The sequence below is a fragment of the Thunnus albacares genome, chromosome 10 (genome assembly GCF_914725855.1).
Source record: "Thunnus albacares chromosome 10, fThuAlb1.1, whole genome shotgun sequence".
Lineage (NCBI taxonomy): Eukaryota > Metazoa > Chordata > Actinopteri > Scombriformes > Scombridae > Thunnus > Thunnus albacares.
In genome coordinates this window covers 29314780-29443675 of record NC_058115.1, presented here as the reverse complement: position 1 = coordinate 29443675, position 128896 = coordinate 29314780, and the positions used below count along the sequence as shown (strand labels likewise).

At 38.7% G+C, this 128896-nt stretch overlaps 7 protein-coding genes and 1 long non-coding RNA gene across 15 annotated transcripts; 3 read left to right on the top strand and 5 right to left on the bottom strand.

Annotated features, from left to right (window-relative positions):
• Nucleotides 1-12433: 12433 nt before the first annotated feature.
• Nucleotides 12434-19576, top strand: hopx (HOP homeobox). Its single transcript, XM_044364522.1, has 2 exons — nt 12434-12879; nt 19240-19576. Exons 1-2 carry the CDS (start codon nt 12721-12723, stop codon nt 19315-19317), a joined length of 237 nt encoding a protein of 78 aa, XP_044220457.1. The 5' UTR covers nt 12434-12720; the 3' UTR covers nt 19318-19576.
• A 5068-nt stretch (nt 19577-24644) lies between these two features.
• On the bottom strand, nt 24645-36150 carry LOC122989853 (testicular haploid expressed gene protein-like). 4 transcript variants are annotated; one of them, XM_044362872.1, is made up of 8 exons: nt 35856-36149; nt 35739-35769; nt 34469-34528; nt 33814-33948; nt 31310-31447; nt 28392-28533; nt 26855-26989; nt 24645-26314 (listed from the first exon to the last, which is right to left on the bottom strand). In XM_044362872.1, the coding sequence occupies exons 1-8, from the start codon at nt 35872-35874 to the stop codon at nt 26183-26185; spliced, it is 792 nt and encodes a 263-aa protein (XP_044218807.1). In that variant the 5' UTR covers nt 35875-36149; the 3' UTR covers nt 24645-26182. The 4 variants fall into 4 exon arrangements, with proteins under 4 accessions (XP_044218807.1, XP_044218808.1, XP_044218810.1 ...); XM_044362873.1 differs by having other exon boundaries at nt 34469-34525; XM_044362875.1 differs by lacking the exon at nt 31310-31447 and having other exon boundaries at nt 34469-34525; nt 35856-36150.
• On the bottom strand, nt 30114-41847 carry arl9 (ADP-ribosylation factor-like 9). Of its 2 annotated transcripts, XR_006405180.1 has the most exons (5): nt 41411-41847; nt 39697-39874; nt 39007-39182; nt 37680-38451; nt 30114-30127 (listed from the first exon to the last, which is right to left on the bottom strand). XR_006405180.1 is itself a non-coding variant. In XM_044362876.1 (4 exons), the coding sequence occupies exons 1-4, from the start codon at nt 41660-41662 to the stop codon at nt 38275-38277; spliced, it is 783 nt and encodes a 260-aa protein (XP_044218811.1). In that variant the 5' UTR covers nt 41663-41847; the 3' UTR covers nt 36345-38274. The 2 variants fall into 2 exon arrangements, 1 of the variants encoding a protein (XP_044218811.1); XM_044362876.1 differs by lacking the exon at nt 30114-30127 and having other exon boundaries at nt 36345-38451.
• A 1726-nt stretch (nt 41848-43573) lies between these two features.
• On the bottom strand, nt 43574-44980 carry LOC122989852 (snRNA-activating protein complex subunit 1-like). The gene has a single exon (XM_044362871.1). The coding sequence runs from the start codon at nt 44874-44876 to the stop codon at nt 43797-43799; it is 1080 nt and encodes a 359-aa protein (XP_044218806.1). The 5' UTR covers nt 44877-44980; the 3' UTR covers nt 43574-43796.
• A 568-nt stretch (nt 44981-45548) lies between these two features.
• srp72 (signal recognition particle 72) lies at nt 45549-57933 on the bottom strand. The gene is made up of 19 exons (XM_044362869.1): nt 57794-57933; nt 56456-56576; nt 55656-55776; nt 54153-54296; nt 53743-53854; nt 53617-53648; nt 52615-52739; nt 52395-52452; nt 52136-52267; nt 51911-52039; nt 51263-51335; nt 50746-50810; nt 50456-50551; nt 49582-49685; nt 49119-49196; nt 48339-48476; nt 48154-48191; nt 47591-47750; nt 45549-46657 (listed from the first exon to the last, which is right to left on the bottom strand). The coding sequence occupies exons 1-19, from the start codon at nt 57891-57893 to the stop codon at nt 46477-46479; spliced, it is 2007 nt and encodes a 668-aa protein (XP_044218804.1). The 5' UTR covers nt 57894-57933; the 3' UTR covers nt 45549-46476.
• Nucleotides 57934-59006: 1073 nt separating this feature from the next.
• On the top strand, nt 59007-66233 carry leprotl1 (leptin receptor overlapping transcript like 1). 2 transcript variants are annotated; one of them, XM_044364016.1, is made up of 5 exons: nt 59007-59122; nt 59819-59894; nt 60695-60881; nt 62822-62934; nt 64798-66233. In XM_044364016.1, coding segments are annotated over exons 1-5 (393 nt in total). In that variant the 5' UTR covers nt 59007-59106; the 3' UTR covers nt 64799-66233. The 2 variants fall into 2 exon arrangements, with proteins under 2 accessions (XP_044219951.1, XP_044219950.1); XM_044364015.1 differs by having other exon boundaries at nt 62822-66233.
• Nucleotides 66234-68583: 2350 nt separating this feature from the next.
• Nucleotides 68584-88051, top strand: LOC122991072 (thyroid receptor-interacting protein 11). Of its 3 annotated transcripts, none has more exons than XM_044364688.1 (8): nt 68584-69482; nt 71593-71750; nt 73902-74158; nt 75801-75888; nt 80785-80897; nt 81152-81301; nt 81704-81794; nt 86461-88050. In XM_044364688.1, the coding sequence occupies exons 1-8, from the start codon at nt 69386-69388 to the stop codon at nt 86497-86499; spliced, it is 993 nt and encodes a 330-aa protein (XP_044220623.1). In that variant the 5' UTR covers nt 68584-69385; the 3' UTR covers nt 86500-88050. The 3 variants fall into 3 exon arrangements, with proteins under 3 accessions (XP_044220623.1, XP_044220624.1, XP_044220625.1); XM_044364689.1 differs by having other exon boundaries at nt 81707-81794; nt 86461-88049; XM_044364690.1 differs by lacking the exons at nt 68584-69482; nt 71593-71750 and adding an exon at nt 71794-73007 and having other exon boundaries at nt 86461-88051.
• LOC122991074 lies at nt 74124-81214 on the bottom strand. The gene is made up of 4 exons (XR_006405524.1): nt 81137-81214; nt 75936-75999; nt 74895-75082; nt 74124-74202 (listed from the first exon to the last, which is right to left on the bottom strand). It is a non-coding gene; the product is annotated as an uncharacterized LOC122991074 (long non-coding RNA).
• Nucleotides 88052-128896: the final 40845 nt, after the last annotated feature.

Sequence of the window (128896 nt, the reverse complement as noted above, 5' to 3'; positions counted from 1 at the left end):
GTAAAAGTTTTCAGTTTCGTAAAGTTACAGAAATTGTTGCATGCAGCCCTGCCAATTCCCATGCTGGAAGGGTTTAAAGAAACTCCTAAATGAAGCTTATTTATGCCCTTAGACAGCCTCCAGATTCCTATTAGCAGTCACTGGAATATCTGTGCCAAAAAAACACAAGCCTCCTCATTCATTTAAATGATACCACTGTGTTGGCACGGTGAGCGTACTGCAGCAGAGAGCGCCGGCAAAAAACAGTGTTTGTTTGGCAAAAAGGTAAACCTGGCTCGTACATTTCTGTGTTGGCTAGTTAGCTAGTCCTCACAGCTGCAGTGGGCCTAAATGTGGTTATAAAATGTGCAGGAACTTCAGTACAAAGTCAACATATTCCTGCATCTAACCTACACAGAACTACTCTCTGGAGACTGAAAATGTGATTGCAGTTATTAGTTTTTGGATCCGTTTCTAAACAAACTACTGTTACCATAATCTTTGTAGTGAAGGAATATGTCACCCAGTGAAATGGTGTGGCTCACAGACGTATTTTTAATCGTTTTTTGGACAACAATGGAGGTCTGCGGCACAGAGGAATACGATATATCAGGTTTTGGATGCAAACACAATACTTGTATGTAGATCAATTCATTGTTGGTTTGGCTCTGCACATGAGATTTGTTGACAATAAGAAAAATATTAAAAAAAGAACTTTTAAAAAACAGAGGGGAAAATGGTTCTTTGGCCAGTTTTGTACGATTTCATTCAGCATAATGAGTATTTTTATTTCAATGAAGTGCCGCTATTCCAAAATCTACAATCTGTATAAAAAACCTCCCCCAAACTACACATCCTTTCAGTTAATTGTAAGTGAATGTTGCATTGTGAATTAGATTTTTCATCCCCAGATGTTTTTGTTTGGCGAGGGAGTGGGTGAGTGGGTGGGTAGCTGGGAGCTGAGACAAGCGAGGACCAGAACTAAGACTTATGTAAGGGCCATGTGCCGACCGTGAACCTCAGCCAATAATGAACTCCCTCTTCCAGGCGGCGATCCCGACTCGCACCCTCTCTTTAATGAAAACAAGGCTCTGTGAATTATGAGGGTTAAACGGTGAGGACACGGCTGGTGAGACTACCAGACTGTTTTCCCCTCCATTTCTCAAAGGACCCACAGATTTATTAATAGTAACCTACTGTGCATATCAGATTCTCCATGGATTTACTGTCTCAGGAGGATGGGGCTCCTTCACTGAACACAAAGTCCAGTGTTTGTGTTGGATTTATTTCCCTTTTCCTTTTCTACATAGAGTTTAAGTCGGTGGTTAAACATCCTCCCTGTGTGTTGTTGCTTAATGTTTTGACAGGGAGAGGAATTTATATTTGACATAGTGCTATTTTACAGCCCTATTTCTACCCGTATAGATCTTCATTCCAAAACAGTTTCCACTTTTTCAAACACCTGACTCCTTTAACAAACAGGCTGCATCAAATGAAAACTAATGATGTCCATAGCTGTCAGTTAGTAATACTAACTAAAGGACTGTATGAAAATTATTTGGGAGAGGTCGATGCTGTCTATTCTCAAGAGTGACATATTGGTTCCAACAGGTGAATCTGATGAAGAAAAACATGATTGTTGTCAATAAGATGCATTTTGTCTGTCAATAAAAATCACAAACCATCCAATAATAATTGCACTGCAAAATGATTATCATTCCAAAATATGACAAAGAACAACAACAGGAAATGCAAAGAAATGTGATTTGCATCCAAAATCACTGCTTCAGAGTGACTCTATTGTCTTTTGGTTTGCATTTCTGATTTTTGATTTGCAATTCTTAGTTTGTCTAATCTTGGTCTTTATGGTAATTAGACAAACGGACAGGGATTTTATGTGGCTCCTCTGCTTTTCTACTGGTCCAATAAACAACCAGTTATACTCTGGGAAGTGACCAAAAAAATCTGAGCGTATGAGAATCAATTTATGGTCAATCAGAACTGTTTTTTATGATGTGTTGTCTGATCTTTATTTTTAAGTATTTTCGCAAATCTATGATAGTGCTGTAACAATTAGTTGATTAATTCATTTGTCAATCAACATTTGTTTGTTCCAACTTGTCAAATTTGAAGGTTTGCTGTTTTTTTTTCTGTTGCATATCATTGTAAATTGAATGCACTGAGGTGTCAGACTGTTAGTCAAACAATCAATTTGAAGCTGTCACCTTGTGCTGCGGACATTTTTTAAATATTCTGACACTTTAATGATTAAAAAATGGACCCCAAAATAATGAATATAATCAATTGAATCATCCCTAATTGATACAGTTTTTAAAAATTATTCTTCACCAGGATTGTTGGTAACACCTATGTGAGCTGTTGTTGCGTCACTGCACATAAACATCTCCATACATGAAGACCACAGTAAACTGTATGATGAAACAGGCAGATCTGTTTTCTTGTGGAAACATTGACAAATAGTTTGTATTGACTACGTGCTAATATACATCAATCAGCCCACTTACCTCATGACATCAGCCTCTGACTCAGCAGCCACCAGCTGGATCTGTGTACAACTTCCTCTGATGATGAGAAATCACAGAAGCCCCCGCGATGAGTGTTTGTGTCGGGATGTTGACACTGTAATTATGTGTAAAAACAACACTTAACTACATTCCTGTATGATGCAACGAGCCGTCTCACCTACAGATTGTAAGGAGATGATCCCACGTCTCGCAGCGGGAATGCCTCATGAGATCGTCATGATTCACACTTTGTCACCAGTACGATTACCTCGGGGTTGTTTTGTTTTTCCAACAGAAATGGCATCCTGAGGGAATATGAAGGCTGCTTTTGACCCGGATGAAACTGAGATTAATGGTATTTTTTATTAAGTGTGGTAATGATAAGCTAATGTTGATCTTAAAGAGTCAGATTTGAACATATTGTGAACCTGATAAAACTCTGATAAATGGTTAAAAATTGGCTCAAATGGTAATTTTGCAGAACAGAGTTTCCTGTTTTCCGGTCCATGTGCACTTGAACAAGAAGAACAACATTTAAGCTGTATCACAATGTTACAACAGCAAAAAGTCCCAGACAACACCCAGTTTTGTATCACATCATTGATTTAATAAAGATTTATCTCCCATCTCTAAGCTTATAGCAGAAGTTGATGCTTCTAGTTAGTGTAGAAAGTAAACATGTCCCCCTTTTTTTTAAAGCTCATTAGTCAGGTATACATTCAGCAGGGTGAACATAAAACGTTTTTAGTCAGTTTTACTTATTTTATTTATCAAAACCAGTGATTACAAAGTGCCTTTCAAAATGCAGCAAAAAGCAATAACGAGAAATAAGTGAACTAAACATAGCACAAAAAGTAAGGAAATGTGTGTTTGGTAGATTATTTCTTTGTTGTAACAATGCTTCTTGGCAATAAATCTTATGCGGTTGGAAAGCCCGTTTATTTCCCTTTTAAATGGTGCCACATTTGTAAGGAACATGCATTTGTGGGATGAGCAGCAGGGCTGAGTATGTGGGTTGCGCCCATGAAAAATATGCCAAATCTTCTCTGCCAATGCCAAACAGCTTATTCTGCCATTGACTCTTGTTTGGTGTTTGGTGGATTGGATGATTGAAGTTTGAAGAAACAAGACATATTGGCAATTCAACAATTTATTTATTTAACAAACAGGAGCCTCAGTAGCGTGTGGAAGAACCATACACAGCCACAACAGCCTGGCACCTCCTCCTCATGCTGGTCACCAGTTTGGTCACACACTGCTGTGGGATGGCGTCCCATTCTTCAACCAGCATTTGTCGCAAGTCAGCCAACGTGGTTGTGTTGGTCACTCTGGCACGAACAGCATGCCCAAGCTGATCCCACAAGTGTTCAATAGGTTTGAGGTCACTCCACTCCCAAATTCTGGAGGTGGTCTCTGATAAACCCTGCTCTGTGGGGGCGAGCGTTATCATCTTGGAGGTTCCAGACTGTGGAGATATGGGATTGCCACTGGTTACAGAATCTCATCTCGATATCTCTCTGCATTGAGATTGCCTCCAATGATAACAAGCCTCGTTTTTCCAGTGAGGGAGATGCCGCCCCACACCATCACACCGCCTCCACCAAAAGATGTTAACTCTATCACCTGATTGGCAGCACCTGGGGGTACCAGAAGCTCAAAACAAGAGTCAATGGCAGAATAAACTGTTTGGCATTGGCAGAGAAGATTTGGCATATTTTTCATGGGTGCAACTCACATACTCAGCTCTGCTGCTCATCCCACAAATGTTCCTTACAAATGTGGCACCATTTAAAAGGGAAATAAACAGGCTTTCCAATGGTATAAGATTTATTGCTAAGAAGCATTGTTACAACAAAGAAATAATCTACCAAATACAAATTTTCTTACTTTTTGTGCTATGTTTATGAACATTGACATTCGGTAACAGAATAAAACAAAGAGAACAAGATAATAAAGTAACAGGAATAACAGTCTGATTACGAGCAATAACCAAAATCACACAACATCATGTACAATTTCTTAATGTCCATGTTGGTAGCGGTTCCTGAATCAGCCCAAGACAAGAGAAAAACACCCCAAAAACTTTCTACACAAAATAAAAATGGGGGAAATCTGAGGGGCAGCAATGGTTCTTGAGTTTAGAAATAATATGTTCAGTGTGGAGCAGCTGGGAAGGTGTTGACATACAGTACAGGCCTTTTCAACAAAGTAGAAGATAAAAAGAAGAAAGTGCACTCAACATGCAGAGTGTGGAGCCTTTGTTATCTACTACCATGTTAATGAGTGAAGACTGGACTGTTCTAAATACAGTATAACGTGTTACAGACTTATCTTGACAGGCAGTGAAGGAGACTGCATGCTGGGAAAACTGCAACCAAGAAATACAGTGTTTTAGAAAGATAGCCGTAGTCCTGCAGATAGAGCAGCAACGCTTTTCATTACAGGACACGGAGTCAGTTCAAGATGAGCAGTTTCTCACCCCAACACTAGCATTAGCACCAAAACGTTAAGTACACACAATTCAAATGCACTTACGTACTCCTTAAATGGACAATTTCTATGATCTGTTTAGTGTGTGACAGTTTTCTGAGCCTGTTTATGTTGTCTTTATTGTATTTATTGTCAGAATGAAGCTTCTCAGAGTCACTTTTTGATAGTTAAATAAAGGAAAAGGGAAAAAGGGTCACAGCTTATTAAATTAGTCAACATCTAACCTTGCAAGTTAAATTAGCTGAAACAAGCTACAGTTGAGTGTTTTTTTAGTAATAGAGAGAAGTCCTGAAGTTGCAAAATCATTCTTCATTTCATGTTTACAATAACTAGTTTTATCACTTGTTAATGAGGAGTTTGGAGAGTTTGGTGAGTCTTTATCTAAAAACTGTCTGATTACATTCTGGTATGTAACCAAACAGTCTGAATTTATTTTCAAGTGGATGTTTCAAGATTTAAATGTCCAAAATGACCCTCCTAAGATGTTGCCTGGTTGCCATTAGGGCTGAGGAACAGTTTATTGGTTTTATTACATTTTCATGAATTAGTTTCAAATTGTTTTACTGTTTACATTTGTTCTGTCTTATCATCTTGTCAGTCAGCTAGGGCTTGTTTTCATTATTGATTAATAAACTGATTATTTTCTCGATTAATAGTTTAGTCATTTGGTCTATAAAATGTCAGAAAATGGTGCAAAATGATGTCCCAAAGGCCAAAGCGACGTCCCCAAATGTCTTATTTTGTCTTGTCCAACAGTCCACAACCCAAAGATATTCAGTTTATCATCATAGACGACTAAAGAAACCAGAATATTCACATCTGAGAAGCTGGAATCAGAGAATCTGGATAATTTTTCTTAAAAATGACTCAGAACAATTAATCAATTATCAAAATAGTTGGTGATTAATTAATTGATTAAGCAATTCAGCTCTACAGTCATCTATTAATTGAATTGCACCATCCTGTTTGAAAGTTATTATACAAATAAAGTTTGTTTGCAGGTTGATCGAAATTATTAATTAAGACAACAAAATTATAAAACTAAAACACAATACATGATGATAGCATCATAATATGACACTGCTGCCAGTCGATAAAGGATAATATTGATTGATTAGCTCTAGTTGCTATTTGGTTGAGGATTATTTATTATATATATATATATATTTAGCTGCTTCTTTTCCTTTCTAAGCGGAAATATCTCCAATGTACGGATCACCATCAGGACACAGAAATATCAGCTCGCTGCTATCCTGCACTGCCTGGAACTGAAGGGTCATGACTTGTGTTATTTATACTCAGGTCGGTCTCATATCTATTGTGGACTCACAGACACTCACTGTTATCATGGCGTTTCTCTATTTCAGGCTTTTTATAAATCCTGTTATCCCACACCTATAAGACGTCCAGGTCAGGGAGGCATAAAAGCTGCCGTCCTATTCGCTGTCTCAGCAGTCTGTCGTCAAATATCTGTGTTTATTTGTCGGAGGATTCGGCACTTTTGCCTTCAGCAGCAAAATAAGCTCCCCCTGTGTGATATAAATGCCAAAATTTTTTGATTTGCTGTTGCATAGGAAGAAAGAACGTGCATCAGAGGTTCTTTTTCCCAACATACATCTCATTTATTGAAAAGTAATGTCAGAAAGTAGCAAACATGACTGTAGAATATTATAGAGTTAGAATGACTTGGTTTTAATGTTTTATCTTTTGTATATATATTTTTATCACAGTTATTAATTAGCTTTCAAATACTCCTTTAAGTTTGTCCAACTGATAACAGATTCATATTTTGAAAGTTTGATTTTAATTTTTGATACGATTGTTTTTTTTGGTCTACGAGTAATTACACAATTTAGCAATAAAAAGTAAATAACTCACAGCAAAACGGTGCGGTAGAAGACAATACAACACTAATGCAATGTACAGGACTTTCTATGGACCAAAAAGCTTTATGCTGAGGCAACAAATCAAATTGCACAACCTAGATGTATGAAAGTGACGACCAACCAGCCATTGTGATGACACAGTATATTTAACAACAAGGCTCCTGGTTTCTCAGGCACCGTGGCCTTTGTACTAGCAGGAAAGGTGCCAAGGAGGTCAACTGCAGGAAGTGAATCAAGCCTTCTGGATACAGCCCAAGATTAGAAGATGAAGGCTGATTTAGACCAGAAGCTTACCTTTCCACCAGAGATTATTACAACCACTCTCAGGCCGGATCTGATCCTGTGGTCAGCCTCACAAAAGGCCCTGTTCGTCATAGAACTGACGGTTTCATGGGAGGATGCAGTAGATGAAGGGTACGGAACAGAAAAAGCTGAAGTACTCTGATTTAGCAACTGAAGCAGAACAAAAAGGGCTGGAGAACACAAGTGCAGGGGTTTTGTGGCCTCGTCAGGCTGCAGGAAGGGATGGGAGTCTGAGGGGGGTGGACCTGGGACACAAGGTGTCACCGCTGAGCCTGCTGGAGGTGTCGTGAGCCTATCAACAAAACACCAAGCAAGGAGGGTGCTCACCTGATGACCCTAGTGAAGCGTTTACCCCTCCCCCCACTCAAGGAGTGCTTACAGATTATGAAATGGGATTGTAAAACCAAGTCCTTGTTCATAAAGCTTGCAGAGAGTGCGCAGAGACTACTTTTTTTTTTTTTTTTTACATTAGTCCTCACTCATTGTTTCTTACAGAATTTTTCAAGTGTGTTGTTACAAACCAGGCTCAGGGCTTGCAACAAATGAGAGTCCAAACACTAATAAACGGTGCAAAAAGATATTTATTTAACTAAGCACAACAATTCATACTTAAATATGGGACTGTTAAGCATCAGTGGTGTAAAGTGGGTAAGTGGATGCATGAAATGTTGACTGTAAAAGTAAAGGTCCATAAGTTCAAAGTAAAGTAATCTTAAGTGGAAGCCATGAGGACGGGGTGCTGCTTTTATATCCTTGGGGCAACTCCCTCCTCAGGTGCAGCCGATGAACTCTGACAGACCTCTTGATGCTACCGCTCCTGGAAGAACTACAGGAAGGTAAATAAAGAGAAAGAGAGAGGGCTGTCACAGTGTCTTTAAATAATAGTCAGGCGCCCATATGAACATTGACACAGGTTTCACTCACTGTAAACATTCCTCCTGTTCATACTAACTGTTCACTTGCAATGTAAGTGACTGGGGACAAAATCCACAACCCTCGTTTTGAGCCAAAATGTATTTAAAAGTTTATCTGAAGAAGATAATATGAGGTCTAAGCCGTCAGAGTTACTCAAATAAAGTGGATACCTTCACTGTTAGTCTTTTTTTAGTAACACTTTCCCTTCCTCGTTGTGTTGACACAGTGTTTTCCTGTTGAGCTGAAGAGGAGGTATCATAACAAAAAGAAGGAATTTGGCTCGAACAGGACGATGACTAATTTGGACGCAGATCCTTTATATTATCTTCATATAAACTTTTAGATACGTTTTTGGCAGGACTGTGGATTTTGTCCCCCATCACCTATGTTGAAAGCATATTAGGAAGGGATCTCTTAATGAGGTTACATCTAATGACTTGTGCAAACACTATTACTACATATCATTCACAACAACGAAGGAGCTGTTGGAACAAAATGATCACGTTTACCGCCAGTCGCTGAGGTGAACTTTGGATCACCCAGATAGGATTTACCTCTCTTATCATTGATAATGACCTGTATAATCAGCAGCAGTTGTGTACTTTTTCCACTGTACTCCATTGAACTGTACATTGTGTTTGTCTGTCATAAACTGACAGCTTGTTATCAGCAGAATTGCCATATGCTGCGTCGTTAAGTGAGGATAATATTATTGGCTTATTGTCCTTCTAAAGAGGACTCCTGTCCACATTTCTGTCTAGTTAGAGACACAACGTTGGTGCTACTTTTCAGCATAATAACAACATGTTAACCCTGTCTGTTAGAAAAATATGTGCAAATGTTAACCACAAATAATCTGTCTGGTATGGTTGAAAATGAACTCTGAAAGCAGTCAGTCAAGTTTGAATACAGTTTGTTTGGACCAATCACATGGGATGAGAAAGATTCCCATGTTAACAACCTGAGAACGTTCACGTCATCAGTACATTTGTAGTTGTGGGATTACAGTTTTAACGCTGCATTGACATTAACAGTGAACGTCAGTATTTGTCTGATATGAGGCGTCCATATTTGTTTGATTTTCAGGCACTTCTGTATTGTTAAGCACCAAGTCGGATATATCAGAGCTTTCAGGAATATCCCAAGTCATAATTACGACTTGGATGTTGACGTGAACGACATTGACGAGTCGGAAACTCTTAATTATGACAACAGCGATATGACAGCATAAGATGCTGTAATCTGCCCATCTGCTGTAGCTTGAATTAATCTGCCCATCATAAACTGTCACTTAAGCCATCTGCATTAGTGTGAATTGTTACGATATACAAGGTCGAGTTGCAGTCTGGCAAACTTTAACTCACAAGAAAACCAAACTGAGGTGAGAAGTCTACTTCCAGGCCCTGAAGCCTTCTTCTTTGTCCATCGCAGTCGGTTTAAAAGACACAAAGAAAAAGGCTTCATTTACTTCATTTCGTTCCTCTCAGTGTTCTTAATGCCTGAGGAGCTGCCGGCTATCATATATCAACATCCGTCTCCTTCTACCCATAAAACTTTGCATTTTGAGGTCATTTCCTCAGGTTGGTTCAGATTACGTTTTCACAATAAACAAAGATCACCGCAATCCTGCTGAAGAGAACAGAGTCTTATGTTTTTGTGCCTCACCGAGTAAACTAAGGGGGAAAAACCCCATCTGGAGTAGAAATAAGACAGTTTCAAGCATGATGTACATGCTTCTAGACACATAACAGTTAACAGTAAAGACATTCTGCAAATATGACTGCATTAAAGTATATTTAAAGTTAAATATGTCTAGTCTAGTTGTAGCTTGTCTGTATCACAGGTGAGACAATTATATGGATTTTTATAAGTTAAATATTAGTTGGCGCTGAAATCCTGGCAAAAGGAAGTCGCCAAGAAGCTTTGCAGTCACTTCAGCTTTTTCAGTGAGAATACCACATAATTACGGGTCTGATCGAAATCCAAAGATAGCTTCAAAAAGCGCTGTGTGTGTGTGTGTGTGTGTGTCTTTGTGTGTGTTGTGTTGAGGATATGGGAGCGTCATCAAGCCCATATTTACTGTTTCAACAATGTGAAATTCAACATGCTTGGTCAGATCAAAATGAGTGAGTCTAAATATTCCACTTGTAACAGCACAGCACTGTCAAAACTGCATGAGGGTGTGTGTGTGTGTGTGTGTGTGTGTGTGTGTATGTTAGAGAGTGAAGGCGTTTATGTATCTTATCTTTTGTAGTCATGCTTGAACAAATGCCTCCCACAGCATTGTGTTCTCCTCAAGTCAGTCAACATGTTCAGTAATGAGAGCGGATAAGACTTATGAACATAAACAGACAGATTAAACTGGGATCTTAAAGTGGGAATTATTCCCAGCCTGGAAAATCTTAACCTTAATATTTTAATAATATTCCTGCTAGGACATGAACAGTGCCTGATTTATGTTTTTATGCAGCTTTTAGTCTATTTATCGTACATTATTTCTTTATATGCCATTATATAGGAATATATTTAGGATTAACATTGTTAAGGGGGCTTTAATAAAACAGCTGTTCTAGTCTGTTCGCTTGTTAGTGTTTAAAAATGAGAAAAAAGCCCTGACCGCCTCTTAATAATCATATGGATATGTGGCTGTGAGTTGATAGTGTGATTTTTTATAGTCCTTCATTGCATAATATTCCTGTCTGTACCTCCTAGTACTTATTAGTGACCTTTATCCTTCCTTAAGGCATTGATTTTATCTCATGAGGTATACCTAACTATAGTTATCCAGAATTCCCGTAACTATTAGTCTCTGTCTCCAGTAAGGAGCTGGAGCCTTAATGGTGTGAGGTGATTATCTTAGCTTAGTATAAATACTGGAAACAGCTAGTTTGGCTTCATCCAGAGTTAAAAAATGTATCAACGCCTTTTTCCAAGCCCTCGCCTCAGTTACTGTTGCTTCACCTTTTAAACTCTCTGTTCTTGCTCGGCACATAATACAGTTTACAATAACAGGGGGAGATTTACTGCTTACATTTCTAAAGTAATGTTTGAAGCAATGAATCCTTTATTTCAGACGGTGGTAGACAAAAGCAGGCCTATTTCCAAAACAGCGGCCATCAACTGTTGCCAGCTGAAATGCAGATTTTATCGACTGTAGCTAGCTATTTAAGCTAACGGTTAACTACTTAAGCTAACCGCATGAATTGGTTGAAAACACTGGCTGACTTTTTAATGTTTCCATCTGATGTGTTTTAAAATGAGAATCCTCTCACAGGAATCTTAAAAAGTTGATGTACAAACTCAAGAGGCTGTGATATGTAGCACAACAAGCTAGCAAAGCTGTAAACAGAACAGCATTTCCGCACATGCTCAGTGGCGTCTTCCTTACACAGAACTACTCTCCAGAGACTGGAAACGTGATCACTGTTATTAGTCTTTGGAGCCGTTTCTAAACAAACTAACATGACCAAACTATTCATAATGCAGGAACATGTTAGCCAGTGCAGCGGTGTGACTCATTTACATGTTTTTAATAGTTTTTCGAGGAATAAGATATATCAGACTTTGGATACATGCACATTTGTAAAAAAAATAAATAATAAATAAACAATCCTTTGTTCATTTGGCTCTACACATGTCATTTGTTGACAATGAGAAAAATATAGAAAATTGCCAGCTATATCTTTTAAACACTGAGGCTGACATTGCCAATGATCCTCTCTTCTAACTCTCAACAAGAAAGCTATTAGCCTAACTGTAGGTCTATTTCCCAAAAATGTGGGTTTGAATTTACTTACCCGGTAGCGCCTTCAAAGCTATTATAGCCTAAGTTAATTGTAATCTAATTTTTATGTAAATAGCAACACAATAATAGAATTGTTTTAACTTCAGTATTTGAACATTTCAGATTTTGGCGCCCAAGTTTTAAAAAGAGAGGCTGTGGCATTGATCCGATCACGGACACAGACATGAATGGGCTGAAATCAACGTTTACAACAGGGTTGGTTTATTTATCTACAAACAAACAAAAAAGATAATCTATCAGAATAATCTCATAAATCCTTTACATATAGCATCTTTAATATTATTGTTTTGCTTTGAGTCCTCTTATGTATTTATAGATTAGCCTACTTTTTAAATTCTCCTTTCACAATACAGGGCAATATAATTGAATTCAACCTAGTAGTAGTTTGTCATCCTATAAAAATCCCATAAAGTCACAGCAGTGTGACTGGATGTTCGTGTTCCTCCTCCTTTACTTGTGTTTGGAGGGGAGGGCTCTGTTGGTGGGACTGGCCTCATGACGCGCCTCTGTTGACAGTAGTAAAGCCTCCCCCCCCCCACACACACACTCACTCTCACACACATACATACACACACAGCCTCCACCTCAGCCGCACTCCCTCTCGCTGCAGCTGTCAGTGAAGCACCGCCGCTCTGCGCTCTCCATCTCCGCGTCTTTACGCGCCCCAGCTGTTTGTGCGCACGTCTCACCCGCTCCGGAGCTCCAACCACGGCTGAAGTTGAACTGCTGAAAAACCGCCTTTTTTTTTTTTTTAGCAACAACCCCCCCCTCCCCTCCAACATTTCGACAGAGTGGAGAGAAGGAAAACAGTAGGAATATGACTTCTGTGACTTCTGCAGCGATGGCTTGTCTGAAACTGTCGGACTATCAGATGAAAGTGCTGGAGGAGAATTTCAACAAAGTCACCAAGCATCCGGATGAAACGACGCTCATGTTGATCGCTGCGGAGTGCGGACTGTCAGAGAAGGATACACAAGTGAGTTATAACTTTATATTTAATAACCTTTCACCTAAAGACTCGTGGAATTAAGTTTTTCTAAAGTTTGCACGTTTGATATGTTTTCAGGCTGAATTATATGAGCGTTAGTGTCTCGGTACAGTGATGTTACATGCTGTCCTGACTGTGACACTTTCCTAGAAATTATGATGTAATTTAAACATGCTTATCCGCTATAGGTCACTGAAATATTCCTGTGGAGACTGTGACCATGTCTGATGCTCAATAGTTAGATTATTTTTTCCAATTAACTGTCTTTTTTATGATTTTAGCACACCAATTATCGTAGATTAGAGTATTTTCATCTATAGATTCCCAATGATGCTCCTTTAATATTCCTAAAGTTTTTAATAATTTTTGCGCAGTATCATTTATTTCCATGAGGGCAGTGAGTCTCCAGTCTGTCTGTGATGTGGGCACTTTATTTAGCAGCACACTTAGGATAAAAAAAAGTGACAAATTCCCAAAAGAAAATGTATTCATGTGTCTTCAGGACACCCAGGAGTGAAAGATGATTTCAATTAATGCCACAATGTAAAAACACTGCATTAAAACTTTTACTTACCCAACTATTAAAATCCAAATATACTTAAAGAGTAGAAATATTTATTATGAAGAAAGAGCCTTTCAGTGTTGTGTAACTGATGTGTAATTTTGTAAGCATGTATTGTCATTTTGTGACTGGTCCGCTGATACTAAGTAACTACCTGTACACACAATAGTTTATAACTTTGCCAATCTTAACCTGCATAGTAACTAGTAAAGAAATAAAAAGTATATTTTTTTATTCTTTAATATAGTTGAGCACTTGTATAATGTTGCACAAAAATACTTGGGTACAGTAGGTCAAAACTGTACTTAACTACAGTACTTTGTAATGTACTTTGTTGCAGTTTTCAGAGGTTTTACTGCAATCAGCCGCCCTCACAATAAAAACAAGAGACCTAGATTCAGAAAACTTGACTTTATAAGGTCAAGAAAGTTTACAGTACAAGTCATGAGTGCTGTCAGTATCTCTGTCAGTGTCTCAGTCAGGTGACCTCTGAGGGAAAAATATAGTGGCACAGGGAGAAGGGAGTAACAATATGTACACATGAAGATTTATCAGTAGGAACAAGTTTATCTAAAAGCAGAACAAGAGACTTGTAATCTGCGATGTCAAAAAGATAAGTGCGGAGAAAGTCCACTGACTTTCAATAGAGCAGGTTTGGGAACAGTGACAGTGTTGAGGATGATCTCAGCCAATGTTTCTGTTGAGAACGTCACGGTCTGATGAAATAATCCCCATCTGAGTGCAAACAAACACGGACCACAAAGGCAGCAGCACTCCGCCGACCGTCAGTGGAGCAGCCGCAGGTTGTTTTTCCTAATGAAGTCATATCAGAGTCGAGTTTCCTGCTGCCTTTTCAACTCTGGGAAAGATCCACAGTTACGTCTACTGATTCATTTGCTTAGGTTGACTTAAGACTTCACAGAGATGACTTTGGGGAGACATCATGTGTCAGTCGAACAGTTAGGGCGGGACTATGATGTCATTTTTTTGTTGGATTTATTGTTAATGAAGACTGAGTTTCTGAGCTGGTGCTCGTCATAGCTGTACGTGTCTGTGCTGCATTTATATAAAGTTGGATGTGGGAAACGCATCTTTACTTATAATACTTTTATCTCAGTGGAGAGCTGAAACAATCAGTCAGTCGACACAAATTAACTATTTTTTGACGATCGATTAATAATTTCAGTCATTTTTCAAGCAAATAATGCAACACTAGTTTATTGTTACTATATGTGTACGTAAAATTATTTTAAAACATGTTAAAAAGTTAAAGTCACTCAAAGGTTTGAGTGTAAAAGTTGCTTTTTGATTTTCGTAACAGCAGTTTTACAAAATAGCTTTAACTCAAAGTCCACTTACCTGCTTTTCCAGAGATTACAGCTGTTTTCATCAGCGACTCAAAAACAGCAGTCATGTTTATGTAACATCACATCAGAGTTTGAGGAAAAACTACCAGACCTCTTGATCTGTTTTACTTTGTATTTCCTTGTAGGAAGAGGGGAACCCTGAGTTATAGCTTATAAATAACTTCATTACTCACATCACTTCCTCCCCAGCAGGAAAAAGCTACCAGACAGCAGACATTCAGCAGTAAAAACGTAAAAACTGGATTAAGATTGAAGCCTGTTTTTACAGTCAGTGATCAAAGTAGAAACACTGACCATTAATTGAATAAAATATCACATTAATACTAATGTATTCAATCCCCCATCACTCCCTATTCCTGCATGTAAAAACTCCCACCATCAGTCTATCTAAGGAATGTTTCTGGCCTACTGGAAAGTCTGTGAAACTGTCACATCAGGAGCCAGATGTGAAGCTTCATAGCCAACATGTTAAGAGTGTACTGAAGTTATGCAGGCACCTCCAGCGGCATTCCTCTCATAGGTGCATCACTGTAAAAGTATTTTCAGTTCAGTTTTGGTCTTGCAAGAATAAACGTCGGAGTTTCAGAATAAGAAATATCAGTTGTTATTCCTCTTTAGGATTTGGCACGCAAACAACATGAGCAATTGATAAGCTAACCAGGAGTTAAAGCCCTACATGTAAATCCTGTCATTTGAGTTGACGTAGCATGAAGCTCGTTTCGTAGGCAAATTTCTGCTCTTGTTTGCGAGGCGGCCTGAACGTTTGAGGTTGGTAGAGAGACACAGCGCTTGCTTGCACATGGCACAGCGCACATGTCCTTTTAATAGTCAGCTTTTACAGTCCAAACATTCCAACAATCAATAACTCGTGTATGTCAGACACATGATTGGCACTGGTTTTTCCACTTTTGGCTCTACGAACCGGTTCCTCCAGATTTCTCAGTGCTGCGGTTACACAGGCACAAAAAAAAAAATCTCTCACAAATCTCATCATGATGGGTAAACAGGGACAAAAATCTCCCTGTCAGATGTCAAAGTGCAGCTGTAGGTCTTAAAACTGGAGTTTTACTTATACAAACTTCTCTCAATGGTATCATTTGTTTCACTGGCAGTACATTTAAACAGGTGGAACCAAAGACAGTCTTGTAATTACATTATGGGGCAAACAGGTCACAAATTTTAACAAAAAGACATTTATTTCCTCAATACACAGAAGTATAGACTTGAAAAATTGTGAACCTCTTCGTTAAAGTGCCACACAGCTGTGTATAATGGAAACTTGGGTTTGATATCAACACAATCCTACTGAAAGATGAAAAACAAAAATGTTTAAGCCTCATAAAACAACAATATGCTAATTCAGAGTGGTTTCTCTCCCTCCGGTGCAGCTCTGAGAAGTCTTTGTAAAACTAAAACTCCACTCTGCTGCTCCCTGTTAGTCGTCTGGTGTTGGCGCCTGACTGTTTCTTTTCATCTTATACAAAGGTGGGAGAAGCTGGGCGACCTGACAGGGAAGCCCGGTCCAGGCCGGGTGAGGTAAAGGTCTGGCCTCTCATCAAAAGACCTGTCTTCATTTCAAGCTGATGTTTTTTTTTTTTTTTCTTCTCTTCCTGCCACCCCTCCTGTCGTCAAGTGTTTTGGATTTGTTAACAAAGCTCTCATTTGGAGAAGGTTTAACTAAAGAAACACATCCCCCGGCTACCACTCCCCCCCCTTTAACGTTAACAACATTTACAACGTGTTTCAACCTCCGAGCGGCCTGTTTGAGCTCCTTTCACAGTCTACTTTTATTTGTTTTTCAGTGCCGCAGTCAACGCCATGAAGGTAGAGACAGTTATGTAATAGTGTTTGTCAATGGGAAAAGTTACACAAGCACCATTGTATAGTTCAAGGGGATTATAAATCTCACCATTATTGTTCAGAAATGACATGTGTGTGATGCTTTTACAAGGAAAGTCAAAGATCTTTTGAATTTTAACAACAAAGCAACAAAGTACAAAAGTGATTCCATTCAAAACCTGGAAGAGAAAATGTAATTTTTTAAGATAATACCCATAGCGACTAGATTTAATTAGTAGAGGAAATATCTATATAATAGCATGAATGTCCTGCATTGTAGACTTAAATGAATGTGAAATCCCAGAACACAGTGCACAAATAAATCCAGCATGTTTGCATGAACAGCCAAGTTCAGAGACAGTTCTTGAATTGTCTTAGTTTCTGCATTTTTGAGTGCAAACCCAGACAACTCCAAATGGGAATCTCATGTGTTTTCAAGTACAAAATGTGGGAACTGTCCCTCCTGCCAGGCACATGGCTCAGTCACACAGCGAACGACGGTCTCGTGTCCAAAGGCCGGCGTCAGGGATCCCTCCCTTTCCCCCTCGGTGCTATCTAGATGATGTCAGCATTGTTGTGAAACCCTTGACAACCGCAAAACAGTGATGCTGCAGTTCACGGGTGTGTGCTGCAGTCATCATCTAGTCAGGGTTTCTCTGTGTAGTTATTGGCTCAGCAGTCAGGGTGCTGACAGCTTTTTGCAAAGGAACTGGCCCCCGCAGAAACAGGCCCAGTCAGTGCCAGCATTCTCTGTTAAAATTGGATGGAAACATTAATCCTCTGTGGTTTCCCTGATACAACTTAGCCTCAGGGTCACTGCTGTGTCTCTGTGAGTCAGTGACTGCATTAACATGCACCAAAAAAAAAAAAAAAATGTGACTGTAATGTAATTATGAAGATGAAAGACAAGAAGAAACTCCAAAGCTCCACTTTGTGACTCTCATTTAATCTTAATTTTTATGTTTTTGAATTTGTGCATTGATGATTGTGTTTCTGACGCACTAACTAAGCTCTAAACATATGATATATCTGAATCCCTAATGAAATTAATTCACAAATCCAACAGTTCAGGTTGCATAAAATCGTGAATAAAAAAAGTCCCACATCTAAAACATTGCATAATTTAACCCTATAAAGGCCTGTCCAAAACAATTTCTATGACATAAAGCACAAAGTTTCATGATACACCCTACACCCGCTAACATTAGCATTACTGTTATGCTAATGTTAGCGGTTGTAGGGTGTATCATGGAACTTTGTGCTTTATGTCATAGAAATGCAACTGTATATGCATTAACAGGCTAATGATAGCTAGTTAGAAAGCTACATATGATATAAATTAACATATTCAGTTTGCATGCTAAAATGGTAAATGTTACGTGCTAAATGTTAGCATACACATTCGATAGCTGTTACCAGGCTAGCTTTAGTCATATTAAATTGGTCAGCAGTATGTTAGTTCAATGTGTAACATGTGGCTTGTTAGCCTACTAACATATTAATTATGTTACCATGGACACAGTTAATAGGCTCTGAGATTTGCTGTTTCTGTTTTGAAACTGGGAGGAAATTGTGGGATTTAGGGAACAATTAAAACCAGGAAGTGTGTTTTTTAAGGAATAGTTTAACATTTAGTTAGAACATGTATCTCCTCTATAATCAAACATTGTTTATGACATTTCTGTCTATGTATGAGTTAAACAAATGAGATGATTGTGAGCTTTACGGACAGACAGGGTGAGGCTCCGTATGTACTGACAGCACATGAGCTCTATATCCTCTTGTGTCAGTTTCGGAAAGAACACTAAAAAGTGTATTTACCAAAATGTTAAACTATTCCTTTAACCAAACAGTTATCATGTTTTGTAGTCTTTGGATGAAAATACAAATTTGTAGAAATATTAACAAGCAAAACTAAAAGTTTATAGCCACATTATACGCTCTCTTTGTGGAGTGACAACTCTAACAGACACCAGGAAAAACATTTTGCGGATCTTGAAATTGCACATAATATACAATATGTACTAGAACCAAAATAACTGCTGTTATATAAGACTACCCAACAAACAGTAGTATAAACTTTAAACATTAGCACTACCTTGAGATTTAAAATGCTGCTTACACGTACAAGTCAATGAATCAATATTCCAATTGTATAAACAGTACCAGTCAAATGTTTGGATACTTATGTACTAAAAGATCTCAGTACTTCTTCCACTGAAAAGACACTACTAGGTTGACCTGTTTACAATCCTGCAGACAGCTGAGTTTGCATGGTTGTAAATCTAGCCAGTTGCCTGAGGATAATAATAGCAGTGACAATACATCTGGAGAACTCAGTACTTTGTTTAAAATCATTCTTGACAATACCAGTACTCCACCTGTGTAATTCTCAGGAATATTTATGTCATGACTGTTTTCCGTCAGCCGGACCAGTTATCTCACCGCTCTCGCATTTCAGGTTCTGCAGCAGTTTGTGCCAAAGTACATTTGCGCCTGAACAAAATGTCCTGTTACCTGCTTTTAACACCTTCCTTGTCTATGTTTGTCCTTTTCTTTTTGTGTTTTTGTTTCCTCCAGAAATGGTTCAAGCTACGTAACGCACTGTGGAGGGAGGCGGAGGGCCTTCCAGCTGAACTGGGCTCTGTGTTGGATTGAGATTTTCTGACCACAGCGTTCCTCTCCTCTCCTCTCCTCTCCTCTCCTCGACGCCTGAAGCTCTGTGCTGACCCTGTTTCTCTTGGACGAACTGACCTCCCCACCTCCTTCCTCATACACCTCCCTCTCCATCTGTCATCTCTCTTTTTTTGTATCTATGAAGCTATTTCAACTTACGGAATGTGAAGGTGTTTGTGTGCTGTTGCCAATATAACCACCATGTTTACATAAAATAAACATATTGTTATTATAAGTTAAACTGACTCAGGTGTGCTTTTGAGGCTGCGTCCGGGGTCCATATTCACTGAGGAAGCCGGGTTATACAATGGTGGGATGACGTTTAGATAGAGCGGGAGGGCTATTGGGGACACTGTGCTTTTGTTTTCAGGCTTTGTTTTTGTGTACGTCTGTCAGCAGGGAGTGGAGCTGGACCCCCGCGCCTGTTCATGGGACTATAAAAAAAAAAAAAAATGTAAGGAAAAGCTGGGATTACAATAGATGCTGCTGGAATCAGCTGCCGCTATCCAGGAACTTTTAGTCACGAATCTGGAACATTTCCAGTGGACGGGGAGGCGGACGGGGGGGGAGGCGGACGGGGGGGTCAGGGGGTCGGCAGACATGTGAGCCCACTGAGCATGAATGGCATCATGGGCTAAACAAATGACAGGTGATGTCATTTCATTGTCCCTTTCTCCTGTGACCGAGCTCTGTAAAAATAGGACGTGATCCCACCATCAAAGAGAGTGCATTTTCAAAAAGTCCACTTTAAAGGATAAAGCTGGTGATATTATTGTCAGCAAATCCCATTAAAAGACCAAAACCAAAAATTAATGAACCCTACTAACAAGTATTGTCTATTTAGCCAAAGCCTGATATCTCTAAAACTATTATAAACACATTAATGAGCTGCACCTCACTGTAGTTTATTAGACTCAATCCTTCACACACCGTCCTGTTGCCGGAAATACTCACTAGAGAACCAAATGTGTATAAATCCGCCACTGAAAATAGTTCCCAACAGTGCTCTCTAGTATTTTATCTTATTCCTGTAGATACCTGGTTAAATTTAGACCACTTAACATGATAAAATGTGACATAATAATATATTTCAAGTAGCTACAGTGGAGCTTGACAGGTTTCAGTGATTTAAAAGGTTTGGTTTGGGTGCCAGGCCTGCAGAAACCAGGAGGGAGGGCTTCTTGGTAAATTGTTATTTGCATCAGAAATAGATCCGGCGAGGTTGAGGGAAACCAGGTGCAAAATAAAAACAAGTTACCACACATTTTGCATATATATTTGAATTACATTGAGATTTGTAATATGCCGAGAGATTGAAGAGAAAGCTGCTGTGGATCGACCAGATTCTGCTGCTCTGAATAAGACGTTTACACTTGTCTGCAGATTAGATTCAAATCAGACGACCAGCAAGGAGCAAGAAAAGAGTGAAAAGATCCACTTGCTCATTTTACAAGACAGAAAAGAAATGTGTGTGTGTGTGTGTGTGTGAGAAGAGACTGAAGAAGGTGGGAGAAACAGAGAGGGGATGAAGTTTCTTGCCAAAGAGCCGGGAGTGAAAAAACTCTCTGATCGTGGGAACTGTCTGCACAACAAGCTCGACTGAAACCAACACCGACCCAACAGGTAGCACCACCGCTCATAAAACACGCTGCGGCTTTTTACAGACTGTTGTGACAGTGTTTACATTGGCATCTGCTGCACACACACACACACACGCACACACACACATTCACAAAGTATGAACACAGTACTGCTGATTTAATGTGAGAACATCCACTTTGCTTACTCCTAAATTTAATCTTAATCCTAACTCTAATCTTCACTTTAACTCTGCAAAATCCTCACTTTAGAGGATTTTAATCTTGTGTAAATGCTTAAAAGGACATTTGAGCCTTATAAGTATAGAAATACAGCACACACACACACACACACACACACACAGTATTAGCGTCTGTTTCCGGGGCCTGAGGGTGTTTCCCTCTGTGCAGATGAATGTGAAAAAAAAAACAAGCATATTTGTTTATCGTGTGCACACCACACATACACACATACACACACATGCAGCTGGGTTGCTCAAGCCTCTGCTGAAAACACACATTATATCCCAGACCCTGACTCTCTGCACCTCGCTCATGAATCACCGTTTAAAGGTGCAGTGTGTAGAATTTAGTGGCATCTGGCAGAACAGACGAGGCAGAAATGTAAAATATTCATACGTATGTTTTTAATTAGCGTATAATCACCTGAAAATAAGAATAATTTGTTACATTAGAATGAGCCCTTTATATCTGCATAGAGAGCAGGTCTGAAACTAGAAGTTTATGTCTTGCGTCATTATGAAAATAACATTCTCACGTCATTTGACAACATTCTCTGTTACAATTTTAGCTATGAAGAAGGAATACTATCATTTCTGAGGTATTTTACATTTCCATTTTTGCATTTGGCAGATAGTTTTGTCCAAAATAACACATAAATGAGGTAAAATACAAGCCACAGCAGATCAAGCAGAAGCTTTCCATAAGGCTCACACTTTGTTTTTTGAGAAATAGCCAAAGAAAGATGCAGAAAAACCACCATATTAGGTGAGTAAGTCTTCACAGGAACAAGGTGCATCTCTGAGTCAGACATGGATTCCTGCTGACCGAGTTTGGTGACTCATTCCACCAACGAGGGACCTCCCGGTCATGTTCTTCATATTCCATACTGTAATTTTTCTATCTTGGTCTCTTCTGTACACACATGTATTACATCTCTGTCCTTCCTGGGAGAGGGATCCTTCCTCCGTTGCTCTTCCTGAGGTTTTTTTCCATTTTTTCCCTGTTAAAGATTCACAGATTGTAAAGCCCCCTGAGGCAAATTTGGGCTATAAATAAAAATTGACTTGATAGACCCTATTTTGTACAGTGACATGTTTGCTTGGTATTTCCTCCTCATACAGCACAACTTGTGTTTATGGAGACAGGTTCTGTTGATTGTTTATTTCTCAGAGTTTTCTGATATTTTCTACCGATTACCAATAAAAGCAAGCAAATAAAAGTTTACTTTCTCTGTAGCAAGAGAATTAAACATTAATTTGATTAGTTTGTATTGTGGAAAGAGCAGAAAGACAAATATTTTTCCAAATTTATATTCCAAAGTAACTGTACAGTGAAACCAACAGAGGAATATCGATTACTAATATTACAATCAACAAGTGAGGAGGTAAAAGGTCAGAGGTCACAAAGATCCCTGGCGGTGCGACAAATGTCCCTGCTCTCTGGCACGGATCACTCATGACAGAGGAAAGCTCTTCCTGGCTGTGTCTTCCTGTCTTCCTGTCCTCGAGTCACTCCCGCTGAAAGGATGATGTGAGTGTGCGACGGTTCGCCATAAGAGCCGTCGAGAGTGTGCGCAGAATTTGAATGCAGTCTGGTTTTGTTTGTTGCTAAGAGGACTCTGCGGAGCTGTGAGGAATCTGTCGTTTAGAAGCCGCCGGGCTCAGTTTGCATCACTTTCTGCAACCTGACTTTTTGTTCCACTTAATGTGACGTTGATCCGATCATCTGATCACCACTTTTTCCACCAACGGGGCAAAAAAATGATCTATTTTAGTTTCCTTAATTCTCACAAAGTCTTCCTCTGTGGTTTGTTATCTTTCAGTTTCTGCACCTCTGACTGTTTTTTTGTAATTTTTGTACAATTTTTGAGGCGATTCTCCCATTTCACCAACTCCAACTGTGCTGATTTTTAAAGTTTGGAGCTCCATATTTTTCATCTGACTATTTCCTCTGTTTCAGATCGTTTATATGAGCGAATAAACTGAAGTGAAACCTTATGGATGTCCTGGTTTTACCTCATCTTATACAGCATAAATGGTGGTTAATTAAGTAAATAGTGAGTTTGCGCAGTGAAGTCCAGGGAATTTATTGGTCCAACTGGTTTTAGTCCAAAACCACAGGAGCATCAGACTGAGCTCTGCTGGTGCCAGTTCCTCACTGCTCAGGGAATATTTACTAAGGGATTTTTGTTTGGAGAGAGTTCCTGTAACTCCACCCTGACACGGTTGTTTGCAGAGTTGCACCATGCACACGAAAAATTACACTACAGATAAAACAGATCATAAGAGGAATTCACTTCCAAAAGTGCAATCACATTCGGACAGCAGGTCTCAGTTCGGACATCATTCAGTAACTTAGTGTAAATCAGGGTGACTTTTAATCCAGAACAACGCTGGTTTATACAGTGTATCTACATTGTGCTAAACGTACTAAATGAAAGATGAGTGCTTGTTCCAGCAGTGCAGGATGATGCCATCAGCATGTCTTGGTCTGACTACTTCCTCTGTTTAGCAGAATGTGTGGGCTGACCGTACACATCCTGTGTGAGGGTGTTGGCACAAAACACACGTGACAACTGACTGTGAAGCAAAACAGTAAGTGAGCATCGAGACAGTAAACTTAACCACAGGAGTGCAAAGTCTGAGAGTAGAATGAGAAAGAGTGCACTTCTTAAAATAAATAAGTACTTGATGATTGATAAGATGCACTGACTGGAAGCTATTGATCCTTTAAAGAAGATCCACACTGTATCCTGACATTGATCTGTATTTTCACACAGATTGTGGATACAATAATAGCAACATATACACCAAAATACAATGCATACTGCAACTAACTCAAGTTTTTTTGCACTATAATTTGCATATTACATATATTTCGCACATTGGTGTACGGGTATATAAAGTATATATACCCATGTGTAACTGTATATTCCTTTTAATATAATATAGTTTTCCTTTTTTATTCCTTCTTTTAGTGCTTATATACTTTGATCTATTTTATTGTTTTATTCTATTCTAATTGAAAATATGAATGTGTTTTCTGTGCGTGTAGCATGGAGGGGGATTCAATTGCATTTCATTGTGCGATCCTGTATTGTATTATGACAAAACTGAACCTTGAACCTTAATCTGTCCATAAATCCTTTAAACTCTAAAATGACGGAAAATAGCGGAAAATGTTCATAACAATTTCCCAGAGCCCGATTTGACATTCAATTTACGATTGTAAAAAAAAAAGGGAAATGTAGCAAATCCTCACATTTATCAGCCCTGAAGAAGTATATTTAGTTTCTTACTTTATGTACCCTCCGTGCAGGCGGACAAAACAACAGGAACAGTTATAGTGACTCTTTCTTGCAACACATGTGAAGTGGTTGGTGGTAATAATGTGCAAGAGGAAATGTAGTAATGCGGTAGCAAAAGACACAGACTGTCAATGAAGTTTTACAATATTCATAAAATCTTTGAAAACCATCAAGACAGGAAATGCATTCAACATGTTTGTTTGGCCTAAAGGATACACGCTATTTGGTGAGAAACACAGATTGTAAACAAATGTGTTTTTCTAACAAGCTCCATGAACCAAACTGACTTTTTGTCACCGCCTGTTTACGTCTGACCAGATTTTCTGCTTCATTCGTGTTTATTTAGTCACTTTTTTTTTTTCCATCTTCTCCCCCAACCACCTCCTCCTCCCCTCTACCTCGCGGTCCCAGGTCACGATCGCAGCGAGCTAATCCCAGATTAGCCTCCCAGCAGGACGTGTGTTCAATCTCCTTTGATGTCTGGCTGGCCTCGAGCTGGGCCGCAAACCTGCACCGATCTAAAGCTCGAACCGGCTGCCACCGCCTGCAGGACGCCACATCGAATTACAGTACGGGGCCTCCGCTCCTGAACACATCAATTGAGACCACTTTTTATGTGACAGTATTGTAAATGGGATTACTGTGCCAAACTGAACCCCGGCGCCCTTTTGTTAACTAAACTGCAGCCAGATTGTGGTATTTTCAAAAGGTCGTGACCTCTAAAAAAGGGGAAAGAGCAGCTCCTGAGAGGCTTTGATCATTTTCTAACACTCAAACTGCACATGTATGCTCCTGAAGTGGCACTTTTTTTTAATTTTAAGAGTGACTGAATGTTCATGGTGCACACATCTGTCTGAACTCAGCAACTGAGAGGACAGCTTCAAACAGAGATGTAGAGGGCAACGGAGGCAATATTTACTTTTTAAAGTCCAAAATACACGCTGAATAAATCTGACCTCGCCATTGTGCAAAGATTCATACACACATGGTTGTGATATAACTGCAGAATCAATACAACTGCAGAGGAAAACCCACGTGGATCACTATATCATACTGCGGCTCAGGCGGAAAGCTGCTGGATCTGAGGTATCAGACAGAAAGCATGTTTTTGTTCCCGACATTACTCACTTTCTCTGCTCTGATTTTGCCAAAAAGATCCGACATTTAAACTCGTAGTACTTCATAAGTCATGAGATCACGATCCAAAATCTTAACATTTCATACACGTGGTTAAGATATCAAACGACAAGCCAGCAGAACTGCAAGGAAACAGACCGAACGATTCGGGCGTTGTCGCTCACATTCCTCTTCCAGATTGTTGAAACTGAGTTGGAATAAAGATATTAAAGCCTTCAATAATCTTTCAGCTTGGCTTTCTAACAATATAGTGATTCTATCATTTTTTACAGCTCATATAAATTTATATGATTAATTTAGAGTTAGTGACATGTAGGGTTCTTCTCTTTATGCTGATGAACTGCTTTACTGCAAATGAGCTAAAAACTATTCGGGCAAAAGCTTTATTACAGTTATTAGCTCAAAATAACTTGGAAAAACACTGCATATGAAAGTCTTTAGTCAGGTTGAACGCTTCTGTCAATAGAGCATCAAATGTCTGTCATGATCATCATCTACTGAAATATATTTTAGATTATTTCAGATCTGAAGGTTGATCAGAAACTGGATCAACACCGACTTGGCTGTGATGTCGAGGGGACGTTCAGGTTGACGAGACGTTTCTTCGGTTCCACTCCGGTTCTCGTGGAGGAACGTAGTCTTTGGAAAGCTGCTTCGGTGTTGCCAAGACTTCGACGCGATCGCTCGCTGTGGTTCTGCTCGCCGCCTTCGAAACCTGTTTACAAAATAAGGACATGAAATCAAGTTTGTTAAAGAGAAAATGAAGAAGAAGAAAACAGCAGCCTTGAAATCTGCTCATTGTATTATACGCTCACTTCCTGTTTAGGCACTTTTGACATTTTGTGTTATATAATGTATCAACCAACACAAAGAGCCAAAAACAAACTGCAGAAAAACAGATCATATGGAAAGACGGCCAATAAAAATCTGGAAATTGCATGTGAGCCGAGGATGCATCAAACAGTCATTTGGCTGAAGATGATTGGAAAATTTTAGCTAATTGAAGGAACTATTAATCAGTTTATGAGAGCTGCTTCCAACGGCTGGAAAATATCTTAATTGATTGTGTGATGACGAGCACACAGTCTAACTAATAATGTTTTATTCTCTGTTTTTAAGTTATAATTTTTAAAGAATGTTCCCCATAAATAATAACTTGACATTACTGAATTTTTAGTCTTATAATGTTATTTAATTGGCATCACTAAAATCCTTCATTGACAGATTTCAAAATATTTGCAGTCGGTGCTCTCACGCTCCAGATGGACTCTTCTGGGCGTCCGAGCTCGGAGCAGACGTTGCTCTCCTTCAGTCGGGGAAGTGACAGCTGGGCCAGTCGCTGAGAGATTTGGGTTGTTCTGGAAGTGAAGGAAACGATGGAAGCAACGCTCTGTGGAACGAACAGATGGAGGAATTTCAGATTTCATTACGATGCTACACGGTCTGTCAAGGTCAACTTAGACTTTCAGTCATTAGTTATTTGAAGAATGGAGTGAAACATCCCAGAACTGGATTTTGGAAGATCTGGTTTGGTTTTTTATGTGTGATGCAGAACTGCTAAAAACAACAATCACATTCAAAGTAGGGTGTTCCAATAATGATTTCTCATTATTTATTAATCTACTGATTATATAATTGATTACTCATGTGGTCTGTAAAATATAACCATCACAAGTTCCCAGAGGCCATGTTCAAATTTATTTGAACTCTAACATTGTCATATTTGTAATTTTAGATTGTCTTGCCTGAAATTGCTCCTTGAGGGCCGAATAACAGCCCAAAACCCAAAGATAATCAGTTTATCATCAGTGAGGAGTGTAAAAAAACAGAAAATACTCACATTTGGGAAGCTGGAACCAGTACATTTTTGTGTAAAAAATTGCACGATTGATTATTTGATCATGAAAATCAGTTCCAATTAATTTCCTGTTGATCAACTAATCAACTAATAGTTGCAGCTCTGATTCAAAGTGTGACTTATTCTTGATCTTTAGGTCTAAAATGGTATAAAATAGTTCAATTCAATTCAAAATACTTAATTTGGATAATTTGAGGAAAATGAGTTTTTAAACACAAGTACATATGGACAATTAATTTACACATAAAACATCTTTACAATGTGACAAAGTTAGAAAGAGTCGATATACACAAAGATTAATGGCAGTCAAAACAATACCCAACACTACAAAGTCAAAGTCTATCCATCTATATGCAGGTAATTTATAGGCAATGTAGCTGCTTGAGACAACAAAACAAACCTTCACGGTGTCTTTAAAACTCTATTTAAAGGACCAGTATGTAGAATTTAGTGGCATCTAGTGGTGAGGTTGTAGATTGCACCCTTCACCTTCACCCTCCCCTTTCAAGCATGTAGGAGCAGCGTAAGATGGCCGCGAAAAATGCAAAAGTCCCTCTCTAGAACCAGCGTTTGGTTTGTCTGTTCTGGGCTACTGTAGAAACATGGCGGTGCAACATGGCGGCCTCCATGGAAGAGGATCCGCTCCCTATGTAGACACAAAGGGCTCATTTATGGAAACACAACAATTCTTATTTTCAGGTGATTATAAACTAATTAAAACATACTTATGACTATTATATTCCATTTCTGCCAATAGATCCCTCTAAATCTTAGACACTGGTCCTTTAATAAAGCAAACAGTGCTAAATGAACATGTTAGCCAACATAACATTGCATTGCATGTGAGTTTTCTCTCTGTGACTGCCTTGCAAAATGTGTGGTTGATCCCTTTCCTGCACTGCAATGTCTAAGTGAAATATTTAAGGATCTTAACCTCTCTGTTGCTCTGGAAGTCTGGATGGTTCAGTTTGGGGTTGGAGAGCTGAAGCAGTCGCGGTGTGATCACAGCAGTTTTCACTCTAGGATCCACGTGCCAAATAGGACAGTTATTCTCACACTGAGGCATGTGAGGAGGCCTGTGGGACCCGAAAGAAAAGAATCCTGTAAATATGCTGCAATAAATAAACATCTGAAAAAGCCCTTTGTATTGAGATGTGAGGGGGGGTTTTCTTACATGAACAGAATTCTCCAAAACAGAGCTGAGATTTCAGTCACTTCTCATGGAAACTTTTACATTTCTTGAATGAAGAGAAATGATAGTTGCACCAAGACTGCAACTAAAGATTATTTTTTATTATCTATTAATCTGTAGATTGTCTCCATTAATCATTTTGTCTATAAAATTATTTCTTAGAGCCCAAGGTAACATCTTCAAATGTCTTGTTTTGTATGACAAACAGTCCAGAACTCAAAGATATTCAGTTTATTGTAATGTACGACAAAGAAAATCATCAAATCATCACATTGGAGAAGCTGCAACCAGGAAATTTTGGCACATTTTTGTTTTCCGTCAATAGATTAATCAATTAATCGACTAATTGTTGCAGCTCTACACAGCATTGTTACAATTGACAATACAAACAACACAATATATCTCATCGGGGGGTGTGTAGACTTGTTCTCGTCAATATGTGGGTGTATGTGTATTATTTAAAGAACCATATTATTATAGAGGATGCATTTTATTCCCTCTTCAACATAAATTTAGTTACATGCTTAAAATGTCATTGGATGCAAGTACAGTAATAATTTTGTCAGACTAGGCACTTTTTTCTCCAAACACCACACGTCTACTTTAGGATATAAAGATATCTGATTATTATTATCATCTGCCATATGGGTCATGCTGCCTTGTGTTTTGTCTGGTCTGTATTTTTTTGTTTTGGCGCAACAACATGAGAGGATTACATTTTGGCTGTCTGTGATTGTTATTCCTCATACAGAGAATTAGAGCAGCGATAAATCAAACCAATCTTTATAATTACAAAAGCAAACATGTATTTTGTGTAAGAAATTCAGAAATGCAACAACCCTGGATGGATCTCTCCTCCATGCCCAACAACATGTTCTGCCGCTGTGGTCAGGATGTATAAAAAGACTTCCGTGGCTGTCTGCGAGCGTCCCAGGGGTCCTGAACTTTGGACAATGAGCTCTATTGTCTGCTCTCCTCGCTCTCCCACAGTCTGACACTGAAATAACAGATGTCCAAACGCTGGCTTCCTCGCGCAGCATGGAGACGTTAGTGTTGGAGCTGAGCCTCAGCTTGGCCTTCTCATATTTATCATTATGATATGTTTCATTCTGCTGCAATTTAACTCTCTAGACTTTGGTTCGTATGTGGACCCCTGAGGGAGGATTAAAGCTTTCGAGTTTGGAGTCATAAATCTGCCAAAACACCACAACTGGTGGCAGTGAGGTCTGCTGAGGAGCGTTATGTGGAAATAATCTTTAAAACAGATATTTAAAAAGACTTTGTTGTGGTTCTGGTCTATATACTGTACACTATCCAACACTATATTACTTATTTGGTGTAAGAGGACCCAGTGTTTTCTTTCCTATTCATTTAATCATCTTGTGATCTCAGGACCCCTTAAGCAAACGATTCATATATCAAAATTGTTAAACCTACAATAATTGATTATTTGGCCACTTGGGGGCAGTGGAAACAAGCTGTAAACACAACATTGTCATATTATCACCTTTTAAATTCATATGATGAACTTGTTAGCAAATAATTGTTTATTTACACATCAAGCAGACTTGCACCAACATTAGTGTTCATTTGGAGTCACATTTCTAGTGAATATAAGTTCAATATTCACTCTGTTTTGGTCTCCACTAACTCCTGAGAGAAATATCTGGCTCTTTATCTGCTAAATGCACCGCTATGTTCACCAGCTAGTTGCTAACTTTTTGCTGTTTGGCACTGAGCAGGTAATGTCAGTGGGTTTTCTCTGAAAACAGCTGCCTGCTGTGGCTGAAAGCAACGCTAATACGCTAATAATCACTGGCCATAAAACCAAAAACTAATGACCTGAAAGATGCTAAAATGCTCAATACAAGTGACCCTTTTCACATTATACAGTCATTTGATCCATTTTTATCACAAAAATATTGATTAAAGCCACTTGGAGTGTTTTTGTTTTGGACGATTGATCAACTAATCGTTTCAGCACCAGTTAGACTAGTTAGCTGGTGTCAAAGTGTCTAGAACAACACACTCAACAATAGTAAACAATCTAAATCTCATTTAAAAAAAAACAAAAGTCATTAAATTAACTGTATCCACTGAGTTACATTGCAGTGGCCAAGCTGCAGGTTTATAAAGTCAACCAGCTGTTCACAGTCTGAGCTGCAGAAGACCTAAAAAACCTCCAATATGGCCACCAGAAGGGATGTTAAATCAAGTCATAACTCTCCCTGTAAGCACTGATTTGGTAAATTATAGACTTTTAGATTAAAATTGTGAAAAATTTGGTTGAAAAGTTCAAGTTTTGTCTGCTTTATAACCACTGAAATGTGGTGTTTATATGCAACCCAGATGTCTAGAAAACTTAAAAGGCTTACTGGGAGGGTTTCCTGGTAGCCATGCTGGAGGTATTTAGCAGTTATGCTCTTGTGTGGCTCAACTGCCCAACACAACAGAGTAGATATGGTTATACTGGGTCTGTTTTTGTGCTGAGAATTGAGCATCTCAACACTAATAGTTCAAATTTTCAGGTAAGATACTGTATAGCTGTAAACACAGCTACTGTAAGTTAAGTTACTATAAGTAGAAGGCAGGTTGGGTTTCTTTGGTTCTGCTCAGACCTCATGTTACTGGTTGTGTTTGATGTGTAATGAGGCTTTTACCCCGCTTCCTGGGAGCTACAGTCGCTGGTTTTAGGTGTTGACAAGCGGACAATGTGTTTGTATTGGGACGCTTTGGAGGAAGGACGCCGGGTCTTCCTGAAGAAGCTCCCCTCCTCCTCCTCCTCCTCCTCCTCCTTCCTGCAGGAAAATGGAAGCTATTACCAGATCCATTATACGCTGTGTTGTGTGTCGGAGACAAAAGAATGTCTCCAGCCAGTGGGAGGGAAGACGGGGGAGGGAGGAGGGGGGAGGGGGGATGCAGAACAATGGATAAGTATCAGTGCACGGCTGATGATGACGCAGGTAAGAGTGGAAAATCATCTGCATTCACAAAACAATTAAACTTTGTTAAACAATTAGTTGAGACTGGGGACTGATATGTGTCCAAGGTCAAATGCTCCCAGCTTTATTCTGACTTATTGTTTCCTCAAAGCAATCATTCAAATAAGTAGTCCAATGTGTGATATTAAGGAAATGTTTTGACTCTGCAAAATCATTCCTAAGTGATATTAAAGGTTAATTAAGGCTTTTGTTATTTTACATTTATCATATTGTCATGAAATCCCACAAAAAGACCAAAACCAACAAGGAATTGATGCTCTTAACAAGTATCGTCCGTAGTTTAGTCCTGTTGCCAGAAATTCTCACAAGAGCACCAAATGTGTGCTAATCTGCCGCTGAAAGTAGACAAAAATATAAAACAACACTTTATACTCTAATGACTAAAGTGTTTGATTTCAGTCGAGAGCTGAGTTATACAGTTTGTATCAATATAATATAATGAGACGAGATATCATCTGGGATTTAGTTGTTGCAGTATCATCAAGCTTAAAACATGTTTTCTGCTCTACAATCTGACTTGCTGAGTGAAATGAACAGTTAATAAATGTACCTGCTTTAATATAAGACTGCAACTAATGATCGTTTTCATTCATATATTATATTAATCGATATTATTCTATTTTTTCAGTTAATCAATTTTGTGTTCAGTCAATAAAATGTCAGAAAATGCAAACGACAATGTTTGGTCAAATCAACAATTAGAAATCCAAAGATGATCAATTCACAGTATTATAGAATATGGACAAATTGTTATTGATTAACTTTCTGCCAATGTAGTTATTGATTAATGATCTAATTGTTTCAACACTAGAATTTTGGTTATAGTTATATCACCATATAACATAAATATTTCAGCTCCAGCTGAATAAAACAAACAGTTAATGATTGTATTAACCTCATAACTAACATTTTATCATATCATCCACACCAAGGTTAGATGAGATAAAAAATTTGTTCCAAACTATCAGACAATTAATGGATTAAAAAAAAAAATTAATCAATAATTTTTCAAGCAAAAGCATCAAGTATTCTCCGGTTCCAGCTCCTCATATGTGAACATTTTCTGCTTCTCTGTATTTTATATCACTGCAAATTAAGCATCTTTGAGTTTTTCACCGTTAGTCAGACACAAAGAACAACGAAGACGTTAAATTGCGACGACTGTCTTTCACCGCTGACATGTTAAAAAACAAAAGACTGACAGATTAAACAAGAAAATAATCTGCAGACTAATCGAGAAATAATCTGCAGATTAATCAAAAATGACCAGCAGGTGCAGGCTCATATTTAATGAAAGCAGCAGCTGCCATTCCTTAAATTTTGCTACACTTTTGATACTGAGGTAGCATCAGAGATATGGCGATAACTGATTATGTGTTTAAAGACGTAGTTCAGCAGGGCCAGTGTGTGTTTTTGTACAATGTATTTTCCAGATAATCAGATTAAAAATGAACAAGAAGGACTAGACTTCTTGACTGCAGCAGTCTAATTATCAGATATAACAGACCTTCAAATACATTAATCACAATCTAAATGTAGTATTTAATAAAGCTAATATGTATCTAGCACTGTAAAGCAACAGTGTCCTCTCACAGCTCTTTAAACTGTAAATCTCTGATGAACATCCTGCTTCCAACCAAGCAGCAGGTGATTGCTGTCATCTTCAATTACGGTATTATTTGTTCTGGGAGCTGCACTTCCTGTGAGGGCGTCTGATTGAATTAAACCGCATGTTGCTGCGCTTTAAATCTGACAGCCGAGGAGGGAGAAACAACAAACAATATCAAAATAGCAAAAGCCTTGAGAGCTGTAACTACTCTCCTGTCACATCTCTTCCATCACTAATTGAGCCTGACAGCTCTCAGGGATCCTCGCCTCTGCTCAGGATGCAGCTGGCATCAGTCCTGCACATCTCTTCACAGTCTGCATTTCCTAAATCAACTCTGTGCCAAAGAGCATCAGAAGGAAAAAAGCCTTCAAAGTCCATTACCCTTCAGTTTTGCAAACATTTCCACTAATAGGTTGACGCAGCACAACATAAAAAGCTTGTATACAGCGCCCTGCGGCATCAACACAGACAGCTCTCTCTCTCTCTCTCTCTCTCTCATGCTTTTTTGATAGAGTCATCAATAATGTTCCGGGTGCAAACAGGCTGCAGTTACCTCCGGTGGTCCTCCCTTGCTGAGAAGTCTCTTTTGTGCTTGGCCAGGTATTGGATTCTTGCACTTGGAACAGCTCCGAGCGCTGAAGCAGACAAAGGCCATATCGGCTCCTGGTTGCCCCAGCTCAGCCTCCCACTAATCAATAAAAAAAGTATCCAATAAGAAGCTGCGAGGGCGAAAAAAAGTTGGTGTAGAAAGCAGAATAAATACTTTCCAATTGGGCAATTACACCATGAAAGAATGATACTTTCAATCAAATGTGGCCTCCGGTCATTTTTCTATTGTTTTGCCTGTTTAACCTCACAGTCAGAACGTGCCAGACATCTGTCTCTAATTATGCAATTTAGAGAAATTACACTCAAGGAAGGAAACACTGACCGCAGAGGCTCCTGGATTCTTGGAGTCTATTTCACACTGGATCAATGAACAAACATGCAATTTCATATGATGTAACAGCTGGAAGAGAACTTGTCCTGAAAATGCTTAAAATGTTTACAGACTATAAATGAACAGAGGCGATTTGTAGTTTCTGCTCGTCTTGTGGTAGGTGATATTTCTTGCGGTATCAAAAAAAAAAAAAAGGTTTGTTTATACTGATGTAAGAAAAAAAATCTGATTTTAATCAAGAGGAAGAATCTAGTATGCAGCTACTCACCAAGGAGTCGTGGCCCAAACTGTTTTTGAGGTTTTGTGCTGCGAAAGCTCCAAGATTCTGCTGAAAAGACATTTATAAAAAAAAACACAAATCAGCATTAAATACGATGTGTATTTCAGGGACTTTGGACCGAGGGAACATCCAATCACTCTGCGTTGTCCAAAAACTTGTCTTACTCTTCAGCTGTACACTCCAAACCTCATCGTAGCCACTAATCAAAGACATTATATACTGTTAAAGTTCATCTGCATGTCATCCAATTTCATTACTGTGGTTTTTTTTTATATTGCAGTGATGCCTCAAAGATAAATTTGACTTTTGTAGCTTGGAATTTCAGGCTTTTTAAATCATTTTCTTTATTCCACAGTGACCCCTCAAGGAAATATACAGGAAAATAAAAGAAGTAGGGAGATATCAACACTTGTAGTCCAGTAATGAGCAAATATAGTGCAGACTTTATCTAGCTCGATGCCACAACTATCAGATGAGCTTCATCAGCACCACCTGTCATGTTCCAAATATGTTCATTTATCCATCACTTTTAAATATCTGTTCACATACCTGCTGAAAACTGCATAAATACCCACTGGGGTGCAACACAAGTATCCCTGGTCGGGAATTGTGCAAATATTTGTGCAAAAGAAAGAAGAAATACTGAAATCTAGTAGTGCAACATTGTGTGTACTATTTTTTTTTAATTTAAGTGTCATAAACCCAGAAAATGTCCAGCTCACAAGACATTTACATCACCTACAGAAGAAAGAAAAACACATGGAAAGCCAGCTGATAGAACTTTATATACATGAGTCAAACATGTTATATCAGATTTATTTGATTTATTAATTTATTGAATGGGACAGTGTGCAGTTTGAAACATTAAAGATGCACTGCACCAGAGCTAGCTTGAAGCTAATTTGCATCTGTAGTCCCCAAACTTACCCAAATATAAACAATACACTCATACTTTGATGGCAACTATCCAACAATAAGTAAGTTATGTCAAACGCTATGTATGTAAACATCTACTGTAATCTAAACAATACACAGTAATATATTAGAGTATATGCAGACTACAGCAATAATACACTAGTAAAAAGTAAATAAACAAATATACAGATGAGCAAACAAATACATCTTTCAATTGTTACTTAAATCAGCTGTTATCTGAACAATCTTAGCGTGATTGCTTAACTTTTTAATGTTTGTTACAGTATCTGCATCTGAAAAACAAATAAAATAAAAAATATAAATAAAAATGAAATGACTTTACCTGTTTGATGGACCAAATCTGGACTGAATCCCTGCAAGAATCAACAACAAAAGACATGAAAACATTAAACTACAAATATTTAAAGACCGTGTTGCACATGAGAATTGTTAAACTCACCTTGTTTTCCAGACACCATCTCAACTTGCAGCAGTAAACTGGATGTGTCGGCTCGCTGCCCGTCGATGGTGTCACACTAATCTGCCGCTGTTGCCATGGAGCCGGGAGTCCTTAGCAACCTACTCCACACCTGAGGACTCCTTGAAACTGGAGTCAGCTGCTCGCTCCATCCATCTTTGCTGTCTCAAGACTTCCGACGCAGGATGTTAAAAGGAAAATGATACATTGAGGTCAGCGGGGAGGGCGGCTGCTGCGGTATTTCTGGAGAGCTGGCGTGTTTGGATCAGATTCCAAATATAAACGTGCTTTGATGGTGTGACGACAGAGTAAATGTCAGGAGCTATGTTAGGAAGAGGCTATTTCCTCACGTGAGGAGTCAGTCCGCCTTCACAGATAAGATGTTATTATTAGTTTTATCCCTATAAACATGGCGCTGCATAGTATCCTGATGGATAAAGAGACTTCATCAAAATGAAAACACGACAATAATTTACTGAAAACAATTTATTTAAATGTGAAAAAACTGTATAACAATCTGTGAAGAATCTGTTCACACAATACTGTATGTTGGATATGTTTTGGTGTCAGAATAAAGCTATGAATTTTGTGAATGAACTTTTTTAAAAATATGCTGTTTGAAATCTTTACATTCCTCATATATTGTTCAAATGAAGCCTTTTGTACATCTTGACCTTTATCCCACAGTGCAGACAGAAAGTATTAAACAGATTTCACCAAACTAAACTGTATTAAGACAAAAATAATAACAGCAAACAGCTCATGAAGCTAATCTAAAAGACATAAAACACATCTGGTTTATATTCCCTTTGAAGATAAATTCAATGACCTTTTTAAGATAAAGAAAAAAAAAAAACATGTAACAATGAACTTGTATCATAAAAGTGTTTTTTAAGCCAAACAGTAACACTCCTGAAGCAAGAAAGACTTTGAGTAGTGTTAAGGTTCAGTAACTCGATGTCTTATCAATGATAAAAGTAGCTTCACCACTGTTCCTGCATCAATAAACAGCTGTTTTATTTAGACATTAAATAGTTTTGGTTTACTGTTGAAACTCTTCTCGTGTGTCAACAGGTTCCACTAGTTTTTATTAAAGCTGCTCTCAGCATGTTGGCGGCCCCAAATGGCAGAAACAGGTCACTGTTTGAAAAAATTTAAATACCCAAAAAATTGTGTAACGTACCATCTGTAATCTGAACACAGCACAGAGATGTCTTTTTAGTTTTACTTTGACATCTTAATTGGTAACTTCCTGTGAGCGGAGATACGACAGCTTTAATAAGAACAAAGTGTTTAAAATCTAACAGATGTTTATCGAGCGGGTATGACAGCCTCGGTTTGAATTCTAAGTTGATAGAATGAGTTTATTATTTTCCCATTAAAATCTTGCCAAGTACAGCTCTGAGTCTTTATCTTGAAGTGTTAAAGATAAAGAATCTGTGAATCATGACACACAAACAACCTTTCGTACTGTATGACGGTGGTTTTACATATATATTTTTTTTTGTTTACAATATCACAAGACAGTAAAATTTAGAAAATAGGTATTTCTATGATGCTAAAACTCATCACTGGTGATAAAACTGTACGCAGCAGATGGCCTGAGTGACTCTAACAGCCTGAAGTAAATCCACAGTGATTTTGTACCATCTGACAACCTGGAGGCAGCTCCGACCTGAGCTGCTCCTACAGTTGTTTATCATCATCATCATCATCATCATCATCATCTGCAGCGCTACATGACATTAGCAGCACACAGAAACAGTCACCAGTGAAAAGCCTTGTAAACTAAAAAGCATTTATAACTCGTCCCCCACTGGGACAAAAAAAAAAAAAACCTTTGGTGAAGATAAAAGAACAATAAAATTTGGTAAGAATGTCCTGAAGGCCACCGATTTAAATAAAAAGGAGTTTCTGACAGAACATCAAATGCAAAGAAACATTTAAACGAGACGGAGCACATCAGCTATACTGTACGGAAGACGATTAGGGCCACATGTGAGAAATTTATTTGAGTTCTGAGTTTAAAGTCAGAGTTCGGACATTTCTGAAATTAAACTTTATTCTCAGAAATCTGACTTTAAACTCAGAACTCAGTGACCTTAATCCTCCTCCGTAATACGTGTCACATGATGGTGAAACACAAATTTAAAGTCAGTGAGGTTTAACATTTTCAAGCTCAGAGAAGTAGTTTTATAATCCCAAAACTGTTACATATTAGAAAAAAAAAAAAAGTTGTTTTAATTATTTTCTCACAAATAAATAAGAGTTTCAGCCAACCTGGTGTAGTGAAAACACAGTAAAGTGAAAAAGTGCAAAGAGCCGATTAAACGTTATCAAAAGCACAGGATTTAAGTGACGAACGCTAACGGACCGAGGATTTAACGGAGGCCGGCGGGTTTTAATTGCCGTCACAAACCATCTGGATGATCAGGTCCCGAGCGTCCTGAACGCCTGAGCTCAGCTCCGTCTCTCCCTTCTTCACATGGGTGCCGATGAGGAACAGCTTACGGTCTCCGACCTCGGACAGGGACAGAGCCTCATGGAGGTCGGTGATGCTGCAGGCTCCCGGAAGATCCTGGAAACACGAGCCAAACACGAGGAGACATGTGGACAGAATTATTACTATTATCCTCTCACTGCATCCAAAAACACAGCCGAGGACACTTTAGAGTTTATCTTTTCAGATACTGGACAGAACTGAAAACTGAAATGAAACTACCTTCTTTGTATTTTCAGATAATGAAAATAAAGCTTCTTTTTTTGTTTTGTCCTTCAAACAAGACTTGGACTGTAAAGAACCTGCTCAGTTTTGTCTGAATTTGAAGCATTTGAACAAACTAAATTCCAATTAAACTGCTTTTACTACAAAAAATGTAAAATATATATAAATTACATGAATAAAACGACATGATGTGTACAATTTGTGGACAATCCTGGTGATAACAGGTTGCAATCATGTTTTAAATTTTAGTTGTGAGGCTTTTGTTTACATTTGGATCACAAACTTCTGAACTGAACGAGAAAATCTCATCTGAACACTGACTGAAACGTCTCTAATAATAAACCAGAGGACAGGAAGCCTGCAGGCTTTTGCTAGAGGACAGTCTGGAGTGTTTCCTGTCATGCTCACCTGTTTGTTGGCCAGCACCATTAAAGGCAGGCGGGGGTCAGAGGCCAGCAGCTCATGTAAATGCTTCTTAGTGACGGGGAAGAGCTGCGGATCGGAGGAGTCGACCACAAACACCAGCAGCAGAGCTTTGGACAGGTACCTCTGCCAGTACGGCCGCAGCTCCTCTTTACCTCCGACTGACAGACAGACGACAGACAGACAGACGGCTGTGACACTGACTCACTGCTGGATGTTCAGAGAGAGGTTCACACCAAAAAAAAAGAATCACTAATCGCTAAACGACATGTCTGAAACTACTCAAAATGTACTGAAATATGGATTTACAGTTGTATTTGTTTCTAGAGTTTACAGCTACTAGTGGTGAGTGACATAATGTTATATGTTTACTGTAAATAAATGATAATTGACAATTTGTACATCTGATGATGTTTGCTGAAAATCTGCTGGAGTTGAATGAGCAACATGAATCAGAGGGGTTTATGGGATATGTAGTTAATCAACAACTATTATAATAATGTATTAATCCTTTCTGAGTCATTTATCTGCTTCCACCTTTTCTAGTATAGAGATTTTCCACTTTCTTTGTCTTGTATGACTAATAAACTGAACAGCATGACATGTAACCACAATGACCCTGATTTGGTTGTGAACCTTTGTCACATGTTAAATAAAGACCGGATCTAGACTCACTTTCTAGGAACTCGATGTGCATGTCCTCTCTGTTGATGGAGACGGCGTTGAAGCCCTGCGTCGGCTCCATGTCCTGGTCCAGGCAGCCGGTGGCCAAACAGTGCAGCAGGCTGGTTTTACCGGCTCCGTCCAGACCCAGAACCAGCACCTGTGTCCCCCCTGACACCGCAGGCCTGGACTGCAGCACCACACACACCAGGACCAGTACACAGAAGATTAGGGTTGCACTAACATGAAGCAGCTGTACAAAAACTTTGACTAAATGATAGTCTAAAAACTAAAAAATACAATTAAGGAGTAAATGAACTTCTTGTACTCTGTAGATCTGAAACAGATACTTGATTCATTGATTAGTAGACAAGTAATCAGCAATAATTATGATAATCAATTAACTGTTAATGACAATTATCAGCACAAACATTCCCTTGTTCAGCTTCTCAAATGTCGTCATTTGCTGCTCTTTTCTTTATTAGATCATTGTAAATTATTTGGCTTTTGGACTGTTTGTGTGACAACAGTTGAACGATTCATCAAGACAATAATTAATAGATCATGAAAATGATCATTAGCTGCAGCCCTAAAACAGACATTAATTAACAACACTAATTCAACTAAGACTGAAACCAGAAGACATGTTGTTTGTTTTCTGTCCAAAACCCAAAGAGATTCAGTTTTCTATCACAGAAAACTTGACTAAATTGTTGCTGATTAATTTTCTGTCCATTGACTAATTGATTAATTGACTGACTTACAGCCTTACAAAAAACAGACATGCAGTATTAAACTATGATAGAAAATTTTACAACTGGCGAAGTCTCATGAACCAGCTATGAACTGAATTACTACTTTTAATTTACTGTATATCTAATTTTGTAAGTGACGTCCTACATTTCCCAGAATGCTTTACATCAACCCACAGTGAGCTTGCCTGAACTTGAGCCAGGCTGATGTATCCAAAGATATTAGCTCTGTATGATATATATGCCAATGTGTCAGTATATATATATATATATATATATATATATATATATATATATATATGGATACTGAGATTGGGCTTACCCTGAGATTATCCTATTATCATTATTATTATTATTGTCATTATGGAAGAGATGATTTGGGGCAAATTGGTTTTAACTAATTGCATTATTCATTGTTGGTATATACACTGATGTAGCTGCTGTTTATATTATAGATTGTGTCCATCTTTGATGATGAGAGGTGTTTTCTAATTGGATCAACACATACAGACTGTGGGACTGATTGTCTGACAGCTCATGCTCCCTGATTAGCTTCACCTGAGCAGGTGTTGGTTTTATCTGCCTTATTTGTTCCTCAGCTTTACTTGAAGGTCTAAGGACCGAAACGTTGTATCTTTAATAAAGTCTATTGCTAGTAAAAGGTCAGTATGAGGAACTTCTCTCTTCTCTTACCTGTGAACATTTCCTCCTGCGCACCTAACTACAAGCAACTGAGGGTGTGCACGAGCCTTTACAATTAAGATTTGAGGGTTTAAAAATGTGTATCTGCTTCATCTCCTGCATACTTTTAGTTGATATCTCTAAGGTGAAGTGGCAACAACATGCTCCCAGTTTGCACATTTTCCTCGCATTTGATATTTTAGTGAGAACATTTTGACATATTTGTGACGCCAACAACGGTTTCCAGGCAGGTGTGTCCGGTAAAGTTAACGGGTTTTTTTTTTTTTTTATACCTCTGATGTTTTCTGCGCTTCAGCAGCGACAACAGGCGCCGCCGCAGCTTCCTCTCTCCTCCCCTCTTCCTTCCCTTCTCCCTTCTCTCTGGCACTTTTCCCGACTTGCTCCGGCCGACTTTCAGACTTCTTCTTCCCAGAGGAGGACGCGTACTTCCAGATAACAAATGCGACTCCGCCCGCAAGAACGACGGAGGCGCCGAAGACACCGGCTTCCCTCATCCCGAACATGGTGTTCAAATCAGCCGTCATCCGGTTGTTTTTTTTCTTCTTAACTGCCGCTTTTTATCCGTCGGTTTCCGCCATTATCCGAGTTGTAGTGAAGGTTTAACTTTGTTCCCTCTGCTTGTCCTTCTCCTCTTCTCAACAAGTGGATTAACAGCCAGACAGGAAGCTCAGGAGGAACTTCTCTAAACGATGTTTCCGGGCAGGTTTTTGTTTATGCGGTGTTCAGTCTGACCACTAGAGGACGCCATTACTGCTACGGGTTTATTATTATTATCATTATTACTATTATTATTTATTTTCTCTTTATTGACTACATGAATGAACATGATGCCTCAAACAACACATAAGAAATAGAAAAGAAATGAAATAAAAACAAAAATGATAAAAAGAAATAAAAATAATGAATAAAAATAAATACATGAAATAAATAAAACAACAGTACAGAGTTAAAGGCGCGGTGTGTAAGATTTAGTGCCCCTTTCCTCCTTTTCCAAGCATGTAGGAGAAGCTATGGTTGCCGCAAAACTTGTGAAAAATGCGAAAGGCCCTTTCTAGAGCCAGTGTTTGGTTTGTCTGTTCTGGGCTACTGTAGAAACATGGCGGTGCAACACGACAACCTCCATGGAAGAGGACCTGCTCCCATTACGGGCCCATTCTAGGTTAATGAAAACACAATGATTCTTATTTTCAGGTGATTATACACTAATTAAAACTTATTTGTGAATATTATATTCCATCTCTGCCAAGTTTGTTCCACTAGATGCCACTAAATTCTACACATTGCACCTTTAAATGAAGGTTATATGCTTATATCTCACTAACAGCATTACCACTAATGAAAATCTATAGTTAATACAATGCAAATTGATGAAAGGAATACTACACCAGAGATAAAATTCATAAATTCTATCCAAATTCCTCTTAACTGTGTATGAAGTGTTGCTTATGTTTTCCTCCTTTGTTTATAAGAAGCTCATTTTAATACACTGGAAAAAAAAAACAGAGAGCCCTACTTTACAGATATGGAAAGAATTGATGAGACATTATTTAATCATAGAAAAGACATTGTCAGAAGATAACAATAAAACAAAGCAGTTCAACAAGGTATGGAGGTACATTTATAATGCCCTATAAGACTTAAAAAGAACACAGGACAGAGAACGTATGTGAAGTGTGTGTGTGTGTTTTATGTTTGTAGAGGGTAGGGGGTCAGGATGAGAGGTTATGTGTTACATGTAAGATGAATTATACTTCATGCGTGGGCCTTTCAGGTTGTATAAAATATCATCACCAAAGACCTCTTGGCTTCTTTTTTTTAACCATACAGTAGCTATAATTGTCTAGTTATTAGGTAAGAATGAATATTAACTGTCTTACAAGAATTTTCTACACAATTCTCAAATTCACATTAAACTAAAGCTATGTTGTTGTATTTGACATTGTCTCTTATCTTAAATTATGATTAAAATTCATTTCAAAATATTTTGGGGGAAATAATCACTGTAAAGGGGGAAAAAAAACACCAAAACCAATATTAACTCAAAAAGCATTGATTCTTCATCAGCGCATCTGTGGTCTGCATAAAGCTTGGGATTTAAACTGTGATAAGCACTGTGCTGCAAACAGGAAGTGTCACAGAAGATACTACGTAGAATTTATCACGTGAAAAATATCCTTCATACATTTATAGTTTATAGGTATGATTTTTGTGGATTGATCAATAATCCCACATCATAATTTTACAGTATTTGGACCTTTTGTAACTGTCAAGATTTTTTTTATACATTTGGTTGTTTTTTTTGGGGGGGGGGGTTGATTTTTTTGTTACTCTGTTATTTGTGATTCAGATTTTATTTTATTATAAATTAGTTGTATTGTCATAAAACAGAGAGCAAATGCTAGTTCAGTGATGAAAGACAAGGAAGTCCAGCGTTTAAAGCCAAACCTTCTCCCAGTGAAAAAAGGAGACAATTTATTAACCAGCCAATCTATTTATTAACAAATTAAATATCAATACAACAACTGAACAGACACATAACATTCATAAGTGAAAAATCATCAATTTCTGATTTAAACAAACTTGGTTAAAGAACAAAAGCAACAGACTAAACTAACTTCTAACTCAAATGGACTTTAAGTGCCTCTTCCTCGCTTCTCTTCATGGCTTGAAGGGTGCTACCTGGTTGGTCCTCTTCACCGGCACCCTCTCCTGCTCAGGAGCACTCAGGAGCCAAGCCTGGAGCTTGCTCTCCTCCTGCATCTTCCCGAGGTTCTTCCAGGTCCGGGCCCGTAGTGAAGGAGGCCTCCTGCGCTGCAGAGTGGCCGTCTCCTGAACCTGCTCTGCCCCTGAGCTGGAGGAGTCCACTGTCTCGGCCTGCCGGTGCCTTCGGGACTTGGACGCCTCCTGGAAGTTGCTGTAGCTCTTCTGCTTGATGGAGGACAGGAGCCTGGCTCTGCTGCTTGGCTCGACCTCAGATGGTTTCTCCTCCTCCTCCTCATCCTCATCATCATTGTCTTTGTTATGCTTTGAGAAAGTCTTCTCCTGCCAAGTGATGAACTCCGACACACAGTCTCTCAGCCGGGTGGCAAAGTCTTCATGTGTCATGGTGGCCTGGCGGCTGACCTCCTCGGTGGCCTCCTTCATCTTCTTATAGAGGCTCTGGATGTTGGTCAGCTCCTCCAGCGTCTCTGCAGAGATGAGCTCCTGGACTGCTGTGCTCCTCCCCAGAAACTCTGCACACACAGCCTCCTTCTTTGGTTTTCTCTGCTTTTGGAAGGTGAGAACATGTGGCATGGCGGTGTAGTCTATGGCCTTGCTTACAACAAGCTTCTGATATATGTAAAGCACATCATGGTGCCCAGAGTCCACACAGTCTTTGAGAAACTTCTGAACCTGACCCCAGTCCTTCAGAGCCAGTCTGATCCTGACAGGTGGTATGGCCAGTTGAGTGTGGTAAAAACCAAACATCAGATACAAACCTCCCACTCGGATCTGGTAGCTGTACGGCGGCAGGAAGTACTTCATCGCTGTGGCCAACGTTATCCTGCAAAACCTCTTCATTTCACCCATACTGGTGATGCCTCTGAAGACATCTGAGAAGCCCATCTGCCTCCAGATAGCTGAAAACTCCACATATCTCACCGAGTCAGTCTGCTGGAAACGAGCCAGGAGTTCCTCCACGTCTTCTGTCAGAGGCTGGTCGAAGAAATCCGAGTAAATAGGCGGCGAACGAGGCATCCTGTCCACAAAACAGACCTTCAAATTGCAAGATTAAAAGTCTTAAATTGCTTGACAGAAGTCCAAAGGTGCTCTGCACATAATCACAGCAGGTGAGGATGCTTTTGGCAAATTACGTGGGCGTGGTCGATTATGACAAATAACCAATCAAGCAAAACTCATCAAAACTGCTGCTACAGCAATTTAAACTATATATTTTTTTACTCTTGTATGCTACTACAGATCTCCACATGGGTCATATGGATGAGAAGTTTTGAATTAAAAATTAATGTGCACCAATTAATAAACTATAAAAAGGGAAAACCTCAAAATACCTCCATATGACCCACCTGCCTACAGAATCAAGATTTTGGGTTTAAACTGATTTAAAATGATTAATTTACACCTTTAACTTAGTGAAGGCTTATGTCATGTAACATACATCCTATATGCTGCACATAATGGACTAAAAATCAGGACATTGTGTGCAGAATAAAACAATATTCATACAAACTAATGTCTCAACTCATTCATGTCCTTGAATTCTCTTCACAGACCCTCAAATGGTCACGAGTAGCTGCTGTGAAGTGTTTGGTTTGATAGTGAACAAAAGCAATGTGAACATAATTATTCTCTCTTCTACAGAAACTCACTTAATTTAAGGATGAAATACAGCTACAAATAACACAGGAGTTATGTGACTGTCAAGATTTTATTAAGACTTAAAGTTCTTTTACTTCAATTTAGACTGAACACAGGGCTTCAAAAATACATATAATTTAACACTGCATCATTGCAATTAAAGACACATGATGCATTCAGACAGAGTACGACATCCTAAACCTCAAAGCCAAGAAGTATTTGTGGACAGTTCTGACACGACTGAACTTCATGTTACCTTGCAAAAGCAGTTGTTTTCCTAAAACATCCTCGAGGTCCTTAAACAGGATTTAACAGTAATAAATGAACAGTATAAAGATGAGGGCAACCCGAAAAATGACAATTCAATTTTCTTAATTATTAAATGAAAAGAAGAGGACTCCATTAAATGGTTTGATACCAGGAGGGACGCAACTTGAAACTTGACTGATCCAAAAATCTTTCCTAACATTTTACTGGGTGTAAATCTGCAAGATGTCTCAAAATATATTTTTTTAAATACACATTTGGCATATAACATACACCCGAGAACAGCAGGGAACAGCACAGAAAACAATTTTCCTTTCATTGGACCTTTTAATAAAACATTCATCATATCTGCAAAGCTTTCTGTTGTTCATTTGACCTTGACCTCATAAAAGGTCACGACTCAAAACAAATTAAAAACAGAAACATTTCAGGACACATCTGTTTTTGCAAAGCAACAAAAAAAGTTGATTTCAGTTGAACTGCCCTTTAAAAAAAAAAGAAAAGAAAAAACATCCTGGTGAGATTTTGGGGCCATTTCATTTTCTCTTCTGTACTTTTAAAAGACGATTTAACGGTGTAGAAGAGCAACAGGGGACATTTTGGCTTTACAGATTTGAATGAATGGAAAAAAAAATAATAAAAGAAATAAAAAACTGAAAAGCTTATGATGTCTTAGTGATTCCTCGACCATACAGATGTTGCTTCCCTCTGACTACCAGCCTCCTTTGCCTCCCTTCTTCTTCTTCTGTGGTGCCTTCTTGCGAGTGGCCCCCGAGGCTGCGGGTTTCTGCTGTCGTGGGGGGACCACGTTGCTGGAGGCGGCTGTAGATGAGCCGGCTGCGGACCCTGGTCTCGGGGAGGTAGGGGGACTACTGGCTGTCTTACTGGCGTCACTGGAACATAGAAAAAGACAAAATATAAATAAATCAGAATGGGAATGAGGTTGTTCTCTGGAAATATTTGTTCATTCTGGGAAAATATCACACCTGAAATTAATGTTTTAACTCTAATACAAGTTGAAAGTGCTGAAGTGAGGCAACCTTGTACCACCAGTCTGTACTTTAAAGTGTCAACTGAGGCTGCATTTGAATGTTTTTATTATTGATTAGTCTCTAGATCTTTTTTTTTTTTTTTTTTTAATTATTATTAATCCTTAAGTTCATAAAATGTCTGTAGATAGTGACAGATGTCCCTCACAATAACCCAGAGCACAAGAATATGTTTAATTTAAGTAGCTTGTTTTGTCTGAACAGTAGTCTAAAACTCTAAATTATTCCATTTTAAATAATATAAACTAATATTATATAAAAACAGACAAGCAAATTATCTGGAACTACCTGTTGTCATTTGTCCTTTTTTTGGGCATATAACCAATCATGTAATCACCAAATCAACTATTTTTTCAGCATTATGATCAATATGTCAATAGAAACATTACTTTACAACTAAAAAAAAAAAAAACATTTAAAAAGGGTCAAATATAATTTGCCTCGTTATCTAGTAAAAGTCATGATGAAAGGTTATTTTGAAATCTGAAATATTATAGATTAACAAAAATTATCAATAAAATCAGCAGTCAGTTATGAAATTCCTGGCGTTAGTAACTCTTTTGGGTGAAACTGAATAATTTTCATTTTGGCTAAAACAACAGATTGTTTCAGCAGCAGCTGCAGATCTCCACTGAGGATTCATTGGCAGCGAAACAAAAGGACAATCTCGCAGGTTCTTTTCCACCATTAGTGGAGTTGATTACTCTGCTTCAGTGACGGTAAATTGCACCCAGAAAAGTTTTACTGGCAGGTGATGAGCATCTGGAGTTTACTCACAGCTCGGCTGAAGCTCCTGCCGTCGCTCCCTGTGTGCCTTTTCCTACTTGCTCCTTCTTCTTTCCCTTCTTCTTGCCTCTGTAGTAGGAACGCTCTCTCATGGGCAGCCACCTCTCGAGGTCAGGGGTCGCTTTGGGGTCGTAGTTCTTGGGTAATTTGCCTAAGAGGAAGATCAGGAGGAATCACTGAAAGGTAGCACTTGACCCAGAAACAACGTGATAACATGAACGGGACACATCTGTGGCCAGTAACTGTACATGCTGTATTATCTTAAAGTGTCTTTAAGACACCATTACTATAATAAACCACAATATAGCTTAAGAAGCTCTTGTATAAGACAAAATAATTATACCAATATTGTTGAGGGTCAATTGTATCACAAATTCATTTATAATCATTTTAACTGTAAAGTAAATAAAGACTTTAAGAAACTCAGAACTTGTTTTACTTTATTCCTGAACGTTTCATGTGCCGATTTCTTCCCAAACAGTGGATGATATCCCACTTTGGATATAAACTACATGTCCCACAGTATTTGATTCACAGGTAAAACAATAGCATACCTTTCTTTTTCTTCTTCTTCTTTTTGATATCACCTTGGCTGTAAAATTACAAAAAAAAAAAACAGACATATTAGCATTAATGAGGTGAAAGTTTAGCCACCTGAGTTTATCGTTACACTCTGCTCCACCTGTGCATCTTCAGCAAAACACTGTGAGCCAATACTGTGAGACTAGTGAGTGTTTACCCTTGTTCTTTGGGAAGGTTTTCTCCTGGGACCTTTGCAGCTTTTTTCCTGACGTATGTGGCTCCGTGGGAGTTCTCCAGCTCGTCCACGTCCACGTTGAAAGACATCGTGTCTGGAGACGGTAGGTGCTTGCTGAGGCTGGAGAGGAACGCTCAGGACTTAACTCTTTAATATATACAGTATATAACAATTCCTGCATTGGCATTAAAAAATGACTTCTTTTGCACAATCACAAGAGTCCTGAGTTATCAAAGTGATCTGGTCCTGCTCGTCTTTCATGAGCATTTTGCATTATTATTGTAAGGAAGGCCATGTTGACTTTACTGCATATATAAACAAAAGCAGAGGCACGTTATGGATCAATCAGGGTGGATGATACCTAATGGAGTTCAAAACCTCACGGCACTTTGAAACTAATTTTGAACCCAACAGAAGATCAGATCCTGGATCAACATCTGTGTTGTGTCTTCTGAGGTTGTAACAAACATCTGCTGATTATTTCTCTATTAATCATTTTGTCTAGAATATGTCAAAAATAATAAAAAAAATAGGAAAATGCTCATTAAAATTTCCCAGAATCCAAGGTGGCATCTTCATATCTCTTGTTTTATCTCTTTTCAACCTAAAGATAATTATGTCACAGAGAAAAGCAGCAAATCTTCACATTTGAGAAGCTAAAAAATCAGAGAATGTTTGGCATTTATGCTTTAACAATAACTGAAACACTTCATAAACTACTTGTTTCTTCCATTTCAAACATCTCATTAGGTGAAAGGATACGATTTGGCTTTATCCGTGTCCACCAGAGAATACGCCGAGATGAGTTGTGCCAGTGTGTGGATGTCGTTGGTGTTTTGCCTGTTTTAAAAAAAGCAAAAAGAATTAACCGTCAACCTTGTAAAAGAAGAAACTGTTGCAGTTAAAATGATCATCCTGACATCACCTGACGAAACATAATATAACACACAAAAAAATGGAAAGGTTAAAGGTCAGTCCTGTCAGATCATTGTGCATACACACTAACAAATGTACAGTTTAAATATGTAAATGAATCAATGCTTTGCCTTCACAAGTTTCTTTTCTCATGTTGTTAAAAGGCTTGATAAATATTGAATCTACTTGACATCTGACTGAACAAACAGCAGAATCAACAGCTGTGAGATTTAACATCTATGGAGCACATTAGTGTTTTTTCCCTCCCAAAAATACTTCACACATGTCGAACTGGACGGCCGTGACTCACTTCCAAAGCTGCTCCAGATCACTAATGGCTTCTTTTTTCCGTCCGTACTTGAGTTTGAAATTGGCAGCTTCTCGTACGAGAGCCAAGTGTGCAGCGGATCCAGGCTGCAGAGGAAGAAGGAAAAGACCGATTACTTGTGTTGGCTTGTGTTAGACGACTGATGTATTCACAGATTTAACTACCCGTGATGATCTACAAGATTCGTTTGTCTCCATCTTTGCTTTTATATTTTCTCTGTTTCTGTTAAGTATCCACTGCTGTGCTATTTCCCCCATAACGGCTCGTCTATTAAAGAGAGTTGTAGTGACTTTCCTCCATGTTCTGATGATTAATCCTGTGTTGCTGTAGGTGTCTCTCGTTGCTTCTGTTACTCAACTCTATTTCTGTTTATTCCAAACTATTTTATTTATTTATTTGCACATTAAAATATATATTTTGTTATCCTAGAAAATATATGATTTGGTTTGTACAGAATGACATCACAGTTTTACCCACAAATACTCAGCTATACATGAATTCAAAGTGAAAACACTTGTGCAGGAGAGGAAGGAAGCTAAAAGCTTCCATAAAGACAAGACAAACAGAATTACAATAAATAATTAAATGAGTTTTCAGAAACTGGAAACATAAAATGCATCATTTTCTAACACTTGGAAACATTTACCAGTGTTCAGGACAGAAAATGGAAAAAGCTTTCATTCATGAACTAGAAAGATATATTTATATGTGTGGAAATAATAATATTGCAGATTTTTGCTCTAAATTAAGACATAATGCCACTTCACAATGTTATTACTATCACTGATATCCAGCTGCACACGTTAAATCTGCTGTGAGGTAAAAAAAAAAACAAAAAAAAACACAAGACACAAACCTGTTGGGACTGGTAGTGCTCGATAGCTTGTTTGAAAATGTCAATAGCGCTGTCGATGTCTTCTTCGTGGGAGTACATCGTTACCAGAGCTGAAACCTGCAGAGCCAACGACACAGTTTAGGTGGATGATGTAAGAGGTGACATTCAGTTGATTTTATACTGATAACGGTCGTAAATTAGCACTAAAAGAAATAACCAACCATTCATCATTGATAGAGACTGTTGTAGAATAAAAACAGTCAAAAGTTCAAACAGTATGAGTTATAATATTGTTTTAATTTCAAACTTACCATCCCTGATTTGTACTTGAACTCTTCGATGGACCTCAGGACATCACAGGCTTTTGTTACGTGACCTGAGGACCGAAATCAAGTCCATTGTGATTAAAAGTCTGCACACAAACTCGCTCTGATTAGGCTAAAACAAACGCAGCCTTTGTGTCCACGGAAAAAGCCCATTATGTAACTTAACTTATTACAATTGAATCATTTGAAATCAAAGCTTGCGGCTGATAAACAAATCAATCCGAGCACCGGTTTAGTGAAAAAATGTCAGATTGTGTGATTAGATTTAGTACTTCTTGATTCTTAAACAATCTGATAATCATGTGAAAAGATTTTTTAGTAAAACATGCAAACAGTAGTTAAGATTGTTTGGTCTGTGAAGCTTAACAATTAAATTTCAAATATCCTGAACCAACAGAGAGAACAGGTAAACATTATGAATTTGCAGATGTTTATCACAGAGTCTTTGTGGAGACATGAAACTATAACAAACCATAATATCTGTATGAAAACATAACAGTACCTTGTACTAAATAGAGTTGTGCCATTGTCAGTTTGATGCCTGATGCGCTCTCTGGATGTTGATCTGAGAATTGCTGAAAAAGCAAACATGAAAGCAATTAGCATGTTTTAGAAAATACAGAGCAGAGGTTCTGGTTTATTTAGCCATGTGTCTAGGAGTGACTACATCTGTCTGTCGATGAGTCAAACACTTCCGTCCAGACTGAAATATCTCAACAATTACTGGATAGATTGCCATGAAATTAAGTACAGATAATCTTTTCCGCCAGGACGACCTGATGATCACATGACATTTAATCTTGTGCCATCGTCAGGTCAAAAGATGTATTTGTTAGCTCTACTTTGTTCTTTAGCTGCAGCAATGTTAGCATGCCAATACACCAAACTAAAATAGAGAACATGGTAAATGTTACACCGTCCTAACATTGCTGTTAGCACTGTCATTGTTAGCATTTAGCTCAAAGCACCTCTTAGCCTAAGTATAGCCTCACAGATCTGCTAGCATGGCTATAGACTCTTACTCTTGATGAACTGTTGCATTTTATCTTCATGCCTGACAGTCCAGACGAATCGTTTGAAGGACATTAAAAACCGACTTCTGTTTGTTAGGATGTGAATCAAGGTGACATCAGTCAGCAGTCATCTGTACCTGCAGCAGCTCTATGGCCTTGCTGTGCTGCTTCTCTCTGCACAGTTGAGCCACCTGGATCAGGACGGGCCGCGGGTGACCCGGGTTCTGAGACTGAAGGCTGGATGACAGTTTCCTGCACTGGTCGGCCTGTTGACGGCAAAAAGCGATCCGTGAATAACTTGTGATCCATAATGACATCTAAGATTCTGGTAAATCCATCCAGAAGCCATCGCTGTAACATACCTGGTTAGTGTACATTGCCAGCAGGGCTTTGTTGAAGTCTATGGCCCTCAGCTGCTTCTTCGCCAGCTTGTATTCGACACCCTCCGCGTTCGTCAGCTTCACCTTTTTCTTTGAGTCGAACACATTTTGGTCCTGCGAGGACACACACGTATGATCCAGAAGGGATTACACTTTCATATTTCAACGATTCAGGATTTTAGAAATGACAGTGTTTAGTTGGAAGAGAGATAATCTGAGGTTTATCTTGTCATCTACCCACCTTGTTTATTGTAATGATATTGTTGGCAGTCACAGCGAGCAGCCCCACATCTGATGGCCTGAAATTAAAATCAGACAATTAGAGCATGTTATGGAATATCTATTTGACACCTGAATGGTTGACATACTTAAAACACTCTACAGCTTGTATACGGTCTTTAGAATGCCTTTTAAACTATTTCCTTTGTTTCTAAATTACATGTGATAAACCTTTAACTCACTTGAGCTTGATGACCTGGTTGTAGAGCTGCAGGGCTTCTTCTGTCCGACCTTGTAACTGCATGACATACGCCATCTGAGAATGGATGACGGCTAACTCCGACTCGATGTCTTCCTCAGTTACATCCTGCAAAAAACAAACCAGCAATGACGGTGATTATCCCGGAAAGGTAAAAAGCCAGGAGTTCTTAATATCGGACAATTAAGACATAGAAGAGTATCACTTCATATCTAAAATAACTGAGGTACATGATTCACTTGTTGTCTCTTGTAACGTCAGTGTTCCTCATCCACTCTCGTCCTTGCCATCATCTAAACTCCAACGAATGACAAAATTCAAAATCCCAATCTTTGTCCTAACCAGAGTCATAATGATGAGTTGATTAATTGATTTAATTCACTGTAAGAATATTAACCTATTTTAATGAAGTATTTGATAGTCCCAGACTCTCAAATCTGAGGATTTTCTGCTGAATATTTTATTTTTGGACTTTTGGTCGAATAAAACAACTCACTTGATGACATCATCTTGTGCACTAGAGTATTGATATGATGGACATTTTCACTATTTTCTGATGTTTTAACTGCCAAATCGTTAATCTAGAAAATGATCTGAAGATTAATCTACAATAAAAATAATCCTTAGTTGTTGCCCTGATCTAGAACAAACTTTTCCTGTGAATTAAAATTTTTGGTTGATGTCTTATAAGATTCAACAAGACAATATAACTCTCTCCATCAAGATTATTCTTCACAACAAGATTAATGCCTTTTCAATGCTTATCAAGTCCAACATATTACCACATTTCTTTTCATACAGTGTCCACGTTCATGCCGTTTCATTATTTATTAAATCAATGCACAACAACATAAAAGCCCAAAAGTTTATGTCGTCATCATTGTTTCTGAAGCATCTTCCAGTGGATGAAGAATAACACAAAAGAAATAAAAACAGACAAAACTCAACAGACACTCAAGCATTTGAGGAAAGTAGAAACACTCACAGAATCATCTGCCAATGAAATCCTGCAAAGCTCTGAAAAACAAAAACAATCAATTAATATCAAATCAGAAAATGGATTAGAAAAATATATATAGAAACTCTACAGTGAGGGTAGACTGGGACTGACCTTCTGCTTGTTGTAGTTTATTCAAAGCCTCTGTAAGTTGACCCTGGCCAATCAGATCGCAGGCAGCATTGTAGCACAGCTCATACGTCGACTCAGGAAGACCCAAATCTTCCTGCAGAGAGGAAAATAAAACACGTCATCTTAAAGTTACACAGCAAAATATTTGCATATCAATCTGCATGTTGACACTGTTACTGAGACATAATAATCTATTAACATTCTGTGTTGTGACTAAACCACTTTATACTTGCCTAGTGTAAAGGAATTTTAACTTTAAACAAAAACTGGTTTAAGTTTCTCTCAGAGAGCCTTAAGTTCAAAGACTAAACATTAACACAGACGTGATCAACAACACAGGGAAACATATAAACAAAAAGCCCAAAATGTTAATGTTGTAGAGGGATGTTTACCACCGGGGTCTTCTCCCACTGACTCATCGCAGCCACCACGGCAGCGAGGTTGGTCTTCCTCTCCTCCTCGTACTCATCCTGGGAGTTCCTGATCAGATCCGTGTAGACAGACTTGCACTCGTTGTAGCGTTCCAGTCTGTACAACTGCACGGTGAAAACAGAGACAAACCCAGTCAGTTAAAAGAAGTGGAAATAAATATTATTAGCTTCAGTGATTAGAAAGTTTCTTGTTAAGAGTGGACAGAAACAGCGTCTGGCTGATGCTAACAATTTATGAATTGTTTGGTCCAAGTAGTGACATCTATTGGATAATTGGCCAATACCACACTGGTTGTCTACAAGCTTTAATTGATGGTAATTCTAGTATAAATATTGAGACTGGGGTTCTGAAAGCTGGTTCCTGGTCAGAAAAATACTTGGATTTGTTGAGGTCTGATGCTGTCGAATCTCTTATCAAACCTTTCATCTCTCCTCTCTAAGATACATTTCTGATTTGCTGCTATGTTATGAACCATCCAGACCGCTCAGGTGGTCTGGGACTGGTCTGTCCCCAGGGTCAAAACTAAACATGGAGAACCAGTGTTCAGTTTTTATGCTCCACATATCTGGAACAAACTCCCAGAAAACTGCAGGTCTACTGCAACTCTCAGTTCTTTAAAATCAAGTCTTAAGACTGTTCTGTTTGCTGCTGCCTTTGATTAAATCAAATAATTATTCATTTCTTACACTGCACTGTAACTTTTATTTTTGTATTTTATACCTGTCTTACTCTATTTTACCTTGTTTTTTCTATTCTATCAGCTCTTTAATGACTGTTTTTTAACATATTTAAATGTCCTTTTACAGTGTTTTTTTTTTGCACTCTGTCTCGATGCTTTTAATGTTTTATGTAAAGCACTTTGAATTGCCCTGTTGCTGAAATGTACTATATAAATAAACCTGCCTTGCCTCTCTGTTTTTCATTGGTAATTAAAAATGCAAAGGTAGCAGGCTTCTCATCTTTAGTCCGGTGCAGCTGGTTCCTCTATTCAGCCAAAGATTGTTTGTGAGTAAAAAGACAAATAACATCACTGCAGAGCTGCGACCGGACTGTGTGTTTTTGTCATTTCACAGTGACGACTCTTCACTGGAGACGTTATCTAGCTGATCACCTCACATCAGTTTAAGAATCTCCCAGATAAAATGCTACTGAACCACATCTCTATAAATATATATCTTAGGATGGTTGACAGTAATGATGATATCTTGGCTCTGAAGGGTCTCATCAGTGTCTAAATGCCATTTTAGATGTTTTTTATGATTGATAAGAATTTCATCATGTATCTGGTTATATTTAAACATACTAGATATCAATAATCAGCAGACTCAAGAGCTCATATTAGTCATGTGGACAACTTTTGCATGATGCTTCACATCGATAAGGAGGTGTGTACAGTCAGTACAGTCATCAAAACAAATGCATTCAGTAATATTATCATTTGGTTACTTGTCAAACAGTCTCACCACTTGACCATAGAGCTCCTTCAGCTTGTCTGTCTGCTCAGGAGCTCCTTCAATGGTCTTCAGGGCACTTTCCACTCTGTTCAGCCGGTACTCGCAGTACGCCTTCTCAAACACAACCTCACTGATGGAAAAAAAAAAGAAAACATCAACAACAAGGCATGTAGGAAATAATTACTTAGTTCAGTGTGTAGAGCATGATGTAACTGGAGAAGTTGTGTCCAGTTTTGATCTTGTTTGACTAAAAGAGTCCAGCTAACGGCATCATGGGTCAATTAAGCAATTAATTGATCGACAGTGAAATAATCTGCAACTATTTTGATAATCAAATTATCATTAGGCACATTTTTGAAATTTCAGCAAAACCACCAAATGTTTACTTATTTCAGATTCTAAAATTGTGATTTGCTGCTTTACATCTTTTATCTTTTATCCTTTGTTTGAACAATATTTTTCTGATATTTTATCAACGATTAATTGAAAAAGTAAACTGAAAATCTGAATAATTTGTTGAAATGAACATTGACACATGTTTTTCTTGCTGTAATCATTCCTCCTGATCAAACTGGCCATTAAGAGAGATCCCTTCATAATGTACTTTCAAGTGATGGGGGACAAAATCCACAAACCTCCTTCTGTGCAAAACTGTGTTTAAACATTCATTTTAAGATGATATGAGGTTTAGCTGCACAAGTTAGTCAAATCAAGTCAATATCTTTTAAAATTAGAGTAATTTTAGTGCCAAATTTACTCTTTTTGGAAAGAAGAAAAGAAAACAACCACAACAAAGTTTGTTGATTTACCTGCCGAGTACTTTTGAGTGGGTGTTCATGACATTCAGCGCCTCTTTGAAGCTGCCATTCTGAACAAGGCAAACTATTTTACAGTGAAGGGCTGTCACATCGTCCCTGTTTTCATGCAAAACTGTAATAGAGGAGAAAGAGGAGAAAAACATGAAAATGGGATACTAAAAAGACGAATGAAGAGTTATTAAAATCTTTTCACAGACTCAGTAGCAGCTGTCTGAAAGCCAGTAGTCAAAGTTACTAAGTACATTTACTCAAGTACTGTACTTAAGTACAAATTTCAGGTACTTACTACTTCGTACTTCCACTCCGCTACATTTCAGAGGGAAATATTATAGTTTAATTTATTTGACAGCTTCAGTTACTTTTCAGAAGAGGATTTGACACAATGGATAATATAACAAGCTTTTAAAATACAACATATTGTTAAAGATGAAACCAGTGGTTTCCTTTCTGGCTGTTGACGTCTTACAAAAAGCAGTGTGTAGTCGGAGTCACATTTCTGATGTCTATGAGTTGTTAACAGCTCCACCAAATAGTGATTTTTTTCCTCTAAATTTATCACATGGTTTCATTTCAAGAAATGTTCAAATGATCCAATATTTCACCAAAAATCAAAGATTACAGAAAAAGTCCAAAAACTGAAAACAGATTTGTGTATCAGAACTTTATTTTTTTCTTCTGACCCCTAGGTTGAGAACCACTGGACTAAACTAGCTAACTGTATATAAAGTAGTTCAAACTAGCTCCACCTCCAGCAGCTACAACAATAACATGCTGCTCTAACACTGATGCTTCAGTGTTAATAATCTAATTATGTCATATATAATACCATGTCAGTCAGAGGGACCAAACCACTACTTTTACTACAATACGTTCAACTACATCTAGCTGATAATACTTATGTACTTTTACTTAAGCAGGATTTTTCATGCAGAACTTTTACTTGTAATGGAGTATTTATACATTGCTGTATCGGTACTTTTGCTGCAGCTGATGACAAGTTAGCTGACAGGCTAGGGACACGTCATTAATCAAGAAACGACGGCGCACTTCTGGGGCAAAATATCAACGTATTACTTCATATAAAACATACAGAAATTAGCTGCCGTGTAGCTACATCCTTTAAGTACACGGTTATGTGCAATAATTGGGAATACAAAGCAAAAGCGGTGTTTGTGAGATCTGACAAGAAGCTGACCAACTGCCGTTAGCCTAGCCACATGCTAACAGCTGGCCCTTGCTTTGCCAGTGAGCCCCACTAACTGGAGCCACGTGAAACGGACAGACTCTGGCTGAGTTTAAGAACAACGTCGACTAGACATTAATTCCTACTTTTAGTCAGAGCTTTCAGGGCTCTTGTGTAGTCTCCATTCTGCCCGCAGCGGTTTACTTCGGTCCAGAGCGAAGCCACGGAGACCCCTCCGCTCGCCATCTTCGCTGAATGGGCTCTTAGCTCGACGGAAGAAGAATGCGTTCACATCCGGGTTAACAAGAATTATATTAAATAATTAATTGTGAAATTATAAATAGTTACCTCCCAACCGAGGAATACGAGTGAAGTACAATATCGTTTTAAATTTCATGACACGTTAACATTTTGGAGATATATAGTTTTCAATTGACGGTTGACTGAGATGACGCAGGCAAATCAATGATGCCTTCATGGTTGACCTGTAAAGTTCTACTTTCGTCCGCAAATATGATTTCAGTAAATATTAAAGAGTATTTTTATACAGGCTATGAGTTTGCCAGATTTAACAAATTGACCAAATGCTTGTCAGTGATTGTCAAGTCAAGTCAATTTTATTTGTATAGCACTTTTCATACACAATGGCAGGTCAAGGAGCTTAACCTCAGCATAAAAGCAATTGATCAGCATGATAAAATCGATTTAAAGCAAAGTTTAAAAATACAGAAATACAACAATTAAGAATGTCCAGCCACACACATTCAGGTAAGAAATTGGCTGGTCATAAGCCTGAGAAAACAAAATAACTTGTTCGCACAAGACAATAACATGTGCAAACAGATTATGGGTCCATATGTTAGTGTTTCACATGTTCTAAGTAATTTGGTCTGCTTAAAATAATTTAAGTCTGCAGTTACAAATGTTTATAAATTATTTATGAATGGATTTTCGTATGGATGCCCTGCAGCCCTTTATTTTTTTCCTTTTCCTAATGTGCAAGAGCAGCAATAATTTCACTGAATGATATTCCGAGGTGAAAATAAAACTTGCGCCTTGTGCATCTGAATTTAGAGATGCATATGAATTTATAGTAGATTATCAAACAAATTATTATCGTGTGCACACAAGAAAGTAACTTATTTGCACAAGGTCCTTATCTTGTTTGCACAAGATAAAAGAGTGTCACCTTTCGAGACTTTAGGGGCTCCGTCGCAAGAAGCTTTTTTTTACATTCAATAAAAACAAAACAATATAAAGGAGGAGGGATAAAAACGCTAATTCAGCGTACCATTTTTATTCAGTGGCGTCTACGTAAAGATTATTATATTTCCGATATTTGTACTAGCCCATTGAAGGCAGCACAGCAGGCAGGGTTGGAGGTTCAGTCTCAGTCAGCCGAGGAGGGGGCACTGTTGTCATTCACCACGGCTGTGTGTCAAGCTGTTGTCTAGGAGAAATGGCCGGGATTAAAGGTAAGCGAATTGAACTTTTCATTTCCTCTCGAAAGCACCAAAATCCCGGAACCATTAATGTCACCGTGGCAAAAATGTGTAGGAGAGTGATGGATGCGTTTGTCATCATCAGCTAGCTAACGGCGAAGAAGTAGAGCCGCGGGGCCAGTACAGTTAGCATTAGCTCCAAACCTTGCACTCCCTTGTCTCGGTCAACCCAGTTAAATACACACCGACGTTAAGATGGTAGTTTACTGCAGCCATGACATAATGCATTATGATACCGTATTTAATGACACTCCCTCTTTTGTGGTATTATCACGTAATAGTAATCGTTAATAAGCTAATGCTAGCTGCACCTTAACTTCAGCAATTACACAGTCGCCAATTGAGATGCTGTGCTTGTTGAAACTGAGCTGCCTATTTTGATGACTGCACTGCTTTCAGAGTTTAAAATAAGCCCCTTAATTGCACAGCAAGGCTTAGATTGTTAATGTAACTGTTACACGTGAAATCAGCTGATTCATCACATGATACAATAGCTAGGGGCCCTGCTGCTGCCATGATCACATTGTTGAGGGTCTCTGCACGCACACACACACACATACACACACACACACACACACACACACACACACACACACACACACGCAGATTCAGAAAGAAGCTCTCTCCCCGCTCATGCTGACCCTCCCCTCTCTTCTGTCTCTCTTTCAGCTCTCATCAGCCTGTCCTTTGGAGGGGCCATCGGCCTCATGTTCCTCATGCTAGGATGTGCCCTCCCTGTGTACGAGTAAGTACTACCATCACCACCACATCCTGTGTGTGTGTGTGGGTGGTGTGAAGGCAAACTGTTCACACTTGGCGCTCAGATGCACTTGAGGTGATCCCATCACAGGTTTACAGCTCTAAATACAGGCGTGAATGCATGACTGGATTAATTTACTTTTGGGTTTCTGGGGCAAAAAAATGAGCTGCTGGGTCTTTAATACTGACCTGCAAGTCAAGTCAAGCGAATTTTATTTTTATAGGCCAATATCACCAATCACAAATTTGCCTCAGGGGGCTTCACAGTCTGCAGAGCAATACAACATCCTCTGGCCTCAGACCATTGATTCGAATAAGGAAAAACTCCCAAAAAAACCCTTTAATGGGGTAAAAAAAAAAAAATGGAAAGCTAAGTTATAATACTTATTTGAATGTTTTTAAAATGTTTGAGTCTTATTGTTCTTATCTTACCTTTTTTTTTAGTTGTATTTGTGTTAATGTTCAACTCAGTCTCACTGAATAACCAAGCTTAAATCTGATCATCATCAAAAAAGGTTTATTATTGCTATATAATTACCAGATTTCAAATTAAAAATCAAATACCAATATTGGAATTGATGTAAAAAATGTGAGCTAGTGAGTCTTGAATGTAGAAATGTAGCTCCAGTCTCATAAAAAAAACACCTGTGAAGTTAGATAGTGTACTGAGCGCTGAACAGTGGTTATTCCTTCATCCTTGGATTCACTTGACTGCATCCTTTATCATCCCAGCATGAGAGTACTTATCCCTTACATCTGTCTCTCTCTCTCTTTCTCTCTTCGCAGCAAATACTGGCCGTTGTTCCTCCTCTTCTTCTACATCCTCTCTCCCATCCCTTACTGCATCTCGCGGAGGGTGGTCGACGACACAGACTCGGCCAGCAACGCCTGCAAAGAGCTGGCCATCTTCCTCACGACGGGCATCGTCATTTCAGCCTTCGGCCTGCCCATCGTCTTCGCAAGAGCTGAAGTAGTAAGTCACGGTAGCTTCTTACTGCGAGCTAGAGGGACGCCTCAAGTGTGACAACATAATCAAACAAAACATGACTTTTTTTTCACTTTGTTCTACATACTTTACCATAAATTTACTGCAAGAAAAAATACAAAATTAAACATGAAAATCTCTTGGAAAGTGTTGGAAACTTCCTGCTATTAACATTAGCGCACACTGGAACTTCACCTCTTAAACTGTCATGTTTCATCTTGACACGTCTAGAACTTGTAGAGCTCAAAATAACTTTCTGTTTACTCTGGTTGAACACACCCACTGTTTAACCGCCTCTCCTCTTCTCATGTCCCACCCCGACATCCTGTGTTTACCAGAATATTAATTCATTACAGAACCAAGACAAGATCTAAAGCTCTGTGTAATATGAAAGGTGTTGAGCGTGATGATAAACCCGCTGATGATTTTCACCCACCTCTGCCATTTCCTCCAACTTTATGGAGTGTTTTAGTGTCTTCAGCTCACTGTTTTGGTTTTTACAACTTAACTGTAAAAGTGCTCTTATCAACCTTGTGTCCACCTCTGATAAACCCACATTCACTACCTTATCGGCATCAAACGGAATAAAAAGTTAGCGACTAGCTGGTGAACATAGTGGATATTTCCTTTTAAGAGTTGGGAGAGACAAAAACAGCTAAAATGAGAATGAACATTGGACATGTACTTGTCAAAAGACTACAAATGTTGCTCTGTATCTGCTGGATATGTAAATAAGTTACTATTTGTAATGGATTATATTATATTTCATTAACTTTAAAAGGTAATAATGTGTTGTGTTGCCAAAAAATAATTTAATGCAGGTTTAAAGGGGACATATCGTGCACATTTCCAGGTCTATATTTTTATTCTGGAATATCGTTGCATGATTTACAGTTAAAAAAAACTCCTTATTTATTTTAAACTGGCTCTTTATGCAGCCCCTCAGTTCAGCCTCTGTCTGAAACAGGCCGTTTTAGCTCCTATCTCTTTAAGGCCTCCCTCCCGATGAGCCCAGTCTGTTCTGATTGGTCAGCTTCAGAAAGCTTCCTCTAGCTCAGGAGGCTATGTTAAAAAAAAAACTATAGTAGTAGGATTTCACTTCTTTTTCTTGTCCTTTACATGAAATGGAAACTTCTCAAATACATCCCTACATGTTTGAGCCCGAATCTGATCTGAAATATGAGGGTGGACAATGCGAAAAACCTCAGCAACAAATAACGGACGGCTGTTTATAGACATGCATTGACGAGCTGACGTCATTTCGTCAGGAAAGTTAAAAAAAAAAAAACACTTCAAACAGAGCATTGAGAGCAGGCTGAAGCCCTGGCTTTCTTCTAGCAGGGAGCATTTTTAAATACGTTCACCTCAAGTTTTGGAACTTTGACTATGTTTAACGTGGACATTTGACATTATAACGACATATAAATGACAAATACACAAAAAGCTTGATATGTCCCCTTTAAAGGAACTTAATTAAACACAGAAGTCTAAAGATTTTCAGGGTTTCGGCTCCTCTCCAACAGGTGTAGTTCTTACTGTAAAGACAGTTAAAAGTCACAGCAGCAAATAATCTGAGGTGTGTGTTTGATTATAATGTAGTCAGATGTGCTAATTGGACATTCAAAGCCATTATGAGAGAAGAAACATCAATAAAATAATCATAAACTTATTTGTTTTCCTACACATCAGAGGAGCCGACAGGGCAGACGGATGTACTAACCGCAGCACTTGTTTAGCATTTGGCTGACGGCTGCTGTTAACATCCCGTCCTGCTGTGTGTCCTGAATATACAACCGTAGAGCAGCACACACACACAGAGAAACCGTTCTGTAAACTGTTGACATCCACCAGATTTTTTTGGCCTAAATAACGTGCCGCAGCAGGCAGCAACATTTGTTAACCTGAATTATTGATGCGTTGTTTCACAGATCGCCTGGGGAGCGTGCGCGCTCGTGCTAACGGGTAACGTAGTCATCTTCGCCACCATCCTGGGCTTCTTCCTGGTCTTCGGATCCAACGACGACTTCAGTTGGCAGCAGTGGTAAAACAGCAGAGGGAGGGGGACCTTAGTCTGAACTGTTTTTATTAGCGTTACAATTATTATTGGTATTACTGTTTGGTTCTTGTTGTTGTTATTTATATGATGACCGCCCATCCATAGACTCACACCAAACCAGTGCAATACTTTTTTGTTTCTTTTGTTGGGTTTTTTTTTTTTTTTTTTACCGCCTGCATCATACTGAAGTGACACGAGGTGGATGGAATATGCTGACTTTCAGTTGGATTTTTTTCCTCATTTGAACTTTCGCTCTCTGACTTTTCATGTTGTGAGTTTTCTCCCATCTGTGTTTTCATTTTGAGTGTTGAAAGACGAAACCACTTGTGTTATCTGTTTAAAAAAAAAAAAAAAAAAAAAAATGTTTTAAAAAAAAAAATCCAATTGAATGTCTAAGAAGATTCGATCTGATCTTAAAGGACGGTGTCAAGGTCGTCCGGCGTCCTTTTCTACCATTTAGCAGATACTCTGAAAAGATAGAAAAAATAATCTCTTTTCTATGTAAGAACACAGATGGGTGTCCATTTCCAGTCTAAATGCTGAGTCAAGTGGAAATCAGCAAGAAAACTGATAGAAAAATCTGCACAATATGAGCTCGGATTTCACCACTCACCATGAGAAACAGCTGTTTCCATTTGTCACGGGACAGAAACGGTCCTGTGTTGTGTTTTTGATTTTTTTTTTTGTCACAGCAAAAAGGTGAAAATTCAGCTGATGGACTGCAGATTTTTGTCCGCTTTCTGCTTGTTTAATGTTACAACGCCTAAGCTGTGAACAAATGATCAGTGTGAGTGTGTGAGAGAGTGAGAGTGTGCGTGTGTGTGAAAGTGTCAGGCTGTTGCCACCGACCCCCCCCCCCTCACACACACACATATTTCAAACCCTGTTTCATGGGTTTTAAATCAGTTGTCTTTTCAGCAATGTGTCCTTTCTGTTTCTCATCACACAAAACAAGGAGATGCTGTTCAGGAGCAGCGTGCGAGCGTTTGTTTCCTCTCCTGAACCTGCAGGAGAGGATTCACACCGACACCCTGACCCGTCACCACAGAGATCAAATTAAACTGACTCGGTGGTTTCTCAGGTGGCAAATGGATGCAGGCTGCTTATTCACCGTGTTCTTTTTTTTTTTTTTTTTTTTTTTGCATATGATAGCTCTTACCTCACTGTAAGTATGGGTTAGACTTGCCTCGTCAGGTCAAGAGAGCATGAAAAGCCTGCAGTAGCCGCCAGCTAGCGTAGGATTAGCTTTGAGGACAGCAGCCTTGTTGGAAAATGCGGCCAAGCTAAGACCTGGGCTACTTATATAACCGAGGCCTGTTCAAGACACTAACAGCCCTTAAGCTTTTAAACGTGACCCCTTCCAAGTAAAAGAATCCAGCGATTATGGTCGGTGTTTAGTGTTACATTTCCTCTCTAGAAGCACATTCGGTCCACATTTTGGCCAACATGCCATCGCATTTCTTCACACCAGCATTTCCAGGATAAAAAAAAAAAAAAAATTTATGTCCGGACTATGTGAAGGAAATTGTAGGTTGATTTGTTGCAGCTCTTGGGGGAACAACGGGGGCCCTGCAGTCAGTTAGGTGCAGCTTTCCAGTCTGCTGTCATGTTTAACTGCATTAGCCGTAGCTAAACGAGGAATTAAGCATCTGCTGCCTCGTCGCTGCGCCGCCGTGTTGAATGGAGGGTTGAGTGTTTCCTTTTTTTGGATGTTGGTTTTGTTGTTTGTTTGATTTCTCTGGAAGCTCAGTTTGAATATGTGCTCTCTGGGAGATGAAAAATGTGTTGTTGATGATTTTAAATGAAAGTAATTGTAATTTGTTTTATTTTTGTCCCATCATTTCATAGATAACCTATCGTAGTCCAGCCCAGAATGCACTTCCACCATGGGTTTCCACACACAGCAGATTTCCAACACGTTAAAGCAGTGATTCCCAACCTATGAGCTGGGATCCCCAAGGAGTCCTTAAGATACATCTGAAAGGTCACCAGATGATTTTAATCTGATATTGGATACTTTCACCCTCTCAGACCTCTAAAAATCCACCAAATAAGACAAATCTGAGAAGGAAACATCACTCTGTGGTCGAACTGTTGAACTCATTTCCACATTATGGCCACAACATAACCTATGATGAGGAGTCTTAAGTAGACACTGGTTCATTTTCAGAGGTCCCAGAGGATGAATCCTACTGACTTTGGTGATCTCTTGACTTTTCCACTGATGCCATTAGGCCAAAATTTTAATGGTTTAGCACTGCAGCTAAGGATTATATTCATTATCACTTAATCTGTTGTTTATTTTCTTGATTAATCAGTTGTGTGATCTATAAAATATCAGAAAATGGTGAAACATGTCACCAAAAGCTCAAGATGACATCCTTAGAATTTTTACTTTTTTCTAAAAAAAAAAAAAAAAAATGACTCCAAGGGATCAATAAAGTATCAAAACAGTTGCTGATTAATTTAATAGTTGAAAACTAATTGATTAACGGTCGCAGCTCTTATCCTTTAGCCTCAGATCTTTTTCTTTATAAATTATATTAAAAAAACAAAAAAAATCTGACGAGGGAACTCATGGCTCACAAAGTATTAACTGACATCTGGGTTGTTGCACTACAAACGGTCACTAACACTCTGCATGTCTCTGTTATCCGTTAGCCGACTCCTCCAGAGATCACAACCTCAGTGAAGGCGTTGATTGTATTAAAAGCACCAGAATGACGGCAGCTTTTTAGCCTCAGTTGAAAACATATTTAAGCAAGCTATTGTTCAAAACTACTGACATGATATTTGCATATTATTATTATTATTATTATGTAACACCACTTTGAATCTAAGTGAACATGCTCTTAACAGTAGATGAACCCACTGGTGGTGATCTGTAAGCCTGTTGTTTGACAAGCAGGGTAACTTCCATATTGTGTGAACGTCTGTACGACACTGTATGTATTTTAAGCTAAACACGTCAAAATGTTTTCTGACTTTGTTTCGTAGTCCGATGTTATCTCCTCCTCTGGTGTGTAACTGTGGGATGGGTTTTCCTCTGTGTTTCTGTTTTTAAGAGAGAGATGTTATGTTTTTGTTTTGTTTTTTTTTTTTTGCTCTTACAGATCTGAGAGGATGTTGTATTTATTTATTTTATAGGACGCTTCATGTCAAATGTCCCAACGCCATTTTCTATCTACAACTTTTGTGTTCAAGAGGCAGAAGTCAGCATGGTGGGGTTTTTTTTTTTTTTTTTGTTGTTGTTTTTTTTAAATAAACGCCATTTTTGAACATCCTCTCCTTTGAATGACTACGAATGCCTTCGCTTTGCTCATGAGACCACATCAGATGAGACTCAAGACTTCACAGGAAATAAGTTTATCTGATGTTATTTTACATGCTTGTTGGTGAGTGGCACAAGAAATTGAAACATGTCGTGTGTGAAAAGGTCATTTTATACATAAACTTATTGAAGATTGGTGAACTTGATGCACTGACATCAGCAATTAAGTGGATGTTTTCATTTGAACTAATTATTATTTTTTCTACAGTTGCTTCAAGTATTCAGACCCCTTCACCTTTTACAATCTCAATGGGTTTTAGACTTAATTCAAAATGCATTAAATGTACTTTTTTTACCATAAAAAGAAAACAAAGTTTTGGAAATGTATTAGAAAATAAAAATAATAAAATCAATCTCAATGACATATGTACTGAAGTATTCAGCCCTTTGCTACAAGACTCGAGATTGAGCTTTTATCTTGTTTTATTATCTTTGAGATATCTGTTCTAAACATGATTTCACTTCAAGTTACCTAATGTGGGACAGAACTCAAAACTAATATAATAACACAGGACTGATATTAGATAAAAAGAAGAAGAAGAAAGGACAAACAGCACCTGATTTTTTTCAAGCAGATAAACCGGATAACTCAGTAAACCTACTTCCTGGGTTTGAAACAGATCATATTGATAGTATTTACTCATAATCTTTTAAAATGTTTTTAAAATCTTTTATTTTTTCCCATTTGAATTCACTGTTGACCACAGACTTTTGTTCCTATAACTGTGGTAAAGGAACCATTTAAATTAATAACTTACTTATAAAATGCATAGAAAGTAATAAATAAAGGTTCCCCAACAGGTGAATACCTTTGGTTTGTCTCCCTCTGCTGGCAGGAAATGTGATAACAAATACATCATCAGCAGCAGCATGCACAGTGCTTTGTACTGTTTATAAAGTTTGAGACTGCTGACACTTTTCATCAGTTTAACACTTCTGAGCTCTGTAAATAAAGTTTGGGAAGAGTGAAGAAAAAGAGTCAAGTGAGTGATCGGTGTCACATTTATAGAAAACCTGCAGTAACACACCCAGCAGTGGGAATATTTTAAAGGTAACTGTGGGACATCTATTGTGTGAAACTCATACTAATGAACTTCTTTAAGTGTCAGGAGCTTTTTAAATCTGTCTGAAGGAAGTGAAGCTGTGAGATACGTCCATACATTAATTAAGTCACAAAGTCAATACTGAGGAGGACAACAAAACACTCACATCCCTCCACAAAGGTTGTGCAATCTTCTCAATTTGTTACTTCACAGGAAATGTTGAAAGAGTTTTAATCTGTATCTAGATCACAACACCAAAAGTGACAGACAGTCGTGGGATACATGCATCAGACTTCTTTCGATAAATGTAAGTGCTGTATCTAGAAATGAGCAAGAATAGGTTTAAGTTGTCTAGGGTGCCATCAGCTGGAGTGGCACCAAAGAGGAGGAATAAACCTTTTGTAATTAACTCCAGATACCCTCTTCACATTTAAAAGCCTGACACATCCAGTATGTGCATTAATTGTTTTAAAAGATCTGCTGCTCACAAGGCACGAAGCACCTGAGAGGAGACGACAGGCTGGCACTCGCTGTTACATCATTTATTATATGACCGCAATCAGTAGTGAATGCTCTACGCACGCGGTTGTTTCGGTATCTATTTCAGTAATTTATAGGGGAACCACACCTTTAAAGTGCTACTGCTGATTAAAACCTCAGTATTTTGTTTGTCTTGAGGTTTCGGTGTTTGTATAAAACTTGTCCAGACTCTCCTGCAACAAAAAATCCACACTATGGATATTATAGAAAATAAATCAACATATAATATTCTCTTATCAGCTATTCAGCTGTTGGATATACATAATTTGCTTTTTAAAGTGGGCCTAAAGTGTGCACTGCAAGTTGTAAAATGTAGAATTAAAATAAATATTAGATCATAACACGAGGTCAGGACCTTGGTAAGGAAAAGTCTGAAATTTGAAATGACAGAGACTGTCTGGGATGTCGAGGAGTCAAAGACACTCCTGCACAGATGAACATTAACCTGGATAATGTCTGAATCATACAAGGAAACTGATAACCAGGTTTCTTATGCTCCATTGTATCCCAAATATGATTAATATTAGGATAAATCATAACAGGAAGTAGCAGTGTTCATGTAAAGCTACTAATTGACAGACTGTATCATTGTGATGACATGACACACACCAGAAACTGAGGGAAGTTGAGATTTTAAATAAAATATTATACATTCATTATAATTTTTATAAAATATTTGTCACAATGCAGCAGGTTTATTGTGCATAAATTAAACTGAAGACCAAATAAACACAAAAAAGAGCAAGGGGAGAGAGGGCAACCAGTTTATACAGAGCAGCCAGTTAGTCAGTCTAGGTGAGCTGAACCTCCCAGACGACCCAACCAGGATCCTGCAGGGAGAGTGTCGTCACAATAGAATAAAAATATCAACCCCTCACACGACAGTAGATGTCCAGAAACAGCCTTGTTTTCTTCAAACAGTTGTGAACTATAGCTTATACACAATACTAACACAAAATACAATTTGTTATTACCTGACGGTGGTATTTCACTCTATAAAATGTGTCATGCAATCCTATATTATAAAAGTACTAACCTGAGGGTGCTGCTGTAAAGACGCCAGCCTGCTAGATACAACATGCCCGACCTGCCTATTAGAGCTTCTCTCTTGCAGCACTTGTTGCCTAAGGGGGAACATTTTTTTTTTAAAGAATATTTGCATCTAATGTCAAATCAAACGTCAAATTGGTGCATGAAACATGTTGAAATTCTCCTTTTTTTAAAGTAGTGGGCCAAATGGCAACAAAAGACATCAGGCCCAAACAGACACACACGCCCACCAGCGGCACGCCTCGCCTCAGTGTTATGAAAACAGTAGCTTAGATTAATGCTTAAACTTGCCCTCTTTAGTTGTGCTCCAGATACGAGTCTTCTTCAACACAGACTGGTTTAAAGCGGAGAGAGAGTTAAATATTGCTGTGTGTCCTATCTGACCCTACGGGACACACCTGTCCTGCCCTGAGGATCATGGGAAGGTGGAAGAAGTTTTAGACCAGAAAGAGCACAGACGGTTCAAACACAGATGAGCATGAGGAGGTTTTTCCAAGTGCACCGGGACGAAGACTACAGTCAGATCCAGTATCTGACAGCCAAATGCACCCGTCTGGCACATGACAAAGGTAAATCATGGAGGTCAGGACTTTGACCTTTTTGATTTTGAAGTTACACATTTACATTTTAGAGATGAACTACTGGTTCAGTCTTGCGTTAGCTGATATTATTCCCTCTGCATTTATCATACTGGTGTGTATAAACATCTTAACATATTTAGATACTTTATTTAAGTAGAATGATTTATGTCTCTTTTAATTTACAATTTTATTAATTGCACCTGAGGAACCAGTAAGTAACTTGTAATGTTGAATGAGGAAAACCCAAGACTCAGTTACGCTGTTATAACAACTGATGATAATCCAAAGTGACAAGTTTATAAAAATTTTATAATATGTAGTGTGAGTGTAATGTAATATGATAAAATATGATGTGTAATTTAACCCACATGTAGTACCGTGGTAACTAAAAGTCTGTACTTCCTGCTATTCACTGGGTTTTTGAATGTATGAGGTTAATGTTTAGTTTGATGCTATAAAATGACTCACCTACAGAAAATATAATAACTGACAAAATGGTTCATACTTCATGCTTAAATAGAGAGTTTTGTCTGTAGTAGACTGTATAACTTCACGTTTCAAAGGTCATGACTTGAAAGTGAAACTGAGCCTTATAAACTGTAAAAGTTCTTTGTTGTAGTAATGATTAATGAGGAAATAACTTTACATACAACTTCACAGAATTACTATTCGATACCATTAAAACTCCACTAATTGAGTCTGGTCTGCTTCAGACTGCACATTTACTGTATAAAATTGTGGTGATTTTTCTTATTGCACTTTTCTTCTATTCTAATTGACCTCTTCTTGTCCTGTGAGGAGATGCAGTAGCAAGCATGTTGGCCTCTCTGCTGGTTTATTCTTCGGTTGTTATAAAAATTTCCTCATTATTTTTTGTATAATATGGCGTCTAGGGCAAAAGTCCACACTCGCAAATGTTTCCTTTATTTACTCTTCAAAAATCAGTTAACATTTCACGTTGTAGAAATAAATCTTGCAGTTGATTTGTTTTCCATCAGTATCAAATAAAGTCTGTGACATTTCCTGAAGGTTGATTTGACTGTGATAAGGCCTGGGAGGAATTCTGTTTCACAACTGTTTCAGCTTTGCCTTTGATGAATGCTTGTTTTGGTTTGTTGGTTTGAATCAAGCCTAAGCCTCTCGCAAATCAAACAGGTACAGAAAAATAATATCTGTGCCATTTTGCACTCTCGTAAATCACTCCCTTAGGTATTTCTACAATCAATTCTTCTGTGCACACCCAGTGTGATACAGTAGTTATTGTATATGCATCTCATAAAACATGTCTGAACAGATTTAAGCTCTGTATGTACAGTTATGGATGTGCATAGTAGAATTTGAACCAATGACCTGGCAGTGTAAGCGCTAAGTAGCTTTAGTTGAATATATATGAAAATACATAAATAATAAAATATTTTACTAAAACACACAACTTACCACAACAGAGATAAAATCTATCAAATGAATGGAAAGATTTCCAAAGAATTTCACAATGTAATAGACATCAGTGCCAGAATGGTTAACTCAAAATCACATTTGCAATGTGCACATGTTTAAGATGTTTAACTAAAACATCTTTCTTATGGGATATATTTTCAGGATAACAGTTACATTTGGTTAGAACTGAACAACAATCCATATATTTAATAATAAAATGAGTAATAGATAATAAATAGGGGCGTGGGTGGGTGGCGAGGTTTCCTTATCCAAATCGAGGGTCTAAGGATAGGTGTTGTTGCACTGCTGTACAGATTGTTAAGCTTCCTGAAGCAAATTTGTGATTTGTGATATCGGGCTATACAAATAAAATTGACCTGACTTGACAAGAGATGGGGATACAGAAAGACAGAGTGAAGAAGAAGAGAAACAACACCATGGTCACCTCTAGGGAGCACTAATAATAATAGATATGTGTAAATACTAACTATTAAGGGCACTAAACCTTAATGCCAGAAAACTCAGCACCTGCCATGTAACCTTACATGTTTTTAATTTTATGCTTTGGGTACATACTACAGATCTTCCACTTAAATAAAGATCATCTACAGCTCTGGTTCAGTTGTCTGAGTACTTTGCTGTGCTCTTTATGTGGCTGCAGCGATGCTTGAAAGGGACTTTCTGGTGTCCAGAGAGAAGGAGAGGAAGCTGCAGAATGATCTGGAGGCCGTGACCGCTCAACTCTTCCACCAGGAGCAGGCCAACATGGAGCTCAGGATGAAGCAGGATGAACTCATCAGCACAATTCACCAGAAACAGGTGAACCCAAAAATATTAAGCTAGTTGTGATAAACCCTAGTTGGAGGAGACTCTGAGTTATATTTGAGGCAATTATCTTAAAGGTTAAAGGGTATTTTTAATCTGGCACTCTACTGGAATATCTTTTCATGATTTCCAGTTAAAAACTCCTTATTTATCTTATACTGGCCCTTTATGCCTGCTCTGTTCAGCTCATCAGCAAGGCAGAAAAAACTGTTGCAAAGGAAGCATTCGCAGCAGATTGAAGCACTGCATGGCTTTTGACTTGCAGGGAGCGTCTACACACGTTAACCTCAAGTTTTGGAACTATAACCATGTTTAACATCATAACAGTATATGAAGAACAGAAAACCAGAAAAAAACGTCTTTAAGTAACTGTCAAACATGTGGTAAAGAAATAACTAAAATAGTCTGAATATAAATAAATCATAAACTCTAAATGTCAGTTGGCACTAGAAAGGATAGCTAGCTAGCAGTTTAAACTAATATATATTAGTCTAAACTGCTACAGGCTAATGTGGCTGATTTGGGCTAAAATATTACTGCAACTTAAAGCTACTTTTTTAGCCATCTGGGGGAATGACTACCAAGTAAATCTTAGTTAATTTTTCACTCTTTTTAGCTGTAGTTTTGTCTCCACCTGCTCCTGAGAAAAATATCTGGCTCTTTAGCGTTAGCGGCTAACATTGGATGTTCCACTTTCTTTACCAGCTAATGCTAATCGCTAATTTTCAGGTGTTAAATGCTGCAGGTGGTGTACAGTGGGGTTAACTGGCTTTGTTGCATGCCACTATAGAAAATAAGGCTGGTGAGAGCTCTGAATTTTAGCCATAAATCAAATGTGCCATAAAACCAAAGCTTTGAGCTAAAAGGCAAAATCTCCCCAAAACCTGCAGAGTTAACATAGTTGATAATCCTCTGTGGGTTTCATCAAAACAACATTCAGCTCTATTTTAGCTTCAAATGTTGGTGTGGCAGTTAGATTCTTGTTAGAAAATGCTTACCTGAAACTAAGCCAAGTCAGAGTGATTTTTAAAATTTGTGTCATTTAACCTTGTAGTGTTTAACCTCATTACAGTCCCATAATTTGAATGCATAACCATGACCGTATCAGTGGGCCACCTATGCTGCAATTACCGTAATTACACTGGAATTAGGCCACAACTAAGTGCCAGTGTTAACAGTCTAAATGCAGAGCTTTTGGCAGTAGTTATTACCAACCTTTTTAGGTTTTTGGCTCTTCACAAAAGGTTGCAGGTACAGTATGCCTTTTATGAGTGGTTATTTTATTTCTTTTCCTGGCTGTTTAATTTCAATACTTTTTAAAGGTCTGGATGCGGCAATTAAGAAAAAAAATCTGGAAAAAAAATCAAACATCAGACAAAACTCTGAACAACTGAGTTTTGTGTGGCAGAAATAGGTTGTTTTCTTTCGGATCTCATTAATTATAATACAAAATCTAAAATCTCTTGGTTATATTACTAATGATTTTAATAGCTGATCATTTATGAAGGCCATTTTCGAATTGAGATTATTGTCAGTTATTTAGAAATGAGATGTTTTACTCAGCATTTATCCAATTTTATATGTTCTTACTTGAGAGCTGCACAGTAACAAATTAGCAGCTGTCCTAGAAACTCAGTTGTATTGTCTGAGATTTGGAGTGCATGACTCACTCACTTTTCCCTTCACATAGATTTCATACAGTATAGTGTTCAGTCTGGGCTTGCCACAAACTCTTTATATCACTTGCTCAGTCTGTACAAGATGTTAATACTATAATGAAGCCATCTCTAGTGAGACATTTTTTCTTGCAAGTGCAGGAAGTTTTATTCTTAGATGCATGGTTCATATGTGCCGTATATATATCTTGTCCATGTTTGAGTGCATATACCTGAGTGCAACATGAAGCTATTGTAGAAAAGCTAGAAAACTAGAATGTATGTATGCCATAAAATAGTTGATATAAACAGTTCAAGTATAAAATATTAGTGAAAACAGAAGAATATGTCATAAAATAGATAGATAATGCTGCAAAATGTGCATAGTATGGATTACTTAAATGTACAGTATGTATGTGCTTACTACCTCTGTACATACATGAGGAAGTGTGTCTGCATGTGCCAGTATCTCCATGTGTCCCCCCTGCAGGACCTGGTGGACTTGTTGCAGCAGCGTGTGGTCCTGCTGGCGGAGGAGAGCTCCCGTGACGCTGAGCTTCTGCAACAGGTCGGCTCAGAGCTGCTGTGTCTGCAGAGCTCCGAGGTGAAGCTGGAGGGCCTGGTGGAGGAGCTGCACGCTGAGACCCAGCACAGAGCTGCTGTGGCAGAGAACCTCCAGGCAGAGCTGCATGCTGAGACCCAGTGCAGAGCTGCACTGACAGAGAGCCTCCAGGCGGAGCTGGGCAGGTAGGCCACACAGTAGCAGTCATCTCCTCTGCAGGAAGGAGTTTCTAACAAGGCAAAGAAAACAGAAACAGTCGAGGACAAAACAATCAAATGTATTCACCACCTGCAGACTCTTTTCTCAATGAATCAATTAATAGTTTAGTTGATGAAATGTCAGAAAGAAGTGAAAAACGCCCATCACAACTTCTTAGAGCCCTAAGTTGCTTGTTTTATCCGAACAATAGTCCAAAACCAAAATTGTTGCTGATTAATTTTATTTCAATCCACTTAACAATTAATCAACTAATCCCTGCAGTTCTAAAATTGTATTAAAACATTTGACTTTAGCAAATTAGTTTTTTTTTCCAGAAAATTAATCATATTTCAACACAGTTTTGAAGATGTAACAGTTTCTTGCCTTGTGTGGTCGGTCTCATGTTCACAGTTTTAGTATTGATCAGTGGTGATGACACTAAAAATCAAGTTTGCAGACTGCTTATTGCACTTTAGCAGAGGAGGACCTGTCACTGCTCAGAGATGTGGAGGAAATACTTGAAAAAATGGTTCTGGTAACTTGTCATCCTGCTTGTTGTTCTTAACCATGTCGAACTGTTGATGGTTCATTTTAAACACATTCCTCTATGTTCCACCCAGCTGTTAAAACTGAACAAAATGTAAAAAATTGACCCAGATAAGGCTGCAGACTACGAAAAGAAACATTTAAGTTAATAAAAAAAATAAAAAAAAGTTTGATTACTATCTCCAGCAGAGTGAAGCCAAGTGAAGTTGTCACCAGCTGCTCTGCAAACCCACAGACAAAATCTTCATCTCAAACTGTTGTCTCAAGATTGAATAAAAACACAGTTTGGACCTGCAATTGTAAGTCAGCAAAAACGCAGTCGTCCTCCGAGCTGCTGCATGCCTGAATCTGCTGACTTTAAATCCCTGTGGAGAGTTTGGAAAGTTGGCTTAGTGTCAGAATATGTTATCACATTGTGATTCCAGGAATAGGAAATACAGCAGCCAACAAGTAAGAAGATTAAAGAGATCTTAACATTAATGGAGAGCTTAATATTTACATTTTTTTAAAATTCTTATCAAGAATAACATAAAATGCATTAATGCAATCATGAAAATGAATCTCATTTGCAAGAGAAGCAAGGATCACGGAGAGTTGAACATAAAAATTCAGATGAACAGATAAAGCTGTGGAAGAAACATCTGTAAAAAGAGCAACCCAAGCACCAAACAGTCATCTATAGTAGCTTTTAAACATTTCAAATCACAGTTCTTCATGCAACTACTCTCTCCTCATCGTCATTTTTTTTTTTACCAATTACCTTTAACCTAAACAAAATGAGAAACTAAAGCAATAGAATTTTTTTTTTCTCATTTACAAGTGTTAAAGAAATAAGTTGCAACATATGAGGCAAACATTAATCATTTCAACTAAAAACCTGTGAATTTGTCCTACAAATAACAGGATGTTTATGTAAACAGCTGTGTTTACAATATACAGGCTTGTTAATGTGAGACCAAGACCTGTAAAGGCTTGGTCTCACATTAACAACTAGTAAAGGCTTGAACAGACTTGTGTAAACTTGATGCTAGAACTCCATTTCATCCATGTTTACTTTTATCTTCTTCTATTTGACACCCACAGTAAAACAGTGGAGGTAGAGAGGCTACAAGACACCAACACAACACTGGCTGAGGAGCTGGAGGAGTTACACAACGCTCATCAGAAAGAGGTGAGGGAGCCCAGATTAGTTCAGACATGTAATGATCAAATAATCACCTCCTGTAGGCTTGAAAGGTGATCCTGGAAAGTTTGTAGTTTGCTCCTTCAGGGATGACGGCAGCTGTAGTCAGCAAAAACAATCAAAACTCAATACTGTTTATTTACGGTGTATTGTCTATTTGAAGTACCAGGTGTAAACAATCTATTTGTACTGTTTGTGCTCTGATGAAGATCCTGTGGGGTTGAAACTGGTCAGTGTTTTAGCCAATATGCCCGACTGAATAAAGGTTTTTATTATAACTTCTCTCCTTGCTCTGCCTGAAGAACGTTTTCTGTGTTCATCTTCAAGAGCACCTTAAAGGACAGGTTCACAGTTTTTCAAGTTTTTCCTAAAACAACAGTGAGGTGTCCAAATGAACATTTACGTGTATTTTCTTGCTGTAATCATTCCTCCAGTTCATACTGACCTCATCATAATGCACTTACAATGTAAATGATGGGTGACAAAATCCACAAGCCTCCTTCTGTGGAAAAATGTATTTAAAAGTTTATCTGAAGCTAATATGAGTCAAATCAAGTAGATATCTTTCAGTCTTTTTGGTGCCCCTTTAAGTCCCTTTTTTTTGTTACTATACTTCCACCACAGCTCAACAGGGAAACACTGTCCAAGGAAACACAAAGAGGGACTTTGATGCTAAAAAAAGACTAAATGTGGCAGATATCCACTTGATATGACTAACTCAAACAAGCCTCATATAAGCCTCACATCAACTTTTAAATGCATTTTTGCACAAAAGTCAATTGAAGTCAAATAAAATTTATTCATATATCGTCAAATCATAGACGTTATCTCAGGGCACTTTTAATATGGAGCAGGTCTAGACCATACGCTTTATAATATTAATTACAGAGACCCAAAATTCCCCTATGAGCAAGCACTTGGCGACAGTGGCAAGGAAAAACTCCCTCGAGCAGAACTGGGCTCTAGGTGGGCGGTCGTCTGCCTCGACCAGAGAGGGGAGCAAAGGGGGGGGACAGGAGAAAAGAGAGCATAGCACAATGCAAGTTCCACATATAGATGTATAGTTATAACAATAATAATAATAATAATATTAGAAATAATAATAATTGTAGTTTTGGGTGTTGAGCAGGATCACGGGGCAGTAGGTGGCTTGCAATCAAAGACCCAGACACTACAGCAACAGTAGGAGAGACGAGAGAGACGAGAAAGCACAAAACTACGGGAGAGAGAAGATGCTGAGTTAGTAACATGCATTAATGGGACATGAATGTGAATAGATGGAGAGGGAGAGGAGGAGAGAGAAGCTCAGTGCATCATGGGAAGTCCCCCAGCAGTCTAGGCCTATAGCAGCATAACTAGCAGCTGGTCTAAGGCAAGCCTGGCTGTCCCTAACTATAAGCTTTATCAAAAAGGAAAGTTTTAAACCTACTCTTAAACGTAGAGAGGGTGTCTGCCTCCTGGACCCAAACTAGAAGATGGTTCCACAGGAGAAGGGCTTGATAGTTGAAGGCTCTGCCTCTCATTCTACTTTTGGAGACTCTTGGAACCACAAGCAAACCCGCATTTTGGGAGTGCAGTGTTCTAGTGGGGTAATAAGTTACTATGAGCTCTTTAAGATATGATGGTGCCTGACCATTAAGGGCTTTGTGGGTGAGGAGAGGGATTTTAAATTATATTCTGGATTTTACATGAAGCCAATACAGCGAAGCATAAATGGGAGAAATATGATCTCTTTTTCTAGTTCTTGTCTGTACATGTGCAGCTGCACTCTGGACCAGCAGGAGCTGGAGACTTGTTATGGCAGCCTAGAAGTAACAAATGTGTGGATTAGTTTTTCTGCATCTTTTTGAGACAGGATGTGCCATATTTTTGCAATATTACGAAAGTTAAAAAAAAGGCAGTTCTTGAAATGTGTTTTATGTGGGAGTTGAAGGACATATCCTGATCAAAGATAACTCCCAGATTCATTACGGTGGAGCTGGAGACCAGAGTAATGTCATCTAGAGTAGCTGCATCATTAGATAATGTGTTTCTAGGTTGTTTAAGGCCAAGCACGATAACTTCAGTTTTGTCTGAGTGTAGTATCAGAAAATTGCAGGTCATCCAGGTCTTTATGTCCTTAAGCCATGCTTGGAGTTTAGTTAACTGATTGGTTTCATCTGGCTTCATTGATATATATAATTAAGTATCATCTGCATAGAAATGAAAATTTATGGAGTGTTTCCTATAATATTATCTAAAGGAAGCATATATAGGGTGAATAGTATTGGTCCAAGCACAGAACCTTGTGGAACTCCGTGTCTAACTTTTGTGTGCATGGAAGATTCATTGTTAACGTGTACAAACTGAATTCAATCTGAATTAATCCAGTTTAATGCAGTTCCTTTAATGCCAATCAAATGTTCCAGTCTCTGTAATACTATGTGATGGTCAATGGTGTCAAATGCTGCACTAAGGTCTAAAAAAACAAGTACAGAGAGTCCTTTGTCCGATGCAATTAGGAGATCATTTGTAACTTTCACCAGTGCTGTCTCTGAGCTATGATGCGCTCTAAATCTTGACTGTAAATCCTCAAATAAACTAGTGTTATGTGGAAAGTCACACAACTAATTGGCGACTGCTTTCTCAAGGATCTTAGAGAGAGAGGGAAGATTAGATATAGGTCTATAGTTCACTAAGATGCCTTAATCAAGAGTAGTCTTTTTAAGAAGAGGTTTAATTACAGCTACTTTAAAGGACTGTGGTACATAGCCTGTTACTAAAGACAGATTGATCATATCTATATATATATAAGAAGTGCTAACTAAGACTTCCTTAAGCAGCCTAGTCGGGATGGGGTCTAAGAGGCAGGTTGATGGTTTAAATGAAGAAATTGTTGAAGTTAGTTCACAGAAGGTTGATTTGAGAAAAACAGTCTAAATATATATCAGGTTTTACATTTGTTTCTAAGTTTCCTGTGTTTGAGGACAAATCGGTGCCTGTGGAAGTCAGGAGGTGACGAATTTTGTCTCTAATTGTTATAATTTTGTCATTAAAGAACCTCATGAAGTCGTTACTACTGAGAACTATAGGAATACATGGATCAATAGAGTTATGACTCTTTGTTAGCCTGGCCAAAGTGCTGAAAAGGAACCAAGGGCTGTTTTTATTTTCCTCCATTAATGATGATGAGTAATAGGTGGCCCTGGCATTACCGAGGGTAGTTCAGCAATAGGAATTCAAAATTTAAGTAATGGTCCAATAAAATAGGATTCTGTGGAAAGACTATTAAATGTTCAATTTCAATGCCATGTCAGAACAAGGTCGAGGGTGTGGTTAAGACAGTGAATGGGTTTATTTTTACAAAATGACTGTGTGGACACAATGTGGATTTTGGCCCCAATCACTTACACTGAAAGCACATTTTAAGGGGATCTTTTAATAGCCACTATGAACAGGAGTAATGATTACAGTGAGGAAAACCTCTTTCAGTGTTTATATGGTTACCTGACTGTTGTCTTAAGAAAAACCTGAAAAGCTGTGAACCTGTCCTTTAAGGTTTCCTGAATGTATTGCATGTGAAACTGAGTAAGCATTTGACCTCTTAATTTTTCTTTATAACTACATAAATAATGTCCCCACTTACTGCTATATTTTAGGCTTCTAAAACTCAAGGTTAAGTTTGCAGTTTGTTAAAAAACAAACAATGCAAATACAGAAAGAGCAGCACACAAGTCATTTACAATTTACAGTGGCAGGAAGAATACAATTGGTATTAAGTGCGAAGGATAAAAAAAATATTGTCCATCACAACATGACTGTCAAATACACACTGCATCCATATTAACAACTGATAATAAGTTGACAGAGAACCTACAAAATGAATTAAAAAGGGGAGTAGATATGTCTAAGTTCCTGTATAATTTCATTTTCTATTTACTTGAGGTTGTAACTCTATACTAAAACAACATGATGCTCCTGAATTATCTTCTGTTCAGTGGTTGCAATGCCACTTTTGTCCAGCAGATGTCAGGATTGGACACTTTGTTGAACACTGCTTTGGTCTTCTCTCAGTGAGCATAAATAGACAAGTAATGGAGTTTTAATGGTTTTAGTATGAATGCAGGTTATTTCTCTTTGTCAAACTTGAAGCCAACTCCTCCACAAATAATGCAATGCAGCATCAGCCTGCTGACAGCTGCTCCAATAAGAAGTAATGGATTAACACTCTTCATGCTGTCTTAGGTTAGCTTAGGTCAGTGTGGCACTGTGGCAGTTAAAAACTGTGAATAACAGTCTGCTGCTTGATTTTGAATAATTAGATTATTTCACGAAACATAAAACCTCAAATTTATGTAAAACCACAGCCACTGAGGAGAAGACACTAATTCAGGTTTTGCTGGCATTAGGTTTGTATTCGTGTGTGTTGGGTCCGGGCATTAGTGAAACATTCCTCCACACTGTCAGGATTTTTTTTTTTTTTTTTTTTTTTTAATTTACAACTTGGCTTCAAAAACTCAACTCCCTTACTGGCCTCTGTTTCAACCAGTCCATCAAACAGCAAACAATCCAGGTCTACAAATTATCTTTCCTAAGAGACATCTGCACGAGTCCAGGAGAACAAAACAACAGACTGCCTTGTCAGTGAAAAACTTAATGAGAACATTTATTTGTGGTGGATCATGTCAGTGAATTATTGTGAGAGTCCTGGGAATCTGACATTATGCATTTTGCTCATCTTTCCAGATGACAGCAGTGAGTGCAAGAGTCTACTTTCTGATCTATATTTTAGCCAAGAGACAGACATAGATACACAGCACGATCGCCCTCATTATTTCCTGCTTTTTTTGTTGTCTTGATCACATCCTGGCTGAAGGGGAAATTAAGTGATGTCTCGTTTTTCAGGTAAGAGAACTGCAGCAGGAGAAAGAGGTGAGTCTGAGGAAACTACAGGAGACAGTGGAGCAGTTTGAGTGGCTGTTTCAGCAACAGTGCTACTGGATATGTTGCGTCAAGAGGTGGGCATTTCCTCTTTGCTGAAATCAAATCTATGAAGTTCTTGGCAGTATAATAAAAAGTAAAAAATCCCCATAAAAGTCAAGATAACATGATTAAAAACAGTTACACAAATGACTATCAGTTAAGAAAAAAGATAAAAATAAGATTTATGGAGATAAAGGATGAAAATAACTAACCTTTGTGCTTTAAAAATGACATTAAAAGCCATAAAAACGTATTTTCACAGTCATTCTCTCACCGTTAATGTCTACAGATTCAAAGACAGCCTGATGAAGGAGAGAGAGGCTTTGCTGCGACAAGTCAGGAAGTTGAAAAAGAAGGCTGAGAAACTGAAGAAGATTTTATATGACAGTCCCACACACAGCGTCCTCTGCCCCCTACAGGACGCCGAGTGCTGCGACAGGTAAGGAAGAGTAAGGAGTAGTCGAGTATACAGCGTAAGGTTACCACAACAAATAACATTCAGCAGTCAGAGCATAAAGAAAAGACACATCAGGAAATACTTAAAATTGTTAAGATGTCACATACAGGCAATAGCACCATATCAATCTATATAAAATGCAGCTGTGCATTTCTATATTTACCTTATAATAAAATCCTCCAACACACAGTATACATATTGCTGTGATAGAGCTACATATCTTTTGCCATAAATGACCTCTGGAGTGTCTTAAAAACACTCCCACTGAGCATTTTTCTACATCTCCCATCATTTTTATGCATTTTCCACCTTGGCCCACTCCCTGCATGCTTCCCAGCACAACATGAATCTACACATTTAACCTGCTTTTCTTTTCTTTTAAAGCAGTATAACATCGTGGAATCCAGATGCAGTGGCTGACCTGGAGTCTCGGGTGGAGGAGTCAAACACGTTGTATGAGGAGCTCTATGACCAGGTATCTAAAGGTTCCTCGATGGTCATATGCTGTACTGGATGCCTAAAAAAGGCAAAAGTATCATCATGTTCACAAAGTGTTTGTGTGCTCTGGAAAGTTTCTCACTGCAGCCTAGAGAACACCGAAAGCTTTATTTATACTCCCTTTTATACTTCAGAGTGCATCAGCTCAGTCTTTTGAAATCTTTGAATGTGTGACATATTCACACCTCGGGGTGAAATATCAGAGATTCATTAGGGAGGGCTAATATTCATTTCAGTACGGTTGCCAAACCCCAGAAGAGCTGCTGTGCCATCACTTTATCCAGAAGATAAAAGCATATCCTGGGCAGACGTGTCTTTAAGTAGAGTTTTCTCTGTCTGTGACCTGTTGGGAAAGTCAAGATGCTTGTTAGCTGTACCTGAATTTTAGTACAATCTTAACCTGTATCTTAAAAAGCAACCACTTGTGTTTTGAATAAATAATAAATAACATAAATATAATAATAAAAATTCTGGACCAGAGACAAGGACTGATCTCAGAGCTGAAACAGAAGACATTCAAAAAACAGAGCTAATATTCATCCTGGCACGGCTGCCAGTCCCTGGAGGAGTTGTCATACAGCCAGAACGTTCACAGAACTCCGATACTTTGTGGGCACTGGAGTCTCATCATTGCTTTTTGTCTTTTAAAGGTTGCTTGAAAGAATTTATGCAATTAATGGGTAACCGCAGAATGTTCTGTAGAGAGAAGAACCCTATAAAAGGGCTGACAGTATTAACATTGACTGTATGTCCATAGTAGTGTCCTTTCTGACAAGACACTAACATGTAAAATGTACATGTGCACCAATCCATCTATCCACCCTGGACGTCTCTGTAAGACTCCATAGTTCAAATGTCACTTGTCAAAAAGCATAAACCTGGGTCACTTCAAACCATATGAACAAACAACCAAAGCAGTTGTTGTTCTGTTGAGGACAGTCTCCTCCTTCAGGGCTATTTTCTTGACTTTAGAAGTGACCTCTATCTTTAGAGTTATTGGTTCAGTGTTTTAAAATCTCTGGATCACAGACAAGTGCAGATCTTGAGGGTGAAATATTAGAAATCCAAAATATGGAGCAAATATTCATCTGCCAGTCCACAGTGGGCTTGCTGTGGTGCCAGAACTCTGATACTTCATGGGCACTAAAGTCTCATCAGTGTTTTTATTTTGTCTGTCTGCTGTATATTTTAAAAAAGACACACGGATGATTGGGTGTACCATTGGATGACTTTGCCATACCATAGACCACAGGAGCTAAACATAAATAAGGGTAATTATTTTTGGTTTTTATCGCTAAAAAAGTCTATATACTGTATATAAAAACCAGAATACAAAAAAAATTCAGTGTGAAAATTGGATTTTAAAATACATTTTCAACATCTAGTTTAACCATTTACTTACAGGGACTCTGGCTTCTGATGGTACCTCAGTTGCACGCCCCCCTGTTCTTTGTACTTTGTCTTCTGCCCTCGCTACACGTGTATGCAACAAGCTAAACACACGTCCAATGACAGAAATGACAGGGAACGACATGCATCAAAGGTCACCAGCCAGACTCGAGCTGAAGACTTTGCGGTTCACTGTCTGCGTTTTGGGATTGGGATTGTTTCCACTCAGGGTTTTTTTTTTTGTGTGTGCAAATTATAAATGTGAATAAAAACGGGTGGCTGGAAACGAACCTATAGTGCATAAAATTCACATTCAAAACTAAAATGGCAGAGGGTAAATATAGTGAAGCGTATAGTAAAGAGTGATTTTTGACACAGCCTTTGTATTACCTAAACTTTTCTGAGCTGTCCTTGTTGCAAAATAGCTTTGCATACTGTAGAGATGGAAACAGAACTTTTACAATGATCATTTTCTTGTGCATGGGGACATAAAACCAAGTGAAAATCAATGTTTCTTTAAAAAAAAAAAAAATCTAGGTATTTTTATGTTAAAATCGTAAAAACCATGAACGACTGAATGAGTTTGTGTGAAAGTTATTTTCTGGGTCCACAAAGTGCTTCTAATCCAAAGGGCTTTGAGGCATTTTAAAGGGTTGGTCAAAGTCTTTTGGTAAACAAGGGAACCCCAAAATGAATGAGGCTTCATTAATGAATCTTTTGGAGCTAAGACAGATACACAGCTGGCTTTTAAAGAAGATCATTTACCTTTAAAATCACCGGTTTCAAAATCTCAGGGGTGAAATAGAAATTCAAAACAGAGATATTCATCTGAGAACGGCTGCCAGTCCCCTGTGGACTTGTGTGGCGGCCAGAGCATTCATAAAACTGATACTTCATGGGCACTGGAGTCTAATCAGTGTTTTTTTTTTTTTTTTTTTGTCTGTCTGCTGCATGCTTTAAAAAGTTAGAGGGCTCTGAGGAACTTTTGATTGCAAAGCCATTTTTCAATCAAATAGGAACCCCGCAATGTTCCACAAAGAACTCCTCAAGGAAGTGCTCACAAATCCTGACAGGACCTCAAACACCATCCGCTTTGAAGATTTTTTAGAGTGAATGACCCAGAAAGGTGTTTTGTTGGTCGTTTTGGGATTTTTAAAAAGCCCCCACATCTTGACAGTGACAAGTTCAGTGTTTTAAAAATCTGCGGATAAGAGGGCGCTTGACAGACAGAACATAAGGCTAATACTCGTGTGCGGATGGATGCCAGTCCCCAGAGGAGCTGTTGTGCTGCCAGAATCTTCAGAGATCGCTGATACTTTCTGGGCACTGGAGTCACATCAGGCCTTTTCTCTGTCCGTCCGTCTGCCTGTCGGCTGCACATGGCTTCCTCCCAAGCCGCCCGGGTCCTCTTCCAAAGCAGCAGAGGGATGACTAATAATGACTGTAGGGAGGTGATTGCCAATAGCCTCTGTGCTTCATTCCCCTCACCTCTCATGGGCTCTGTAGAGCATTTCTCTGGATAATTATTCTGATTGAGTGCAGATGATGCAGGGTGGGGTTTTTTTTTTCAGTCCCTGCAGAGCTGAGAGAGAGAGAGAGAGAGAGAGGAAATTTCGCTGGAGGAACAGGGACCGCTGGAGACATCGAGGAAACAGTCACAATAAAACACATTACCAGCTCTGACATGATTCATATAAACGGCAGATTCACACTTGGTTCTTAGATGACGAAGAAAATCACACTGGCGCCTCAATGTATGACAATATTAAAGACATGAGAGTTATGTCCCAGTAAGCAAAGTCAAATGATGTTAATGTGTCTAGATTAAAACGGCAATAAATTTAGTTTGAAAGTTGTTTTTTTTAAAACATCTAGGTTACATATAACTTGTATCAGCAACATTTTCTGTCACCATTTCAATGTGTGGTAAAGGCCTCCTGTTTGTCACTAAAATGCCTATTTAAACAGCCATCTAGTATCTTATTTAAAAGTGTAAGAAATGTAAGGTCCATAAACAATAATGGCTAATTCATTGCTTTTCCTGAATCAATTATTACTACAATGGTAAAATAAGGAAAATACATGTATGTGTCGCACATACTGCCCAAAAATTGTAGCATGTGTCAGTTTGCAACCTCAGCTCAACTTTGGTGATAGCTGGATATAATTTTAGCAAATCTGGGGTCTGTTTCACAAAAGCAAAACAAACAAAATCATAATTATAAGAAGCAGCTACTAACACATCCACTCTTCCTTCATATGAGTTCAAATTCATCCCACGCAATGAGCCCCATGTGTGTCTTAATTAGCTAACACTGCATCCTGCTCCAGGCTTCACGCGACCATAACATGGCTTAGGTGGAAAAGATGCTGATCAAACGTGCTGTTCCACATAATTGCACCGGACCACGGATTGGTGTGTTAAATGAACCCTCACTGACTCTACTCTACTTACGCTCAGAATTAGCCTACATTTCCGGACTGACCATCTTTTACAAATCCAAATCCCCTTTGTCACTGTCGACTGTTGACTTTTAAAAATATGAAAGTAATCATTTACAACATGATAGCTGCAAAGCCTTGTGACTCCAAGTTTAAACAGTTTTCCTCTGTAGTTTGTCTTCACCACCATGGCCCTTTTACATGCTCATATCCATAAATCTTAGTGATATTTAGAGAATGGAATATAAAAAAAATGAATATATAAGGTGAAACTAGCTACCTCAGCAGTCACAGTAGGAAGAGTCCAACATTTTGGGAAACATAGTTTGCGTTCTTACCATGTGTTTGATGAGAGGATTAATATGAAATATGCTAGTTGTGTTAGCCAGTGCTAATTAGTGAGCTTTTGAGGTGTTGGTAGTCAGATTTTATTACCTTTGGACAGAATCAGGCTAGCTGGTGGTTGCTTCGCCAGAAAGTGAACAATTGTGGTTTCCAAATTGTCCAACTTTTCCTTTAATGTATTTCCATGCTTGCAGGAACAATAGCAGCATGTTTTCTACCCACCAGTATGGCGGCTGTTCGAAGTTGTGATGTCAACTGCAGAACCTCAATATGTAACCTAGAAATCCAAAAAACCTTCACTTTCAATCCAAATTTCAACTGAGATATTTAAACATCTTTTGGCCCGCCTTCTTACTGGGACATTTTTTCCTAGAGGCATGTTTCTCACTCTGAGTTCACTTCTTGCATATATTTTCTGTTTATTGTCTTTGGTCATCTTCACTTACAGTTTATTTTTCTGTCTTCAGGCAGGGAGCCCTATCAGCGGATACCAAAAACCTCCTTGAGGACAGAGGCCTGGAGCCTGGACTCATCTTCTTTTTCTCTTCCCACCTTCTGCAAACCAGAAGATAACTGCTAGACATTTGTGTGTGTGGTTAACCTTAAGGAATACTTCCAGTCATTGTCAAGAAAACCCCCAAAAACTCTGGAAAAACATACCTGTGAAACCGCACATTCACTCTTCTTTCTCCTCTATTGTTCACCTGTCTTAAAAAGAATCTGCTTCATGATATATGACTAAATTAAACACTGTACATTGTGCTTCTGTCCTCTTTTTGCTGTGACACATGCATATCACATGTGCCTAGACATCTTTGGCCACAATTTCCTATAATTGTCTATTATGCAGACCTTGTAATCAACACTACTAACAAGAGAAAAGGCACCTGAATAAGTTCTTTTGTTGTTTTGCCAATGAGTCCTCACAGGGAAACCAGCAGCTGGCGCGCAGAGGAAACAACAAACGTGTTGTTTCAACCAAAATGAGGCTCTACTGATTGTTCCCCCATTGAGAATCTGCTACTTCGTGACTCTGATCACCAGATCATTTCACTTATCATTTGGCTTTCTCTTGTCAGTAAGAACCTAGCGAGTACACAGGAGACATTATTTCCTCTCATTAATGATGATGATCCAGACGCTCCATCACATGTGAACCATATGATGTACACATGGTGTAAAGGCAACGATACTTTACAGATTGGTTTGGGCCAAGATATTTAAAGCATGTACTTTATCTACATATTCACGATATATAAAGAGTTGATTCAATATTTTGCAACTGTGGATGTTTGAAATAAAAACAGAGTGATGGGAAGTGACAATAAAGGAATTTATTAAAGAAAGCAGCTATGTTGCATCATAGATCTTCATCAGGCATTGAAAGTGTTTCTCCTAAACACTTTCCTCTCTCTTTCCCTTTAAATGTTCTTTAAATCTTAAAATATTTTTTGTAGTTATCGTCAGTTATTTTACTACAAGGTACGTTTATTGGTCTTTTTATGCATGTATTTCACAATCATGTCTCATAAGAATTTTGTTTATGTAGAACCAATTCAGATGAGTAGTTCAGGGACATTTTTAGAAATGTAATGTTGCCAAGAATGCACTTTAATGAACAGTATGAGGAAATGTTTATATTGATAATATCTGCAAAATGTTGTCTACGTACCTCATTTGCATTCTGACAACTGAAGCAGATGTTTTTATGGTCATGTTTGCATACAACACAGTGAACCAGGTTAAGGTTAGGGAAAGATTGGGGTTTTGGTTAAATATTGAAAAACAACTCCGGCTGGATGCACGAAACTGGACACAGGAAGTGAACCTTGATGTCTCGTGCCCCGTGTGTTTTACACACAAATATATTCAATAAATAAATAAAGTCTTGGTAAGCTTATGTTTATGGTTGAGAAAAACTTTTAAAGCAGATACTTTCCACTAACTCTTGTAAATAGTTTTCAGCCTGGGGTTTAGTTCAGCATGTTAGTCATCTACCAAAACACTGAATTTCATTAACTCCCCGTTTGTGATAATTAGGGTGAACACTGAAGTTAATCCTAGATATTAAGATGACTTTGCATGAAATAAAAAAAAAAACAAAACACAGTCCTTGTTTGTTCATTTACACTCTGTGCCAGTTGGCTCACATACCTATTAAACAAAACACTATAGGGGAATATGAGGATTTAAAGATGGTGTAAAGGTGATAAAGGTGGAAATATCTTCAGAATTGTAACAAAGGCAACAAAACAAAAACGGAGACATGGAAGATTTTCTTCAAGCAAGCACAACCGTTGACAATCACTGAGATTTTAGGTCAGATTTAAAGAGACATGCTCATTAAAATCAATTATTTTAAAGGTCTTTTTAGGCAACGAGAGAGGATTTCAGCACACTTTAGTCAATACAGTGTTATAATTGAAAAATTAGCCTGCGTCAGAACAAACTCTTTTTATGATGATGGGAGGGTGGGTGGGGGGGGGGGTGGAGGCAGTGGGTGACCGCATATGGCTCAGCAAAAAACTGCAGCAGTCGTCTGACAAAAAAGTTGAACTGGGCTCAACGTTTACCGCAATGCATCCTGATGTCATCTGGCAAGGCACGGCATTGGCCAATCACATCCATGTAACATTCCTGGTGGATTACTTTGTAGCGTGAACGCTGTATACGACTGTTTACCTCGCCATCGTTGCAACGAAGATAAAACATTTGCAGCTGTGATAACTTTCCAGAGTTGTAAAATCCTGTCTGTGAGTACTACAAACCGCTTTGCAGTGTTTTGGCTTCTGATAAGTCCTTAAATGCAATTAATCTGTAACTCCAACTCGACTTCCTGCATCGTATTTCACTGTCTCACTGGAACGTCAAACAACACACCCCCACCACCATAGAGCCCTGCAGAGCCCTGCACCGTAGTGCTGCTGGTTTTGGTCTGAATGTGGCCTAAAGGTCAAGGATTTAAGGTCACAATTGCACCTCATGGGGTGTGCTGATGATTTCTGTGCAGTATTTCAGTAAGAAATCAATCAAGGCTCTACTTTTACACAGATTTAGTCCTCTCAAGTCATTTAACGAGTACAGACAACTCTGGACAGGGGAAAACGATGGAGTATGCTGGCATGCACGGGGAAATAGTCTGGGGAGTCTCTTTTTTTAAATCTGACATATGGAGCTTAGCGAAAGTTCTTTTGCATGCCAGGCGTAGTTCTGTTGCTCATACTGCTCTGTCATACTCATCTCTCACCCATGCTCAATTTCCTAGCTGTTAATGCCCGGGGGTGTAGTTTGAATTTCAGTTGTCACCAGTTGATCACTTCTATCCAATAGCACAGCGACACAGTTTCATTGTTAGCCTATCATCTGGTTGCTGTCTTTTTAAATATGTCTCTCTCTCTCCATCCGCATTAGTCTGGCATGCAGCTGTTATGCGTGCCCCGCCACCTCCCCATCTCCGCCCAGTCTCCAGAGGATCATCAGTCCCATCACTTATGACTTATCATTTCTATTTGTGTAATGATTGAACTCAGTTTAAGTAGGATGCTGTATGTCTGTGCCATAATGAGACAGCTCCATGCTAAATTTTGGATTTTTGACATTTATTTGTTAATGTCACATTAAGGGTTCACTATGCTTTAAATTGCTTCAAATGAACTAGGTCGTACTACGCGTTATCTGACCACATCTAAAGGCAAAAATGTTCATGTCCTGTTCCAACAGGACACACTCGAAGGCGAAGTGAAACGCTGGCCGTCATAGAGATGTGATGAATCATACAAACGGGGACAATGGCACAGTATTTTATAAAGTCTCTCCTCGAAGGTAGTCATGGTGTTGCACTCTGTTGTACACACAAAAAGCCATGGAAGTAATTATCCAAGGGGCGCCCTGGTAACCGACTGGTTAAGATGCAAGCCATATAACTGCAATGTCTGCTGTTTGATTCCTGGCTGCAGACCTTTGTTGCATATCATACTGCTCTCTCTACCCATATTTTCTGCTTTGTTTGAAGCATACAGAGGCCTTTATGGGTGTGCCTGACTGACTCATAACCCCCATTTGGGTGGCCCTTTTGCATCTCCGGTCGACCTAAATTCCCCACAAAGTGCCCCTGTATGAAGGTGTGTATGTACTTGACGGATGTGTAATAATTTCAAGTCTGGGATTGAGGTTGAGGGGGCAGAGGTAACGGAGGCGAGGTGATGCTGTTCTCAGTCAGACGTATCAGGCTGCAGGGCCCGGCGTTACGTCTAGTCGCAAAGGTGCGGCCCCCGGATTTGCGACGGCACCCCTGACCATGAGGGACATCGGTGGCAGCCCTGTTTATGCCAAGCGCTTAAAGAGTCTGACCTAAATGGGCTGTGAATGCCAGAGGTGCAGCCGGAGATTAACAACGTGTGGCAGCTGGAAACAGGTCGCGTTTGCACACAATAAATACTCTTGCAACCTTCCATGCAGAACGAGACTTAGACATTATAGGTGTTATTAATAGAACAATTATAGGTACAGCAAGAAAAGCATGTTTATGTCCAACCGTCGTCACAGCCAGGGAAAACACATTATAGATATTTAACACCAGGATATACCCATTAAAAAAGTGAGACTTGTTAAAATGGAAACCAGGAGACTTGTATTTTCATGTGTGACTTTTGTCTGTGCACTTGCTTGTGCAAACACAGATTATGTGGTACAAGCATGTACTGTACATAGTTTATATGGATTATAAATAGCACCAAATGGGTTTGGAATAGTTTCAATTATTGTGAATAGTGAGCGTTCATTAAGCCTTTATGAGAGCTGGGTTCCATTTAGAGAAATATCCATATGTCTCTGCTCACAAAACAAACTTTGAGATGTTCAGCGCATACTTGTTTGCGGTTCTGAGCTTAAACTAGAAGACAAAACGTTAGTGAAACATGGAGTCACGACTCATTCGCTCCTTGCGGAGATGAGACTTCAATCCAGCTGAGTTAAAAATTGTTTACGCCTGTGTCCTCCGTGTATACTGCTGTTTGGTTTCATCAGATTGATTACTATGGATGTTTTGGGACTTTTTCTCCCTCTGAGAGGAAGAGGCAAACTTCTCGGTCGCATGTTAATGTAAAACAGAGCGGGAATAATGCAGTTTTCCCTCTGACACTGTTTGGATGGGTATGTAAATGTTTAACAGTGGCGTGAGTAAACACACACAAGAGTTAGGTGTTGGGATTTTGAGAAGGCCTTGTTTGGCGTCAGAGGATCTTAGCTGTTAACGCCCATGCTGCGTACAGCATAAAGCTATATGTAAACATGAAGCAATGCTTACCTTAAAGAAACATTGACATCACACGTAGAAGAATCCTCCCCATAAACAAACTGAATAGCAGAGTCAAGTGAAAATGCAAATCTGGCGACGTGCTAAAGAGGGAGTTCAGGTTTTTTATTCGTACTTTGGCAGCAAAGTTATGTGAGTGCTTTGTTTGTTTCATTATGGACATCATAGGTGGGGCTTTTAACTTTTACTTCACTTTGGATACATTAAGAGAGCTGAGCACATTGATTGATTAAATGTGCAAAAAGACATAAAACCAATACATATACAGTCAACCTAGGTGAGGTGTACAACTGTCATCGTATGATAATGTGAACAGGATTTCAAATCTATCGGGATAGTGGATCCGAGGCCAGGACTGCCACACAAGCATACTCTATGACCACAAATTGGTCAGTTTAATACAAAGATATCACAGAGTTTCATAAAACCAAGTACCAAGTTGTGCGCAAGGTGATCAGTCAGTGCTGCAACATTTTGAGACATACACTTGCTTTCTTGACAAAAGTTAGATGAGCAGATGTAGTTTTCACCGTGAGGTCAATTTGGCTTGTCTTCACCTCTTTAAGGAGCATTCATGGTTTTGGACTTGGGTTTGGTTTAAGGTAAAAGTTGTGGTTAAGCTTGTAGAGCTGGTAGGAAAACGGTTTGAGGTTAGGGAATGAATGAACGCCCTCCCATCTGTGTGTAGCTGTATGCGAGTGTGAGCCCATAGTCTATGCGTACGTCTGTGCATATGTGTGTCTTCTTGCTTGACAGAGGCAAGATGTTGACACACCATTGACCCCTGGTTGGCATGTGGCGGCAGCTTATTTTACAGCCCATGGGGTGACTGAAGGGTGACTCTGTGTGTGTGTGTAGCGATGAGCCCCAGACGGCCGCCGCAGCCGCCCGGACCATCGAGTGCACAGGTGAAGCACAGCAACAAGGTCATTCCAGCATCAGCTGGCTGGGAAGAAAATTCTCCCTTTACTGTCGTATGAAGCCTAATATCAACGGTCTGGAAGACAGATGTGTTTTATGTTGAGAAATATACTTTCCACTCTATGGAGTGTTTACACTGGCAAGACATTTTGACTGATATTATGGTGGCCGCATTTCATTGTTATTACATTGTCAATATTGCCAGTATTCTTGCTAGATTTTGATAAATTGCTCTAAAGGAGATTTCCAGGATGACCCGCTGACCAGATGGATGGAGGTGAAAGCTGTAACTTTAATTTGATTTTCAGCTATTGAATGATCTCATTCATGAAGCTGAGATGTAGATGAAGGCACGACGACAGAAAGTCTTTCTTTAGGCTTGCAGACACATAAATTGTGAGAAGGAAGGTGAAAGTTAAACTTTTCAGTACATGTCATGGACTGCCTGATCCTCATTCAGGTATGTACTTTTTTACACATTGACAGTACAAATCCAGACACATTATAATGCTATTTAAAGGAATACAGTAGGTCGACATTTTGGGAAATATGCTTATTGGCTTTCTTGCTGATAAATACCACCCTCATATGGAAAATTTGAAGCTACTACCAGCAGGTGATTAGCTTAGCTTAGCATAAAGACTGGAAGCAGGGGGGAAACAGCTAGCCTGGCTCTGTTCAGAGGAAACAAAAACCAGCCATCAGAAGCCTGCTAATTAACACTGGCTAAGCTAGCAGATTGCTAGCGTCATATTTACTGTTCAGACATGAGAGTGGTATCAGTCTTCTCATCAAACTCTGCAAGAAAGCAAATAAGTGTATTTCCCAAAATGTTGAACTATTCCTTTAATGCTGACTGCTGAGGTAGTTAGTTTCACCAGAATTAGTCTTATTAAAGAAAGTTTCCACCATGCCAGACACACATTAAAAAGAAGAAAGAAAAAGAAAAAGAAAAGAAAGAAAAAACATGTACCAAAGCAAGTGTTGGATCTGTCCAACGATAACAAAATAGACCTATCAGCACCTCTAAAGCTCACGAACTAACGTGTTTTATCTCCACTACACAACCATTTGTTGCTTTTATATTCCAGGTTTTGTGCAGATTAAACACACGAGATAAGGCGTCTTACTTAATGAGCTTTAGAGGTGTTGGTAAGATTTTGTTACATTTGGACAGAGCCAAGCTAGCTGTTTTTCCCTGTTTGCAGTCAGCTAAACCAAGCCAACAAGCTTAATAATTACCCTACGGACACAAGATTGGTATCGATCTTCTCATCTACTTTGCAACTCTTGGCAAGAAAGCAAATATGTGAAATATTCCTGTAATTGTTAAATAACCTGGATCTCGACAACAGACTTTGTGTGCAGACTTTGTTTTTGATTGCATTCACCGGCTATTTATGGAGACCTTGTCAACTAATATTGCCAACTAACTATTGAATATCTATGTAAAACCAGCAAGATATCAGGTCATGCTGCCGGCATCAGTCGGGTATACAAGGTGCACCAGGTTTAAACATTTCCTCCCCAGGTTTTGGCAGACATCTGCAATCTATTTTCCGTCAGACCTGAAATGCCTTTTGTGTGCCAGGGCAGGATTGTTTTGGAGGGTTTTTTCTCCCCTTTCTCCACCTCTGTTTCTTCTCTTTTTTTTCTTCTTCTTCTCCCCTCCCCTTTTTTCAGATATCCAACTATTCTTTTGGCACCTTAAAAGACAAGAAAGGAGAGAGGCCTGTGAGGGATCCTGGGAAGAATGTCAAAGGTTTTAGTCAGACATCAGTGGAGAAGCAGGGTTGCCTTTCCTTGCCCACCCTTTTTCTCTGTTTGGCCAATAACAGTTGAGCTACTGCTGCCTGGCTCCTGGTGGGCATATATCATGCTGTGTGTAGAGAACTATTGTCTGTACTCTTTAAATCAGGACGCTCTTCCTCAGCATGTGAAGCCACGATGAAAGCAGTGGTAAAACCAGGCACTAAAAAACTCAGTGAGGTAGCAGACAGCTCACTCCCAGCCTCACATTTTTAAACATGACACGAACCAGAAGAAAGAATTTGTGCTGTAACAGATGAATCAGCAGTCAGCAGTGATTTTACACATAACCTGTGCCCTTTGGATGTTTTTATCCAAAAACACCTTTTGGGAAATAGGTTCATGCACAGTTCTGTAGCTTTAATTCATTCATTAAAAAGACTACAAGAACATACTTCATTGTCCAGATGTCAGATTCTCTGAACCTCTTAATCTTAATTTACATTCTTTCAATAAAAATAAAGGCAACTGAGGTAGGTATATGTCTGTGTATGATTTCCAGGGAACCTCACTCAGTCATATGTGCATGTTCTGCATCATATTTGACATGTATTTTACACAAAAGTCTATACATTTCTTCATAAACCGGCCACTGGAGGTCCCTCTTGCACCAGGATTGCCAGATCAATGCAGCACCATTTGGCACAAAGCGAGACAGCTCTCAAATGTGTCTTCAATTAGCGGGCTGCAGTCAACACCATCCTCTGACTTGGAATGTCAGCTGAGTTCGAGATAACCTCCTTGGTTTTCTTTTATCTCACCATAAAACCCCGACGAGGGACAGCTCTGTAATGGATGTCCTGCACACATTTGTAAAGCAGATTCAGAGTTGAAGATAACAAAAAAAAAAAAAAAAAAAAAAAAACCCTTCTGAAGGATACTTTTCACTTCAGTTTTGATGTGACTCGGGTTGGAATGATTGAGTTATGGTCTGCTCTTTCTTGTGAAGTTTAATTTGCAGATTACAGCGGGCTGGTTAAGTACTGCCTGCATCTAAGCAACCAGGCTGGCAACCTTGTAATGAAAGAGTAAAATGAGAAGATGAACTTAGCGCATAGGTGAAAATTCTTCAGCAGCGGGGTGCATGGATCAAACACATGCATGTGTTGTGGTTCCACAAGCAGTTGCTTTGAAAGTTGTTACGCATATTATGTCTTGATATTCAATATCCATAAATTTGACAAATTCAATGCAGGAAAAAAAAATTGAAAAGAATTCATTGTTTCCCCTGGAATTTTATTCACATCACCGTGGGAAAGCCCTCACAGCTTTAAACCCGTCACGGGACTCTAAAACTCTCATCTGAAATCCAGACTAATAAAATTATTTTAGGGCTCAGCACCTTTTTTAGAGCAGAACAGCCCACCACACCTAGTAAGTGGTAGGTGGATACTGACATTTATGGTGGAATTTATTCACAAAATAACCGTTGTTGTTTGAGCAACTAATTCATTTAAAGTCCAACTGAAATTTGAATTCAAATATAAACTATAATGATGCTGCAGCTTTTAGAAATCAAAAGAGGATACAAACATGTCATGGGACATGTAGAAACATTATCGAAGCTTTAGGCCTTTGGGTGCTTCTTAGTGTTTTTTAATCCGGTATTGAGAATCAATGATGTTACAAGACGAGCTGTCAAATTCTGTGGTTCACTACAGACTGGAGCAGGTCATACTGTGTACCATATGAACGATGATAAAATGCATTTGTTTCCCTTTTTCAAGAAGACGGCATAATGTTGGTTATGTACCGTTAACAGTTTAAACTGTCTGTCAACATTTGGGAGGACGTATTGTGTGGGTTAGTGGGAAAGTGGAAGCTAGCAAGCTAGGCTCACTAGCTCCCATTTCTACTATCTTGCTTGTTTGTTTAATGTGAACTTGTATTTTGAGAAGTGCTATATAAATAAACCTTAACTTACTTGTGGAAGCTAGTTAGCCTAACTTGCTAGCATTTATATTTTTTTCCACTGGATGTTACTTTTCGTTCATACTTTTCGTTCGTACTTTTCATGTTTTTTCAATACCTGCTGAGTCATCGGCAGGTCCTGCACACTCAGTGTTGTGTTCGTCCTGCAGTGAAGAAAGAAGGAGGATCAAGCTAACGTTAGCTCTGCTCTGCTCTGCCTCTTCTTTATATGAACAGTGGTCACTATGGCAATGATGACTAGCCCGTTAAAACTCACTGTGACAGGGAGTCCCTTAACTAGAGTGACCATATTTTCAAACCCCCATACTGGGACCCTTCAGTATGTATGCACCTTAGGCGTTTTCATCAGGATGGAGGACAATTACTTCAGTGCTTAGCACACCTACCGAGCACACCTTTCAACACCATGGACAGCACCTCAGCAGACAAAAAATTATGTTTGTCTTCCAAAATCCACCAAGGTATGCCACCAAGGTTGTGCACAAGTGCAGGCTGCCGGCTAAATGGCCGACTGTGACAAATACTGCCAGCTTATTTTTTTTTTTAACAAAACTAGGTACAAATCTCTGTGGCCTATAAATAATTTTATAGGCTATAGCATAAAAATAACTTTAACTTACATCTTCACAACGCTATGACATGAGCTGGTTGCAAGTTTACAAAGATTAAAACATCAAAACATTAAATCACAATTGCACCTCGTTCTAACAAAAACTGAGAAAGGGCCTTTAAGAAGATTGACGGGTACTTCATGCTTTGCAATCTTTCTTCTTAGTTAGAGTTTATTTTCTGAAGCTCTCAGCTATCAGGGAAACCACCGCTTATATTTGGTCTTAATATGATCTTTTATATCAGCATTTCCACAGGCGTGACTGAAAATGTACTCCTGCTGTCTGTGCAGAATGCAGCATTTTCATCGCTGGGTACTTTATGAAGGAAGGAGTAATCCTCCTGGAGCTCTTTATAAAAGACCAACTCTCTCTTCAGCATGACAGCTAACCGTTAGCATAGTGACAGGTTCTGTCAGAAAGAGCCACATGACGCCTTGACGACATGTTGATTGACATACATACAGACAAATCAGTGTTGAATTCAGACATGTGGTGCATTGTTTATGTTTTTGTATTGGGTTAGGTAATAATGTTTTCAGTGCTATGTAAGCATTATTATACATTATTATAATTATTATTTTAATTTAGGTGAAACCAGGACAATTTGGTGGTGATTTAGTGTTTTACAGATATTTGTTGGAACTCGGGACACCCAGCTTGAAACCGGGACAGTCTCAGACAAACCGGGACATCTGGTCACTGTACCCTTAACCTCAGCACGTCGTACGTTACCCTGTGAACTATTCTTATTGCCTGTCTACACTAGAGGTGAAATCACTTTGCTAATTCAAATAATTTTGTCCAGTTCAGTTCAAAGATGTACAGTATGTAGTTAGCTCACTGTTCTCTAAGCTAAGCAATCGCTGATCATATGCACTTCAATACATACATCAGAAACTGAACGCACCACCGTTCATTCCGCCGCAACGGTCAGCACTAATTCTGTCTTCAGTTCAGTAGTAGTACATAACTAGCTCATACAAGCACATCATGATTGTTTCTGTGGATTTCATTGTCTTTTAATGCCTTTAATGAGGAGTTAGTCACTGCTGATTCAGTCAATAACACTGGAGATTCAGCATCGTCAGTTCAGTTGGAAGATTCGGTGTTAAAGATTTGTTTGTACATGTACTCACCACCTCTAAGCCACACAGCTATTGCACCAATCAAATTAGCAGTGCGAACATCATTAGTGGTGCTAAAAACTCCCACCCCCAAGAGAACACTGATGTCACTGCAGAAAAATAAACCAAATAAATCAAATGTAATCTTTCTTGGTAATTACAATTTTGACAGAAAGAACAGAAATCAAAACACACACCAAGGACAAATCTCATTTCTTAGGAAAAAAATGATTGATAATTTCTGTTTGACTTTAGAAGATAAAAATGGAAAAAACACATTTCATTTCAAGCTTTTACATCTTTGCGCATATTGACGGTATTAATGTCCAACATCAGCTCAGCATGTCGGTTAACTGCTACAATTTTACACACCAACTGACATGTATGCATGCATGCATATATATGCACTCACTCAATCACATACACACACACACACCCATTCCCTCAACTCCTGTGTAATATTATTGTAAGGTTTCCCACCTGTCTGCAGCTGTCAGCAGGGTCTTCTTGGTACGGATACCTCCCACCTACTGTGTGTGCAATGTTAACACACACACACACACACACACATACACACACAGTAGTCCCCTCAACAGCAGGAGCGGGGCCTTGAAGAGCACAATGACCAAGTCGTTCACCGCAGGAATGCAGGCTGCCCTCCTGCCAAAATTAGGTATGACAACAAACAATTATTGAAGCTGAGCTACTCTACAATTGTAACATGGCCCATTTAGTGAAAACAAAGCAAAAAAACAAAACAAAAAAACAAAAGTGAAGCCTTCAAGTGGAACATGGGGAGACCCAAAACTCTTTTTCTCTCCAAAGTAATTTCGGGGCTTTTCCAAATCTCACTCCCACGCTGTCACATCACATCCAACAGTATGTTTTGAATAAAGTGCAACTATGGTGCGTGGCGCGGTCACTGTTGTTATAATGTGAAAAATATGCCTGTAATTAGGTAAATATTAATTGGTTTGTGAGTCCGTGACGCGCATGTTTTCATGTGCTTTTGTACAATACTGCGTAGACCCTCCGTCAAGTGTGGGAAGATGTGCTTTGAACTTTCAGCGAGTGATGAATTATTTTATAAACAGAAAATTAATTAGCAACAATTTCGAGGATTGCTTGATTATTTAAGTCATTTATTAAGCGAAAACACTAATGTTTGCTCATTCCAGCTTCACATGTATGAGGATTAGCTGCTTTTCTTTGTTTCATAACGTTATAAATTTAATATCTTTTTTTGGATGGTTGGTTGGACAAAACAAGCACGTTGAAGAGAACACACTGTTCCAGGGAATAATTTTACTCGGACATTTTATTCATATTAAACAATGATTGGTTAAATTTTCCTAAAAAATGTCCTGAAAAATCTGTTGCAAGTAAACAGAAACACAGAAAATTGAATTGTATATGTAAATTTGGGGAGATACAAGTTTGTTTTGTTTGTTTATTAATGTTTTTCGGGGTTTATTTAAAGTATATAAAAAATATCACCTACTGTGTTCAACTTGCTATTGAAAAACAGTAAATATCAGTTAAAAAGGACTTCTAAAGTTCATAATGAATGTGTACATCGAGGGGGGGAGGGAGAGATCTCCAGGATTGGCATGATAAGGTTCACAGTGAGCAAACTCCATCTGCTGATGAAGGTCATGAGATGTGGCTGAAAAGTTCTGGCACGTTTCCAGTAGGTGGACCTTGTCCCACCAAATTTTTGTCAAATTACAATTTCCAAGGTCAATAATGAACCTTCAAGCCCAATTAATCAGTTAACTAATTTATATTTTGAGCGTAGAGGAACTTTAATGACCTTGGGAACAGCATGTGTAACAAAATAATCTCAACTCAAAGGTCTGCTCTCTAGCTTTCTAGCTTTTTTTCAAGACATAGATTGATATGCAAATATGTTAGTTTGCAGCCCTACTGTGAACACATTGAAAAGCATTTCATTATTATGGGCTTCAAATGAGGTTTTAAGTGTTATATGAGCTCTAAATGCTGTTTCAGTGGCTTTTTCGCTTTCACAAGAACAGATTTGTTAGTAGAAACACTTGTGTACATTCTGCAAAATGTTTATAACTTTGTGTATTTGTGATATCCTAAAGGATCCCTGTAAGATCCCCTGAATAAGTTGCTGCTAATCTTGTTGGGGCATTGATGCCAAGACCTTTTGTTTTCATTATATTGGTGGCTCGAACTGCAGCTTATTCTGCTTCTGCACTCTGTTTAAGTGTCTCTGGACAAGAGTGTCAAGTAAAAGCCTACAAATGGAAAGAATGTGTGTGAAAGCTCTCCACACATACAGTACATGCGTGACTTTGTAAGCACTGGATCCTATTTGTGTGTGCATCCGTATGTGTATGTATATATATATGTTCAGTGTGTGAGTAAATCCTCCTCCACTTGCTCTCCGACGTCTCTGCCAAGCAGACAGGGTGACATGAGAATTGAACCATCTGCGTCTCCCCTGCTGGCCCGATCGCCAAGCAGCCAGTAACTCGCTCCAGCTGTCTGGGAATGGAAAAGACGATCCCAAAACGTTCCAAACGAATGGCAACCGCGATACAAAGGAATGAAGGATGGGGAAAAAAACAAGAGCGACGTGAGACGACGCAGATGTAAGATGGTACTTTCTTTAAGCTACCAGTCTTAACTTTCTTTCAGTGACTCACCGCCAGGAACTAACTGGAGCTGTATTTTTTTTTTTTTAACTCCTGAGGCCTCGTCAGACCACAGACGAGACAGGACAGCAGGTTTAACCCCGTGTTCACATGATGCCTTCATGTCAGGACTGACAGAAACACAGCAGGCTGACAATAGATGGGACACACAAAGAAAAAGATGAGCTCAAAGCCAAGAAATTTAAGTTGTACTGATCGCTGTCAGAGCAGTTAACACTCCACTGGGAACGGTAGCTCTGTGCTTGAATTTTCCACAATAAACATACACCATCAAAAATCAAATTGTATCCACCTGAAGAAAATAAAGAGTTTCTCTGAAGTAGACATGACAGGCTGGCACTATTTTCTACAAATTAATATTTAGCATCAAGTACAAACACCTTTACATCCCAAATATGTGACAATCTGGGTTTTTAAGGGCTGTACTAGTGATTTAGCATGTTGTAGTGCTTTCACTATAGCTCATGTACACTGTACATTACAGCTGACTGTTTAGTAAACAATGGTTCTGTAAAATTCGAATGTATTTTTCCCAGGCTTCCATCAGTTTCCATTCATTTCTGTTTTGTATCAAAAACTTGTGTCTGTTTTTGACTTTTCTTGTATTATTTCACAATGTTTTTTTTTTTTAATTTTTTTTTATTTTTTATTCCTATTCGCACTATTAAACCCAAATCTTGGAAAAAATGATGGATCGAGGTTTATGAGCCCAGTAATTACATGATTAATGTAGCAAACTGATGACAATAAAGCATATAAAAGTTAGATTATCATAACAAGGTGCTGGAGAACAGAGTTTTTAAAATGAGTTTGGACATACTCTGCATCACCACTGACAAACACAATGCAGATTCGATGTTCGCTCTGTTGGATTACACAACTCAAACAAATTTCAAAACTCTGCCAATCGATTTTTTTTATTTTTTTTTATTTTTTTACAGTATGAAATTGAGTGGAACACAGTGGTTGCTTGTAACAGCAGGGAAAACAACTACAAGTGTTTATTGAGCTTGATATCTCGTTCTTAACCTCTAAAAAAAGCAGCAAACAAAACTGTATCAGACGGTTCACATCAGCAGATTGAGTTTCCTCGGTTGCCAAAGAACTGTAGATGTTTAAACTCTGAGTGATTTTGAGCACCTCTAGGATTTCTCATGCGTGTTGCCATAAAAGTTGAGCTTGACAGTCCAGTTCTTGGCATTAGAAACTGATTCAGCAGATTAAAAAAGTATAAAAATGATTCATTTATTAGGTATTAAAAAAATCTGTATGGCTTGCATTTGAGATTTGTCAACAAGAACGCAAAGTACACATGATTTATAGCTGAAAAGCTAAAGCTCACGTACACACTGGTATGGTAATTTTCTCTCCGTGCACAGAAAGTTCTCCATCTTTAGACTGTCTGTCTCTTTTCCTTTGCTTTACTTAGTTTTGCTTTGCTGTGATGGCTTTCGTGTAAACCGTCGCAGACCAGGTTAGCAAACCTTAACATGCTCTGAAAATAAAATAACAATGAAAACATATTGGCGCCATTGCAGTTTGATGACCAGACAGACATTAGAAAATGGAAAAAGGGCAGAATGGTTGAAAAGTTTTGCTGCTGTCACAACAGTTGATGCAACGCTGTCAAAACAAGCAGCTGTGAGTAAACCCTTGATTACAGAGAGAGATGTGTATCAGCAGAATTGCTTTGGAAACAAAGACCTGCAAACTGCTGTGTGCTTTCTTTTACAAAACCGCACATATTTAACCCCTTTGGTGATGTTTAATATTGGTGCTATCTAAGCACGAGCTCAGTAGCCTTCAGCAAACACGGTAGCATGCTATCCCTGCAAACTCATTCACTCTTGACTGTTTTGCAGTACACTGACAGCAGACTAAAGGCAAAGTGCTGCATAACGTCATGTCAGGCTCAAAGAAATGTAAAATGGATGTTTAGATTTTGCTTCTCCACCATCCAAAAATAAGTGGTTTGGATGAGGATCTGTAACTAGAGAAATGAGCGTGCGTTTGCTGTCTCTCTAAATGTACATCACATCTCTCTGTGTCTCAATTGTGATTTGGTTAGTTAATTGAATCCATAAGCTGAATCTTAAAAGTGGTAATACACAAGACAAAAAATTTAAGCAACATTTTCAGCATCAAGCAACAAACCCGGAGCCACAGGGTCATAAATCTGCTCAAAATGTTTCCCGGCTACAAAAATATTGCTCAGTGATTGTAAGAACGTTGCTGAGGCAAGTGCTTGGACGCCGCTTCTGATCGCAGTGGCCGAGAAAGCTGCAGCCACTGATGCACACTGTGCGCTAGCCTGAAGCCTGAAAATGGTATCAAAACATAAGGAACATATTTTAATACTATTTTCTGCACAGTGCGGCTGCTGTACATCCATTAAATTGCCTCAGAGCTGAGGTCCAAAGCACTTCAGGACCGCAAGCTCCCCAAAGAAAAACAACGCATTGGAGAAGAAGAAAGAATACCTATTCATCTGAAGGCCGAGGTATTTTCTTTGCGGCGTGCTCATGACTTTTTTTTAATAATCCTATATGGCCAGGTTTAAATCTTGACTTTATAAACGGCTGTTTTCCCTCCAGGTATTTTCATTGTCAATTAACCCGTATGGATTGGTGTCAAGGGGTGGTGGTTGACTCCTGGACCCCAGACAGGTTTGGAGAATGTCTGGCTGTAAAAGAGAGGAAGAGACGTCTGGGTGTGGAGCTGGGAGTTATAGCTGGGTATACATGTACTATCCATAGCGCTGGTTTTCACAGCATCTGTAAAGCGTGTGTGTTTTTCAGAAGCGAAAAATAAAAAAGCTTGCTTTTATTCTCATTGACACACATAGACTAAAACAAATAAATTACCATGTAAACTTTTTCAGCTAAGAAAAACATCATAATTGTAGTCATATTGCTTTTCCATGGAAGCCATCATAGATCCACTTTGAGTGTCTCTAAATGTACACAACCACTACACACAACTTTGAGTAAGTAACTCCAATATTATTCTGTCTGGAGTCTTTCCAAAAGTCTTCAAGGAATACATTTGCCTGAAACCACAGTGAACTGAACTCACATCTGATTACAAATCCATGAGCACAGAATGTTATTTCACAATTTTATCTGCTTTATGTAATCTACTGTTGCACATCTATCAGGGAGTTCTGCATCGTTTATTTTAGCACTCCATACACAGTTTACACGGTTACCAAAGAAACAAGTGTTTTTGAACAACAGACCATCTCCACTAAGCTCTTGGACGTAATTAGTGGTGGTTTGAATGAAGGCCAGAGCACTGCATATTGTACACTGGCGAGGGGTAGAGGACATGTCACTTTGATGTAACATGGATTGGTGCAGATTGAAGGGTGGCTGGATTCCCAAAATACAATGTGACCTCTATAAAGAGCCCGACCAGAACCTGTCTTTAATCTGCTCTGGGATCAGCACTTGGGTCACAAGCCGACACCATACTGATTATGGCTACAGAAGCCAAGAAATTTTCTTACATCAACAATTCCTAACAGGTTTTTAAGAGTAAAAGCCCAGAAAGTTAGTAGTGCTTCAAAGTCTAAATTTACTGCAGTTCATTTGACAAATAAAGCTAATGTAAGTGTCAAGGTTAGAGGAGTGGACGCGTGGCTGGAAGGTCATAGGTTTAAATCTCCGTGGCCAACTTTTATAACCAGCCACACTCAAAGCTTCCAGAGGAGCGACTCAGTAGCCAACACCAAGACTGTCATGGCAGGGTTGGAAAATCCTTCATTTTCCTCCCCCTTTGCTCTGCCAATAAGATACTTATTACAGCCAATAAGTAATATTTGTACTCTAAAATTGCACTCACAAATTACAGTAATATACAGTATGTTGGAGTTGACAGGGCTTCATCAGAGTCCAACGTATGAGGAGATACAGCAAGTGGTAAAAATAACCTATAATATACAGTACAGCAATCCAATACAAGACCACAGACTACCACTTGAAATATGACACAGTCTCAACTAAAATCCAACAACTTAAGTTTCACAAAGATGTTTTGTGCAGCAGAGATGCTGTATAGGCTCACATCGTATAGCATTATCAGATGTTCCTATATTATAATGTTTGCAGGTTATAGATAGATAAAGTGCACAAAGAGGGTTACAGAACACAAGAACACAAGAATTATTGCTTTATTTCTTTAAAAGGTCAAATATACAAAAAAAAAAACAACCCACTCCCACCTCGCCATCATACTTCCCTGTACTAAATTCCCATCGTTAGCAATGAACTCTCTCTACAGATGCCAGATTTTGATCTGTGTGCTTTATTACATGAAATGTTACAATAAACTTTGTCAAGAGGGAGGGATTGGCCCGGATATAAGACGATCCTGATTATAAGACGCCATTTCCAACACCTACTTTTGGAGAAAGACTTTCACACTTGTCCTCGTGGGAAAGTTTCTCTGAAGTACTGATAATCCAAGGAGAAAACAGACCTCATTCTTGAAGCGTTTTCTCTTGGAGATAACACCTTTATGGCAGGACGTAAATTTGTGTATCTAATCTATCAGTATCACATACTCACACTCTCTCCTGTCAGGTTCTTGGAAGCGGTCAAAGTATTTTCTCCGGCAGACACCATTTAAAATGTTTTCATTTGTCAGTTTGAGCTCCTCATCATTTATGGCAGCAGTAATTCTTGGCCTCTTGACAGATGATTCGGACCCTGCTCTGTTTCTGTAGTAAAGGATTTGGAAGGCGCTTTTGACTTGTTTTCAATTGTCATGAATTTATTTCTACTGTGGCAGAAAAACATGCTACACATGCCTTCAGACACTCCTGTTAAACTGTGCTAACAAAACACTTTTAGGACTGATAACGCTAATAAACATACTATAAATGGACTTGAGTAGAGAGTCTAAGTCCCTCCCCTTTCCGCTGGACCACCGTGGGACCTTATTTCGGAAAAAATATTAATGGTAGTCAGCGACAAGGAACAAATAATTTTTTGATCCGGTATGAATTGTGCCATGAATTACATGATATGATGTTTATCAATATAAAAGATAATATGGCAAGTCAAGAAAGTTGCAGTTTGATCGTAAAACTGATTAAAGCTGATTACCCCTACTTTTTCAAACGTAATTTCTGGAATATTATGTTATTATATTATTATATTCAGGCCAATACAGTAACTTTTCCTTTTTCCTTCATTTAGTAGGTGCAGTGTTGTTGATAGGTATTCAGATTACCATTCTGATTATTATTTATATGTATTTTTTGAAACATAACCCAAAGGCGTGGCTAGCTTGTGTCAAGCAAACACAGTAAACATATAGTAAACATGAAACATGGAATTATATATAATTTCATGTTTCAAAAAGGGTGCAATGCATCCTAAGACCAGAACACAAAAAATGTCCTTTTACGCTTCACAGTACATAAATTTTTGCAGTAAAAAACTACACTATAAACTCTCAGAGACAGGACCAGAGATTGGATGCATGTGTGTATTTTGAATACTGGAATACTGGGCAACACCAGGTCAGGTTACAGGAGAAATAAGTGAATGATTGCAGCTGAACGTTATATAATATGACATTTTCAAATAAACAGATATGCATTTTGCTACTCTCTATCACTGATTGCTATAACACAATTGTGATTCAAAATACAGCCAGTTCATGGAAGCTTTTACAATCGCTGTTCCAAACACACAAATGTCTGATTGGTCTCTCTCAGGAAAAATATATTGGCTGACAGACAGTGATGTGATTTACTTTTCCAGTCTGTTTGTACTGAACAGAAAAATGAGCTGTGATAGTCACCATGGCTGAGCAGAGTAAGAAGAGAGCGACGCCTACAGAAACTCCGAAAATTCATGAGAAGATTTATAACCTCCCAATTTGTCTGATAGTTGATCTCTGGGACGTGAAATGCAGAAACATCACATCAATGAATGCAAAGAAAGATGGAAAACATCACAATGGAACTTGCAGATTACAATTTAAAGCCAGGATGTGTGCTCAAAATTTGAACAAGTCTCGAGATTGAATTTTAATACTCACACCATGTTTTGACTCCCTGACAAAGATTTTTCCAAATGTTCCCCTTTCGAATGCCAAAGAGCGGTTACTGTGAGAGCAGTGAAGCTGAGACAAAATCTGCAATGTTTGTCTCCTCCCCTGAGAAAAGTATCATTGCTACATATTGCATTGCCATATTGTAGCGTTAGCGTTTTTGTCTGTATAAAATCCAAAAAGAGGTTAATGAGTCATACATGTGTGAATTACCGCTCCATGAGAGACTCTGGCGACACACAGAGGTAGCATAAATCGTTTTATATTTAGCATAAGTTAAGAATGATTTGCTGCATTTGCGCCAGAAAGTCGACAAAATGCAAGAAAAGTCAGAAAATGTCCCATGATTCCACCTTGGAATTGTTTATGCACCCCTTTTTGCTCATGTTTTACACCAAATAAATTGAAATTAAGCCTTTTTAAAATTATACACATATCATCATCGTAATCATACATATTTATAGTCATTTGTGGATACAAACAAACAGTATATGACTCATTTTTAAAGGATAGATTAACTTAGTAAGTCTGTCTCAAAACAACAGTCAAGAACCCAAACGAACGTTGTCACATGTTCTTGCTCTAGCTGTAATCATTCCCTCTGTTCATACTGACCATTAGAAGACCCCTTCATACAATATAAGTGATGAAGGCCAAAATCTACAGCCCACCTTCAGTGGAAAATTGTATTTAACGTTTACTTGAAGCTAATATGAAACTTCAGTCGTCCAAATGAGTCAAATCAAGCTGACATCTTTCAAAGTTACTGTGTTTTTAGTGGCAAAGTCTCTCTTTTGTTACTATACTTCCACTGCAGCTGAACAGGAAAACACAGTCTGTTAAAAGAGCTGTGGCTCATGTGGTAGAGCGGGTCGTCCACTAATCGGAAGATCAGGGGTTCGATCCCCGGCTCCTCCAGTCCGCATGTTGAAGTAAGGCGAGATGCTGAACCCCAAATTGCTCCCGAAGGCTGTGTGTGTCTGTATGTGTGTATGTGTGTGTGTGTGTGTGTGTGTGAATGAGCCTGAGAACTCCTGTTGAGCAGGTTGGCATCTTGCATGGCAGCCTCTGCCATCAGTGTGTGAATGGGTGAATATTGGCATGTAGTGTAAAGTGCTTTGAAAGGTTGGAAGACTTAGAAAGGCGCTATATAAATGCAGCCCACTGACTTTTTTTTTTAAAACTCAGACTGCTGAAGCCTCATATTATCTTCAAATGAACTTTTAAATACATTTTTGCTCAAAACAAAGACTGGACTTTTCCTCCCATTAATTACATTGTAACCGCATTTGGAGAGGATCTTGTAATGGCCAGTATGAACAGAAGGAACGATACAGAGAGCAAAGTCTGTTTTCATTTTGGCACCTGCCTGTTGTTTTAAGACAGACTTGAAAAACTGTGAACCCATCCTTTGATTAGCTGAATCAATTACATTGGTGATAATATTGGAGTTTATCTGGATGTGACTGCGGTGGCTCTGCAGGACTTGCGCCACTGTTTTTTGTTTTTTTTTGGACACTTATATAGTTCTTCTCATCAAGTTGGAAGTATTGTTGCTGTCAGAAATTCCCAGTATCTTTGATTCAGAATTACAACTATGAGGCTTCATAGTAAGTAAATAACATTATTTTCTAGTTTTAAGCGATCGTCTTCAATTTCTCATCATACAAATGGCACTGAGATGCAAAAACTGCAAAATCTTTGATATGGGAACAAGACAATGTCCAATTTTGAAGTAACTTGAATGCAAAACAAATCGGGTACTCAACTTCATTCATTCAACTTCAAAGAGCAAAACCTGCTCTTTGAATAACTTGACAATATTTGAGATGTGGGCGGCAATTCAGAGGTCTGGATCCCAGCTTGCAACTCTGAAGAAAGGTAAACAGTAGCTGTATAAATCCTGCAAAGGTAGAGCTTATTTTGAAATACATAACTAACCCCCAAATATCTGACAAATATAATTTTAAAGCACTATAAATTCCCTCAAGTCCTCTGTCTTGCTCCATGTCTTTTTCATTCCATCACACGCAATAAGTCACCAACAGACACGTCTACAAAATCCTACTCACATTTCATATGCCAAACATTTCTGAATAAGTGTGTAATTCAAAAAATCCTCGTCCTTAGGTGACGTAGTTGTAAAACCAGTTATATAGAAGCCTTCTTGGACAAAGGCAGGAGTCCGGAAACAATGAAATGAACAGAGCCAATGGGTCCTAATGAGAAAAGCAGTGCTATACCTAATCCAAAGACTAATTCAGCTGTGTTGTAAACCTGGTGGTGAATATAATTGCAGTGAAGGTGAACATGCCTCCTCTGTTTTCTGGGCAGAAAGTGTTGACTCGCGTGCCGGGTAGAGTGAGCTGAGGTGTGCATTTAAGAAAAAGACAGAGAGAGAGAGAGAGAGAGAAAGTGGGAGCAAGAAGGAGAAGAGAAAGTGAGAATTCATCCAGGGTGGCCTTTTCCTTCTCTCTTTAACTTTTTCCATCAGAGACAATGTGTGAAACCAGTAGAAAACTTTCCAAATCTTTTATAACTCTTGGAACGGTGCTGGAGAACAGATGAATTTCACTGTTATTATCGAATAAATTGCAGTCTGGAAGCTTCCAAACGTGAAGATCTCATGCGGTGAACTCCGTGACGAAAAAAAAAAAAAAAAAAAAGTCAAACAATACTCCATCTTTCAGCAGGTTTGATATGAAAAATAGAAACAGAAACTTTTGAAGCCGGACCAGATGACATTTTATGGATTTCCCATCTCTTGTTCCCCCTGAATTCAAATAACTGCACTAAAGTATTTGATGGATGTTGCTAATCAAGTTTTGGTTTTTGGGGGTTTTGGCATACTGAGACATGTGTGATGTCTTTGTAACACCCGGGAAGGGCACTGTGGGGTGACCCTCGAAGTGAGAACAAAAACTATTGGCTGAGGTTAACATACAGATGTAGACATTGTGTAACTCCCACTTTTAACTGTATATTTACTTCTGCTGCATTTGGCTCCTCATGCAAGAGTAGAATTTGAAAGGATAAGATCGGTGATATTCTGTTTTTCTTATCATCAACAAATTCCATTAAAAGGCCAAAGCCAACAGCTTGTTAGTCAATCACTTCCTTTCCCTTCCCTGTCTCTCAGCCATGAGCCAATTGGTTCCTTCCGAAGATGTAAATGTTTAAAAATGTCTAGTTTTCATTTAAAAAACAAAACTGTCATTTCATAAAATAGCTGGGCATTGTAGTTTTTATTATAAACGTTACTCAAACGGGAGAAAATTGTATATTTGTTGGGGACTATTTTCAGTGGCGGATTAATACACATTTGGTGCGCTCGTGAATATTTCTGGCCGCAGGAGATTGTGTGTGGGATTGAGTTTTCTGTTACTTTTATACTGTTATGATTCCGGATGTTAAACATGGTCAAAGTTCCAAAACTTGAGGTGAACATATGTAAAGATGCTCTCTGTAAGTGAAAAGCCAGGCTTCAGCCTACTCTGAACGCTCCGTTTGCAAAGTTACTTCTATTTCCTCCTCACAATGACATCAGATTGTTTGCTCACAAACAGCCGTCCGTCCTTTGTTGCTAATGTTGTTGCTACGCTTATTCCATGGTTTGCTCACATTGTCCACTCACGTATTTCAGATCAGATTCAGGCTTGAACATGCAAAGATGTATTTGAGAAATTCCCGTTTCAAGTAAAGAAAAAGAAAATGAAGTGAAAAGAAACTATAGTTTGTTTACGTTGCCTCCGTTCTGCAGAGGGGCATCTTCTGAGAGCTGACCAATCAGAACAGAGTGGGCTCATGAAGACGGGGGGCCTTAAAGACACAGGAGATAAAATGGCCTGTTACAGACAGAGGCTGAACTGAGGGGCAGCATAAAGAGCCAGTATAAAAATGAATGGTTCAACTGTAAATCATGCAAAGATATTCCAGTAGAGCCCTTGAATATAAATATATATACTTGGAAACATGCATGATAAGCCCACTTTAATCGCTTTTGGAAAACAATGAAGCTTTATGGCACAATGAAATAAGATATATCGGGCTTATGGCTACAGAGGCAACATTTTATTAGTGGGATATATTTATTGATGGTTTTATTTTTTATTTGGATCCCAGTCAGCTTCCACAAAGTGGTCACTAGTCTTCCTGTGGTCCACACAAAAACAGCAATTTTAAATCACACTGATCAATAAAACAAGAAAAAGCAAAACAAGCCAAACAGAAAGATCAGAAAGTAAGTGATGCAACCCTATAAATGAAAAGGTAGATAATGAAAACTTACAAAAAAACCCCCAAAATTGTCAGGATAGAAGCAAAAAGAAAGTAAAAATCACCAGAAAGCTTTAAAAAAAAGGCAATAACTAAACTAAGTGTGGTGCAAATTACATTTTGCATAAATAACAGAAAACTAGATTTTAATTTCGCCTCCACAGTAACCTATGATAATTGTTTCTGCATCTCACACACACCGATTTTGTTTTTTTCATGTGATTTGTTTGCAGTAAAAACAATCTAGAATATCACCGGCCTTATCCTTTAACACAGAAAAGTATGAAAGATGCATAAAAATGTACATTTAAGGGAATTTTACTGCCACATTTGAGCAACTATGATTAGTTGTAATGTGAGAGCAAACAAGGTGGTCTGTGCTTCTTTTCTGGCTGTGTAGCAGTAGTGAAAAAATAGCAAAAAAAAAAAAAAAATAGTGTGGTACAGTGAGCAAATATCATTCAACCTGCAACCTGGGGAGAAAAGATCCTGCAGCCAGCCTGTTAGCTCTAAACGTCTTATGGCAGCAGACTGTGACTGCAGACCAACAGCTGCTGTTTCCTTGAGTAGGAAATAATACATTATTCTCTATTTCATCTAAAGCAGTAAACAGCTCATGTCAACATTAGGCAGGACAGCCAGGAGTATGGAAACAATTAGTGCTACAAATCAGACAAGAATAGACCTTCAGTGTATCTCGTATTTTAATTTTTTTTTTTATAGTAGAAACCAGAATAAACACACGTTTTTCTTTGACAGATATTAAAGTAGTTGAGTAATGATGGAAATCCCACTTAGCCAATTCTCAGCGGCGATAGTGTTTCCATCAACTTTGACACTTCACTTTCTATGAGTGTTGTGTATTCATCATCAGTCCATGTTGGTCAGTAGTTCATAACAAGACAGTGAATGCATCATGTAAGGCGAAGAAGTCTTAATGAAGGAAAATATGAGCAGTTACTCATATTATTTTACACAGAGGCTTTGGAGCACCGAAATCAACTTCAGTGTCCAAAAAGTCGCTTCAAATGAGGCAGAACATTCATAAAAGTGGTAATACTGCCCATTAGTTTAAACATGCTACAATTCTAGTGTTCTGAGGTTTTATTAATGCGTGCCAATATATACCAATTTATCCTGCAATGTCTAAGATCTAGTGGCCTATTTTTACTCTCCCTCTCTGGGAGTGGAGACCTTCAGACCAATGTAATTGGGCAATTTTTTTCTGTTGAGGAAATTATTCACCAGCAGTCTTTCTTCCCTCTCTTAAGAATTGGCCTTTTTTTTTTTAAAAGCATTTATTTAGTTAAACTGACCCTTGTGGTTGTGAATCAAGGTTCTGTTATCCCTCCATTTCTATCGGAACTTCCTGCAAAAATACACAGTACGGACGTTCTTCCTGTGTTTCTCCTTCACTTTGCAGAGGAAAAGTTAAACAGAAAGAAGCCACAGCATTGACCCAAATGCATTTGCAGAATTCTCTCAAATTGCACAGTGAGACAGGTTTGACGGCTGTGTGGTCTAGACAAGCGTTGCCTCGCGCCTCTCGCTGGCCCTCTGACCAGTGACGTTTGTGTATTCTGGGCCACAGCGCAGTCCTGAGTCCAGCCGGTGTCAAGGCTTGGCCAGACAAAGCAGACGAAACCGGTTCAGCCTCCAAAGGAGAAACACGACCAAGATCAACAAACAGAGCTAAATATGCAGGAGGAAGGCAAAATAAGCAAGACACGGACGGCGTTTGCAGCCTGTCGCAGGAGGGTTGGATCAGCCTTGGAGGTAATCCCGGGCTGCCGCCTAGGAAATTTATTGGCTAAAAAAAACAGGTCCACTGTGGGTGAAGCATTTGGGAGATAGTTTATCTAAGAAGTGGCCATAAGCCGACATCATGATAATTAGATCAGCATGTTTTTGATTATTGCTATGAAATGAGACACCTCATACGTAGGCCCCACAGGCGAGTGACAACAAAGCCAGATCCTTGTCTTTTTCAAACAGGAGACATACAAAGGGGTCAATCTTCTAAACCCCTGATTTCCAACCTTTTTGCCTTCGAGCCAAAAAATGCCTACCTGCAACCTCTCGTCACACATTGCATATGTGCTCATGTGAGCTCTGGACATTTCAATCCCCTCAAATTATTGAAACTATTGAACTATTTCAAGAGCTCTTAGAGTCATGAGGAGGTAAAACTCCTCAGCATTTTATAGGATTGGAGAAAAGGAAAAAAAGTATGCCAGAAATGGTTTTAGTCTTGCTAACAGCATGGCTCTAGGGACACTAATGTCAGTTGGTCCACCCCTTTGGTCCAGACTGAAATATCTTAACAACTATTGGACGGTTTGCCCCATAACTTTGTACAGAAATCAATGGTAGTTAGAGGATGAATCCTCCCCACTGTCTCAACAAGTATTAGATGGATTGCCATGAAATCTGGAGCTATTTTGGGTACTCCTGATCCCCGAAGTAATAATCCCATTCATTTTTCCCATAGACAATGGTTCGTGACTCACAGTTAGAGCTGTTTTATGGCTTGGATCGGCATAAAATTCGCCTGGTCAAATAATCAGTATAAAAGATGAACAATGAAAAAATCTGGTTCTTTCATAAAAAAGTCCACGGTACAAACCCGTGGACATAAATATTTCAAGGTTGCAGTCAATTACAGCTCCCAAGGTGCATTTTGGCAAGAAACATCCAATCACAGAACTTATAATTCTGTGAAGTGCAAACCAAAGATTACAATGTTGAGAAAACTGAAAGCACAATCTGCAGGTTAAATCAATAAATTGAAACTTTGGTTCAATTGTGGGTTAATTTAGTAACTATAGTGCCATGTTTTGTTCTCAACTGCAACAAAGTGTTTTGAATTATCACCACTCTGATTTGTGCCACTGACTAGCCTCTTATGCATAGCAACAGGGGCCGAGGCTCATGGGTATTGTAGTGTTATGAGCCGCTTGCCATGCCAAAATGACAGACAAAAAATTTGAAATGAGAGTACAGAATGGGGAACACTTCTGGAAACGGCAGACTCTCTCACTTAGCAACTCTATTATAAGGTAAATATTTTTATTTGTCCAATACTTTGGTTAATGGCTAAATACTTGCAAAGCTAATGACATTTCCATTAGCCTCAGCTCTATTTTTAGTTTGGTGCTAATTAGCAAATGTTAGCATTGCACAGTACCTGCTAAACATGGTCATTATGAGCATGTAAGCATGCTGATGTTATTTGGCTCAAAGCTCAGTCTGTGACTAAATACAGCCTCAAATGACTTGTTTCTTTTATGAACCCTCAGATTTATCATGTGACCCCTTTTCAGGTTGGGAACTACTGCTCTAAATCCTCATCAAATCTATTTTAAAGGCACTTATCAGCTTTTGGAAATGGTACAAAATAATGCCTATCATAACTCTCTTGCTTTAAATGGCACATGTGAGACAAGGGAAAAAATAGAGGCACTCATATCCATTGCCAATATATAATTTTGAAGGTATATTATCATCTAGAGAGAAAAAGATGGCCAGAGGTTTTAGACTGGGAAACCCTTTTCGGATGTGCCTTTCGGTTCTGTAAATAGTTCATAGTGTCTGTGGTTTCAGGATCTTTATGGCGGAGGAGGCCACCTAGGATAACCTATATAAAAAACTGCAAACATGAGTGAGGGAAAGGCTTCTCTGCATTGTAAAGAAATCATGCTTTGAGGTTTCGTAAGACATACAGTAGGGCAGCAGGTCATTATTTTGAATGCTACCATGACATTTATCAAAACCAGCCAAAAAAATGAGGTCATAATGCGATTAAATACGTGCTGTTTTGTACCACAGACTATTCATTTAATGTTTCTCACTCTCTCAATAGCTACAAAAAGAAACTCACTTTTGGAGCTTTTCTGCCACCACTTTTCCTCTCCACTGTTGTGCGGTCTCTACAGCAACGGTGACCTTTGACCCCTCCAGGAAGAGGGGCACGGGTGAGCTATGGCTCCAGTAACTTAGTAGGTCCATTTCAGTGCAGTTCAACCCTAAACAAATAACTCAAGGCCTGTATTCTTTGAACCTCACAGCTCCCCAGATTTCCAAGGTTAACACCACTCCTGCTTTGGAGAGTGATCTATAGTTTCATGCTTTGTCATTTTTATCGAGCCCTCTGCCCTCGCGGTCACACAGGGTCATTTCAGTCGACCACATGAAACCTTCAGCAGTAACAACAGTGTAATTTCCCCCACTTAAAAAACCTAATGGTTACACACACTTAATAAAAAGGATACTCAAATTGCTCTTTGGCTTGAGAGTAGACCTGGGGTAAGAATCAAGTCAAACTGGAGTTCATGGTCTGGATTTCTTTTGAAAAACTGAGCTGCAAAAATGTATCTATAACAAATGCTTAATGAATGGAAGTCACAGGGGCAACTGTGACATGTCTCATAACTCTTGGAAAACGTCACTGTCAATCAGCATCAATCAGCATCAAACAGTGGGACTTTGTTTTATGGTAAATGATGATGATTTTGAACTAATGTCAGCGTTGCCAATCTAAAGAGGCTCCATATGTTGAATGCTGAAATGTAATTTGGAGTCCGTTGAGTTTTGGCAGGAAATATCCTCACAAGAGCCATGAATGTGCAGATGACTTGTGAAGACAGCGTACCTGCACAGTCTGCTCCGTGGCCTCGCTTTCCCGAGGTCATTTATAATTTTTATTGGCTACTTCAATACCTCAGTTTACAGATGAAGGGCTTCATTCTTACATACAATTTATCCTCATTGGAAAATATTTCCTTAAATGCATTATTACATATCTTGTACAAGAAAGTTTACAGTTTTGAACCAACAACTTGAGTTTAAGACTGTCTTTTGACAGGTTACAATCCCTGTAATTGGTTTTAATTTTGTGCCAACAATGACTCAACTGGGGAAGGGGTTACTTGAAACGCTGGATATTTAATTCTAAAACAAACTATTAAGAGTACTTTTCTTTGCTATTTCAAGCCAGTAATCAGTAAACACATTTGTAACTTTGACCTGGCAGTTGTTCCAGGTAATACATCTCAGATGATGATATGTATAAAGTTGATGGCTCTTTTTTTTTTAACTCCAGACCTTGAATCACTGCCCACATCTCAAATGTATTTAGAGATTTGAAAAGGCCTGTTGTTTTGCCCTCTATAGAAACAGTCCACCAATCAGAGTTTATAAGCTAGATTCTTCATTTGAGTCAGAGTCAGTTAGAGTCATTTGCTGCTATGCAACAGTGAAAATATTTCTTACTGTATTTTAATATCCAGGGAGAGAAGATAACACTCACATTAAATCAAGCTAATCAGGACCTTTATATCTGTTATCTGTACATCTCCTCCTTGTTATAAAAGAATATCCTTGATGTATGTGGGAGAGCAGTAGTCTAGTTTATGGTAAAGTGTGAGTCTTCAATTCATAATAAACATTTCCAAACCATAGTGATAGCAAAGTGTCAGCTAATAAATATAAACGAGGAGGCTCCTATTAGAGATCGGTGGAGTCCTCACTTTGCTGCTCTATATCAGCACTAATGTGCAACACTTGGATTGGATTACAATGAGGCTAATGTCTTTTGGCTCTTCTTGTAGGATATGATATAAGAATGGGAGTGATTTTGGTGGGAAGCGAATTTTGGGATATAATAAATAGCCCCAAAACTTCTAAGCTTATCAAAACTCAGAGCAGCTGTGGTCAGAAGACAGGGAAGTTACGCTTTGGGCCCGTTGATGGTCAGTCAATCTTGCCAACGGTGGTTATGAGGATGAAACGCAGCTGCTTCCTTTACAGTTTCAGACGGTGAGGACTTACTGGCTGGACATGATCTGGCTTGTGTGAGGTCCTTAGGGGGGAAAGAGACCCAAACCACAGCTGCAGGGCAACAAGCCATACAAGACCCACGTCTCTTCACTTCCTTGCTTGCATCTATGCCCGTTTCCTGTCTGAGCGGGGATATAATGCAGCTGATAATGACACGTAAAATAATAGCCGCACAGATGATGAAAACACTTGACCTCTGACCTTGGGGGGGATTTACATTCGACCTCAGTGGTGCAGAGAAAGAATCTGCTGCTGAATCAGTGCCTTCCCTCCATGTTGTGTGGGCTCAGGAAAGCGTGAAAGGAGACTGATTTCTGCAGCATTGATTCAGGATGAGAGAGAGGAGCTGTGGTCACAACTCAATCTGTCCCATATGGGGAAATATGAAGCTCGGGGGATGAGTTAAGTGTGGAGTTCGTGTGGGTGTGTCTAGTAAGACAGGGACAGGACTGTGGCAGCTCAGTCATGCTACAGTTAAGGGCATTATAGTGTCAGAGGCGGAGCCCACATGAATAAATCTGAGCTGGGTTTGTCTGGTTCATTCAAAAAAGACATAAAACAGCGCTGATGGGTAAAAAATAGACACGGTCAAAGTTTATGGGTGTTTTTTGCGTCTGAACTCACATTTCACCACAGATTCAGTACACATGATCGACTTTGTATGTAGGTCACATGATAACACCTAAGCAAGTTGCAGTCCCTGAAGAAGGCCATAGGATACAGTCAAAAACTCCAGAAAAAGCCTGTAAGAGAACCCTGTGATTAGAACGTTTTATCACAGATATGTTCTCCCGAGGTCAAGAATGAAACTCAACACTCAAGATGGATTTTCGTACACTAACACTTAAATCTCTAAAACTTAACTGTTTTGTCAAATCCAAATCAGAAACTCTGTGGTTTTCCTGTGCCATTGATTGATTGGTTTCTCCATTTCTATTTCCTGTGTTGCATTTGGGGAAACTTACAACTTATTACTGCACTGTAACTGCAGCTGTATTACTTTTTACTTACTTACAACTTTTTCATTTCCTTTAATAACATTTCTAATCTTTTAATTTGCATTTTATGCTGGTTTTTTAAAACTTTAATGCATTATGTAAAGCACTTTGAATTCGCCGTTATATATTAAATGTGCTATACAAATAAACTTGTCATAGCCTAAATGCATAATATTAACACAAAATAGCATCTGGCACAAGCTAGTGTTTCTTATGACCAGCACTCTTGAGTGGTAATTTAAAAACCCACTCATAAATAATTTCATGAAACACTGTTATGGTCTCCTCTAGGTTGGAAACTTGCATTTACAATATTTCTAATGTAGCATGTAAAAACAGAATAATAACTTCCTTTGTCACAGAACCAACTATTTGGAACATACAGTACTGTACACTATATTTTATACTTAATACTGATGAACAGTTTCTTGTCCTGTTGTTACATGCCATAAGTATCCACTGTTGTACGCACTGGAATTTCTTCTCTACGTGTCTATAACGGCAGGGGACAAATTTGCCAGAGATTTGTCAGACAGCTGCTCTTTTTTGTTTTTTTTGACTGCTTAAAGGGAGCAGAACGTTTTATTTCCCCAGGCACCCAAATGTTGTTGTGGTTGCTGTTGCCAAAGGACAATGTTCAGCATAGTTTAGAGTAAACAGGGTCTTTTCATGACAAGGACAATCCAGAATATGGTCCCACTAGTAATCAAAAGTGAGTAGAAAAATGGGAATGAATACAAATGAGCTGCTGATTATGTATCAAAAAATAATAAAACTATTATAGTTTTTGTACTGCAAATCACATTTTTACAATTCCATTTTCACTCGCAAATTTTCAAAATTACTGATAAATGATTAATTACATTTTTTAAACAATAACTGAAAGCATGAGGTAATAGAAAACATGCCTCTGCTGATGCAGTAGCCTGTAGTTTCAATCCCCAAACAGCCAATTCATTAGCTGACAGGGTGAAGTGCAGGGCTTTTACTGAGACAATGAAGGCCTCCCCGCTGACGTCTACACAGGAAGACTAGCCAAAATGCCTAAAATGCATTTATAGAATGTAAACTAAGAAGACTGAGAAATGTGTGTACAGTAAACTTTACAGGATGACGTTTCCCTCTGGAAAGATACTGGCCTTTTAGATTACAGGAAGCCTACAGGATGTCTTCCTGCCTGTATTGCTCTATGATTGAGGCCCTGTTACAAGTCCCAGAAGACACCCATATCATCTAACTCCTCAGAGGCAATAAAAAGAATAAGAGACTGCAACGAGAGGGAAGGTTGATGTGTTGCAGCTGGGATTATCCTTTGCTTTTTTCTCATTTTGCCAATCACTGCGCGTGGAAAACTATCTCCTTCTGTTGTTCAGTGTGATGGTGTGTGAGTGTTTGGTAGATAGAATAGGTGTGGGAGGGGTCTGGTCCGACAGCTGAGTTGACTGGAAATGGTTTGTAATGAGAGTCAAATGAGCCGTATAGCATTATCATTGTGAATGACACTATAATTACCTCATTCACACATGGACACCATAACATTTTGAAAAAGGCCAATGACTTGTCTGTGGATGTGTGTCAGTGTGTGGTTGTGTGCATCTGCATGTAGTGTAAATATGACTCAATGCCTTTGAACCCAAACACTCACTAATGAATACTCAACAATACGTGCCGTATGTGTGTGTGTGTGTGTGTGTGTCTGCCTCTGTATCTGTGCCTGTGTTTGCAGCTGTGTTTAAAGTACTCCAGATATTTTTTACTTAAAAAAAGATCTGGCACTCCAGGAGGTTGAGTTGGTCATGGACCAAGCCAAAGGACCAGGAGAGAAAATTAATGTATGCATATGATCATTCACAGGGTCAAATGTCACTTTCCAGGCTCTGGCAGTGTTCTGCATCAGATTGCTGAAACTCTGGACACATTTGGATGCCGCTGGGTGTTTTTGGACAGCATAGTGATGGAGACTGACCAGCGGAGAGCAGCTACTCTGTGGTACTGTCGCAATAGGTATTTAAAGTAATAGAGGCCTCTTTGGAGTCCAGTGTAAGCACGTAAGTAAGTACAATTTATTTTTATAGTGCTTTTCATAGACATTAGTCACAAAGTGCTTTACAAGAGCATGATGCAACATACAAAAAAGAAGGAAATCCTTAACAGTGATGATTTGCACTCAGTATATGACCACAAAGGAAGTCCCTGAACCACATTATCTGTGTGTATTTCTAACATAGTATCTAGTAGTAGTGAAAGCAGCATGTTAGCAGCCACTACTACCTCACGTGACTGTGACCTCACGTCCATCCCATTCTCATGAACGCCATATCTCAGGAATGCCTGGAGAGAATTTCATTACATTCGGCACAAACATCCACTTGGACTCAGAGATGAACTGATTAGAGTTTGGTGGTTAAAGGTCACTGTGACCTCAAAAAACATATTTTTGGCCATAACTCAAGAATTCATATGCTAATTATGATAAAGTTACGATAAAGTGCAGTGGGCTTGGTGCTGCAATTTTTTGCCAGAGAAAAACTGTGTAACAGAATAGGTCCAGTTGGCTACAAATTCACATGTCAAAATTCTCTAAAGTTTAAGTTTAAATGAAACATCAGCACTGATTATCATTGTTGCTAAGAGAAAATCTGATTGTTATTAATATTTGTGTGACTGGGCCCTAAGATGGCTAAAGACTACAGCCAGTTTAATTCAGGATATTTTAAAACAATGATCATGTTGCTTGCATGTCCATGAGGTTTTACTTACAACATAAATTGATGAGTAAATACCTAGCAGCCATCATCTGATATTCCCCCAGAACCTCCAATGTCGAATTTCAGATATGGTTCAAGACTCATTTAGTGATGTTTTGTTTTTAGTGAAAAAACTAACACCTTGCTTGAGGCAGAAATCCCCTTTCAGGAGATTGGCTGGGGAATCTTTGAGAATGAAGGTGAAACCCCCGGTTCCCTAAAGACAAACGTGGTCCAAGTCAGCCTCTACTTGTGCATTCAGTGAATCCCTTTTTAATAGACAACCCCCAGCACAGGCTGGGCCTCACTTTGCAATTACACACTGAAAAAAACACCTTTACCTTGCACCTATGGACCTAGATGCTGAAAACATGTTCATAATAATGTCCCTGTCCAATGATGAATGGCTTGCTGAAGTTGGAGCACTGGCAAAGTGTCTGTTTGATTTGGACGGCAACTCTAAGCAACTCTCCAGGTTTAGTTTTTCACTACGTCCTGTCTGTTCATTTTACCTCTGTATGTTAGTTCAGCTCTCGTTCTTTCTCTCTGTCTTTGATATTTTAATCCATGGTCACAGTCCTAGCTGGGACAATAAAACCATGCGGGGTGTAAGTGCTAAAGCCTGACAAATAGAGCTGGAAGGAGTTTAATTGCCAAGCTAGTGAAGGACTCAAGTATAAGGTATTTTAAGGATTTATAGTTTTAAACGGATGCAACATGGATGGATGCATGGTTGAAATTCACCAATTCTTATTCTTTATGGTGGTTCAGATGTGATATCCAATCTGAATTCATTATGGCTCAATAGACTATTGATTTTGGATATGAAAACTGATACGGGACGGAATTTAAATTTGTCTGCAGAGGAAAATAAAGAGGCCATCACTGCCGCCAGCACGTATCAAAACATACAAGTAAGCACTGTCTGTTTTCAGTCATCTCCATGTTACCTACAGGTGAACCTTGCTATTCAGCCAACATGAACATACACAAAGAAAAAGATGTTTATGGTATCGACATTGAGAGTAGACCTTCTGTTAACATAAATAAAAAACTTCTGGGAAGAGACATATCTCCAAGGCAGACTGAATCCAATGCACTGATTGTTGTAAGCCCTTTGTGGCTGCAATCACGAGTAGCCCCAAAGCAACAACTCAACCAACAAGTCCGCCAAATTAAACAACCATATAGGTCTGTCCATGCACCCCAGAATGACCCATAGGAGCGTTTTCTAATCATTTGTCAAATCACTGTTAAAAATAATGATGTTTTATGATGTGACAACACTGCGGTTAAGGTTTGGTTAGGTTTAAGCACAAAAACCACTTGGTTATGGTATAGGTTAAAGTTACTACTTCTTTAAAGTTAGGTAACCTTTGTCATCATGGCAACAGTAATCACCACTCCTGCATTAAAGCCCACTAAGTCCACTTTTTGCAAGTTAGGATTTATCCATCCACCCAACTCACCACCTCCAAAATATGGAAATTTGTTACCATATGTAGACGTCATCTGAACTGCGTCATAATTATACGGCCACTAGATGGCGTCTGTCATTCGAATGTAACGATAGGTTGTTCTTGGCGACTGACATTACAAGCTATTGTGTCATTTTTCTTGGGAGGACAGACTCGACTCAACCCATCAAATACACATCCAGAATCCTTCAGTCCAGGAACAGAATCAAATTTTTTTGTCAATAGGCCAGAGACGCTAGTAAATCCCAAAAGTGACAGTCCACATTCCGTATTTTATCAGTTTTTAGGAAGTAGGGTTTCCAAACCATTTAGGTTAACCTGCCAGAGTAATTAGTAGACACAGCGGAAGATTTAGCAGTGTTGGCTGGAGGTTAGTCTCATTTTTCTTTGACTTGTACAGCTGAAGCTGCGTGCAAAGACCTGCAATTAATGTACAGAAATACAAGAACAGTGTTTGAGCCAGGGTTGTCTGGGAGAGGATAAAAAAATGTAACTCATTTAGTTTTCAATGAAACTTAAGAGATGAAAAGTTTTAGGAAATCATAAAATCATACAGATGAAAAATAAGACGATAAAGAAAGTACATCCTGTTTTTCACCATCACATTTTATATGAAATCAACTTCAAAGAACTTGAAATTGTACTGTGTGTATCTAAAAAACCAGACCAATTACTGTAGCTCACATTTAGTAATATTTATTTTAGTCAATAAATTTAAAAGTAGAATTACATTTAGTTGTTGACTGTAGTTTTCCACTTATGGTAATGATGACTAACTGGTAAGTCATATCTGAAAAAGTGAAAGGTATCATATCACATACCCATGTGATAAGGTTATAATTCAAATTATATAATATATATAATTGAGAGATTCTGACTATTGTTTATTGTCAGCTAGCATTAACTGATGGTCAGTGCTCAACGATATCTTCCCAGAACTGTATGGGGCACTTATTGACCAACAGACTCTGCTCTGTTGGTCCTTTTGAACAGCAAAAATCCTAGCTAACCTTTTAAATATTAAAATTGTAAGGAGTGTTTTTTCTCTCTCAAACAACCATCTTTCAGCTTACATGTTGAACCAGATAATTAATTATTATGCAGCTGATGAAACCTAAAAATGTGAAGGCTGCCTTTGATTTATGAGTTGGGCGCCGGGAAATTGTAGTGATGGGACATTTTGTACTTAAAGCGGTCATCGTCTCAATTGTGCACTCTGGAGCAAACCCTAGATGGAGAGAAATTGTTCCAAGTAATCCATCATTAAACAATGGGGAACTTTAAGCATTCAAAAACATACATAGATAAATGCTTTATGCTAAAATCATTAACGTCCACACATATTTCCATAATGTTGCGCATCAGTAGACTTTTCACCACATGATGCCCCCTCTGGATTTTCCCATCTCTCCAGTGTTACACTCGGTTTTCATCTGCAGTCCTGAGACAGGAGACAGATCATCATTCATCCAAAACGCTGTGTGCAAAAGAAACAGTAGTACAAATCAGCTCATGAGTATTAGACATCTCAGATCCACATGTGAGGCATCGGGATATGTTGTCCTTGGAAAAAGCAGCTTTCCAGCACTTCTGCTAGCTAATATGCCCTTTATTTAGCCGCCAGAGCTAATCACACATTCAGCCAGATTCAGCAGGGTGTGCTCTGGCATTTATTTACAGTCGAGTCCACAGCCAGGACATATCATCTAGGATTCAGTAATTAAAAGAGCCTGGTCTCCAGTATAGGCCGAGTCCCTCAACTGCCACATTCATTGCTGCAATTATCCTGTTACTTGGGAAGGAGCTAAAACATGAGATCACTACAGATCCAGCCACCTACAGTATCTTGTGTGATTGTATGGACTGGCTGGGAGCGCCACTATGAAATTACCTTATAAAAGTCACATGAAGGCGTTAATTCTACCAGCACTGGGGGACTTTGCTGTTTTCTCCACCTGATGACCAATTTCAAACTTGTTAATTTGATACTCTCAGCAATAAAAGAATTTGGTCTTGCTATACACGGAGAAAACCTGAAAATCCCCAATTGCCAATTTTCAGTTCATATCAGATCTGGATCAAATTATACAAAATAATATTCTTAGCCTTTTTCTAAATCTTATTAAATCAGCAGATGTGTGAAGGTTAAAGTATCAAGACAATTCAGACAGCGCCAGAGCAGATGTCAATCAATCAGAGTTTGGAACTAAGCGAACTGAAAAAGAAAATAACACCAAGACGAGAGGACATTCCTGGGCCGGTTCAGTATAGATGCAGTTCAAACCAAAGCCTCAAAATGAACTAAACTGTATGTACTGTACAGACTCTCTTGAGCTACTACTGTGTACATTCATATTTGTGTCCGGGACATTGGCTTTCGCAGGTGTGGAACAAGTCACAGTGGATAAAAATACAACTGTATATGCTCAGAGAAGTGGAAAAACAAATTGTGGGATTCACGTTGACATGGCTTCCCAGTTGCAGGTAGAATGGGTTCAGCTTACTGGGGCCAAAAGTGTCCGAGTACATAAACACAAGGCCTGGAGCAGCACCAAACTTCATGGCCTCAGAGCTCCATGTTTTGCAGCATTGGCAAGTTTTGATTCCAAAAAGGAAACCTTGCCATTACAAGGCAAGTGGGCAATGAAAATTCAATTAAGGCCCCACACCTCTGGTGCTAAACAGCAGTGGAGTGAAACAGTCCAGCTCTTCATCATAGGACCTTCTTTTTCAGAAACACAGCTCCGGTTACCATTTGGATGGAAAGCATGGTATTCCATTTCCATTTATCTGAACACATCAACCCATAGCTCTAATTACAGATTTCATCTTGTGGTTCTCTAGAATCCGGTTCTATGTGGTCTCATTTGAAATATGTTTATGGTTTGTTACTGAGAGATGATAATATAAAAACAAAACCACTGCTGAGTGAATAAATACTTAAGCTAGTTGGTTTGTCACAGTTGACAAACCTGCTATTGTTGAATGATATCTTTTTTTAACAACATGAAAAACTACAAATTGTTCGGTTTTGGAAATATTACCTTTAAATACATATATGTATGGTATATATAAAGCCTTTTAGACATTCAGTATTGAATAATCACTACCTCTGTCACTGAGTTGAAGCAGACAGTGAAATTCTCTCCCCTGGCAGAAATACAATCCAATTGTCCAATTTAAGAGTGGCTCTAAATTTTCTCAATTGACTGTCTGGGAAGGGAACACATTATGTTTTTATTGGACATTTTTGTTTAATGCCAAACACCTTTTTTCCTGGTATTTAAAGTGCATTTTCAGATACCCAGCTGCATTTAATCTGTTGTTTTCTTTAGTATTTGAACATTGTACAACAGGCCCACAGCAGTGGAAATGGATGCAATAATACATGTTTTTCTCTCTTGGTATCGACTACGATATTCCAACTCAGGATATCTGCTGATACCAATTACCCATCAGATAGCAGTACTCCCTCTTAACTACATTAAAAATCTGTTTACCTCGCTGTATGGAATTAATTTAGGTAACACATGGCCAGGGTTAGCTGTAGGACTGAAAACTGAATTAGTGGCCCGCTGTGACTGAATGAATGTTTATTCATTTTATAATAACAGTAATAAATAAAGCATTACTTAATGTGGAACGGCCATGTCATAGCAGGTGCCCAATCTGTTTAATAAGGTCAGTATCCGCCTTGTGCATCCCAGGAAAAGTGTAATGAAATTTACGGTAATTTTGCAGTTAAAAGGTTACTGAATCATAGTCTGAAAGAGTCTCTGGCAAAAGAAAAGGTCAAAAGCAGTTACATTTAGGCTGAAGTAATTATTTAACTCAGTTTATTTCAAGCTTTTTTAGTCAATTGGGAAAACTCAACATCCTTATTGTTATCATTCTATAAATTATGGCAAACATATTGGCAAAAAATTACTTATTGACACATCCAGCACACACAGAAAGACATTAGCATTTATCTGGAGTCGTGTTTCTGGTGACCTGGTGAGTGTAAGCCCTGTATTTACTCTACTTTAAGCTCTGTTTTGGTTTCGAGCAACTCTAACTTGCTCCTTAGCTGCTAAAAGTTTGACTTCTTCAACACACTTCAGCCAGCAGTTTTACCAGAGTTTTTTTTTTCTAAAAACAGCTGCCTGTTGCATCTGGAAACTGGGAGGTTAAGAGTGCAGTTTGCAAGCTGGAAAACAAAATAATGAGCTAAAAGAGGCTAAATACATCTTAAAGGTGTGGGAAAACTGCAGAGTTGGTGATAAATCTATCTGGATATGTCACTATTAGTGACATTTTTCACATTGCAGATTGTCATTGTTAATGAAAAATAATATTTAAATGTGTGTAAGATTTAGTGGCATCTAGTGGTGAGGTTGCAGATTGCAACCAACTGAATACTCCTCCACCTCCACTTTCAAGTGTGTAGGAGAACCCACGGTGGCAGTGAAACTCTCAAAAAAATTAAAAGGTGTTTGGTTTGTCCATTCTGGGCTACTGTAGAAACATGGCGGTGCAACACGGCGGCCTCTATGGAAGAGGACCCGCTGTAGATATAAATGGCTCATTAAGTGATTATACACTAATTAAAACATACTTATGAATATTATATTCCACTTCTGCCAAGTCTGTTCCGCTAGATGCCACTAACTTCTACACACTGCACCTTTAATGCAACTTTAAACATAACTTTTAAAGTTTTAAAAGTATTTTTAAAGTATTTTAAACAAAGCTAGCATAAGTTGTGGTGGGTAAAGTTCATATGTGATCATTTAAAAACAAGGAAAGTATTAGTAGATGCCTTATATAATAATACTAGATATAATAATAATAATAATAATAATAATAATAATGACTTTATTTATATAGCACTATTCAAACAGAGGTTACAAAGTCCTTTAAAAAGAAGTTAAAATGTAATTGCACGAATAACACAGAATAAAAACAATTCAGAAGACTGCAACTCTAAAATAATGTGTCTTCAATAGAGAGTTAAGTGAAGAAACAGAGCTGGCTTGCCTTGTTTCAGTTTGGAGGAGCCCAGTCTGCAAACAGTCATGTATTGTGCAGTAGAATCACTTTAATACTTTACCTTCCACCTTTACGTAATACATGACCTACTGTACACTGTTCCAGTCACCATCAGTTTGCAGCCCCCGCTGATTCCCCACAATACCCCCCAGGCATTACTGCTCTCTGTAAGCAATTAAGAATAATTTATTCTCTGACTTGATGCAAGCCATATTGATATTTCCTCTCCCTCTCCTCTGGATGAATGCAATGAGGAAAAACATGGGCTTAAAGGTTGTAAACATGAAGAGGATCTGGTTGAGAGATAATTACAGCAATTTCCATGATTCATTCATAGCAAAGCACGGTGATAACGTCCGTGAACTCTGCAACATAATGACGACACTGAGGGATGCAGAGGAATGCTGAGATTTAATGAATCACATGCAAAAGAGTGACTACCATGAGAAACAAACAAGACTGAATCCATAAAGGGGCAGCAGTCCTGCACTACAATACAAACAGTTTCTGTGAAGCTGTTTGTCCATTAGATGAAGCAGAGTCTCAGCCGCATGACGAACCAGACTCAGCTCAGCTCAGTTTGTGGTTTATGAACATCTTTCTTTTGGAAAACATTCAGTATGCTCACTGCTACTGCACAACTACTATTGCTACTGCCATTCCTAGGTCCACTGCTGCTGCTGCACAAGTACCACAACTGTCAGTAGTACTGCTATTTCCTATGATACCAATACTATTACTGCTATTACTATAGCCATAACTGCTTCTGCACTACTACTACTGTTGCTAGTACTGATACTTGTGCAGCTGCTAATACTACCATTACTACACCTGATGCAACTAACATTAGCCTACTATTACTACTATGGTAGCAGTAGATCAATGGATCTATCTATCATTAATACTACTACATCTACCTCTAGTACAGCTACATCTACTTTTAAGTCTGATAAGACATCACCACCCCTACTATGACTGCAAAAACTACAGCCACTACTGTGGCTGTCACTCATTATTGTGTCTTGTACTGCTAAGGCTGTCATTGCTACTGCTATTTCTACTACAGGTGAAATATATGTGACGGAAATTTGAATGGTGTTGTAGTGCAGTGTAGTAGCATTTGGAAGTTTTTACCAAACTGGATAGGGGTTTATATTCTACAATGAAAAACCTTTAAATACACTAAATATATTTAAATTTGACTACTTTTAAGCCAATAATATAATAATAAATAAATGATTCAGTATTTCTCAACCAGAATCTCCTGAATTTAATTCCTAGCAGAGCAATTTGGAGAAGGCCTTTAGTTTAGTCCTTGATGTTAGAAAATAAAAGTTATAGAAAATATAGCAGTTTTCACCTACTTTTGATAGAAATATCTGGCTCTTAAGCTGCTATATGCCCTACTGTGTCAACTCTGATTATTTATCTGAGTATTTTTGTAAAAAATAGCCTGGTGAGAGCGGTGAAAATGAACCACGGGCCCATTTCGCCAATTGCAGATAAATTTGTAAGTCCTACATTCCTCTCGCGTGCTCATGCATGAGTCGTAAGTATGGTGTTTAATTTAATTAGTTAAACATGTCAAAATTAACACGAGAGGAAATGATCTCATGTTGCAAATTGCAGCTTGCACGTTGTTTACAAGGATAGTAAAGTTGCATTACGTAAAACCAAAACAATTAACTGAAAGACGCCAAAATGCTCAGAAGAGCTGAGGTGACCTACAGAGTAAGGTGATCATTTTCTGTGAGTCTGTCACTACATAGTACATTTATTAATATAATCAATTTTTAATGTAAAAACATTGACAAGAGAAACTTATCAAATAAATAAATAAATAAAAATATTTAAATAAATAAAATATTTAAAATCCTAGTAATTACAAAGTTTTTAAAACTTTCTCTTTGGTGTCTGGTGGTTGGGGAGGTAATAGGACACATGACTTTATTTCTAAAATCCTGGTTATGTGGCTCTGCTTTCATTAACTCCAAAGTTGTCTTAGAAAGAGTAATTCCTTATATTTTGCTCAAGTAACTTCCCCAACACTGACTACTACAAAATCTATTATAATGCCA

What these genes read in the sequence shown, in the direction of transcription:
- hopx (XM_044364522.1), top strand. Translation starts at nt 12,721, where the DNA reads ATGACTTCTGTGACTTCTGCAGCGATGGCTTGTCTGAAACTGTCGGAC. An exon ending in TGTCAGAGAAGGATACACAA is followed by an intron (nt 12,880 to 19,239) that starts GTGAGTTATAAC and finishes TGTTTCCTCCAG; the next exon opens with AAATGGTTCAAGCTACGTAA.
- LOC122989853 (XM_044362872.1), bottom strand. An exon ending in TGTAGCTCCCAGGAAGCGGG is followed by an intron (nt 28,534 to 31,309) that starts GTAAAAGCCTCA and finishes CGGGTCCCACAG; the next exon opens with GCCTCCTCACATGCCTCAGT. An exon ending in ACTTCCAGAGCAACAGAGAG is followed by an intron (nt 26,990 to 28,391) that starts GTTAAGATCCTT and finishes TTCGTTCCACAG; the next exon opens with AGCGTTGCTTCCATCGTTTC.
- arl9 (XM_044362876.1), bottom strand. Translation starts at nt 41,662, where the DNA reads ATGACGGCTGATTTGAACACCATGTTCGGGATGAGGGAAGCCGGTGTC. An exon ending in AAGCGCAGAAAACATCAGAG is followed by an intron (nt 39,875 to 41,410) that starts GTATAAAAAAAA and finishes GTGGTGCTGCAG; the next exon opens with TCCAGGCCTGCGGTGTCAGG. An exon ending in GCACATCGAGTTCCTAGAAA is followed by an intron (nt 39,183 to 39,696) that starts GTGAGTCTAGAT and finishes TCTGTCTGTCAG; the next exon opens with TCGGAGGTAAAGAGGAGCTG.
- LOC122989852 (XM_044362871.1), bottom strand. Translation starts at nt 44,876, where the DNA reads ATGCCTCGTTCGCCGCCTATTTACTCGGATTTCTTCGACCAGCCTCTG.
- srp72 (XM_044362869.1), bottom strand. Translation starts at nt 57,893, where the DNA reads ATGGCGAGCGGAGGGGTCTCCGTGGCTTCGCTCTGGACCGAAGTAAAC. An exon ending in CACTCAAAAGTACTCGGCAG is followed by an intron (nt 55,777 to 56,455) that starts GTAAATCAACAA and finishes TTTTTCCATCAG; the next exon opens with TGAGGTTGTGTTTGAGAAGG. An exon ending in AGGAGCTCTATGGTCAAGTG is followed by an intron (nt 54,297 to 55,655) that starts GTGAGACTGTTT and finishes TTCACCGTGCAG; the next exon opens with TTGTACAGACTGGAACGCTA.
- leprotl1 (XM_044364015.1), top strand. An exon ending in TGTGCCCTCCCTGTGTACGA is followed by an intron (nt 59,895 to 60,694) that starts GTAAGTACTACC and finishes CTCTCTTCGCAG; the next exon opens with CAAATACTGGCCGTTGTTCC. An exon ending in TCTTCGCAAGAGCTGAAGTA is followed by an intron (nt 60,882 to 62,821) that starts GTAAGTCACGGT and finishes GTTGTTTCACAG; the next exon opens with ATCGCCTGGGGAGCGTGCGC.
- LOC122991072 (XM_044364688.1), top strand. Translation starts at nt 69,386, where the DNA reads ATGAGCATGAGGAGGTTTTTCCAAGTGCACCGGGACGAAGACTACAGT. An exon ending in CTCCAGGCGGAGCTGGGCAG is followed by an intron (nt 74,159 to 75,800) that starts GTAGGCCACACA and finishes TGACACCCACAG; the next exon opens with TAAAACAGTGGAGGTAGAGA. An exon ending in ATGAGGAGCTCTATGACCAG is followed by an intron (nt 81,795 to 86,460) that starts GTATCTAAAGGT and finishes TTCTGTCTTCAG; the next exon opens with GCAGGGAGCCCTATCAGCGG.